A 144179-nucleotide genomic window follows, 5' to 3' on the forward strand; every position below is an offset into this window, starting at 1 on the left:
GCGGCCCAAGAACGAAGCAGGGAAAAAGACGCTGCAGAGGAAGATGCCGGACAAGAACACCGGAGCAAGAAGCAGAGGATCGGAGGAAGAACCAGAGGAAGAAGATGGAGGAAGAAACCGAAGGAAGAAGACCCAAAGAAGATGGACAGAAGAAGAAGACTTTAAATAAAGGAATTGTCAAAAACTGTTTCTTGTCATTTTTAAAATTTTTGACACTTTTTTTTTAAAGTGGTAGGGGTACTTTTGTACCCCATTACCATTTCACACGGGGTGGGGCGGGATCTGGGGGTCCCCTTGTTAAAGGGGGCTTCCAGATTCCGATAAGCCCCCCACCCGCAGACCCCCACAACCACCGGCCAAGGGTTGTGGGGATGAGGCCCTTGTCCTCATCAACATGGGGACAAGGTGCTTTGGGGGGCCACTACCCCAAAGCACCCTCCCAATGTTGAGGGCATGTGGCCTGGTATGGTTCATGAGGGGGGGCGCTCTCTCGTCCCCCCCTCTTTTCCTCCGGCCTGCCAGGTTGCGTGCTCGGATAAGGGTCTGGTATGGATTTTTGGGGGGACCCCACGCCATTTTTAAAAAAAATTTTGGCGCGGGGTTCCCCTTAAAATCCATACCAGACCTGAAGGGTATAGATTTTGAGGGGGACCCCCACGCCATTTTTTTTTAAATTTTGGTTCTGGGTTTCTCTGTGGGGAAATCCCATGCCGTTTTTATCAATGAACTTTTATGCGTATTGTTGGACCGAGTAGTTTTAAATGACTTTTTTTTCTTTGAAATGTCATTTTGCTGTCAGACTGTTCTAAACACGGGAAACATGCGCCCCTTTACAGGCATACTATAGACACCCCCAGGTACGAAATTTAAAGGAATATTACACTTTTATTGTTTCACTTTAAGCATTATTAAAATCACTGCTCCCGAAAAAACGGCCGTTTCTAAAACTTTTTTTTATCCCTTGATCCATGTCCCCTGTGGCAGGACCCAGGTCCCCAAACACTTTTTATGACAATACCATGCATATAAGCCTTTAAAATTAGTACTTTTGATTTCTCCCATAGACTTTTAAAGGGTGTTCCTGCGGCTTTCAAATTTGCCGCGAACACCCCAAATTGTTCGCTGTTTGGCGAACTGGCGAACAGCCGATGTTCGAGTCGAACATGAGTTCGACTCAAACTCGAAGCTCATCCCTACCTATCAGTAAAGCTGAAGAAGAAGTATTTTAGCCCAAATAGGTATAGCTGTCTTGATCATTTTGATCATCCTCGCTCTGATGGTTTGTTGCATTTTACCTTGTCTAAAGAAGTTAGCGCAGAAAACTGTGGAAAATAGCACCCCAACCTTCTTGAACCAAGAAAGAGGAGATTTAGATGGGGCAGATGAGAAACCTTACACTCCATTGCTGTCCCTCCTTGTAAAGTACAATGCCATTAGGGACAGCATCTGACTTCCTTATGTGCAAAGTCTGTGTCAAGGGGGGTGATGGAAAAGCCATCGCCCGTCTAACATGCAGCACAAAAGATTTCCAAGGCGCATACGGACAGATGACTTAGGATGATTAAGGACAGTTGAAAATAGTCATTTTAAGGGGGGACTGTGATGGATTGGGTAAAATGCCCATTTTCTATTTCTAGCTTTTATACTAACAAAGTCTATATTTTTGTGTACAGGCGGTCCCCTAGTTACAAACAGCCGACTTACAAACGACTCCTACTTACAAACGGAGAGCGACAACAGGAAGTGAGAGGAAATCTACCCCTAGGAAGGGAAATTCACTCTTGTAATGCCCCGTACACACGGTTGGATTTTCCGACGGAAAATGTGTGATAGGACCTTGTTGTCGGAAATTCCGACCGTGTGTAGGCTCCATCACACATTTTCCATCGGATTTTCCGTCACACAAAGTTTGAGAGCTTGCTATAAAATTTTCCGACAACAAAATCCGTTGTCGTAATTTCCGATCGTGTGTACACGAATCCGACGCACAAAGTGCCACGCATGCTCAGAATAAATAAAGAGATGAAAGCTATTGGCTACTGCCCCGTTTATAGTCCCGACGTACGTGTTTTACGTCACTGCGTTCAGAATGATCAGATTTTCCGACAACTTCGTGTGACCGTGTGTATGCAAGACAAGTTTGAGCCAACATCAGTCGGAAAAAAATCCTAGGATTTTGTTGTCGGAATGTCCGATCAATGTCCGACCGTGTGTACGGGGCAATAGAGTTATCATGGGAAAAAGGGGTCTCTACTGGAGCTTTATCACCAAACCCTGTTTCCTCAACAACCCAAAATTTTCAAAATCCAATTTTCATAGGTCCAGAAATTAGGTGAAATCTTCTGAACAGGGTTACAGTGGTGTTGACCCTTCCCTATGCTATCCAAAAAACGTAAAAATTATTGTTTGGGCTGAAGCTACACTTAAAAAAATGTACCTGTTCCAACTTACAAACAAATTCAACTTAAGAACAACCCTACAGACCCTATCTTGTTTGTAACCCGGGGACTGCCTGTATACAAAAAGTGCCTTATTAATTCCTTGCTCAAAATGGCCGCTAGCAGCATCCCCTCCCATCAAATGAAGAATGCATAACCAAGATGGCGCCCCCGTCCAGGACTACACCTGAGACATGGCATCCAGGTTCTGGAGGAAGTTCACCTGATATGGACATGACCAATCGGAAGCTACTAGAATCTAGATAACGCTGTGCTAGCGATGTACTCCCACATAGCACAAGTCGCTCACATATATAAAACCCCATGTAACCAGGAAGAATAAAGAAGTATCATGTATCTGAACACAATCTCAGTGTGTGGTTCTTCATGGTGCATGCATCAGATTACAAAGGCCTAAATTAGGACAGGGACAGATACTCACCAGACGATTAGTCTGATCCATTTCAATGCGTGTCCCTGCTTAGCAGGAACACAGGATCAATGGCTTCCCTGCTGACAGAACGGCAATCTGCCTTGTTTACATAGACAGATTGTCGTCCTACATGTGACCCAGAAATGTCAAATCGCATACTAGGTATCTGCAGGGCCATATTTAATATTGATTGGACCCTGGGCAAATATTTTCTTGGGCCCTCCCAAATTCACTTATCAACTATTTGCGGGCTCAAGAGGGAACTGCTCTGGGCCCCACAACAATGAGTGGACCCGGGGCAGCTGCCCCTTTTGCCCCGCGTTAAAGACGGTCCTGTAGGTACATAAACTGGCACTGTGTGGCCGCCTTGCTGCAGTAAATGTATGGTGGGCAGTCCACAAGTGGTTAAACATTCATCTGCATGCCCATATTTGAACCATAAGTGCGCGCAGGCGGCAGTGCACCCCAAAGTTCAAACACATATGAACGCCACCTGCTGTCACAGGGAGGGAGCTCTGCTGGTGGGAGGCAGTAGATGAGGAGCGCACTATGTACACCCTAAATACGGGTGTAACGTGTTCCTAAAGTGCAGCCTAGTCTTTAATATATTGGGGGCATTTACACTGGCCACTGGAACCCCCAACCACCCACCTGGTGCAGCCCCTGGTTAATGTTAATGCACATGGGGTGATTAGAGTGTGCCCAGGCACGCCCTGTGCGCACGTCTATGATGTGAACCTTGCTTTAGGGTGCGTTTACACTGGTATCACCCTCTGAAGAGCAACCAGCTTTTGATCGCTTTTCAGAGGGCATTGGGTGCCACTTTTTATTTTAACCCCTAAATGCCCCCAGCACACATGTTCTCGTGAACTGGTTGGCGTTGCACAGGTGATATCAGGTCACCCCATGTTTACCTTCTTCCATGTTTGGTAATCCTGGTTGTATATTATGTAATTGGCATTTGCAGAGGAACTTTCTATAATGAATTCCCATGTTGGCACCGAACATCTGCGCTCAAAAGTGCCGACAAAACTTTTCAGACGCTCCCTCTCTGACCCCCTCCACCCAACCATATATGGCGTGTGGGCGGAGATAGGCAAATCGAGTCAGACACGGGACGCTGGGTGGAATGGTGCTGTGTTCCAGTGGGCGCCTCCTGCGGGGCGGGGACTTGGGCCAGGAGGGCGTGGCTTAATTCAAAGTACCAGCAGCCGCTTTCGGGAGTTTCCGTCGTCCGGACTTATTGCGGTGGCTGTGCGGGGCTCTGATGGCAAGATCGGGGAGGATGATGCTACTGGCTCGGAGGGCGCTGAGTGCGGGGGTGCAGAGGGTGTGGTCTCGGGGCATGCACCAGGGCAGGTAAGTAGGCAACATGCTGATCTATTATATACTGTGTGCAATAACAGGCATGGGGTATTGCTGAGGACTGCACACCAACCTCCAACTTTATGTCTTCTTACACACTGGGGGGATATTTGTAGAATCAGAAATGTGTTGTGCAGAAAGTGAGAACAGCTGCTAGGAATGGCTGGTTCTCCGGCCAAAGGCAGGCTGAGGGCTGCATATTGGTCCCCCCCAAGAGGTTAGAGTGGAGCGCCCCACAGATCTTAGAGCACCCTGCGGAGGTTAGAGGGCCCCATAGATCTTAAAGCACCTTATAGATTTTAGAGCGCCCAGTGGAGGTTAGAGGGGCCCCATGGAGGTTCGAGTGCCTCACAGATCTTGGAGCGACCCATAGGGGTTAGAGTGCTATATAGATTTGAACGAACCATGGAGCTTAGAGCATCCCTTGTTGGTTAGAGGGTCCCATAGATGTTAGAGTGACCCATGGAGGTTAGAGTGACCCATGGAGGTTAGAGTGACCCATGGAGGTTAGAGTGACCCATGGAGGTTAGAGTGACCCATGGAGGTTAGAGTGACCCATGGAGGTTAGAGTGACCCATGGAGGTTAGAATGACCCATGGCGGTTAGAACGACCAATGGAGGTTAGAACGACCCATGGTTAGAACGACCCATGGCGGTTAGAACGACCCATGGCGGTTAGAACGAGCCATGGAGGTTAGAACGAGCCATGGAGGTTAGAACGAGCCATGGAGGTTAGAACGAGCCATGGAGGTTAGAACGAGCCATGGAGGTTAGAACGAGCCATGGAGGTTAGAACGAGCCATGGAGGTTAGAACGAGCCATGGCGGTTAGAACGAGCCATGGCGGTTAGAACGAGCCATGGCGGTTAGAACGACCAATGGAGGTTAGAGCACCCCATGTTGGTTAGAAGGTCCCAAAGATGTTTGAGTGACCCATGGAAGTTAGAAGGCCCCATAGATCTTAGAGTTGAGTGCCTCATAAGTCTTCATAAAGGGGGCCTTGAGGAGGTAAGGAAGTCCTCCTCTTCCTCCCGCTGTTCTGCCTCAAGTGCCCTGTCCATTATTCCACAAAGCGTGTGCTCCAACAGGAAGACTAGAGGGACGGTGTCACTGATGCATGCATTGTCGCTGCTCACCATCTTAGTGGCCTCCTTAAATGGTGACAGGACAGTGCATGAATCCTTGATCAGTAGCCAGTGGCGCGGCGAAAAAAAGCCAGGCTCCACTGACCCTGTCCTGGTGCCGTACTCGCACAGGTACTCATTGATGGCCCTCTGCTGCATGTGCAGCCGCTGCAGCATTGCCGACGTTGAGTTCCACCTGGTGGGAATGTCACAAATGAGGCGGTTGGTGGGCAGGTTGCATTCCCTTTGAATGTCAGTCAGCCGAGCACTGGCCCCAGTGTGGCTCCTGTCTTCTAAGCAGACAAACTCAAGCACCGCATGGCATATTTTTGCCTGAGTGCTTGTGTAGCCCCTTGAATGCTTACGGAGCTCCGCTGGTTCAGAGGACAAATCTGCAGAAGATAGAGGAAGAAGCGGAGGGGGTGGAGGAGAGAGCTGTGGCAGAATCACCACTAGCATTTTGGAGGAGTGGTGGCGGAACAAGCTCCAACAATACTGAACCCTGTCCTGCATCCTTCCCAGCTGCCTGCAGAGTTACCCAGTGCGCCGTGAAGGAAAGGTAACGTCCCAGCCCATGCCTGCTGGAGTCAGTGGTAATGTGCACCTTACTGCTGACCACCCTGTCCAATGAGGCCAAAACATTGGCTTCCACATGTTGGTAGAGAGCCAGAATGGCCTTCTCTGAAAAGAAATGGCATTTTGGAACCTGCCACTGAGGTACCGCACATTCCACAAATTCATGAAAAGGGGGCAGAGTATACCAGCTGAAAAGACAGTAGTTGCAGTGCTAGCAATTTGGCCAAGCTAGCATTCAGACGCTGAGCATGTGGATGTGGGACCGAATTTCTTTTTACGGTTCAGCAACTGGAGTAGGGAAATTTGACTGCTAGCAGATTGGCTGCAAGTACTTGGGACACCTATTGCTATACCTTCATTCCTCTCAGTGCAGGTTTTTGAGAGGACTGGAGGTATAGTGGGATTGGAGATCCCAGATGAGGAGCAAGGAGAAGTCCGCCTTTTTCTTTGATGAGGGTCTTTCAAGTGCTGTTGCCAACGGACTGCATGGCAGGTTGTCATATGTCTGGTCAAGCATGTGGTGGTGCCCAAGTGGCTGCTGTTCTGGCCATGCTTGATCTGCTTCAGACATAGGTTGCAAACAGCAACGATGCGATCTGCTGCACACGTGTCGAAAAAGGCCCACACCAAGGACCTTTTAAAAGCCAGCAGAGAGTCAGCAGCGCCCTGCACCTGCGGAGCGTTACAATAGGGTAGCTGCCCCCTAGAGCACATCCTGCCTCTTTGGAGTTGCGCCTCCTCCTCCTCCTCTCTTCTGTCAGGCAACCAAGTAGAGTCGGTGACCTCATCATCACCCCCCTCCTCGTCACTGGAGCAAACTTGGCAGTATGCTACAGCTGGGGGAACATGACTGCCAGTTTCTTGTCCTTCTTGGGCACCCCCTCTCTCTAGGCTCACGTTACTCCCTTCTTCAACCTGGGAACCAACATCGGAGCCTTCAAACCGCTATGCATCCTCCAGCAGCATGTACCTGACACTGTGGTCAAATAGTTCTGGGGAGTCCTCCGTGCATTATGGTGGGGCTACGGAAGGAGTGACTGTGGACAAGGAGCCGGTGGAATAGGCCACTTTGGCAACTGCATTGGAAGGCAAACTACTCTGAGCCTGGGTGACGGAGGATGAGGACGGCTTTGTTATCCACTCCACCAACTCTTCTGCATGTTCTGGCTCAATAACATGGCCAGCAGCAGAAAAAAAGGACAAGCATCCCCCATGGCCACCTGCAGAGGTTGCACCATGTCCATGACCAGCACTGTTGACTGTAGACACAGAGGCTGCTTGCCCTCCTTTAGTGGCCTGTAAGCATCTGCCTCTCCTTGGTGGCCTTCCGGACATAATGTATATTTTGTTTTGCAACACCACACTACACTGTATTAGATACTGTGTACACCACCAGAAGTGTAGTAGAAACTCTCTACGCTGTATTAGATACTGTGTACATGGCCTACACTGTATTAGCCACTGTACTATGGCTGCACTGTATTGTGTACTGTGTACACCACCAGAAATGTAGTAGACACTGTATTAGATACTGAGTACACCGCCTAAAGTGTATTAGAAACAGTACACCATGGAATGCACTGTACATATAGACTACACTGGATGCAGAGTATATATACAGTATCTCACATAAGTGAGTACAGCCCTCACATTTTTGTAAATATTTTATTCTATCTTTTCATGTGACAGCACTGAAGAAATGACACTTTGCTACAATGTAAAGTAGTGAGTGTACAGCTTGTATAACAGTGTAAATTTGCTGTCCCCTCAAAATAACTCAACACACAGCCATTAATGTCTAAACCGTTGGCAACAAAAGTGAGTACACCCCTAAGTGAAAATGTCCAAATTGGGCCCAATTAGCCATTTTCCCTCCCCGTTGTCATGTGACAAGGTCAAAGGTGTGAGAAGAAATTAGGTGTGGGTGCGGCTCTGTTCTGGTTTTATGGCAAAGTGTTATGACACTATGATAACATATTAATGTCACCTCTGATAGGTGAGTGAAAGTATGAAAATGTTGGTTGATAAAAAATTCTTGAAAAACTTTATCCCAAAAAAGGAGTAACAATCAAAAGTGATTTTGCATAAAAATAGAAAATGATGTGTATATAATTTTGCTTCAGACAGTGGCTGATCCTATGCAACTCACTGTTTACCATGTGGTGCTGTTATGTCAAAATATGCCCATGTATTCATACCATACATTGATTTGAAGTGCTAAGGTGAGTGGGAAGGAAAAAGGAAGGGGGGGCGGGGGGAAAGGGAAAGGGGGGGGGGGGAATCCAGTCAATGGTAAAGTGATTTGTGCTCCAAATAACAAGTGTTTTTTTTTTTTTTTTTTTTTTTTTTTTTATAATCAAAATTTTTTTATTTTCTGTTATACTTTTCACAATTCATAATTAAACATCCTTAATTTCATATTTTACAATAATTACGCAGGATTAACATATTAAACATTAATAAGAGACCAATTGGTAACATCGTTCTCTTACAACTAACCCTATCCCCTCCCAAAAAAAAAAAAAAAAAAAAGGGGGAATGAAAAAACCGCTGCCTGTCTTAACCCCCTCCCTCCCCCGACATATGTTCGACAACCAAATATATCCTGTGATTGATGAGATTCCCAATATTTGTGCGTATCGGTCTGTGTATCCAATTCCTCATTGACACCCCCACCACCTACAAACCAACACATTAAACAAGCCTAAAAAAAAAAAAAAAAAAAAAGGGAAAACCCCCGGCCCCGTCCATACATTCCCCGTGTTTATTATTGCCAAATAACAAGTGTTAATCAGAAAAAACAATGTTGCTTTGAATAGTCTTAATTATAGTACGATCCGGGATTGCCAGGAACTGCTGCACAGTGGCATAGACTGTGACCGCGCAATACCCCTGCAGGGGTGAAAGTATCCGGTGAGTGTTTGCACAGTAAGAGCACGAATATCAAGCACTGTCACTAATGAACACTGGAATAAGAAGATTGCATTGAATAATATTGTTTACCAAGAGGAATAAGCTATAATTAAGACAAAGCAACACTTGTTATTTTGAGCACAAGTCACTTTACCATTGACTGGATCCCCCCCCCCTTTCCCTGGAAGTTCAACATGGCACCTCATGGCTAAGAACTCTCTGAGGATCTGAAAAAAATAATTGTTGCTCTACATAAAGATGGCCTAGGCCAGTGATGGCGAACCTTGGCACCCCAGATATTTTGGAACTACATTTCCCATGATGCTCTTGCACTCTGCAGTGTAGTTGAGCATCATGGGAAATGTAGTTTAAAAACATCTGGAGTGCCAAGGTTCGCCATCACTGGCGCCCTAGGCTATAAGAAGATTGGTATGACCCTGAAACTGAGCTGCAGCATGGTGGCCAAGACCATACAGGACAGGTTTCACTCAGAACAGGCCTCGCCATGGTCGACCAAAGTGGTTGAGTGCACATGCTCAGCGTCATATCCAGAGGTTGTCTTTGGGAAATATATGTATGAGTTCTGCCAGCATTGCTAGAGAGGTTAAAGGGGTGGGGGGTCAGCCTGTCAGCGGTCAGACCATACGCCTCACACTGCATCAAATTGGCTGTCGTCCCAGAAAGAAGCCTCTTCTAAAGATGATGCACAAGAAAGCCTGCCAACAGTTTGCTGAAGACAAGCAGACTAAGGACATGGACTACTGGAACCATGTCCTGTGGTCTGATGAGACCAAGATAAACGTATTTGGTTCAGATGGTGTCAAGCGTGTGTGGTGGCAACCAGGTGAGGAGTACAAAGACAAGTGTGTCTTGCCTACAGTCAAGCATGGTGGTGGGAGTCTCATGGTCTGGGGCTGCATGAGTGCTGCCGGCATTGGGGAGCTACAGTTCATTGAGGGAACCATGAATGCCAACATGTACTGTGACATACTGAAGCAGAGCATGAACCCCTCCCTTCGGAGACTTGGCCATAGGGAAGTATTTCAACATGATAAAGACCCCAAAAACACCTCCAAGCTGACCACTGCCTTGCTAAAGAAGCTGAGGGTAAAGGTGATGGACTGGCCAAGCATGTCTCCAGACCTAAACCCTATTGAGCATCTGTGGGGCATCCTCAAATGGAAGGTGGAGGAGCGCAAGGTCTCCAACATCCACCAGCTCTGTGATGTCGTCATGGAGGGGTGGAAGAGGACTCCAGTGTCAACCTGTGAAGCTCTGGTGAACTCCATGCCCAAGAGGGTTAAGGCAGTGCTGGAAAATAATGGTGGCCACACAAAATATTGAGACTTTGGGCCCAATTTGGAGATTTTCACTTAGGGGTGTACTCACTTTTGTTGCCAGCGGTTTAGACATTAATGGCTGTGTGTTGAGTTATTTTGAGGGGACAGCAAATTTACACTGTTATACAAGCTGTACACTCACTACTTTACATTGTAGCAAAGTGTCATTTCTTCAGTGTTGTCACATAAAAAGATATAATGTACTCACTTTTGTGTGTGTGTGTATATGTATGTATATATATATATATATTATATTGGATGTGTATTAGAAACGGTACACCACACAATGAACTGTAGATATAGGCTACACTGGATGCAATATATAATATATTGCATTTAGCATAGACTATAAATTCAGTGTGTGTATATTCTGTATCCAGTGTAGCCTATAATCTACAGTTCATTGTGCAGTGTATCGTTTCTAATACACTGCAGGCGGATATATATATATATATATATATATATATATATATATATATATATATTCTGAAATACACTGCCACTGACTGAATAACCTGCCTGCTTAATCTAAATCAAGCTATCTCTCCGTCCACACCAACAACACTACACAGGGCCGCCGTGTGGGGCGTGGACTTAGTCCCCCTGAGCCATGATTGGCCAAAGGCACCCTTAATCTAATACAGCCATGAGTCTTTTTGGGAAAGTTTTTCACACCTGGATTTGGGAATCCTCTGCCATTCCTCCTTGCAGATCCTCTCCAGTTCTGTCAGGTTGGATGGTATACGTTGGTGGACGGCCATTTTTAGGTCTCTCCAGAGATGCTCAGTTGGGTTTAAGTCAGGGCTCTGGCTGGGCCATTCAAGAACAGTCACGGAGTTGTTGTGAAGCCACTCCTTCGTTATTTAGCTGTGTGCTTAGGGTCATTGTCTTGTTGGGAGGTAAACCTTCGGCCCAGTGTGAGGTCCTGAGCACTCTGGAGAAGGTTTTCGTCCAGGATATCCCTGTACTTGGCCACATTCATCTTTCCATCGATTGCAACTAGTCGTCCTGTCCCTGCAGCTGAAAAACACCCCCACAGCATGATGCTGCCACCACCATGCTTCACTGTTGGGACTGTATTGGATAGGTGATGAGCAGTGCCTGGTTTTCTCCACACATACCGCTTAGAATTAAGGCCAACAAGTTCTATCTTGGTCTCATCAGACAAGAGAATCATATTTCTCACCATCTTGGAGTACTTCAGGTTTTTTTTTAGCAAACTCCATGCGGGCTTTCGTGTGTCTTGCACTGAGAGGCTTCCGTCGGGCCACTCTGCCATAAAGCCCCGACTGGTGGAGGGATGCAGTGATGGTTGACTTTCTACAACTTTCTCCCATCTCCCGACTGCATCTCTGGAGCTCAGCCACAGTGATCTTTGGGTTCTTCTTTACCTCTCTCGCCAAGGCTCTTCTCCCCCGATAGCTCAGTTTGGCCGGATGGCCAGCTCTAGGAAGGGTTCTGGTCGTCCCAAACGTCTTCCATTTAAGGATTATGGAGGCCACTGTGCTTTTAGGAACCTTAAGTGCAGCAGAAATTTTTTTTGTAACCTTGTCCAGATCTGTGCCTTGCCACAATTCTGTCTCTGAGCTCTTCAGGCAGTTCCTTTGACTTTCCTAATCAAGTCCAATCAGTATAATTAAACACAGCTGGACTCAAATGAAGGTGTAGAACCATCTCAAGGATGATCAGAAGAAATGGACAGCACCTGAGTTAAATATATGAGTGTCACAGCAAAGGGTCTGAATACTTAGGACCATGTGATATTTCAGTTTTTTTTTTTTTAATAAATCTGCAAAAATGTCAACAATTCTGTGTTTTTCTGTCAATATGGGGTGCTGTGTGTACATTAATGAGGAAAAAAATGAACTTAAATGATTTTAGCAAACGGCTGTAATATAACAGAGTGAAAAATGTAAGAGGTCTGAATACTTTCCGCCCCCACTGTGTGTATGTGTATATTTTTTTTAAATATATAGTCTATGGAAATTAACGATTAATTCCTCGATTTATCCTTAATTTTTTTTTGATCGGTAGGCTGCCTGCCCTGGGGCTGCTTTGGGCCAAGCTGTGGCTGCAGTCCTCCTCCCTCCTCCTTCTCCCTTTGGCTGCGCTGTGAGAAAAGTCCCGCCCTCCTCCTAGAGGAGCTCGTGTGATAGACAGAACCTCGTGTGATAGACAGAACACTGCGTCTATCACACGAGCTGATCTAGGAGGAGGGCGGGACTTTTCTCACAGCGCAGCCAAAGTTTTCACTCTCAGCTCCGAGACACACAGCGGGAGTTGCCTGCAGACTGTGTAATCACAGGCACTGATTACAGTGAGGCTGCGATTATGGGCACGGTGAGGATGTGATTATGGGCACGATAAGTCTGAGATTATGGGCACGGTGAGACTGCATTATGGGCACTGTAAGGCAGAGTTTATGACGTGTTATGTCCTAGCCATGCCCCGCTATGTCCGGCTTTGGCCATTGGCATAACAACGGTGCTAAATCAGCTAAAAGTAGTTGGATCTGTATGTGCATTATAATTAATCAAAATTAGTTGATTAATCGATTAAAAAAAAAAAAATCGATTAAACGAACACGATAATTTTAATCAGCAATGGAAGACAGGCAGGCTGTGCCTCCAACACAGCCAAAAAACTGACCACGCTGGGATTGTTGTGCGTTCTTGCCTAGCGTGGTAAGCTTAAAATAGGAAAGCAGGGGGAGTGGCAGGATCACCAAGTAATTCACACAAAGGAAGCAATACCAAGCGAACAGGAGAATTTATTTATTTTTTTTTTTTTTTAACACTAGTACATGGTAACACAGATAAGTATCAGGAATATGAAATGTTGGGGTAACGTACACTTTAAAGCTGAACTCCAGACATATAGAAAAAACACATTTACAGTGTTACTAAACCCAGGACCTGCATTCACTATATCTGGTCTCCCACAGTACACAGAACATGGAAATGCAATTATGTTAGTAAATATAAACTGCTAAATACCTTTTCCCATCAGCAGTATATAGCAGTCTTGTGACTTCTATCGGTGTCTGGTTAAAGATTGTAGGAGGAGTTTTCATTTTACTCTGACTGTCCTATGAGGCTGCAGGACCCCTGACTTGTCTGGACAGTGCTGATTGGCCCTGTGCTGATCACATGCAGCCCCCCCCCCAAAAAAAAAAAATACTTCCTAGCAATACACACCAAACTGAGCATGCACAGAGCGCCCCCAAGGTTCTGTACTATCAGGAGAATGGGATTGGGGACAGTGAAAGAAGGGGAGGATCAGCGAAAACAGGATCAAACGGCCTTTTTACACAATGCAGAGGATTAACCCCTTAGGTTCCACAGTGAGTATAACAAGCATTCTTTACTGCTTATACAGACTAATTTTACTGTTGAGGGTTTAGTAACACTTTAATGCAGTTGTATTCAAAACTAAGGGCCTGTTTAACCTACTGCATTTGAATGCATGCGTTCCAAGTATTGCCTCCTGAATGCCTGGAAGCTGCTACTCTACCGCCCTCTGGATCGCATTTCAGAGAGTGGTAGAGACTGGCACTCGCCAATTAGTAGCCTTTAGTGTGGCTGGTAGCAGCTGTAGTGATCGAGTCATACCATGGACACATCCTCTTCTCCCTCTGCTGGCAAAGACAGTACTAGAAAGCATACAAACACAATGTCATATGTGCATCAGGTGATAATGATCATTAATAAAATAAAGAAGTTATACAGATAATTAAAAAAGAATTGAAGACATCAGTATGTGAACATACAGCCTCAAACAAATGCAAATCAAATGGACCAAAAACCTTGTCTACTCTACTTTGGTCAATTTGAAGAATACCCCTTATATTAGTGGTCAGTGGGAGGAATACCCCTTACATTGGTGGCCAATAGGAATAATGCTCCTTACATTGGTGGTCAGTGGGAAGAATGTTCCTTATATTGGTGGTCAGTGGAAAGAATGTTCCTTATATTGGTGGTCAATGGGAAGAATGTTCCTTCCATTGGTGGTCAGTGGGAAGAATGTTCCTTATATTGGTGGTCAGTGGGAAGAATGTTCCTTCCATTGGTGGATAGTGGGAAGTATGCTCCTTACATTGGTGGTCAGTGGGAAGAATGTTCCTTCCATTGGTGGATAGTGGGAAGAATGATCCTTACATTGGTGATCAGTGGGAAGAATGCTCCTTACATTGGTGGTCAGTGGGAAGAATGTTCCTTACATTGGTGGATAGTGGGAAGAATGCTCCTTACATTGGTGGATAGTGGGAGAATGTCTCTTATTTTGGTAGTCAGTGGAAAGAATGTCCTATACATTGGTGGTCAGTAGGAAGGATGCCCCTTACATTCGTGGTTGGTGGAAGGAATGTCCCATACATTGGTGGTCAGTGGGAAGAATGTTCCCTCAATTGGTGGTCAGTGTAAAGTGGCTTTGGACCCGGAGTTATGCAGGCACCATCAAATGGGGGGGGATCAGTCAGCCACAGCTCAAGGAATCTTTAAAGAAACCCTAGAATTCCATAGAACCCTGGTTGAGAATGATTGATCTAGAGACATGGCACCCTTTTGCTTACCAATTAGCTGCCTACACCGAGGCTGGGGCAGCCTAGAAGAGTGCAGGATTAATTTGTTTTCAATTTAGACTACAGCAACTCAACTCCAACCTTGGAAACCTAACTGAAGCCTCTAAATTGGGCTCTGTGCCAGTATAGTGGGTCTGCCACTCATCAGACTTAACACTATTGCTGAATATATGTGATCTTCCCATGGACCTCCAGCCATCAAGGTGCCAACTCAGAATGCAGCTCCTGTGGACTTGCCAGATCTTTGTACCGTGTATCTGTCTGTCCTCCAACTTCCCTCCCGTGATTTATTGACACTCTGATGAGGTATCTTCTAAATGCAACCACGTATCTTGGAGGAATATAAATATTAATAACTCATGATGACAAGTGGGGGAAATATTAACAAGGTTAAACAGAAGCTTATTTTTATTGTTTATGGCATTATGTAATATATTATGTTCTCAAATGGCTTCTGGAGAAAAGGGAAGATTGTGCATTACATCAATAAAGATAAACTCCAGATGAATGGAAAAGTACAGCAGAGGAAATTCTGTTCAGCCAGTGTTCTGATCCAGGCACTCCATAAGATTTATAGAGGAACTGCAGTCTGCTCACATAATTTGTAATAAAAACATCTTTGCCATTCTGAAGCTTCCCTCCAACCACTTTGCATATTATTTTATATATACTGTGATTTTGTACTTGTCAAATATGCTGCAGAAATTTCCCTCCACTGAGTCTGGCTGCAGCCATTTTAACTGTGGGCAGCTGAAGCTGCTGTCTGTTCACTTCCTGGATTTACACAGACACACAGAGGCACACCTCCAGCTCTGCAGCTCTCATTGGCCCTCTTATGGCTCATCCCCTGTCCCTTCCTGGCAAACTCTCATAAGAGAGACAGAGCTGTGCATGATGTCATACGCCTAGGCTTTTTACCAGACAAGAAACAAGAAGTGGGCTGTATAAGGTATTTACTGGCAGAAAAATAAATGCTTTACTATCCAAAGTTAAAACATCAACAAGGGCAGAAGATTTAATAGATGGAAAGATGAAAAAAATGACTGAAGGTCCGCTTTAAGCCAGGTTGGTTACTTTACTTTTCCCCACTGCAGATAATTAGTTGCAGTGAAGGGAACTCTTCAAGGCGTCAGCATACCAAGACATTTTGGACAATTTTATACTCCCAGTTTGGGGATGGCCCCTTCCTGTTACAATATGACTGCGCACCAGTGCACAAAGCAAGGTCCATAAAGACATGGATGAGCGAGTTTGGGGTGGAGGAACTTGACTGACTTACATAGGATCCTGACCTCAACCTGTTAGAACACTTTTTGGGATGAATTAGAGAGGAGACTGCGAGCCAGGTCTTCTCGTCCAACATCAGTGCCTGACCTCACAAATGCGCTTCTGGAAGAATGGTCAAACATTCCCATAGACACTCCTAAACCTTGTGGACGGCCTTCCCAGAAGAGTTGAAACTGTTATAGCTGCAAAGGGTGGGCCAACTCAATATTGAACCCTACGGACTGGGATGCCATTAAACATCATGTGCGTGTAAAGGCAGGCGTCCCAATACTTTTGGTAATGTAGTGTATTTAGGATGTAAAGAGCTGCGTAAATTGATGGCACTATATAAATAAATAATACATTTATTGGAGTCTGCTATAAGACAGGGAGCTAAAGTAGATCTGGGGAGTGAAGGAGAGCATTGACCCCCCCCCTTCCCCCCCCCCGGCCAATTCAGACATTTCCATCATGCATGTAAAAAATCTGCTGTTTTCTTTGCTAGAACATTACTTAGAATCCCCAAACATTATATATGACCCTAGAGAATAAAGTGGGTGGTTGCAGGAAAGAAATTTGCTCAGGGTGGATATAAGTCAATGATTCTAAAAAAAAAAAAAAAAACTGTTTTTTTTTTTTTTTTTGATTTAACCACTTCAATACCCACGTATAGTCATATTACGGCCGCAGATGGGATCCCCCATCCTGGGTGGCTGTCATATGACGTCCTGGGCTTCCCGGCCGTCTAGGGGGCGCGCGCCCGCAGCGTTGCTCGGGACCCGGTGCGTGTGCCCGGCGGCTGCGATGTCCACTGGGCACCCGCGATTGCCCGTTAACTGAGCAGGACCGTGGATCTGTGTGTGGAATCCACCGCAGAGACCACTTTTATCTGAAAGCCGACCGCCACACGAAAACGGGGATACCGGGGTTTTGGCAGCTAGCTGCTGCCATAACAACGATATCCGCCGCCAAAGTTTGGACGTACACCGGCGTGCGGCGGTCGGCAAGTGGTTAAATTAAAGCCTTTTTACTTGTGATTTAAATCAGTTCCAACCTGGTGCTCCGGATTGAGACAAGTACACACTATAGAGGGATATGCTTTGTTCATATTTCATGTCTGAGGTTTACAACCACTTTATGGCCGTTCACACAGCTCTGTTTAGCTCTGTAGGGACCGTGTGAGAGAATGCTGAAGAATTTGCAGATTTCAGGGTAAAGGTCTGTGACTTGTTTGTATCTTCTTTTTTTTTTTTTTTGTTTTCTTTTGTCCACACATTACTTGTAGAATATTACACTGAGCTCATAGGTCTGCCTACAGTATATTCCTTTTAAATGTGCGAGATATAAGCGCGTTGTGATAATGACGCTATTAAAGTAGCAGATTTAAGGCAGGATATCGGTGAATGACATTGTTGGACAAAGAACTCTGGTATGGGAGATTTATTCCATCTTTCTGGCCAAAAAGAATGGACACTCCTGACCCGACTAATGTCTACATGTCAAGAGTGCCCAATACATCTCATACAGTGTACATAGATATAATTTTCAGCATATTGCGTCACAAGCGAACAGGCGGTACACTTCCGTTATACAAAACATTCTAACCTTTTAAAAATCAACCTATGCATCCTAAAATCAGACAAGTTCCGCAAACTATATATATATTTTTAACTTTATACAAAACTTTTGTTTCTCTGCAGTATGCTCTTGCGGTTCCTTCATCTGTCTTAAATGATGTCAGCTAGAAAGAGGAATGTAGCAGATTCCTGTGATGGGGAAGTCACAAGTAGCTTCAACATGAAATACAAGAAATATGATTCTTAGCTGAAATTCTAAATCAGTCTTGCTACACACATAACTATGGCCATATAAACTGACCCTTGTCGCCACTTCACTACGTGTGCCACTAATCCGCGTGGCGTTCTTCAGTGACCTTACCATAGAAGTTGCTAGATACCAAAAAGAGCAAACGGTTGTCTTTTATCTCAGATTAATGATGTATAATTTGGACAGTTTCCCGGCCTTCTGTGTTGTTTCTTTATGTCTTTAGAAGCCGGTTTGGAGAGGTGGTGGAGATAATCAGGTTATTGTTGTGCGCTGAGTGCTTGTATTATGATTATATAATATAGTGTATTATGTATTCTCTGTATATTAGATTTTGTTCTGTGTATTTAGTATTATATACAACACATGCTGTGTATACAGTATATACCAATGTGCATTATATAGGATATACAGTAGATAGTACATAGTATAATTTAGATAATACTATCTACATGCTATATATACTGTATATACCTATGTGCATGATGTGCTATGTATATAGTATCATCTATATAATAATATACTATGTATTTAGTATTATCTACACGCGGGATGTGTGTGTGTGTGTGCATATTGTGACATTGGGGGATGTCTAGCTCAGCGATAGATGCGTTTTGAAGTGAGTTCACAGCCAACAGGAACTAAGGTTTAAGGGCGTGGTAGCCCACTTTTATTGAAAGTAAGAAAAAGATGAAAGTTCACACATGCGTTTGGTTTCCCACACAGGGGTTCTTCTCCCAAAAACAACTGAAAAATGCCAATCCACCTGGCTCTTAAGGCTCGCTCAGCCTTAGGCGCAGTTCCCTGCTGCACAGGCCCACTCCTGGCCTTTAGGAAGGGGCTCTCCTGACACTCCAAGCTTCCACACTCCTCCAAGACTCACAGTCCCCTCTGGTCCCCAAGACTCTCTCTCTTCTAGTTGTCTCAGCTATGGTCTCCCCTGACTCCCTCAGCTGGCCCAACTCTCTCAGTCCACTGACCTAGGAACCTCTCCCACATGGAGTACCTTCTCAAGGATGTTGCCTGGATTCTTAAACGGTAGCACACCTCCTTCTGATCTTTTGCTGGAACTTCTCAAATTGCTTCTTTGAGAGTCCTGTGTCCATTTTACACACATTTTCAAGAAGACTGGGGCTCTCGCTATATATATATATATATATATATATATATATCTGGGAGATTTTCCCAAAAAAAAAAATCAGCGATTTTCTTAAAAAAAAAAAAAACTCGATTCACCATTCAAATCGTGTGTGTGTGTGGTTTTTTTTTTGGCACTTGCGCTGGTCCTGAGGAGCTGCGGGCAGGAGTTTTTAGGTGAGGCCGCGGCTTCGGCCTAGTCCACGGTGTCCGGCCTCGCGGACTAGGCCGAAGCTGCGGCCTCGCCTAAAAACTCCTGCCCGCAGCTCCTCAGGACCGGCGCAGTGAAAAAAATGAAAGAATCAAAAAAAAAAAAAACTGTTTTCTTTTTTTCCCCCAGCCCTAAAATATATATATATATATATATATAGATATATATATATATCTATATATATATATATATATAGAGATATATATATATATATATATATATATATATCTCTATCTATCTATCTCTCTCACACACACACACACACACACACACACACACACACACACACACATAATATTATACAGGAGTTGTATAGCGCCATTAGTTTGCACAGTGCTTTACAATATAAAGGGAGACAGTACAGTTACAATACAATAAACAAAATGCAAGAGAGTTACTGCTCATAAGAGCTTACAATCTAATAATAAGTGTTATCTTTATTATGCTATGTATTTAGAAACCTCTACATACTATGGGGCAATATTGCAAAGCTATCCATCCTGCAAAATTGCAATTACATTCATTCTATGCAAACGGGCAAAATCTAATGTTAGCCTGTGTGTGGTGTTTTTTTTTTTTTTTTTCTCTAGGTCCAATTAGAGCTGTGCGATTCTGACCAAAATGAGAATCACAATTTTTTTGCTTAGAATAAAAAGATCACGATTCTCGCGACGTAATTCATTGAAGGAATTTTTTCCAAAAAAATTTGCAATTGATAGACCGCTGTGCAAATACATTGTGACATAAAATATTGCAACAACCACCATTTTATTCTCTAGGGTCTCTACTAAATATATATATAAAATGTTTGGGGGTTCTAAGTAATTTTCTAGCAAAAAAAAAAAAAAGATTTTAACTGAAACCAAAAAATGTCAGAAAAAGGTTTAGTGGTTAAACTTTCCTCATTTACTAGAGGTCGACAGATATGGGTTTTTCTCTGGCCGATGCTGATATTCAGAAATCGCGCCAATATATGATGCCGATTTTTTTTTTTTTCCCTCTTCATCTCATAAAATCTAACAGTTAGACCCCTTTTTAACACTGGAGCATTTTTCAGGCGCTTCTGGGCTAAAAATAGCGCCTGTAAAGTGCCTGCAAAACGGCTCCCCTGCAGTCTGTGTAAAAAGCCCTGAGGCGATGCGCTGGTAGGATGTTAAAAAAAAAGAAAAAAGTCCTGCAAGCAGCATCTTTGGAGCGGTGTATACTGCTCCTCCACCACTCCTACCCATTGAAATGAATGGGCACCGCTGCCAAAGCACCTGCAGAGCGATTTGGCAGCGGCGTTTCACGGGCGCATTTCATCGTCCGCTAGCTGGGTTATAAGCGCCCCGCTAGCAGCTGAATAGCACCACTGAAATGACGGTAAAGCACCGCTAAAACTAGCAGCGTTTTACCGCCAACGCCTGCCCGCTCCAGTGTGAAAGCACCCTTAAGTAATAAGTGATACAGAATTTTTTTTTACATTTAAACATTTATTAAACAAAACAAACCTCCGAGTTCACTTGTATGTATAATTTAGATAAAAAATAAGAAAAAAACTATCTTAAATATTAAATGCACAAAAACAGGTAATCAAAACTTTTGGACGAAAAAAAAATGGGCAAACTTTTTTGTTTTTTTTTTTTTTTTAATTCATTCGTGTATTTTTTCAAAAAAAAATAGCATTTGAAAGACCGCTGCGCAAATGCCGTGTGACATTAAAATATTGCAACAACCACTATTTTATTCGCTAGGGTCTCTGCTAAAAAAAATATCTATAGAATTTTTGGGGGTTCTAAGTGATTTTCTAGCAGAAAATACAGGATTTTTACTTGTAAGCAACAAGTGTCAGAAAAGATTTAGGCTGCTTTCACACTGGGGCGGTAGGGGGCATCGGCGGTAAAACAGCGATATTTTTAGCGCTGTTTTACCGCGGTATTCGGCCGCTAGCGGTGCGGTTTTAACCCCCCGCTGGCGGCCGAAAAAGGGTTAAAACCCCTCGTATAGCGCGGCTATAGCCGCGCTGTCCCGTTGATTTCAATGGGCAGGAGCGGTTTAGGAGCGGTGAATACACCGCTCCTTCACCGCTCCAAAGATGCGGCTAGCAGGAGATTTTTTCTTCTCCTGCCAGCGCACCGCTTCAGTGTGAAAGCCCTCGGGCTTTCACACTGAACAAACAGCGGAGGCTGTTTCGGGGCGGTTTGCAGGCGCTATTTTTAGCGAAATAACGCCTGCAAACCTCCCCAGTGTGAAAGGGGCCTTAGTCTTTAAATGGTTAAACTGAGAGCTTCTACACACCTAGTTCAGTCCATTGATAAGTATAAACAATGTATCTTTTTAGTTTCTTTTATCAGACTTGGCAGGCTGCCCAGAGAGGAGAGAAGTGGCTCCACAGAAGACTTCAGGCAACTTGCATTGACTTCTATCACAGAAGTCATTTGCAAAGTCGCGCTGAAGTTATAATCGGCCTTTTTTATCAGCACAATCGGCCGATGCCGATTAATTAAAAAATGCCAAATATCGGCCGTTATATCGGTCGACCTCTATCATTTACACACAGAAGTCTATTCCATTGATAAATTGTTACAATGTTTACACTTAAGTTCCACTGCTAAAGAATGTTGTGATTCTTTTTTTTTCCCCCCTTTCTTTGCATAGACAGAATTGTGAAACACTTTTGTGAAGATCGCAACGGGCAAAAAAATTGCGATAACGATTCTTGCCGATTAATCGTCTCTAGGTCCAATGTTTTTCATGCATACGTAATAGAATGAATCAGTAAATTTATGGTCACTAGATGGTGCTGAAGTAGTAAGTGTTTCCTGATGATCTTTAGCTCCATCTAGTGAAGCTAGTGGAGTATTGTCCTCATTTACACCATTCTGTATGAATGAATAACATTTGACCTAGAGATTAAATAGCGCTTTAACAGTTTTGCCCCGCATTCTCACAGAACAAACTTACATGCAGGTATACAGGATGAAAGCGCTGCAATTTTTTTTTTTTTTTTATAGATAGAGCACTATGTGTATTGTGTACAGTGGGGGAAATAATTATTTGATCCCCTGCAGATTTTGTAAGTTTGCCCACTTACAAAGAAATGAAGACGTGTTGAGTGCTGCCAGCGTTGCTGCAGAGGTTGAAGGGGTCAGCTTGTCAGTGCTCAGACCATACGCCGCACACTGCATCACGTGTATTTTAAATGATAGAGACAGAAAATCAACCAAAAATCCAGAAAAAACACCTGATATCAATAACTGGAGTTGCAGTTCAGTTAGTAAAATAAGTATTTGATCCCCAAGCAAAACATGACTTGGTACTTGGTGGAGAAACCCTTGTTGGCGAGCACAGAGGTAAGACGTTTCTTGTAGTTGATGACCAGGTCTTCACACATCTCTTCTTTACAGATCTTCTCTAAATCCTTAAGGTTTCTCGGCTGTCTCTTGGCAACTCGAAGTTTCAGCTCCCTTCATAAACTTTCTATAGGATTAAGGTCTGGAGACTGACTTGGCCACTCCATGACCTTAACCGCTTGCCGACCGCCTCACGCAGATATACTGCGGCAGAAGGGCTTGTACAGGCAAAATCACGTAGCTGTACGTTCCCTTTTAAAAAGCGGCCAGCGGGCGCGCGTGGGGCAAGCTCCGTGAGTCGAGTCGCGGGTCCCGTAAACTCGATCGCCGCGGGGATACCCGCGATCGCCTCACGGGGAGGAAGAGCGGGGGAGATGCTGATGTAAACAAGCATCTCCCCGTTCTGCCTAGTGACAGTGTCACTGATCTCTGCTCCCTGTCATCGGAGCAGAGATCAGCGACGTGTCACATACAGCCCATCCCCCCCACAGTTAGAATCACTCCCCAGGACACACTTAACCCCTACACACGCCACCTAGTGGTTAACCCCTTCACAGCCAGTGTCATTTACACAGGAATCAGTGCATTTGTATAGCACAGTATAAATGACACTGGTCCCAAAAATGTGTCAAAAATGTCCGATGTGTCTGCCATAAAGTCACAATAAAAATCGCTGATCGCCGCCATTTAAAAAAAATTAATAAAAATGCCATAAAACTAACCGATCAATAATCGCTTATTGCGATTATTTTTTTTTTTTTTCCAAAAATATGTAAAAGAATACGTATCGGCCTAAACTGAGGAAAAAAATGTTTTTTTATATATTTTTATGGGATATTTATTATAGCAAAAAGTAAAAAATAATGCGTTTTTTTTTCAAAATTGACGCTCTTTTTTTTGTTTATAGCGCAAAAAATAAAAAGCGTAGGGGTGATCAAATGCCACCAAAAAAAGCTCTATTTGTGGGAAAAAAAAGGACGTCAATTTCGTTTGAGAGCCACGTCGCACGACCGCGTAATTGTCAGTTAAAGTGAGGCAGTGCCGAATCGCAAAAAGTGCTCTGGTCAGGAAGGGGGTAAAATCTTCGGGGGCTGAAGCGGTTAAAGGGGTTGTAGATCCTCATGTTTTTTCATCTTAATGGCTTCTGTGCATTAAGGTGAAAAACCTTATGTAGTGCAGGAGACTTTCTATTTAGTGTTTTTTTTAAAGTGATCCTGTCGATGGGTTTAAAAAAACTGCGACCTGCAAAAGAAAAGAGTTTATACTTGTTTGGTTCTGGGTGAGCCGGGCTGTTCATGGAAGGGCCTTTCCCCGGTTGGGGTGGATCCGCCCTGCATTGGGCAAGTAGTGTATTGTCTGGTCTGTTTAGGAGGTGATGTGATACACAGACTAAGCGCTAAAGAAGGGGGCGTCCTCTCGAAACGCGTCGGGTGGGTTGTCTGAGTGATATGTGGGCCTCGATGACATATCTTTACATCCTGATTTTGTCTTACTTTGGTTTTGTATGTAACAGTTGGCCTGTGGGCATTTTTGTAAGTATGTTTTATATCCCCCTCCCACCCGGGGTAAATTTGTACTGAACCAATGCAGCTTGTTAATTTGCACCCTCCATTCAGTGACATATAAAGGTACACTCTCTAACGCCATCTCATTTCTTCATCCCACAGTGTTCTCCTCTCTGTAGCTCCACCCCAAAAACCCATCACCACCATAAGTTACATCCATGGGAACACCGATATACCGCTGACCATCAAGACTATGCAACAGTGTCTGTGGGACACAACCCAGCGAGTCCCGGATCAAGAGGCCGTCGTCGATGTCCACGGTGCCAAAAGGAAGACCTACAGCCAGCTATGCAAAGATGTAGGTAACCAATTAAAGGGCACCTGTCATGTAGCAGGAAACAAGGCGATGTAGGGAAGATGATCAAGGATCCTTATAATGGGGAAGGTTTCAGTGTATTTGGTTACCCCTTCCTAAGCCTCAGTCTGTAGATCAGAGGTCTCAAACTGGCGGCCCTCCAGCTGTTGCAAAACTACAAGTCCCATGATGCATTGCACGGCTGACAGTTACAAGCATGACTCCCACAGGCAGAGGCATTATGGGACATTTGGTTTTGCAACAGCTGGAGGGCCGCCAATTTGAGACCCCTGCTGTAGAGTAACCCTGCTGCCAGAACCAGGCAAAGGAAAGAAACAGGGGAGCGCCTCTAAGTGCAATAGTTTATAGGTTTAATAAAACAACTAAAAAGCCACTCACAGGCGGTAGGTGAAACAAAAGCTCTATTTGTCAGTGAGCATCTCAGGGTCTCGTCCGGACATACGTTCTGTGTCAGCCGCTCCGCCGGGAAGGATCTCTCTCCTGGATCACAGGTAGCCAGAGCATCCATGGATAGCACGGTGGAACGCAACGCCAATGGCGTGATGACGTCACTAGACGGGAAGGTGCAACGCGTTTCAGAGCATGCAGGATGCCGCCTCCAAGCATGCGCGCTCCTTTTGGAGCATGCGCGATGCTGTCTCCAGGCATGCACACTTCATTTGGAGCGTGCATGCCCAGAGGTGGCTTTTTCGCATGCTCTAAAATGCGTTGCACCCGCCCTGTCTGGTGACCGTCACACCATCGGCGTTGCGTTCCACTGTGGTTTTCGCGGATACTCTGGCTGCCTGCGATCCGGAAGAGAGGAGCTGGCGGAGTGGCTGACACACAATGTTTGCCTGGATGAGACCCTGAGATGCTTAAATAGAGCCTTTGTTTCATCTACCGCCTGTGAGTGGCTTTTTAATAGGTTTTTTAAACCTATGAACTGTTGTACTTAGAGGCGCCCTCCTTTTTTCTTTCTTTTGCATGTCAATTCAACTAGTTGCCTTCCTCCCGGATGAGCTAAGCCCTCAGGGAATGGACTTTGTTCTTCTACGTCCCAATCATGTTAGGATCCCTAATGGACTTGTCTTTGATAATAGACGATTACTGATTACTATTTTAGAGACACTTGGCTGCAGCCTAAGGTTTTGTCTTTATTGCGCCTACAATATCCCCCTGCTTGCTTTTTGCTGCCAGAGTCCGCCTGAAGATTAGTTAGAACCCCCAAACGTTATATATTTTCTGAAAGCAGAGACCCTGGAGAATAAAATAATTGTAGTGCCCATTTTTTATGTCACTTAATATTTGCACAATGGTTTATCAAGCACAGAATTTCAGTAAAAAAGAAATTAACGTTAATTTTTTTTTTTTTTAATCAATAATGTTTATTCCATTTTGTCAACATACAAAAAGGTGAACAGTATATGTCATACATCAACAGGTGTCATAGACTGTGGTATAGATAATAACGGCTAACAAAATCGTACATTTACCTTACAGTTATATCACATTTGTATGGTTTGTAAGAAGTATAAATAGGACAGGAGGTGCTGTCTCCCCCACCAGTCACCCCCTTGGGAGCTCACTGTGACTTGGTGGTGGTACAGCCCCTGCAAGCCCATACTTCTGTTTCTTCCAATATTTTATTCAAGTTTTCAATTAAACCTACAAACAAAACCAAGGAAAAGGAAATGCAATTGTCTTTGCAAGTAAGAAGAATTTTTGTACATAAATAAGGCTCTACAGGTCAATTATAGAACTGTTATATCTTATGTACTATACAGCTTACATATTGCATTGTACATCTATTCGGGTCGAAACTGAAATAAGCTTTCAACCCATTAACAGGGCTCTCGCGCTGACCCCAAACCCCTATATGGCGCTGGAGTCCACGCGATGCCAGCCACGTCTTAATAAAAGAAAAAAGAGAGAGAGAAGAAGAAACAAAATAAGGGAGAAACAGTGATCGAGAAATACATGAGAAGAGAAAGGAAAAGAGGCGAGAAGAAGGGAGGGGTAAGAGGTAGGGAAGTGGGCTGGATGCACTCCTATCACGTAGCAAATACTTCAATTACCAGGAGTCCTAATTAACATTAATTTTAACCACTTGCGTACATTTACTGCGGGTGGGTGGCCAGACATCTCAGTGTATTCCCTGTGCTGTGATTGGACAAAGCATGAGTTTGTCAGCAGGTTACAGCCTATGTTTAAGGCTGTATACCTGCTGATAGGCTGTGGCCAATCACAACACAGACCTCTAATACAGACTCTGGCTGGATTTCTCCCCGCCCTTCAGAAATGAAAGCAAGGAGTGAAACCCGGCCAGATCAGTGAGTACATACAGCACACATACACTTGTTGGGTACACAGTTAACCCCTTGATTGCCCTCCCGATCACCCGTCACCCAGCCAGTGCCATTAGTACAGTGTCAGTGTACAGTATCATCACTGATCACTGCATTAGTGTTACTAGTAACATCAGTGTCCCTCCCAGCCAGCGTCAGTTAGTGCCAGATTGACTGACACACAATCACATTCCCACTATAAGACGCTGATCACCACCATTACTAGTATAATGTCTGTACAGATCAGTATCTTGATTATGATCAGAACTATATTAGTGTCCCAAGTAGTGGTGCACCGAAATGAAAATTCTGGACAGAAAATTCGGGATGCACTTAGCTGGAAACCGAAACAAAATGGACAGTTTTAAAAAAAAAGTATGTATGTGTATATATATAATAAATAATACATATACATTTTATATGTATGTGTGTGTGTATATATATATATATATATATATATATATATATATATATATATATATATATATATATATATATATATATATATACACACACATACATATACACACACACACACATACATACGCACATATAAAATGTATATATAAAAAAAAAAAAAAAAATATATATATATATATATATATATATATATATCTTTATAATTTAAATGAATATCAATTTATTTTCAGCCATTGGCGGCACAGTTTCAGCCAATATACTGCTTTCACACTGAGCAGTTTTTGAAGTGCTTTTGCGTTAAAAAAGCGCAAGAAATATGCATTCCTTTAAACTGCATGTATTTCTTCACACTGATCCGTTGCGCTTCCATTGCGGTGTCAAAAATCCTGCTTACCGCACTGCACCAAAAACCGCACTTCCCCATTGAAATGCATTGAAAATGTGTAAAAAAAACGTACCCATGTTACGTTTTTGATGCGGTTTTTAAGTCACATGACCTGTGACAAAATGCACTGTAAATGCAGTGAAATCACGGCAAAGTCGCCTGATTTTTTTTTTTTTTTCCGCCGGCCAATTTCGGCAACTTTTTCTCTTATCGGCATAATGCTGATAACCCTATATTCAGCCAGTAATTTTCAGGGCCTGATATATCGGTTCGTCCCTGGTCCCCAAAAATGTAGTGTTAGCAGGATCAGCCCTAATCACTGCCAGCATTTGCCACATGTAGCAGAATACATGTTGGTCTAATGAAGACGTGATTTTATTGAATGTTTAATAATTGTATTGGGTTTTTTTTCAAAAATTTTTGTTTATATAATTAAAAAAATTTAAAAAATGCACCAAACCACCAAAAGAAATCTCCTATTTGTGTGAAAAAAAATGATATAAATTTATTTTGGGTACAGTGTTGCATGACCGCGCAATCGCCAGTTAAAGTAGCACAGCGCTGAATTACAAAAAATGGTCTGGTCATGAAGTGGGGTAAAATCTTCCGCAGGGCAAGTTATTAGGCACAAAAAATAATAGCTACGTACATATATCTGTCCTTACATATTTCGTAGGCTATCATTTCTGTCTCGTTTTGAAAATGTTAGTTGCCTGGCTGTTCTGTGGATCCAAAGGCTGCAGTAGTTTCTAGTGTCAGTGAACAAGTAACAGGAACAGTGGATTTTTATAAAGGGTACTTTATTAGTTATTAAACACTTCTATAGAATATGCAGGTTTTTTGATTTGTATTTCTGCACAGGTTGAGACCCTTGCGGCGGGGCTGCTGGCTCTTGGCTTGAAGAAGGGAGATCGCCTCGGAATGTGGGGGCCGAATAGCTACGAGTGGATCGTTACACAGTTTGCTACGGCTCAAGCCGGCATCATCCTGGTGAGTTTCGCTGTGCACTGTGTAGATCAGGGGTCTCAAACTGTCGGCCCTCCAGCTGTTGCAAAACTACAAATCCCATGAGGCATTGCAAGGCTGACAGTTACAAGCCTGACTCCCACAGGCAGAGGTATGATGGGATTCGCAACAACTGGAGGGCTGCCAGTTTGAGACCCCTGGTGTAGACAACTGTCTTTTTTTTTTTTTTTTTTTTAAAGCCCAATTAAATTTTCAGTTTAAATTACCTAAATACATTCCAGGTGTATTAAAACAAGACATGTAGAGCCTTACAATTAGTTTTCAGTAAAATACCAGCCACAACCTGAGGAGAAAGGCCTGTTCCCTGCCAGCATGCAGCAGAAGGACCCTTGCTCTCTGGGGAGAAACAGTGGTCACTCTGCAGAGGTCTGACACCTCCCCCTGCTGAGCCAGAACTGTTGAATCAGTGAGAAGTGTGCGCTTTGCTGATTTCAGAGCTAGAAGTGTGAGTTAGTAGGGGGGCAAGTTGGACCACTGCTTCCCCAGAGAGAGCAAGGCTTCTTCTCTGCATCTGCTGTCAGAGAACTTTTTTTTTTACTCAGGCTGTAGCTGCTTTTAAAAAAAAAAAAAAAAGATTAGAAAGCTCTAGCTCTGGCTCAGCAGGAGGGCATGTCTGGCTTCTATGCAGAAGAAAGGTTCATTCTCAGCAGCATGCTTGCAAGAGACGGGCTTTTCTACTGTTTTCTGAACAAACCCCAGCAGACGGCGCACAGTTCTTCTCCCTGCCAGATTTTTTTTTATTTTTATTTGCTTATATTAAAAAACACTTTTTACACATTTTTTCTTTTTAATTTGGCTTAAACAAGCCCCCTAATTTGATAGTTTTGGTCAGGTGACAGGTCCTCTTTAAGGGGGACATTAGGGGTCTGTTAGACTCCACCAATGTCTCCCCTGCCCTCCACTGCAGATAATCAAGCACAGATCTTCCGTAGAGATTAGCAAACAGGGGATAAATCAAGTGTGAAAGTGAGAGATGAATCCACGGAGGCCACTTAAAGGAGTCCTGAGAGGCGGTGAAGAGGAAAGAAGCCTCCTCTGATGTTCAGAGCAGCAGTAAATGTGAGGTGTGATGAGCAGGAGGGGTGTAGTCAAGCTAAGGTTGCCATACTGAGGGAAATTTGCCATGTGTCTTTCGGAAACTTTTGAATATCACTTTAACAGATTTTCTACCATTCTTCAGGAGGAAGAGATTTATTATGATCTCGATCACAATAAAAGTTGAGCACGATCAGAAGCATTGCCCAAATTAGTATAAATAAGGGATAACACACCTTTAGTCGTTGTATTATATTTTCAATTTTGGATTTAGATATACTTTTTGACCTGTGCTTTTGCCATTAAACATTCAGCATTTAGCTCTAACACAAATCTATTTTCTGTAGGTGTCTGTGAATCCAGCATATCAAGCAAAGGAATTGGAGTATGTCCTTAAGAAGGTATGATAGATTAAGGCCCCTATTATATCTATGGGTTTGTTTGATCATTCATGGTCATAAGTCAAGGTGCATTAGAACACGTTTGTGCATTCATTCCATGGACCCTCTACACACGTCAAAAAGAATACATGTCACAAATTACCTATCAAAAGGGAAAACAAACACTCAAGTTGCTACATAGAGAAATACCTCAAATAGTTGGCGGAGTGGGAAGGTCTTTACAGCTGTAGAAGCTTTAAGAGACCCCATGCTGGAGACCGCAGGCTGATCCCCTAGATGCACAGTCGTATGTACTGCATCATAAGAGCCACAATAGTCTTGCAGTTTCGAGGTAATGACAGGGGACTGTGGTGCCCCAAGAACAGTCTCTCATCAGAGATGGACTGTGGGGACTCAAGAGTCAGAGGTGGTCACCTGCAACTGGTGGTCCAGCCTTTTTCTAAGGTCGTGGGAGGATCGGAGATTTACTCTGCAGACAAAGGCATGGGAGCATGCTTAGAGCCTCTGCAGTCAATATCTGTGAAGGTATTGAGTGAATTGTTTAACTGCAGTAGACTCCACTGAAAAATAGAGTCCACCGAGGTAGACCCCATAAACATAAGGTCATTTGATTTCAGATTGTAGAAGTCCATGCCCTCATTGGGTACAGAATAAACATCCCCGAATCTGTTAGGAAAGTTGGGGTCACTGTCCCCCCTGTGTCTATGTATAGACATGTTGCGACTGCATGGCAGCAATGCAACTAGGCTAAGGTACGAGGCTACGCCTCAGGTACTCACAAATCCAGTCCGCTGGTGGCTGATGAGGGTCAGAAATTGTCACGGTCAGGCTCGGAGACCAGTAGCTATAGCAGTAGAGAGGCTCCCACTGACCAGCTGGATAAGTGAAATAACCAGGTCACTCTGGCAGATGACACATGCTCACCTGAGGTATGGAATCTATGCTGAATGCTGAAGAGAGCACAATAATCTGGCAATCAGGAGGTTCAAAGGAATGGCTTAAATGGGAAGTTCATGGGAGGAGCAAGGAGTTCAAGGTTCAGCAGAAACAAGGCACAAGGCAGGATTATCCAATGGATCAGCCAGGGAGCTGCCTGGCATCACAGGTGGCTCAACAAGAAGAGACATCACCAGACACAGCAGAGGTTGAAGGCTGGAGGTGACCAAGGTCTATGCAGATGGGCAGTAGAAAATGACCATTTGAAGAGCAGAAGCAGCTGTGGGACGATGCTTCCTCTACACCGAATGGCGAGAAACAAAACGCACAACATACCCCTCAGCATTCAGTCTTCAGTGTTAACCCTTTCAATAGTAAAACTGGCAGTATTGGGAAATATGAAAGGTACCCAGCGGTGGAAATAATGAGGTAGCTCCTAGTCCCAGAGACAGGGCATTGTTCCAATGGAATTGGACCTGGAAAAGCACTCCGCAGCCAACTTTTGCCAGTACTTGGTGTAAGTAAAAGGTCACTTCCAGGCTAGTCTTGCACTTTAAGTCCAGTGGGTCCAAGTATGGCTCTCCAAAGTCAGGTTGAGGAAAAGCCAATTCAGATAGCTGCCATGTAGTGACATGAAGTGAAGTCCATGGAGAAAAAAAACTAAAACTAAAATCAAAGAAAATATGTCCACCCTAAGATACTGTAGGTGGTAGTATAGCCCAACACTATAAATGTGTCTCTCCATCCCCTGCAACATAAATGACATTTTTGCTGCAGGGGATGCCCAAAATCTGACTTAGTATCTTAGTGCAGACTTCTGGGAAAATCGGTGAGCCAATCACACAAGCAGGAAATTACATACAGTGCATCCGGAAAGTATTCACAGCGCTTCACTTTTTCCATATTATGTTCTGCTACAGCCTTATTCCAAAATGAATAAAATTCATTATTTTCCTCAAAACCCTACAAACAATACCCCATAATGACAACATGAAATAAGCTTGCTTGAAATCTTTGCAAATTTATTAAAAAGATAAAACATCACATGTACATAAGTATTCACAGCCTTTGCTCAATACTTTGTGAAAACCCTTTTGGCACCAATTACAGCCTCAAGTCTTTTTGAGTATGATGCTACAAGCTTGGCACACCTATTTTTGGGCAGTTTCCCCCATTCTTCTTTGCAGGACCTCTCAAGCTCCATCAGGTTGGATGGGGAGTGTCGGTGCACAGTCATTTTCAGATCTCTCCAGAGATGTTCAATCGGGTTCAAGTCTGGGCTTTGGCTGGGCCACTCAAGGACATTCACAGAGTTGTCCCGTAGCCACGCCTTTGTTATCTTGGCTGTGTACTTAGGGTTGTTGTCCTGTTGGAAGATGAATCTTCCTCCCAGTCTGAGGTCCAGAGCGCTTTGGAGCAGGTTTTCATCAAGGATGTCTCTGTATATTGCTGTATTCATCTTTTCCTCGATCCTGACTAGTCTCCCAATTCCTGCCATTGAAAAACATCCCCACAGCATGATGCTGCCACCACCATGCTTCACTGTAGGGATGGTATTGGCCAGGTGATGAGCGGTGCCTGGTTTCCTCCAGACATGGTGCTTGCCATTCAGGCCAAACAATTCAACCTTTGTTTCATCAGACCAGAGAATTTTGTTTCTCGTGGTCTGAGAGTCCTTCAGGTGCCTTTCGGCAAACTCCAGGCGGGCTGTCATGTGCCTTTTACTGAGGAGTGTCTTCTGTCTGGTCACTCTACTATACATGCCTGATTGGTGGAGTGCTGAGAGATGGTTGTTCTTGAAGGTCCTCCTCTCTCCACAGAGAAACGCTGGAGCTCTGTCAGAGTGACCATCGGATTCTTGGTAGCCTCTCTGACTAAGGCCCTTCTCCCCCCGATTGCTCAGTTTGGTCGGGTGACCCGCTCTAGGAAGAGTCCTGGTGGTTCCAAACTTCTATTTACGGATGATGGAGGCCACTGTGCTCATTGGGACCTTCAATGCTGCAGACATTTTTTTGTACCCTTCCCCAGATCTGTGCCTCAATACAATCCTGTCTCTGAGGTCTCCAGACAATTTCTTGGACTTCATGGATTGGTTTGTGCTCTGACATGCACTGGTAACTGTGAGATTTTATATAGACAGGTGTGTGTCTTTCCAAATCATGTCCAATCAACTGAATTTATCACAGGTGGACTCCATTCAAGTTGTAGAAACATCTCAAGGTTGATCAGTGGAAACAGGATGCACCTGAACTAAAATTTGGGTGTCAAAGGCTGTGAATGATTTTTTTCATTTTTGATAAATTTGCAAAGGTTTCAAACAAACTTCTTTCACTTTGTCATTATGGGGTATTGTTGTAGAATTTTGAGGAAAATAATGAATTTAACCCATTTTGGAATAAGGTTGTAACATAACAAAATGTGGAAAAAGTGAAGCGCTGTGAATACTTTCCGGATGCACTGTATCTGGGGGGCGTTGTGTATACCTCTATATCTGTGTAAGGAACACGCACAGGTTGCCATATCATTTTACATATTACGGAGCTGCAGATTGAAAAGGAAAGGTAATTTTTAATATTCAATTACATTATGACTTGTGTAACAATTGTATACGCTATATTTTTTTTTATCATTTGCAATTTTTTTCCCCATGAAAGTGGAGTTACCCTTTTAAGCCTTTACTACATAGTAAATGTATGCTTATGTGTACATTTACCATGTATATCATTTAAGTTTTGTTTAAAATCATATTTCTGTTTTTTTTTTTTTCTCTTCACAGGTCGGTTGCTCCGCCCTCGTATTTCCTGACCGTTTTAAAACGCAAAGATATTATGAAATTTTGAGAAGTATTTGTCCAGAGATTGAAACTTCACCAGCAGGGGGCATCAAAAGCAAGGCGTAAGTGTGCTCAGCTAGATGGGTTTCTTGCTGATGCCATTATTATTATTTTTTTCATTCTTTTTACTAGTAATGGCGGCGATCTGCGGTTTTTAGCGGGACTGCAACATTGCGGCGGACACATCTGACTCCCAAATTACACTTTTTTGGAGACCAGTGACATTATTACATTGATTAGTGCTATAAAAATGCACTGATCAATGTAAAAATGACACTGGCAGGAAAGGGGTTAACACTAGGGGGCGATCAAAGGGTTAAGTGTTCGCTCAGCGTGTTCTAACTGTAGGGGGGATGGGCTTACTGAAACATGACAGGGATCACTGGGAGCAGTAGATCTCTGTCATGTCACTAAGCAGAACGGGGAAATGCCTTGTTTACATAGGCAATTCCCCGTTCTGCCACTCCTCGCCGAGAACGCGGGCCAACACCGAGTCTGTTGGACCACCGGGCACGCTCCCCCCCTATCCTGCTTTTACGGACTGATGTACAGGTACATCAGTTTAGGCAGGAGAGCCATTCTGCCGACGTGTATTGGGGTGAGCCGGTCGGCAAGTGGTTAAACAGCGCTAAAGCGCCGCTAAAACGATCTGCGCTTTAGCGCTAACGATTGGGCGGCCCCAGTGTTGTGAAAGTAGCCTTATGTATGTTACATTATCATGCTGTCCAGGAAAAGTTTCATTTAGAGGGTTGGGATCAATTTATATAACACTGCCAGGGGGGTGATGTCCGCTTTTACGTATATTCATATGGCTAAAACCTATTAATGTACCTACCTCCAGTGTTAGTCAGAGTTGGGATTTAACTAGTTTGTCACCAACTGAAGATGACCCTGTCTACATAGTGACAACGCTGCCATGCGAGTTCATTGCAAAACAGAGTAGTCGTGTAATAGTTTGTTTACAGGAAGTGAAGAAATAACGGATATACTAGGAGGATCAACAGGGTAATACACCTGCAGTATGTTATGGGGGGGGGGGTTGTTTTTACTCACAGATGTTCTGTGCATCCACAGACAGGCAGCCCCATTCATGTCTATTGGGATGCAGCGGCTGCACGGACATAGCGGCTGGTCCCAATTTGACAGCAGCGTGAGCGCGGTTTCTGTTTGCGGATACGCACCCACGTGGCTGTCAAATTGGGACCAGCAGGTCTATCCATGCAGCTGCTGGGTCATGAATGAGACCGCCTTCCGGCACATAGATGCATGGAACGCCTGTGCAGGTGAAGATGGCCCATGGGTGTATGGATAGGTACACCTGAAGGAATGAGGCCTGAGCCCTGGTTCACATTGATGGAATTTGGCAAATCGCATGCCAAATCGGCGGCAATAGCCAGCAATGGCAGCGTCCGAATCGTAGCGACGCCAAGTTTCTGTACTACTTTTGGTGATTTGGGGGTGCGATTTCCATTGACATGGTTTCTGCACATATGTCTCTGAACTCGCCACCGAAGTCGGGACTGAAATTCGGGAACAAAATTGTGCAAGTTCAGCTGAACTCGCCCGATTTAATTCCCGCAGTCAGTGTGAACCTGGGCTTAAAGGATAAGTTCACCTGTCGGGAAAATGTGCATTTGTTATTTTTTACCCAGAACCCTGCACTGCAATCAGTGGATGGGGTGGGGGTTGCTGGAGCATGTTACACATTAAATCCTAAATACTTGTGTAACATGTAACATGTAACATGTAACATGTTCCAAATGTGAAGTTAGCCTTTAGCCCTGGTTCAAACTGCTGCGACATTTTCAAGTCAAAACACATTGATTTTAATAGGTGCGGTCTTCATTGCTGTGACTTAAGTCACGGCAACAGCAAAAAAAAATTTTTCTGAGTCTTCCTTGGGACACGAGTGCCATAGACTGCAATGTTAACCACTTGTTGACCGCCCTATAGCGGTTTTACTGCAACAGGGCGGCAGCTCTACACAGGATCACGCATATATATGTGAGCCTGCACTTCCGCCTGCAGGGGGCGCGTGCCCCCCGGTGGGCCGCTTTTGCTGTGATCATTCACAGCAGAAGCTGATGTGCAGGTGCCGGGCACTCTGTGTCCTCCGGATCCCGCTGATTGCCGGTAAACCACACAGAACGGAGATCTGATTATGTAAACAAGGTAGACCTCCGTTCTGACAGGGGGAAGGGACGAATTCTGTCTTCCTGCAAAAGCAGGGGCTAGAATCCTTCTCTTCCCTTAGTAAAAGCAGAACACAGTTAACACACAAACACTGGCTAGACACACATTTAACCATTTGATGTCCCTAGATGTTTAACCCCTTCCCAGCCTGTGTCATTAGTGCATATTTTTAGCATTGATCACTGTATTAGTGTCACTGGTTCCCACAAGGTGTCATTGTCCAATTGTCTGCCGCAGTGTCGCAGTCCCGCTATAAGTCACTGATCACCACCATTACTAGTATAAAAAAATAAATAAATAAAAATTCCATAGGCATATTCCACAGTTTGTAGACGCTATAACGTTTCCATAAACCAATCAATATACACTTATTGGGATTTTACCAGAAACGTATAGCAGAATACATAATGGCCTAAATTTATGAAGAAATTCAAAATTTTTTTTTTTGATATGTTTTATACCAGAGTGAACCCCCCACCACAAAATTGTCGGTCTTTTTTTGTTTATAGCACAAAACAAGAAAAACCGCAGAGGTGATCAAATACCACCAAAAGAAAGCTCTATTTGTGGGGAAAAGGGACAATTTTATTTGGGTACAGCGTCGCACGATTGCGCACAAGTCAGTTAAAGTAACGCAGTGCTGTATCGCAAAAAAAGGCCTGGTCATGGAGGGGGGGGGTAGAACTTCCAGAGGTTAACCACTTCAATACCAATTCACTTGGACACCTTCCTGCCCAGACCAATTTTCAGCTTTCAGTGCTGTCGCAGTTTGAATGACAATTGCGCGGTCATACAACACTGTACCCAAACTAAATTTTTATCATTTTGTTCCCACAAATAGAGCTTTCTTTTGGTGGTATTTGATCACCTCTGCGGTTTTTTTTATTTTTTGCTAAACAAATAAAAAAAGACCGAAAATTTTGAAAAAAATAAAAATTTTGCTTTAGTTTCTGTTAAAAAAAAATTGTAAATAAGTAAGTTTTTTCTCTTTTCACTGATGGGCACTGATAAGGCGGCACCGATACGGCGGCACCGATACGGCGGCACCGATACGGCGGCACCGATACGGCGGCACCGATGAGTGGGCACTGGCGGGCACTGACGATGGGCACTGATATGCGGCACTGATGGGCACTGGTAGGCGGCACTGATGGGTGGCACTCATATGCAGCACTGATGGGCATTGATAGGTGGCACTGATGGGTGGCACTGATGGGCAACACTGGGCAATGAAAGGCGGCACTGCTGGGCACTGATAGGGTGGCGCTGCTAGGCGGCACTGTTGGGCACTGATAGGCGGCACTGCTGGGCACTGATAGGTGGCACTGCTGGGCACTGATAGGTGGCACTGCTGGGCACTGATAGGTGGCACTGCTGGGCACTGATAGGTGGCACTGCTGGGCACTGATAGGTGGCACTGCTGGGCACTGATACGTGGCACTGATGGGCACTGATACGCTGCTCTGATATGAGGCACTGATGGGCATCCCTGGTGGCACTGGCAGTGGTAGGCATTGAAGTGGGAACTGATTGGCAGCTGCCTGGGCACACAGTGTCATTTCCCTGGGGGTCTAGGGGCATACCTGGTGGTCCAGTGTGGATGGCTTCCCTGGTGGTCCTAGGCGGCTTCCCTGGTGGTCCTGGGTAAGATCCGAGGGGGGGCTGTGCTGATAAACAATCAGCACAGACCCCCCCTGTCAGGAGAGCAGCCGATCGGCTCTCCTCTACTCGCGTCTGTCAGACGCGAGTGAGGAAAAGCCGATCACTGGCTCTTTCTATTTACATCGTGATCAGCCGTGATTGGACACGGCTGATCATGTGGTAAAGAGTCTCCGTCGGAGACTCTTTACCTAGATCGGTGATGCAGGGTGTCAGACTGACACCCCGCAACAACGATCGCTGCGATGTGCGCCCCCGGGGGGCGCACAGCAGCTCGATATTCCTGATCACGTCATAAGACGTCTGGTCAGGAATATCAAACCACTTTCCCGCCGTAATTTGGTAATAGGGAGGGCGGCAAGTGGTTAAAATCCCAAAAGTCGCAGTGCAGTCTCTTTGTCTTATCTTTGCAATTGGCTGTGACTTCAGAGGGTTTTGTAAGTTCAATAATATGTGTCACACTCTTTATTGCTCTGATTTTCCAAAGTCGCAAAACCTGCAAGTCGCAAGCATGCCACAAAGCTAAATGGACCCGTCCGTACACATGATCCGAAAATCGGACTAAAAATACAGTTTTCGAAGCGATCTTACGATAATCGGATTGTTAGTACAGAGATTTCGAGAGCCGATCACGGCACTTCATCCGATATTATCCGATCGGACAAACGCGAAAAGTTTTCTCTTATGATACCAGATCGTACGATTTTCATTTAATCAGTACAGTTGTCCGAAAATACAATATAAATACACTACAACACATGACATCACTTACGATTTTTTTTATTCTGTCGTACGAGACTTTTGTTAACTTTAATAACCGCTCTATTTTTGATATGCGACTAGCATGCAAAAAAACAGACGATATGTCATGATTTTTGGATTGTGTGTAGGGCCATAAGTCACACTGGAAATTGCATGGATTTGGGGTCACAGAAGTGTGAGCCGAGCCTTAAAGTGATTGTAAAGGATTGTTTTTTTTTTTTGGTTTTTTTTTTAATAACAAACATGTCATACTTACCTCCACTGTGCAGCTCGTTTTGCACAGAGTGGCCCCGAACATCCTCTTCTGGGGACCCCTGGCAGCTCCTCCCCACATCCGATAACCCCCTAGGAGAAGCGCTCTCCCAGGGGGTTACCTTGCAGGCGCGCTCCCGAGTGCAGCATTTGCGTCCATAGACACGAATGCCGAACTCGGCCCCGCCCCCCGCGTCATTGGATTGGATTAACAGCAGTGGCAGCCAATGGCTGCGCTGCTATCAATCTATCCAATCAAGAGCCGGGACCCCTTGGAGAGAGGGACAGCGCATCCCCGCCGAAAAGATGAAGGGGCTCAGATGGATAAAATGGGGGGGGGGGGGGGGGTGGTCAGTGACAGAAGTTTTTTCACCTTAATGCATAGGATACATTAAGGTGAAAAAACACGAGGGTTTACAACCCCTTTAAGGCTCGTACACACTGTAAGAAAATTAGGCCAAACATTTTCATCCAAAGAATTTTCGTATAGCGTGTACACAACTTCCGACAGCCGATTCCGAATTTTCGTACGAAAATTCTCGAAGGGACAAACTCCAAAAAATGTTCTCATACGGGAACAGAACGAACGATTTTCATTTTAATGTGTTTTCGTGCAAGAAAAACCAGAAAAGAAAGACTGCGCACGATCAGAAACATTAACCGGTTAGGGACCAGCCGCTGCAGTTCTACTGCGGCAGGTTGGCTCCCCTGGCCGAATCGCCATAGCTGTATGTCAACCGCTTAAAGACCACTCGGGGGCGCGCGCCACCGGAGGTGTGACGACAGCCGATGCGCGTAACCGGTGTCCGATCTGTCCTCCACAATGTCGCAGTCCCGCTAAAAATCGCAGATCACCGCAATTACTAGTACAAAAAAAAAATTAATAATAAAAATGCCATAAATCTATCCCCTAATTTTGTAGACGCTATAACTTTTGTGCAAACCAATCAATATACGCTTATTGCAATTTTTTTTTTTTCCCCAAACATGTAGAAGAATACATATTGGCTTAAACTGAGGAAGACATTTAAAAAAAAATTTTTTTTTTTTGTATATTATAGCAAAAAGTAAAACATTTTTTTGGGGGTTTTTTTTGTTTATAGCGCAAAAAATAAAAACCGCAGAGTTGATCAAATACCACCAAAAGAAAGCTCTATTTGTGGGAAAAAAAGGACATAAATTTTGTTTGGTTACAACATCGCACGACCGCGTCAGCTAAAGTGACGCAGTGCCGTATCGCAAAAAAATGGCCTGGTCATTAAGGGGGCAAATCCTTCCGGTCCTTAAGTGGTTAAACAACTTGTTGTAAGAGAATTTTTGTGAGGATTTTCGTACGAATTTTCGTTCCATCTGTTCTGATTTTCTGTGAAAAGTCGAATGAACGTTCGCCCGATTTTATTATAGTGTGTACCCTACTTTATTAAATGTTAGTGACAGACTCTAGCATATCCACTTCCCACCCGGCCTATAGCAGAATGACGGCGGAGCGGTGGTTCATTTATCCTGACTGGGCTTCATATGACGTCCAGCAGGATAACATGCCGGCGCGCGCCCACGGGGGCACGCAGCGCGGCGATCAGTGGTGCTGTGTGTCACTCTGACACACTGCATCTCCGATCGTAGTAAGAAGCCTGTGACGGAGGCTCCTTACCGCATGATCAGCTGTGACCAATCACAGCGTGAACCAGGAAGTGCCGATAAACGGCTTTCCTCGGTCCGCGCTGACAGGTAGAGCCGATCGGCAGCATATCTCCCAGAGGAAGTCACGAAGGTGTGACGAAACCGGTAGGAGGAGTCTGGCTGATGCACAAGGAACTAGGAAGAATAGGACAGGTGAAACTCTGTACGGCAGGACTGCAGACCGAAATACAGGTGACCATTTCACACTGGCACAACTTAATGCGGTTTTTAAACATATTTAATGCGAGTGTAATGTGATGTGTTTTTAGTTGCCATTAAATCTTTTTAAACGGAATTATACTATTGCACGCCTCCTATTATTCCCTGTATGCATATGAGGTGATCTTTGAAAATTCCAGACAGAAGTTGTGGCTTTATTGATCAGCGTTTTTGCCAGGAGGTGGAGTGAATAGGGGAGCTGCGTTTTACCATTAACCAGCCACTATATGGATGATGACCATCTAAGCTGTTACCATTTACTACAGGCTTGTTTTTAAAGCCCTTAGGCCCCTTTCACACTGGGGCGGTTTGCAGGCCTTATTGCGCTAAAAATAGCGTCTGCAAACCGACCTAAAACTGCCGCTACTGTTTGTTCAGTGTGAAAGCCCGAGGGCTTTCACACTGAAGCGGTGCGCTGGCAGGAGAAAAAAAAATCTCCTGCAAACCGCATCTTTGGAGCGGTGAAGGAGCGGTCCTTCACCGCTCCTGCCCATTGAAATCAATGGGGCAGCGCGACTATACCGTGGCTATAGCCGCGCTATGCGAGCGGTTTTAACCCTTTTTCAGCCGCCAGTGGGGGTTAAAACCGCACCAATAGCGGCCGAATACCGCCGCAAAAACGGCGGTAAAGCAGCTCTAAAAATAGCGCTGTTTTACCGCCGACGCCCCCACCGCCCCAGTGTGAAAGCGCTCTTAAGGTGAGGGCACACCTGAAGGGGGAGAGTACACACTGCATGAAGACACCGTTTGTTTCACCTTTTTTCTTTGATATGTTTATGGACTTTTTTGTTTGCTTATCAATATTGAGGACTGTGTATAACACACTGAGCACTTACACTTTTTTCATCTGCTAATGAGCACCTGCACTATAATTGGGGTTATTTTACTTAATTATCTTATTTGTTTATTTTCTATTACCGTTTTTAGAGTTTTAGTATATTGCATAATTTTGGGTATATATGTTCACATTGTCACATTTTGAGAAAGTATTGAGTGCTGGCAGCTATCTTGCAATTTTTTTTGTCAGACTTCCAGATTTTCGCATTGCGATCGTCTTGGACAAGAAGCACCCGGGTGCCTTCCACTTTGAGGAAGTGATGAGTGCCGGCACCACCCAACACTTGAAGCAGCTGCACGATATACAGAAGAGCGTGTCGTGTGAAGACCCCATCAATGTCCAGTTCACCTCTGTGAGTTCTCATATCACCTGACTTCACAGTAGTGCTGCTGTGTAATCATGCGATTTTGTTTTTTCTGGGAGAAAGTTGTTAAGCACAAAACCTCTCCAAAAACGCACTAGAAATTCACCAGAAATGCAGGAGATGCATTTTGGATACATGGGGCCAATGGGGTATTTTTTTATTTTTTTCACCTATTGAATGAATTTTACAAAATGTTTTCGACGATATTGATTAACCACTTAGCAACCGCCCGCTAAGTACTGCACCGTAGGCGAGTAGCCGCTGTAGGCAAAGCAATGTACCCGCATGCTGTTGCCCACTTCCGTGTTTAGGGTGCGAGCATGCACGCCCCCCCCAGCTCAGCTCCCGCTGTGATTGTACACCCTGTCAGAAAGTCCCAGCCAATAATTAATGGCCGGGACTTGCTGATTGGCTGTGTACATTTATAGCACAGAGCTCTATGTTGACATACAACACAGAGCTCTGTACAGAGGGAACGATCTGAAGGGTTGATTTACTAAAGGCAAATAGACTGTGCACTTTGCAAGCACAGTTGCTCCAGAGCTTAGTAAATGAGGTAAATCTTCACTTTGCAAAGAATACCCAATCATGTGAAAGGGAAAAAAAAATGCAGTTTTGCTTGCACATGATTGGATGATGGATGTCAGCAGATCTTCTGCTCATTACTAAGCTCTGGAGCAATTGTACTTTACAAAGTGCACATGCTATTTGCCTTTAGTAAATCAGCCCCTACACAGGGATGAGATCAGTTAGCAAAAGCAGCACACTGTACACACATAGTTAGGCACATATTTAACCCCTTGATTGCCCTAGATGTAAACCCCCTTCCCAGCCATTGTCATTAGTACAGTGTCACTATCACTGTCAATATCACTGGTGATGTTAGCGGCAGTTGGTCAGTCCCCCGTTCCCCCACCCCCAGCGTCAGTTAGTATCAGATTGTCCGCCACACTATCATAGTTCCTTTATAAAAGTCATTGATCACCACCATTAGTAGTATAAAAGAAAAAAAAAATTCCATTATATATCACATAATTTTTTGACACTATAACTTTCATACAAAGCAATCAATATACTCTTAGTGGGATTTTTTTTTAAGATAAATGTAGCAGAATACACTATGGCCAAAATTTATGAAGACATTATTGGATATGTTTTTTTTAGCACAAAGTAAAAAATATTGTTTTTTATTCAAATTGTTCTGGATTTTTTTGTTCATATTGCCAAATATAATTATCAATCCAGGCCAATTCTAACACTTCTCTCCCTACATGTAAAAATCTTTTTTTGCCAGAAAATTACTTGGAACCCCCAAACATTATATGTATTTTTTTTTTTTAGCAGAGGCCCCATAGAATAAAATGATGGGTGTTGCAATTTTTTTTGTCGTACGGTATTTGTGCAGCAGTTTTCAAATGCAATTTTTTGGGAAAAAAGACAATTTTAATGAATTTTATTGCACACAAACACAATATAAAACCTCTTTTTTTTTTTTTTTTTTTGTAAAATATAAAAGATGATGTGACATCGAGTAAATGGATATCTAACATGTTACGCTTTTAATATTGCGCCTAACCGTGGAATGGCGACAAACGACAGTACTTAAAAATTATGAGTTTGGAGTTACACAGGAGGTCTGGCGCTGGAATAATTTCTCTTACTGTGACATTCGCAACAAAACCTCTCGTGTGGTGCGATCACCGTTTATATGTGCGTACGGGAGTAACGTATGTGTTTGCATTTGCGCGTAAGCACGGGGGTGCTTTTAAAAAAAAAAATATTTATTTCATTTATACATTTTTTTTTTTTTTTTTTTTTTTTTTTTTTTTTTCATTCTGCACTTTTTTTTTTGTATTAAATTTTATTGCTATCACAAAAGATAAACAACATCCCTTGTGACAGCATGGGCCATGACAGGTCCTTCTTATGGAGAGATCTGGGGTCTATTAGACCCCAACTCTCTCCTCTGTCCTCAAATGATCAGCTGCTTTCTAACAGGGTCACAGAGCGGGAGGAACAATGTCAGTTCCTCTCTCTCTATGCTGCTGTTCAGCCGTCGCCGCCGATTGCATTGATCCCGAGCTCCACCATTGGATGGCAGAGCCCGGGAAAGGTGGCGGTGGTAAGGGGGTGGTACCCCCTTCCGCTACCCGAGAAGTGATCGAATCACTCAAATCACTTCTGCTGGAAATGGAACCGCTGGCTGAAAATATTCATACCGGGATGATGACTGCAGGTGCAGGATCAGGCATCATCCCGGTATAACCACTGCAACCCGAGGACGTCCATGGACATCCTACAAGCTGCAAGGGGTTAATGGACCAAAAGGGAGAAAATAAGGGAAGTTTTTAGCCACTTTAACCACTTCATGCAAAATTGCATACCTGTACATCATCATGTTGAAGTGGCCATACTGGGGTGATGCCTGCAGCCGCTATTATCAGCTATTATCACAAGCAATGCAACGGGAGGGGACACCCCCCCCCCACTCCCGCTGCTCCGCCCGGGTCTCCTGTCCCACCGGGAGACCCGAGCAACCAGCTGGCATCAAGCTTACATAGTGAAATATAAGTTGAGTTTACTGTTAAAAATAACTGGAAAGCAAGACTCTGGTGGGTGTATAAAGGTGTCCGCTTGCTGACTTATAACTTCAGGCTTACTGTGGACGAGTGCGGGTGTACCAAGATGGCCGCGACACGTCACTTCAGTTGCATATTCAGATGGATAGCGGCTTCCTGACAGAACACCTGCCTGCTCACTCAGTCACACGCCAGCCCGCTCACCAGCGTGACCACCCGCCGGCATGCCCACTCACTGGCCTGCTCACCAGCCTGCCCGTCCGCTCGCTCGCCCGCTCACTATTTTCTCGGAGGGTGGGGAGCAATTTCTCCGGTGCCCCCCTGGATCTGTCCCTGTTTGAGGCTCCAGCTCCTGTCACGACTGTTCCGAGTCCAACGTGACTCACGTCACTCGTTGCTAGACGCCAGGCGGCCCAGGCTCTAGCAACCAGTGCAGAGAAGAGGCCAAGCCAGCGGCACAGCTCCACCCACCTCCTACACTAGACGAGTCTCTCTCGGCACCGCTTATCGGCTGATGTGAGGGAGAGAGACTTGGGCAGAGCAAGTGACATGTCAGTGTGATATTTTCGGGGGGGGGGGGAAATGGCAATTGCCCTGTTGCCCCCCCTCCCAGTATCCGCCCCTGGTTCAAATCACACATGTGAGGTATCGTCGGGATCATTAGAGCGAGATCAATACATCTAGCAAAAAACCTCCTCTGTAACTCTAAACTGGTAACCGTTAAAAATTTCCCTCCCACCGCCCTCCGGTGCTTCCACCGGCTCGCCCGTGCGATCGGCGAGCCGGAGAAGGAATCCACTGGCACCACAAATTGACCATAGAGATTTCAGTGGAACAGATGGTCCCCGGTCATCTCTATGACTCTCGGAGGCCCAGGCACGACTGTGTGACATCACACCCAGCCTGGCAGTTGTAAATACTGCCATGTACTTGGCTGGAAAGCCGAGATAGGTTTTTTTTTTTTTTGTTTTTTTTGAGCTTAGGCTTTCCTGCCTGGAAGAGATGTTGGGTCTTATTCACGCCACATCTCTCCATGAAGAGGACCTGTCATGCACTATTCCTATTACAAGTGATGTTTACATTCCTTGTATTGGGTATAAAAGTGATCTAAAAAAAAATAAAACATTTAAAGGGATAGTGTAAAAATAAAAAAATGAAAATAAACAAAAAAAATGTAAAGCTCGCACGCAGAAGCAAATCGCATATGCACATCGCACCCACATATGTAAACAGCGTTCAATCCACACATGTGAGATATCGCCCTGAACGTTGGTGCGAGAGCAACGATTCTATCCCAAAGACCTCCTCTGTAACTCTAAAGGGGTAACCTATAAACATTTTTAAAGCGTCGCCTATGGAGATTTTTTAAGTACCGAAGTTTGGCGCCATTCCACGAGTGTGCGCAATTTTCAAGCGTGACATGTTGGGTATCTATTTACTCTGCGTAACATCATCTTTCACATTATACTAAAAAAATTGGGCTAACTTTAGTGTTTTTTGTTTTTTTTTTTAAATTCATGAGACTGTTCCCTCCCCCCCCCCCCCCCAAAAAAAACGCGTTTGAAAAATTGCTGCGCAAATACCATGTGACATAAAAAGTTGCAGCCATTTTATTCCCTAGGGTCTCTGCTAAAAAAAAAATAATGTTTGGGGTTCTGAGTAATTTTATAGCAAAAAGAGATAATTTTTACAGGAGCGAAGTGCCAGAATTGGCTCAGATGGGAAGTGGTTAAAGCGTAGCATGTTAGGTATCGATTTACTCGGCGTATCATCATCTTTCACAATATGCAAAAAAAAAAAAAAAAGGGCTAATTTTAGTTTTTTCGTTTTTTTAAATTCAGTTAAGTGAATTTTTTCCAAAGAAATTGCATTTGAAAGACCGCTGCGCAATAAATACCGTGTGACATTAAATATTACAATGACTGCCATTTTATTCTCTATTGTCTTTGCTAAAAAATTATATATAATGTTTTGGGGGTTCCAAGTAATTTTCTAGCAGAAAAAACAAAAAAGACCAAAGCTGTCCAAAGCCACCAACCACAAAAATGATCAAATAAATAATTACCGATTGCAGATCTGACATGTTTAATACTTCTGTCCTCTGGTGTATTTCTGGAGTCTCAAGCAATCCTTGAATTTGCCTTTTGAGCCTTTTACAGGAATTGCATTAACGTCCTATTGTACCTGGAGTTATCTGTATCCCAGGGTTACAGGATCCCAGGACAGACTATAAATAGCCAATTAATAGAGGATACAATTCCAAAGCTTCTTTCCTTAAAGTGGAAATATACCCATTTACAAACGTGTAATTTTTTTTTTAAATTTTCGTAATTTTTTAAAAAACGTTTATATAGCAAAAAAAAAACTCAGTGGTGATTAAATACAAGCAAAAAAAAAGAAAGCTTTATTTGTGTGAAAAAATGACATAAACTTCATTTGGGTACAGTGTTGCACGACCGAGCAATTACCAGTTAACCTCTTGCTTACCGGGCCAATTCTGTCATATATGTAAAAATCTGTGGGTTTTTTTTTGCTAGAAAATGACTTAGAACCCCCAAACATTATATATTTTTTTAGTAGAGAATAAAATAGCGGTCGTTGCGTTTTTTTTTTTTGTGTCACGGTATTTGCGCAGCGATTTTTCAAATAAAATTTTTTGGAAAAAACACACTTTAATGAATTAAAAAAAAAAAAAAAAAAACACAATATATAACACAATTTTTTTTTTGTACAGCATGAAAGATGTTACGCAGAGTAAATATATACCTAATATGTCATGCTTTAAAATTGCAGACGGTGTACAGAATCTGGTGTAGCTGTGCATGGTAGCCAATCGGCTTCTAATTTCAGCTTGTTCAATTAAAGTGTTACTAAACCCCGGACTCTGCATTCACTATATCTGGTCTCCCACAGTACACAGAATATGGAAATGCAATTATTTTAGTAAATATAAACTGCTAAATACCTTTTCTCATCAGCAGTATATAGCAGTCTTGTGACTTCTATCAGTTAAGCTAGTAAAGCTTGTAGGAGGAGTTTTCTTACTTGCACTGAGCTGTCCTATCAGGATGCAGGACCTCTGTCTGGACAGTGCTGATTGGCCCTGTGCTGATCACATGCACCCTCCCAAGAAAAAAAAAAAAAAACTCTTTAGCAATACACACCAAACTGAGCATGTGCGGCCTGACTCCACTAACTCAGTCTTAATCCGAACCTGTTTTGGGGGCAGTGCAAGAACGGGAGGATCAGATAAGACAGGATCAAACAGCCTTTTTACACAATGTAGAGAATTAACCCCTTAGGTTCCACAGTGGGTCTAACAAGCATGATTTACTGCATATACAGACTGGTTTTACTGTTGTGGGTTTAGTAACGCTTTAGGCTTTGACTGTAAAACCTGGAAGCTGATTGGTTTATATGCACAGCCGCACCGGACTTTGCACTCTCCAGTTTTGATAAATCTTCCCCACTATGTATATTGATTTCTATGATTAATAAGTGATTAGGTGTTCCGATTGGCAGGCTGGATGAACCAACTGCAAAATCCATAATCTGATCTCCTATTCACTATATTGATCCTAGAGGCCGTGTACTCAGTCTCTTACTATTAAGCCCTGATGAAGAGGGCAGAGCCGGCCCCCCCCCCGAAAAGCGTTGGTTATTGGTAAACATTTACCATTGTTATAAACCTGTATTTGGACTCGCCCTTTATGGGGTGGAGCTTCAATTTTAGACCCGTTCAAGAATTAACCACTTCAGCTCCGGAAGGTTTTACCCCCCCCCCCCTTTCATGACCAGGCCATTTTTTGTGATACGGCACTGCATTACTTTAACTGACAATTGCGCTGTCGTGCAACATTGTGCCCAAATAAAATGATTGTCCTTTTTTTTTCCCCCACAAATAGAGCTTTCTTTTGGTGGTATTTGATCACCTCTGCGGTTTTTATTTTTTGCTCTATAGACAAAGAAAAGATACAATTTTGAGGAGGAAAAACCCCAATATTTTTTCCTTTCTGCTATAAAACATATCCAATAATTAAAAAAAAAAAAAAATCTAATTTCTACATCAATTTAGGCCAATATGTATTCTGCGAAATGTTTTTGGTAAAAAAAAATTTCTATAGGTGTATATTGATTGGTTTGTGCAAAAGTTATAGCGTCTAAAAACTATGGGATATTTTTATTTCTTCTTTTTTTTTTTTTTTTACTAGTAATGGCAGCGATCAGCGACTTATAGCGGGGCTGTGATATTGCGGCGGACAAATTGGACACCTAACTGACACTTTTTGGGGACCAGTGACACTAATACAGTGATCGGTGCTAAAAATATGCACTGTCACTGTACTAATGACACTGGCTGGGAAAGGGGTTAATGGGGCGATCAAAGGGTTAAATGTGTTCCTAGGGAGTGTGTACTAACTGTGGGGGGGAGGTGCTTTAACTAGGGGAAGGTAAAGATCCGTGTTCCTGCTTAGCAGAAACACAAGATTAGTACATTTCCCCGCTCATAGAACGGCGGTCTGCCTTGTTTACATCGGCAGACCGCCGTTCCCGAGCGATCAGCAGGTCCCGGCGCACATTGTGTCTGCCGGGCCCGCTGATTGGCTCCTGTTGTGTCCAATCACAGCGGGGGGTGGGTGGCGCGCGCATGTGCCCCAGACCCGGAAAGTGTCAGATCACTTACAGAGCAGCCGCCCTGCCGCAGTATATGTGTGTGGGACGGTCCGCAAGTGGTTAAATCTCAGCCTTTTTGTGTATCCCCTTCTCCACTTCACCTAGACCGGAAACTAAATTCTGGGCTAGAGTTAGGAAATGTCTAAATATTAAAATAAACTAAAAAATTGACCACAAACCATAATAATTTAAATCTAAAAATAAAAATCTAAAAAATGTGTGCTCTGTTAGGATACGCTGTGCGCTCCCTGTAGGGTGTTGTCACCCTCGGGGCCTGTTGATGTTCTCCTTTACTGGCTCTTTCATATTCCCTGCACTGACATTCTTTCCACTCATCTGTGTGCCCGCCAGTCTGGCATATTTTGTTGGCGCAGAGAAGCACGTTTATAAATAGAACTACACACACACCAATGTGAAAATCGCTAAAATGTTTCCACCTGGACTCAACAATGAGCGTCATCGCCATCTAGTGGTGAACTTAAATAATGCGGATAAATAGAGCAAAGTCTTGTTATAACAGAAGGTGTCACTTCCATGACAATAAATGAGGCTTAGGGCTTGTTCACATGGACAGTAAAAGCAAACAGTTGAGCGATGGTTTTACCGCCCCACCTAAACTACAGCACGCAGCCGCTCGGGGCTGTACACATGACACGGAAAAAGTTAAACAGCACACGGTACCACTGCTAAACGTGCCCCTCTTAAATGAATGTGGCGATGTTGCGTGCATTGCACATGGTGGGTTGGCATTTTGAGGGTTAAAGTGTTACTAAACCCACAACAGTGAAATTAGTCTGTATATGCAGTAAAGCATGCTTGTTATACTCACTGTGAAACCTAAGGGGTTAATCCTTCGCATTGTGTAAAAAGGCTGTTTTGATCCTGTCTTCTCTGATCCTCCCCTTCTTCCACCGACTCCAAAACATGTCCAGATAAGACCGAGCCTTTGGAGTCACTCTGCACATGCTCAGTTTGGTGTGTATTGACACTTTCACTGGTCCCCAAGAAGTGTCGGTGTCCAATTTGTCCGCAGCAATATCGCTGTCCCGCTATAAGTCGCTAATTGCCGCCATTACTAGTAAAAAAGAAAAAATATTCCATAGTTTGTAGACGCTATAACTTTTGCGCAAACCAATTAAAGCGGCGGTCCACCCTAATAAAAAAAAAAATACATAAATACATTCCTTTAAATACATTATTAAAAAACATTTGAAAAAAAAAATTTTTTTTTTACTTACCAGAAATACCTGTGGCTAGGCAGATCGTCCTAATCTGCCACTTCCTATTCCGCGGTGATCTTCAGTCTTCTCCTCGCGTTGATTTCTGGGAAATTTGGGCGCGGTGTCTTCTGGGACCTGTGTGTGTGTCACAGAAGACAGCCGCCCATTCAGAAATCGTCGGGGGACTCGCGAATGCGCAGTAGGAAACGGGCAGTGACGCCGCAAGACTCCACTGCCTGTTTCCCTTAGTGAGGATGGCGGCGCTGGCACACGATCCGAGGGACGGATCGGCCTGGGGGGGGGGCCACATCGCGGGCGCCCTGGACAGGTAAGTGTCCTTATTAAAAGTCAGCAGCTACAGTGTAATTGTAACTGCCAACCTTGCAATGCCTCATGGGAAATGTAGTTCCACAACAGCTGGAGGGCCCCAGGTTGCCTACCCCTGCAGTAAAGCATGTTTGTCATACTCGCCTTGGAACCTAAGGGGTTAATTGCTTTGTGTAAAAAGGCTGTTTGATCCTGTCTTCTCTGATCCTCCCCTTTTTCCACTACCCCCCAAAAGATAAGATAGAGTTAGTGGAGTCAGGCCGCGCATGCTCAGTTTGGTGTGTATTGCTAGAGTTTTTTTTATTTATGTATTTTTGGGAGGGTGCATGTGATCAGCACAGGGCCAATCAGCACTGTCCAGAGAGGGGATCAGCTCAGTGCAAGTATAAAAAATCCTCCTACAAGTTTTACTAGGACCTGATAGTAGTCACAAGACTGCTATATACTGCTGATGGGGAAAAAGTATTTAGCAGTTTATATTTACTAAAATAATTGCATTTCCATGTTCTGTGTACTGTGGGAGACCAGATATAGTGACTGCAGGCTGCTGGGTTTAGTAAGGGCTCTGAGGAAGGGGGGATCTCAACTCGAAATGTGTCAGCAGTTTGGATGGTCTTTCTACATTTCCCACCGCGGATCACTTCCTCAGCCAAATCCTCAATGTGTTTCAATGGAGATACCGGAAGTAAGATTCTTCTCCATTGAAACACATTGAGGATTTGGCTTTCATGAGGGGGGACACATCACTTATAAATACTTGGAGAGCTGCAGCGGAGGGACCTCCCCAGACGACGTCCAAGGAGACGAAACGCGTGGGGAAGGACTCCACTGCTGCCATTTGCTTTTAGAAAAAGCGCTTTTTTAACCTGCTAAATGTAAGTTTTCCTACTTCATTAAATTTTATTGTGTATCCAAACTGAATTACGCTATGTTGCCATTTTTTGTTCTCCTCATTCTAATCCATCCTCTGCATCCATGTACATCTGGTTACCACTTCCTATGAGACATACCTACACAGCCATGTCACCATCCTGAGGAGAGCTGTGTGTTCCTGTTGGAGTTATCTCAGGTTCCGGGCGTCCAGCCTCCTTAGTTGTTTACACAACATCAGCCCGTTTGACCCACAGAGCATACGCTCTTGTAGGTTCTAACGCTCCAGTAAGCCTCCTAGAGTTTGGTGGTGGTACACTTCACTCCAGATATATACCATGTTCACCGTTGTGTTTTCCTAAGAAGTTTTCTGACTTTTCTATGCTGATTTGACCCAGTTTGAATCACTGTTCATGGGAACTTTTACTTCCTTTTTTTGTCACTACCAGTGAAAGTTGTTAAATTTTAGAATTTTTTTTTTTGAATGTCAGAGTTTTACAATGCCTAATTGGAGGGCCTCAGTTTGGAGATCCTTGCCTTATATTGTCAAAAGTATTGGGACGCCTGCCTTTCTGCCTTTACACGCACATGAACTTTAATGGCATCCCAGTCTTAGTCTGTAGGGTTCTATATTGAGTTGGCCCACCCTTTGCAGCTATAACAGCTTCAACTCTTCTGGGAAAGCTGTCCACAAGGTTTAGGAGTGTGTCTATGGAAATGTTTAACCATTTTTCCAGAAGCATATTTGTGAGGTCAGGCACTGATGTTGGACGAGAAGGCCTGGCTTGTAGTCTCTGCACTAATTCAGCCAAAAGGTGTTCTGTCGGGTTGAGGTCGGGTCTTTGTGAAGGCCAGTCAAATTCCTCCACCCCAAACTCGCTCATCCATGTCTTTATGGACCTTGCTTTGTGTACTGGTGTGCAGTCACGTTGGAACAGGAAGGAACAGGAACACCCCCAAACTGTTCCCACAAAGTTGGTAGCATAAAATTGTCCAAAATGTCTTGGTATGCTGACGCCTTAAGAGTTCCCTTCACTGGAACTAAGGGGCCAAGCTCAACCCCTGAAAAACAACCCCACATCATAATCCCCCCTCCAACAAATGATTTGGACCAGTACACAAAGCAAGGTCCATAAAGACATGGATGAGCGAGTTTGGGGTGGAGGAACTTGACTGGTCTGCACAAAGTCCTGACCTCAACATGATAGATCTTTGGGATGAATGAGAGCGGAGACTTCAGGTCTTCTCTTCCAACACCAGTGCCTGACCTCACAAATGCTCTTCTGGAAGAATGGTCAAACATTCCCATAGACACACTCCTAAACCTTGTGGACAGCCTTCCCAGAAGAGTTGAAGCTGTTATAGCTGCAAAGGGTGGGCCAACGCAATATTGAACCCTACGGACTAAGACTGGGATGCCATTAAAGTTCATGTGCATGTAAAGGCAGGCTTTATCCTTTTCTGTCCTGATTATTAATTATAAATTGCTCTTATTCTGTTTTAGGGAACCACTGGATCTCCCAAAGGAGCCACTCTGAGCCATCACAACATTGTGAACAATGCGCAGTATGTGGGGGCGAGGCTCGGGTACGGCTGGAGAGGGGTGCGTGTCACGGCATACACGACATATGCATCTTCATGTCTTAGATTTCAACTAAAACTGACTTTTCTCTTTGCTGTTCCCCCAAGGACTGCCGTATCGCCATTCCTGTGCCGCTGTACCACTGCATTGGTTCTGTACTGGGCAGCCTCACAGCAGTCATGTACGGTCCTACTATGGTCTTAACCTCTCCGAGCTTTCAATCCCGAGCTGTGTTGGAGGCCGTTTCGAAGGAGAAGTAGGTTGAGAATTTTTTTTTTTTTTATGTCAGCTGGTATGATTTTTTATATTGTTTAACCATTTCAATACTGGACACTTTCACCCCCTTCCTGCCCAGGCCAATTTTCAGCTTTCAGCGCTCTCACACTTTGATGATTGTGCGGTCATGCAACACTGTACCCATATTACATTTTTATTATTATTTTTACACAAATGGAGCTTTCTTTTGGTGGTATTAACCACTTCCTAACCGAAAGATGGCTACAGCGCGGTTCTGTTGCTTCGTCAGGGCGTCCATGGATGTCCCCCAGAAAACCACGCCCCTCGCACACCCCCTGGGGCGCGCATCTGGTACGCTCTGTGATCTCTGTGTCCTTCAGATAATCTGCCCATCAGTGCCTTCTTATCAGTGCTGCTTATCAGTGCCTCATATTAGTGCAAGCTCATCAGTGCCCATCCATGCTGCCTAGTAGTGCCACCCATCAGTGCCCATCAGTGCCTTATATTAGTGCAGCCTCATCAGTGCCCATCAGTGGAGCCTAGTAGTGCCACCTATCAGTGCCTTATATTAGTGCAGCCTCATAAGTGCACATCAGTGCCTCGTATTAGTGCCCATTAAAGTGTGACAGCAAAAATTGGCCTGGGCAGGAAGGGGGTGAAAGTGTTCGGTATTGAAGTTGTTAAACAAAAGCACTCCAGTCTAACTAAATGGAGGAATCGCTCCGCACCGCCGTAAAAAAACGATTGTATCGTTCTAGTGAGGTGTGTTATAAGTAGTCATTACTTGTTCTTTTAACTCCCCACAGATGCTCAATTATTTCCGGCACCCCAACCATGTATATTGATATGTTGGCAGAACCGGACTTTGCAACTCTTAGCTCCACTCTCACCACTGGTATGTGACGGGCTGCTTTTCATGTAACTTTGTGAAAAATGAATTTCCCTTTAATAAATGTCAATTAAAAAAAAAGAAATGTGGCCGACCTAGATGCCTATTTGATATCGAGAGCTAATATTAAATACTCTTGCTATAGAACAACATTATTTTCAATCATTTCCATAATGCATAGAAATTGTATAGTGTCCCCTCCATTGGTGGTCATTAATGTCCACTTACAAGTTACATTAGTGGTCATTGTCGTGTCCAATTACATCTGTGGTCTGTGTAGTGCTTCCTTACATGTGGTAAGTGTATTGGCCCTTTCAAATTGGTAGTCAGTATAGTGCCCCTTGACATATGTGGTTAGTGTAGTGCCCCCTTACATTATTGGTAAGTGTAGTATCCCCTTACACTGGTAGTCAGTATGGATTTTTTTCACATTGATGGTGGTCAATATAGCTTCTTTTTACACTGGTGGTCAGTGTAGTGTCCCCTTACATTGGTGTCCATTTATATTGGTCGTAAGTGTAGTGTCCCCTTACATTGGTGATCACTGTAATGTCCATTTACATTGGGGGTCAGTGTAGTGTCCCCTTACATTGGGGGTCAGTGTAGTGTCCCCTTACATTGGGGGTCAGTGTAGTGTCCCCTTACATTGGGGGTCAGTGTAGTGTCCCCTTACATTGGGGGTCAGTGTAATGTCCATTTACATTGGGGGTCAGTGTAGTGTCCCCTTACATTGGGGGTCAGTGTAGTGTCCATTTACATTGGGGGTCAGTGTAATGTCCATTTACATTGGGGGTCAGTGTAATGTCCATTTACATTGGGGGTCAGTGTAGTGTCCCCTTACATTGGGGGTCAGTGTAGTGTCCCCTTACATTGGGGGTCAGTGTAGTGTCCCCTTACATTGGGGGTCAGTGTAGTGTCCCCTTACATTGGGGGTCAGTGTAGTGTCCCCTTACAATGGGGGTCAGTGTAGTGTCCCCTTACAATGGGGGTCAGTGTAGTGTCCCCTTACATTGGGGGTCAGTGTAGTGTCCCCTTACATTGGGGGTCAGTGTAGTGTCCCCTTACATTGGGGGTCAGTGTAGTGTCCCCTTACATTGGGGGTCAGTGTAGTGTCCCCTTACATTGGGGGTCAGTGTAGTGTCCCCTTACAATGGGGGTCAGTGTAGTGTCCCCTTACAATGGGGGTCAGTGTAGTGTCCCCTTACAATGGGGGTCAGTGTAGTGTCCCCTTACATTGGGGGTCAGTGTAGTGTCCCCTTACATTGGGGGTCAGTGTAGTGTCCCCTTACATTGGGGGTCAGTGTAGTGTCCCCTTACATTGGGGGTCAGTGTAGTGTCCCCTTACATTGGGGGTCAGTGTAGTGTCCCCTTACATTGGGGGTCAGTGTAGTGTCCCCTTACATTGGGGGTCAGTGTAGTGTCCCCTTACATTGGGGGTCAGTGTAGTGTCCCCTTACAATGGGGGTCAGTGTAGTGTCCCCTTACAATGGGGGTCAGTGTAGTGTCCCCTTACAATGGGGGTCAGTGTAGTGTCCCCTTACATTGGGGGTCAGTGTAGTGTCCCCTTACATTGGGGGTCAGTGTAGTGTCCCCTTACATTGGGGGTCAGTGTAGTGTCCCCTTACATTGGGGGTCAGTGTAGTGTCCCCTTACATTGGGGGTCAGTGTAGTGTCCCCTTACATTGGGGGTCAGTGTAGTGTCCCCTTACATTGGGGGTCAGTGTAGTGTCCCCTTACATTGGGGGTCAGTGTAGTGTCCCCTTACATTGGGGGTCAGTGTAGTGTCCCCTTACATTGGGGGTCAGTGTAGTGTCCCCTTACATTGGGGGTCAGTGTAGTGTCCCCTTACATTGGGGGTCAGTGTAGTGTCCCCTTACATTGGGGGTCAGTGTAGTTTTCTTCTTACATTGGGGGTCAGTGTAGTGTCCCCTTACATTGGGGGTCAGTGTAGTTTTCTTCTTACATTGGGGGTCAGTGTAGTGTCCCCTTACATTGGGGGTCAGTGTAGTGTCCCCTTAAATTGGGGGTCAGTGTAGTGTCCCCTTACGATGGGGGTCAGTGTAGTGTCCCCTTACAATGGGGGTCAGTGTAGTGTCCCCTTACATTGGGGGTCAGTGTAGTGTCCCCTTACATTGGGGGTCAGTGTAGTGTCCCCTTACATTGGGGGTCAGTGTAGTGTCCCCTTACATTGGGGGTCAGTGTAGTGTCCCCTTACATTGGGGGTCAGTGTAGTGTCCCCTTACATTGGGGGTCAGTGTAGTGTCCCCTTACATTGGGGGTCAGTGTAGTGTCCCCTTACATTGGGGGTCAGTGTAGTGTCCCCTTACATTGGGGGTCAGTGTAGTGTCCCCTTACATTGGGGGTCAGTGTAGTGTCCCCTTACATTGGGGGTCAGTGTAGTGTCCCCTTACATTGGGGGTCAGTGTAGTTTTCTTCTTACATTGGGGGTCAGTGTAGTGTCCCCTTACATTGGGGGTCAGTGTAGTTTTCTTCTTACATTGGGGGTCAGTGTAGTGTCCCCTTAAATTGGGGGTCAGTGTAGTGTCCCCTTACATTGGGGGTCAGTGTAGTTTTCTTCTTACATTTGGTAGTCAGTGTGGTGCCCCTTTACAGTAATGGTCAGTGGAGTCCCCCCTTGTATTTGTAGTCCGTGTAGAATTCCCTTACACTGGTGGTCAGTGTAGTGTCCAATTACATTGGTGGTCATTGTAGTGTGCAGTTACATTGGTGGTCAGTGTATTGTCCCCCTACAATGTTGGCCAATGTAGTGCCCCCTTACATTTGCAGTCAGAGTAGTATTCCCTTAAATGGGTGGTCAGTGTGGTGTCCAATTACATTGGTGGTCAGTATAGCGCCCGCTTACATTTGTGATCAGTGTAGTTTCCAATTACATTGGTGGTCAGAGTACTGCCCCTTTTACTTTTTAGTGTGATGTCCCCTTACATTGGTGGTCAGTGTAGCGTCCAATTACATTGGTGGTCAGTGTAGTGTCTCCTTATATTTGTAATCAGCGGAGTACCCCATTACATTTGTGGTCAGTGTAGGGCATGCTTTACCTTGGTGGTCAGTGGAATAGCGCTTCCTTATATTGGTGGTCAATGGAAAATGGGTCCCCTGACATTGGTGGTCTACGTAGTGCGTTCTCACATTCGTGGTCAATGCAGGGCTCCACTTACCTTGATGGTCAGTGTAGTGCTTGATTACATGGTCATTATAGAAGTGATCCCTTACATTGGATGTCAGTGCCCCTTGGTGGTCAGTGTAGACAGGAGATCGATCTGCCATTACTCTACTGCTCAAGGAACAACCTTTGATGGAACAATGGATCTCCGCAGATTCCTTGTTGAGAAGGCTGGTTTAGGAACTGTCAGGCAGTGTATGGTGGAGTTTAAGCTTTTAAGCCACCCCCTCCACAAAGTTATTTCTCAACTACCAACACCCCATGTGCTTCAACTGGGAACCACCAACTTCATTTCTGTTACCTGGTTTGGTGATAACCCCCCCCCCCCCCCCTCTCCCCCCACAAACTACAAAGTACTGTATACCAGTCTGGGCCAGAAGTAGGAATATGAAGTCTACAGCTTCTGTGATGAATGTGTGTCTCCCCCAGTATCCCCCAGGACCTACTTCCAAACACTACTCGGGATCTCCTCAAGCCATTCCATCATATTTTGGTAGCTTTAAATAAAATATCTTACTAGGAATATTGATTCTTATGCAACTGTGTCATATTTGTTTCTTTTATGTTATTGCCTTTGCTGTTTTTTAAGCATCTTAAAGCGGAGTTGCACCCAAAAATGTCACATTTGGCACCTTTCAGGGGGGAGGGGGGAGCAGATACCTGTATAATCCAGGTATTTGCTCCAGCTTCCGGGCATAGATAGCAGCAGTATCCGCGGATATCTATGCCATATCCGACGCCTCCTCCGGTGGAGTCGCGTGTGCGCAGTAGGGAACCAGGCTGTGAAGCTGCAAGGCTTCACTTCCTGATTCCCTTACCGAAGATGGCGGCACCTCTGCCCGAAAGCCGAGGGACAGATCGGCTTCGGGCGCCGACATCGCGGGCGCCCTGGACAGGTAAGTTGTCCATATTTTAAAAGTCAGCAGCTGCAGTATTTGTAGCTGCTGACTTTTAAAAAATAAATAAATTTGGCGGAACTCCGCTTTAACACTTGACATAAGAAGTTCAACCAATTCCACTGTTTTTTTAACTGAGGCCTTCTTCTGCAGGAATTATTGCTGGATCCATTGTACCACCTGAGATCATGAAGAAACTTCTCAATGAGACAACACTGAGGAATATGGTGGTAGGTGCTTCCACATAGTGCTGTGCTTATAAAGAGATACACTATACCAGGGATATGCAATTAGCGGACCTCCAGCTGTTGCAAAACTACAAGTCCCATCATGCCTCTGCCTCTGGGTGTCATGCTTGTGGCTGCCGGAGTCTTGCTATCCCTCATGGGACTTGTAGTTCTGCAACAGCTGGAGGTCCGCTAATTGCATATCCCTGCTCTATACTTTTTTGGACACCTGATTATCACATCTACACCTCTCCAAATGATGGAGTTCGGGTGTGTATGAAGAGTTGGCTTACATGGCTTTTATTGTATGCTAGCAAAAATATGCCTGTTCCAGAACAAGCAAGGTTGGGGTGGTTAAGGCAGTGAAAGGGGGTTATAAGTGCGGTACAAGAAGTGGCAACCACCCCAACCTATAACTGGCCTTTGCAGTGAGGTGCACATGGAAGGGCAATGCACATAACAAACAAACAAGAGATTTCCCAGCAGATTTACCAGCTAGCCTGGGAAAAAAATTTCAGAGTCTCCAAAGTTGGAGCATATATATCAGTGGATATCCAGATAGCGAGGATAATGTGCCACAAATTTGTGGCAATGTTGAATTGTAAGTCTGTTAACCTGCTGCACATTTTCACTGGCAGGTTGTACACTTGCAGAGCACCTGAAGCACAAGTTCTAGTTGACACTTTTCCAATTTTGTAGCAAATTTGCATGGCAAATCTCATGGTTAGCGTTTGGCTGAAGCCATTTATTATCAATCAACAGTGTTTACTCTTTTTAAATGATAATCACAACAGAAACTACCCAAATGAACCTGATCAAAAGTTTACATACCCCAGTTCTTAATACCGTGTATTGCCCCCTTTAACATCAATGGCAGCTTGAAGTCTTTTGTGGTATTTGTGGATGAAGCGCTTTATCTTCTCAGGTGGTAAAGCTGCCCATTCCTCTTGGCAAAAAGCCTCTAGTTCCTGTAAATTCTCGGGCTGTCTTGCATGAACTGCACGTTTGAGATCTCCCCAGAGTGGCTCAATGATATTGAGGTCAGGAGACTGAGACGGCCACTCCAGAACCTTCACTGTATAATGCTGTAGCCAATGACAGGTCGACTTGGCCTTGTATTTTGGATCATTGTCATGTTGGAATGTCCAAGTACGTCCCATGCGCAGCTTCCTGGCTGATGAATGCAAATGTTCCTCCAGTATTTTTTGATAACATACTGCATTCATCTTGCCAACAATTTTGACCAAATTTCCTGTGCCTTTTGTATCTCACACATCCCCAAAATATCAGCGATCCACCTCCGTGTTTCACAGTAGGAATGGTGTACCTTTCATCATAGGCCTTGTTGACTCCTCTCCAAATGAAGCGTTTATGGTTGTGGCCAAAAAGCTAAATTTTGGTCTTATCACTCCAAATGACTTTGTGCCAGAAGGTTTGAGGCTTGTCTCTGTGTTGTTTGGCGTATTGTAAGCGGGATACTTTGTGACATTTGCATAGTAATGGCTTTCTTCTGGCGACTTGACCATGCAGCCCATCCTACTTCAAGTGCCTCCTTATTATGCATTTTGAAACAGCCACACCACATGTTTTCAGAGAGTCCTGTATTTCACCTGAAGTTGTTTGTGGGTTTTTATTTTGCATCCCGAACAATTTTCCTGGTAGTTGTGGCTGAAATTTTAGTTGGTCTACCTGACCGTGGTTTGGTTTCAACAGAACCCATCATTTTCCACTTGATTAGAGTTTGAACACTGCTGATTGGCATTCTCAATTCCTTGGATATCTTTTCATATCCCTTTCCTGTTTTGAAAGGGATGTAAAGGGAAAGGGATTGATTTACTCCACTTACGTGGTTGGCACGAGGTTAGGAAGCTGAGGCATATTTCAGGTCCCCTTTTAAGTTGATGAGATTTACATAGAAATGTAAAAAATAGCTCACAAAAAGCTTTGTTGCTGTTCTATTTTTACAGGTTGGCTACGGCACAACGGAGAACAGCCCGGTCACTTTCATGGGCTTCCTCTACGACGATATTTTCCGGAAAGTAGACACCGTAGGTTATGTCATGTCCCATACAGAGGTGAGGCGCCGCTGTGTCTACTTTTTTTTTTTTCGTTGTTTGTATAATCCTTTTACTTCTAAAAAAAAAAATTTCCAGCACTGACCTCTCTATTTCTGCTCAGGCGAAGGTAGTGGACACCAAGACAGAACAAATACTTCCAGTGAATGCTTCAGGTGAACTGTGGATTCGAGGCTTTGGTGTCATGTTGGGCTACTGGGACGAAGAAGAGAGGACCAAGGAGTGCATCACCCCTGAAGGGTGGTATAAGACCGGGTGAGTGACCGCCGTTTGTCCATTGGTGCGCTACTCTGATTCACTTAGTTTTAGACCTAGCGCCGCTATGATTGACATTTGTTTTTTGCCAGGGATAAAGTGGACCTGTCAGTTTCTGATGTAAAATAAACCTGCATTGTAGTGCTTAAATTAAATTAGTGATAAATACCAAATTAAAAGTAACCGCTGCAGCATCTAGTATTGTTATGTATGGATAATCTGATATTTTGTTATTTTTGTTGTCAACACAATGAAATTAAAAAAAAAAAAAAAGTTGCCCTTTAAAAAAAAAAAAAAAAAAAAAAAGTAAGTAACAGCCACAGATATCAGAGAACAGTGATACCGAAAAAAGTGTTGCGCTGTTATATTCAAAGTAGATAACAAATAGACATGTGCAATTCGTTTCGGTCTGAATGTAAATTTGGACACATTTTTGGTGATTCGGATGTATCTGAATCTCCAAATGAAATAGTAACAAATATAATTCAAAGTCATTTAATTTTAGTTTATTCGTTTTCAAACGAATTCCAAATTTTCGTAACAATTCGGATCGGTCATAAAATAATCCAACCGATTTGAGTTCCATGTGAAGAATAGCTAGTTGTTGACCCTTTCATGCCTAAGCCTATTTCTGACAATTGATGCTTACAAGTTAAATTCCGTATTCTTTGCTAGAAAATTACTTAGAACCCCAAACATTCTATATATGTTTTTAGCAGAGACCCTAGAGAATAAAATGGCGATCGTTGCAAATTTTTTTTATGTCACACGGTATTTGCGCAACTGTCTTTCAAAAGCAATTTTTTTGGGAAATAAGACCCTTTCGTGAAATAAAAAAAAAACAAACAGTCTCATGAATTAAAAAAAACATAAAGTTAGCCCAATTTTTTAGTATAATGTGAAAGATGATGTTACACTGAGTAAATAGATACCTAACATGTCACGCTTTGAAATTGCTCACACTTGTGGAATGGCGACAAGCTACGGTACTTAAAAATCTCCATAGGCGACGCTTTAAAAATTTCTACAGGTTACCAGTTTAGAGTTACAGAGGAGTTCTCACATGTGTGGCTTGAACACCGTTTACATCTGCGGGCACGACTTGCGTATGCGTTCGCTTCTGCACGCGGGGACGTGGCGCTTTGCATATATTTTATTTTTTTACTATTTGTTTATTAATTTTTTTACATTGTGATTTAAAAAAAAAAATCTGATTTTTATTGCTGTAGCAAGGAATGTAAACAACCCTTGTGACAGTAATAGGCAGTGACAGGTACTCTTTATGCACTTTTGCACTTAAAAGTATTCAAAATGCCAAAATCTGTGTTTTGGAACACTAGGGTTTTTTTTTAAATCGGCGCTAATGGCAGCCGAGTAAACCAGAAGTGATGTCATGACATCACTTCCGGTTTACTCGGCTGCCAATGGCTTCATTCGGGTCTTCGGCCAGCCGGTGGACGTGTTGGCTGGTCGCTTAGGCCTCCCGATGGGACGGGAGAGCCGTGGAAGGCGGCGGGAGAGGGGGGGAATCTTTATGAAAATTTGTAACTCCACAAAATTATACGAAACTAATTCCGAAACAAATCAACAAAACAAAATTAGTACTATAACAAATATATCCAAAACTAAACAAATGTCTAATAACAAATGTGAAATAAGTCTTTCATTAAAAGTCCCAAGATGATCTCTAAAGCCGACCATAGACGGAGCATTTTTCTTTCATGTAACTACGGGTTGCAGTAAAGAAAATAACTCGATTTCCCCCTTCAACACAGTCAGTGTTGAGGGGGGAGTCCCTCCCATGGAGCCATTGTGTTCTCCCGGCGGGGGAAGATGCCCCCATTGGGAGAACACAGTGATTATGGCTAGCGGCTACAATAGCCACTAGCAATAATCCCAGGTAAAATCCAACAGACTGGTTGTACCCAAGTTGATAGATCGATCGATTCAGCCTGCCCATACATGATTCAAATCTCGGCCGGTCCCTGCTGAACCGGTTGAGATTCGAACTGCCTATGGCTGGCTTTAAACATACATTCACGGGTGAAGTTCAGTTTAGTAACACCATCACCGGTCTCAAACCTCCAGCACACAGGTCTGCTTACCAAAGCCCAAGGCCTCAAAACAAAAGTCTAATATCACTTTAAACTCCTCTCAAGGGAATGGATGGCTCACAATCCTTTTCATACAAGCATGGATGGCTTTCCAACAGCAGGGCACCTCATATATTGCAATGGTATCTTACAAATAGGAGGCAGAGGGGACCCAATAGTGGTAGTAGTCACCTAATTTGTTTAATTTAAATAGCTGATATACTCACATAATAGAAGGAACAGCTTAGCATTTAAACATAGTAAACACCACTCGTCCGAGCCTGCGTGATGACATCACCACTTGACCCTGCTCTAACTCATTTCGTCCCAAAGAACGTCTTCTGAGGGTTGCCGGAGTAGCCATATCACCCTTGAACGACATTCTTTGGGACAAAACGTACTAGGGCAGGGTCAAGCGAAGATGTCATTACGCTGGTTCGAGCCATCCTTTCCCTTGAGAGAAAAACCATACGTGGATGTACATTTTCTAATGTACATAATGTTTTAAAGTTAAAGCCTAAGTTTATGCTATATATATTTTCCCTTCCCTGGACCCCCACCCCATATATCTCATATATGATTTGGACTGTTTTTAATCTTTTAATCCAGTCCAATTATGTTTATTCTTTCTTTTATTACAATGTAGTCCTAATGAAGAGGGTGACCCTCGAAACACGTTGTCTTTTGCACTCTGTTTAAAATTAAATTCTACTTTCTAGACTCTATAATCTCAGGGTAATGTCAATATTCTCATTGCACACGTTCCTGGATTAGGCTTAGAAGTAATGGGTGCTGCAGCAACAACCAGCTGGAGACTGGAGGCATCACAGGTCAATGTACATCTTTGCCAGCACACTGCGGATCAATCGGTACAGTCTGAAAGTTTTATTGTAGAATGATCACATCACAATAGGCAAAGTACAAAGTTTTGGAGTTGCGCAGGAGACCCCTTCATCGGGCATGTGTTGATCTGTGCTATGCTGGTCAAGTTGTACGTTGACCTTTAATCTCAGGCTGATTGGGACCAATCAGTGCCACCTCATTTGTGCCACCTCATCAGTGCCCATCAGTGAAGGAGAAATCTTACTTATTTACAAAATTTTATAACAGAAACTAAGAAAAAAATGTTTTTATTTAGCAAAAAAAAAAAGGAGGTGATCAAATACCACCTAAAGAAAGCTCTATTTGTGGGAACAAAATGATAAAAATTTTGTTTGGGTACAGTGTAGCATGACCGCAAAATTGTCATTTAAAAAGCGACAGCGTTGAAAGCTAAAAATTGGCCTGGGCAGGAAGGGGGGAAAGTGCCCGGTATTGAAGTGGTTAAGCACACAGAATATTGAGCAAATTGTTTAAACTTTAAAATTTTGATCCATGGAGATCCAATCCAGAGAGATCATTAAGTACAGAGAAAAGGATAAAACAATACACATTTGACAAAGAGGTTTGGTCCTAATTAGCAGCCACCTTAACCATGATAATGGGAGGGATTCTGGGATTGGTGCTTTAGGGCCCTAAATGGACACCTTAGTTATACTCGTTCTCCTGATCTTGGAATGAGTGAGCAACCAAACGGAACTAATGTCACCTTATGAAAGTGATAGTTACCTGGCTGACTTTCTTGCTTCAATACCCGAGTCGTTGACTTAGACCAAGTGTGTAGAGAAAGACTTTGGTTTGCTAATGAATGAATGTAATGCCTTTGCCGTCATCTTCCAGAGACATAGCGACCTTGGATGAATACGGATACTGTCGAATCGTTGGGCGCTGTAAAGACATGATCATTCGCGGAGGTGAAAACATATACCCGGCTGAAATCGAGCAGTTCCTCCACACGCACCCCAAAGTCATGGAAGCCCAGGTAACTGGAAGGAACTGGTTATAGAATAATGGTTGACTGCGTTGCCTGTCACAGACCAAATTGCACCGTGTCGTTGCAGATCATCGGAGTTAAAGATGCACGGATGGGGGAAGAGATCTGTGCTTGTATCCGAACTCATAGCGACCAGGAATGTACAGCAGAGGAGCTCAAGGCATACTGCAAGGGACAGGTAAGCTAACTGAGGTCTAAGCCAGTCCAAAAAAAGTGGTGCCTACATTTTTTGGGGGCATTTTTTGTATATTTGACACCCTTATAGCAAATCATATCCATATCTATTTCGAATCATGATGCCTTTTGTTCATAAAAAGGCACTTGGTGGTACATAACCAGCCAACATTTCCTTATAAATGTTAGTTGCTTGTTGTCTAGGGAGTCCAGTATTGAAATACCAGCCCCCATCTACCTCAAGTCTTCAAGCTGAACCTCTACTTTTCCCCACTGCTTACCTCTTTATTGATCAGAAAGGCACAGCGTGTTGCTTTGAGGGATGCAGGGGATGCACCAGAGCTCTAATATCACATGTCTTTATGGGGTCTTCAAACATTTTTTTTATTTGGTGGTCACTTGGGACAAAAGAAAAATTTCCAGTGTTGGTTGTCAGTGGAAGGAAAGCTTCAGCATCTGTGGTTAGTGGGAGAAGAAAAAGTTGCCAGCATTGGTGGTCAGTGGAAAAAAAATACCCTGTTTTCAGTGGTTAAAAGGAGGAATAAAATGACCCAGCATCAAGTGGTAGGTGCTAATAAAAATGCCCCAGTGTTGGTGGCAATTGGAAGGAAGAATACTCTGTGTACAGCACATCCTGACTGTCCAGGATAACATAGCCATAGAACTATGCGGGCATCTGCCATGTTATAACATGGGAATCTGAGGGACCACTCAGATCACCCATATTGGTCATTGGAAGGAAGAATGGTCCTTCTTTGAGATGCTCCCTGTCTTGCCCCTCTTGACTGTCCAAGATGACATGACACCAGAACCATGTAGGCAGCTGCCACTGAGCAGATTAAGGCCATTAATGCACTCTCTGGCAGCGGATTATAACATGGAATCTGGGGGGGCACCTATATCGCCAATGTTGGTCATTGGTAGTAAGAATGCTCTATCTTTGAGATGCTCTGTCATGCACCTCTTGACTGTCCAGGATGACTTGACACCAGAAATACAGGCAGCTGTCACTGAGCAGATTGAGGCCCTTGGTGCACCCTCCAGCATGGTATTTTTAACATCTGGGTGGCTATTGCACCATTTGCTTAAAGTGTGAGAAGGTAGGTGAAATGTCAAATGTGTCCCATACTCACAAGTACTGAGATTCTCCCAGGGCCTCTGGCAGCAGAAGAGAACAGGGAAACAGGGAAGGGAAGTACAGGGACCTTACTGTGACCGGGGCAAACTATTTCCATTGCCTAGTAGTGGTTCACTTTAAGCCTTGGGGATGGGCATATAGTAATGCATAGGTGGAAGAGCCACACTCTTGACCCAGGAAGCTTTTACAATATTTACAGTGCCTTGCAAAAGTATCCCCCCCCCCCCCCCCCCCCTTGGCATTTTTTGTTGCCTCACAATCTAGAATTAACATGAATTGTTTGAGGATTTGCATCATTTAATTTACAGAACATGCCCATGACTTTGAAGATGTTGTTTTTTTTTTTGTTTTTTATGTGAAGCAAAGAACAAATAGGACAAAATAACAGAAAAAGTCAATGTGCATAACTATTCACCCCCCTAAAGTCAATACTTTGTAGAGCCACCTTTTGCGGCTATCACATCTCCAAGTTGCTTTGGATAAGTCTCTATGAGCTTGCCACATCTTACCACTGGGATTTCTGCCCATTCCTCCTTGCAAAACTGCTCCAGTTCCTTCAAGTTGGATGGTTTGCGCTTGTGAACAGCAATCTTTAAGTCTGACCACAGATTTTCTATTGGATTGAGGTCTGGGCTTTGATTGGGCCATTCCAACACATTTACATGTTTCCCCTTAAACCACTCAAGTGGGTAGCAGTGTATTTGGGGTCATTGTCCTGATGGAAGGTGAACCTCCGTCCTAGCCTCAAATCACACACAAAGTGGTACAGGTTTTGTTCAAGAATATCCCTGTATTTAGCACCATCCATCTTTCCCTCAACTCTGACCAGTTTCCCAGTCCCGACTGCTGAAAAACATCCCCACAGCATGATGCTGCCACCACCATGTTTCACAGTGGAGATGGTGTTCTTTGGGTGATATGATGTGTTGGGTTTTGCGCCAGACATAGCGTTTTCTTTGATGGCCAAAAAGTTCAATTTTAGTCTTATCAGACCAGAACACCTTCCTCCATACATTTTGGGAGTCTCCCACATGCCTTTTCGCAAACTCAGAACGTGCCATTTCGTTTTTTCCTGAAAGTAATGGCTTTCTTCTGGCCACTCTGCCATAAAGCCCAACTCTATGGAGTGTACGGCTTATTATCGTCCTATGTACAGATACTCCAGTCTCTGCTGTGGAACTCTGCAGCTCCTCCAGGGTTACCTTAGGTCTCTGTGCTGCCTCTCTGATTAATTCCCTCCTTGCCCGGTCCGTGAGTTTTGGTGTGCGGCCATCTCTTGGCATGTTTGCTGTTGAGCCATGTTCTTTCCATTTATGTTATGATAGATTTGATGGTGCTCCTAGGGATTATCAAAGATTTGGATATTTTTTTATAACCTAACCCTGACTTGTTCTTCTCAACAACATTGTCCCTTACTTGTTTGGAGAGTTCCTTGGTCTTCATGGCCGTGTTTGGTTAGTGGTGCCTCTTGCTTAGGTGTTGCAGCCTCTGGGGCCTTTCAAAAAGGTGTGTATATGTAATGACAGATCATGTGACACTTAGATTGCACACAGGTGGACATCATTTCACTAATTATGTGACTTCTGAAGGTAATTGGTTGCACCAGAGCTTTTTATGGGCTTCATAACAAAGGGGGTGAATACATACACACATGACAATAATCGGTTTTTAATTTCTGAAAAATAGTTTTATGTATATATTTTTTCTAATTTTACTTCGCCAACTTAGACTATTGTGTTCTGATCCATCACATATAAATCAGATTAAAAAAATATTGATTCTAGATTGTAAGCTCTAACGAGCAGGGCCCTCTGATCCCTCCTGTATGGATTTGTATTGTAAGTGTACTGTCTGCCCTCATGTTGTAAAGCACTGCGCAAACTGTTGGCGCTATATAAATCCTGTATAATAATAATAACAATAATAAACTAAAGGCTGTAATGTAACAAAATAGGTAAAAAGCCAAGGGGGTGAATACTTTTGCAAGGCAATGTACATGGGTGCTGAAGGAGTGTAGGACTCGAAGATAAGTGTGATCTAGTGCAGTTATTAGTCTTGAAAGGCAGCTCTCTAACAAAGTAGCCTTTTGGGTCCCCAGTATGATCCAAGAAAAAATGAGATCCACAAGCCTATACATTAGTGGTCTCCGAACTGTGGCCCGAGGCCGGATGTGTCCCTTGGCCTGCTTTTACCTGGCCCTGGGGGCTTTATTCCAACAGTGGGGCCTAGTTCCTGCCACTGACAATGGGGCACTATTCCTCCTACTGACACCAATGATGGGGCACTATTCATCTCATTGACATCCATGATGGCGCACTATTTCTACCATTGACACCAATGATGATGTGCTATTCCTCCTATTGACACCAATGATGAGGCACTATTCCTACCATTGACACCAATGATGAGTCACTATTCCTACCATTGACAACAAAGATGGGGAACTATTCCTCTCATTGACACCAATGATCGGGCACTATTTCTCCCATTGATACCAGCAATTGGGCACTATTATTGCCCCTAATAGCAATCGTGGGGTATTGTTTACTCCCTTTGACGCCGGGACATTTTCTACTCCCACTGGCCACAGTGTGCCCCCCCTAAAGTTTGCCATAATGATCAAGTAAAAATGCAGAAACATGCATGGTAGAAGAGCCAAGGGTTCTTTTCTTCCCATGTTAACTGTGGGCAGCCTTCAATACTGCAGAGATTGGAGCCATAAAGGCATAAAGTTATTGTTGATTTTTTCCGTGTTGTACAGTGAGCCCAGACCAATGTGGTGACAAGGGGCTTGTCTGCAAGAGCCTGGGCTCACAGCTCGGAGGACAGGTGATGGCAGATCTGTGAGTTTGCGCTGGAGACATGCCAGTTTTTACAGCCAGTGGCTGCCTTTTTTATTTGTGAACAGCCTAGACCAGGGTTTCTCAACCAGGGTTCCTCCAGAGGTTGCTAGGGGTTGAGCAATGAGCAATTTCTGCCTCTCAGATAAGATTCTACTAACACCATTGATCTTTTTAGCTATCTGTAAGGGGGCAATTCTTTCCAATGACCATCACACATATCATGAGTTGTAAATCTAGTAATTTTTTGCAAGTGTTTCCTGAGAAGTTATTTCAAGGGTTTCTCTGCATTGAAATGGGTTGAGAAAGGCTGGTCCAGGCAAAAAAAAATGTAAAACAAAATTACTGGATTTCTGCTTTTAAGGTTTGCTTGCCTAATTTCATTTTCTAACTTTCCTTCCCACCAGATTTCTCATTTCAAGATCCCTCGTTACATAATCTTTGTGAATGAGTACCCTCTCACAATTTCTGGAAAGGTAATTTTGGGACGGGTGTGCTGACTTTTCCTAGAGGCGATATTGTAATCGTGATGTATGTGCTGGTCTCCGTACTCATGTCAACCTTATACTGTTCTTTGTTCCGTACAGGTCCAAAAGTTCAAGCTAAAAGAAATTATGGAGAAGCAGCTGAAGTTATGAGGAGCCCTTTACCCTTTTCACGTTCAAACCAAGAGCAATTGTCCTGGCCTCGAAAATGTAGCACCCCTCATTAGTGAATGCTGCTCTTCACGTTTGGTTGGTGACCTCTGATTGGCATTCTCCAGATGCCGGGACTTAGCGGATGAAGTGAAAGAGAATGAATGTAAAAAAGACAATTTATGTACACCTATCATCATCATTATATAAGCTCGTCCTCTGGGTGTAAACCAGTTTGTCAGGAAAGCCTCTGCTGTAAAAATTAGAGGAATAACATCTGTGCAGCACAGGTGAACCAATCCCAGGCCAGCTTCTAATCTAGTGCAGGTTAGATTGGCTGCTATCCGATTGGCTATGCATCTCCTATATTTTTATAATGAGCTCTACAGTTTTCATATTCCTCCGGGTCTGGTTTTTAGCCACTTCTTACCCTTTCTAACTTTCCTACTCCATTTACTGTTTTTACGACAAGCTTTATTAAATTGGATGCTGCTCCGTCCTTTATATGGGGCTTTTGAATTACAAACGTGGTCCTCAAGCTGTGAACACCGTCATGTGCCTTATACTGTGAATGTTAAGCAGCCCCTATTGCTTCTTCCAGAGCAGATTCTGCACCTTGCTTGTCCAGGTGGCAAAGTTGCTCTCTGTCCATCCTAATGTCCTTTGTGGGCAATCAAATACATCCTTAAAGTGGAGCTCTGCCCAAAAGGGGAAGCTCTGCTTCTTTGCACCCTTTGCCACATTTGGCACTTTTCTGGTGGGGGGGAGAGGGGTGTGTGTACCTGGTTCCCGCTCCCACTTCTGGGTAAGATCGCTCCGGCAAGTCCCCCCCCCTGCTGCCTTCTGGGAAACACACAGGTCCCAGAAGACAGCGGGACCATTCAGAAAGCACAGCGTGAATCAGGCATGTGCAGTAAGAATCCGTCTGTGCAACCTGAAGGCATCACTGCCAGTTTCCCTGAGTGAAGATGCCGACACCTGCACCCGAAGCTGATTGACAAATCCGCTCGGGGGGTGTCAACATCGGTGGATCCCTAGACAGGGAGGTGTCTTTATATTAACCACTTTAGCCCCGGAAGAATTTACCCCCTTCCTGACCAGAGCACTTTTTGCAATTCGGCACTGCGTCACTTTAACTGACAATTGCGCGGTCGTGCGACGTTGCTCCCAAACAAAACTGACGTCCTTTTTTTCCCACAAATAGAACTTTTTTTTGGTTGTATTTGATCACCTCTGCGGTTTTTATTTTTTTCGCTATAAACAAAAAAAGAGCGACAATTTTGAAAAAAACGCATTATTTTTTACATTTTGTTATAATAAATATCCCCCAAAAATATATAAAAAAAATATTTTTTTTACTCAGTTTAGGCCGATACGTATTCTTCTACATATTTTTGGTAAAAAAATCGCAATAAGCGTTTGATCGGTTTGCGCAAAAGTTATAGCGTTTACAAAATAGGGGATAGTTTTATGGCATTTTTATTAATAATTTTTTTTTTACTAGTAATGGCGGACACATCGGACATTTTTGACACATTTTTGGGAAGATTGTTATTTATACAGCAATCAGTGCTATACAAATGCACTGATTCCTGTGTAAATGACACTGGCAGTGAAGGGATTAACCAGTAGGGGGCAGTTAAGGGGTTAAGTGTGCCCTGGGGAGTGATTCTAACTGTGGGGGGCGTGGCTGTGTGTGACAGGTCACTGATCTCTGCTCCGATCACAGGGAGCAGAGATCAGTGACGCTGTCACTAGGCAGAACGGGGAGATGCTTGTTTACATTAGCATCTCCCCCCGTTCTTCCTCTCCATGAGACGATCGCGGGTATCCCAGCAGACATCGAGTCCACGGGACCCGCGGCCTGACTCACGGAGCTTGCCGCGGGCGCGCGTGCGCCCGCATGCCGCCTCTTTAAAAGTTAGTTTGCCTGTACGTGCCATTCTGCCGCAGTATATTTGCGTGAGGCGGTCGGCAAAGGGTTAAAAGTCAGCAGCTACAGTATTTGTAGGCTGCTGACTTTTAATTTATTTTTTTGATCAGACTGGAGCTCCTTCTTAAATTGCATCTGTATAGTTCTTTAGTCTGCAACGCTAGTGCCTTTTGAAGTGGGCCTAAGGTCAAAATTTAGATCGACTAGAAGAGATACATGGGGGTTACCATTGATAAAAGTGCTAGTTTGTTGGCTGCTAGGCTGACCCTTCAGTACAGTCTGTCAAAAAAGGTTCAAAACCTCCTGTACATGAGTGTGGTGGACTAGGGTCAATCTTCATGTGTTTTCACTTTAAGATACCACCCAGGGATATGTCTGGTCTTGCTGCCCTCTAACGACCGGGATAGTCCAAATAGTAACGGCAAAAAACAAAACAATGGAGGGCGCACCAGCCTAGTGCATTATCCCAACGGTGACTTAAGAGAAGCAGATAAAAACATACTTACAGTACAAATAATGAAGGTTCACAGCATATCAAGCCACTGCCTCATAGTAAAGTGGTAAAGAAAACCCAAAATGATCCAAAGAGATGCCATCCATGATCCAAAGGTGGCCTTAGAGGTTTCAAGGGCAAGCTCTCTTCCTTACTCGGCTCTGAGGAAGAGGGCTTGCCCTTGAAACGCCTAAGCCAGCTTTGGACAGCGTCTTTTTGGCGTTTAATCACTTTGGGTCTTCCTTACCACTGTACTACAAGGCAGTGGCTTGATATGCTGTGAACTGTCATTGTTTGTGAGTATGTTTTTTATCTGCTTCTATTAAAGCGGAGTTTCATCCAAAAGTGGAACATCCGCTTATCTGTCTCCCCCCACCCCTCTGGTGCCAGATATGGCATCTTTCGGGGGGGGCGGGCACCTGTTTTTGACAGGTACCCTGTACCCTCTTCCGTCGGACCTTGCCACGGCGAGGTACAACAGAAGTCTAGCACCCTCCTCCTTCCCCTGCTGTCATGCCAGTAGGAGAGCGCAGCGAGCTTCGTGCATACGCAGTAGGGACCAAGGATGTAAAGCCACAAGGCTCCACAGGCGGGTTCCCTCTACCGGCAATGGCGGCGGCAGCACCCGGCAGCCAATGGAAACATCGGCTGCGGTGCCGACATCGGTGGACTCCAGGACAGGTAAGTGTCCTAATATTAAAAGTTAGCGGCTACAGTATGTGTAGCTGCTGACTTAAAATTTTTTGAGGTTCAGGCGGAGCTCCACTTTAAATCACCGTTGGGATAATGCACTAGCCTGGTGCACCCTCCTTTTGTGTTTTTGTTTTTTTTGCCTTCAGTACAGTCCTCACAACTCAAAGAAGCAAAGAGTCAGCACCACAGCCAGGAAACTACCATCTTCCAAAGCGGCCAACAATTGCAGTTTTCAAGAGTTTTGCAGAGCGGCCCCGATCCTCCTCTTCTAGGGGTCCCCCGGAGGAGCTCCTGGCTCCTCCTCTGCATCGAGTGCCTCCACAGAGAGTCGCTTGGGGGCACTCGCGTGGGCATTCTCCCGAGTCCTGCTGCTGCATTCATTGACACAGACAGCAGGACTCGGCCCTGCCCCCCGGCTTGCGTGTCACTTTTTTTTTTAAGTCAGCAGCTACATATACTGCAGCTGCTGACTTTTAAAATATGGACACTTACCTGTCCAGGGCGCCCACGATTTCGGCACCCGAAGCCGATCTGTCTCTCGGGTGGGAATCAGGAAGTGAAGCCTTGTGGCTTCACAGCCTGGTTCCCTACTGCGCATGCGCGATCCCACTGGTCCCTGCTGTCTTCTGGGACCCGTGTGTCTCCCAGAAGACAGCAGGGGGGGGGGGGGGGGGATGGATGACAGAGGAGGCGTAGATATCCATGGATACTGCGGCCATCTATGCCCGGAAGTGGTAGCAAATACCTGGATTATACAATGGGGGGAGGATTCCAAAAAGCGGAAGTTGCATTTTTGGGTGGAACTCTGCTTTAAGGTTTGACCTCCTATTATATGGTTTTGTTAAATCTGAAGACAAAAATCTGCAGAAAGTCTAATAGTGTGTATGGGGCCTTACATTGTTAAAGAAAAAAAACAAAAACTTTTTGCCTATAGTTAAACTTTAACCCCTGCAGCCCTGGAAGATTACAACTGTGTGAGGATTGGGGGGTGGGTGGGCAGAGGACTTCCGATTTTAAGTAAGAGACCAGCCAGAAGCACAAGGGACGCTTTCTATTGAATGTATTGTACCATCCCTTGTACTGATTTTTAAAAATGTTGTAACAACTTAGGTTTTAGCAGTTCTTTCTCTACCGCACACCAGATGGACGCCCAATACCTGTAATGAAAATACCTTCAGATCTCGCACATGCTCAGTGCAGCACAAGCAGGGTAATAGGTTTCGGGTCAGGTTTCCATAGCAACGGCAGTGTCAGAGGAAGTTGCCGCCCCTTCCCAGAAGGCATTGCAAACAGGAAATGATGCGATGGGCCACGGCCAGGGAGGAGGAAGTGAAAAATGAATACAGCAGATATACAGTAGGTGCTGAGAAAAAAAAAAAAAAAAAATATCCAATTCGTTTACAGTGCACAGTTTAGTGAGGGATGCTGAAGAGTTGTAAAAGTGGGTGGAACTCCACTTTAAGGCTGCTATAGACTTATTACTGGCATTAAAGTGGTGTTCCGGCCGAAATTATACTTTTTAAATAAAAATACCCCCATAATACACAAGCTTAATGTATTCTAGTAAAGTTAGTCTGTAAACTAAGGTCTGTTTTGTTAGTTTATAGCAGTAGTTTGTTATTTTATAAACTTATAGCAGGCCGTGGCCATCTTAAGTGTGGGCATTTGAAGCCAGACTGTATTTCTTCCTGGATCTCATCCTTGCAGATCTCGCACATGCTCAGTGCAGCACAAGTAGTGTAATAGGTTTCAGGTCAGGTTTCCATAGCAATGGCAGTTTCAGAGGAAGTTGCCGCCCCTTCCCAGAAGGCATTGCAAACAGGAAATGATGCGATGGGCCGCGGCCAGGGAGGAGGAAGTGAAAAATGAATACAGCAGATATACAGTAGGTGCTGAGAAAAAAAATAAAAAAATATCCAATTTGTTTACAGTGCACAGTTTAGTGAGGGATGCTGAAGAGTTGTAAAAGTGGGTGGAACTCCACTTTAAATCAAATTTTCATTGGACTGCCCATGAAACACCAGCAGGGTGTCAGTCATAGACGGATCAACAATCTGGATCTGGCACAAATTAGCTGTAGCTCACTGAATTTTTAGAACATGTATAACGATTGTCTTATTTTTAATAAAAATACCTACCAATGTGACCGGTTGGTGATGTGTCTTTGTCGGTAGTTACAAAGAGAGAGAAATCTTTTTTCAAATAACTTTTTTTATTAATCATATATTCAGGTAAATAGAAAAGACAATAGTACTGTATTATACAAAATTCACTATTCCAGCGACAAAGCTGGTATGCAACCAACATCAATAAACAATTATTCAAGTGTATAAAGCTTAGATTGGGTGCCATATAAAGTTCAATACTCAGCATATAGGTATCAACATGGACCCTAGGATTGTCTAATAAACAAAAATAGAAAAAGATACAGTAGAGGAAAGAAAGAAAGGAGGGAGGGAGATGGAGGGGAAGGCTCAATCAATAGCTCAAGGAGGATCTTCCTGTCTATGCCAGTCTTCCCAGACCTTGTCATGTGTTTCCAATCTGTCTTGTAATCTAGCAGTCATTTTTTCCATTAGTTCTATATCCTTTATTCTAGTATATAGGTCTGTTTGAGTAGGCGGGTCCCGCCTTTTCCAGTAGAGGGCTATGAGGCACCTTGCGGCTGTCAGGATGTGTCAAAGCAGTTTCTTGGAGTGCTTGGGTATCTGTAAACCAGATACTCCCACAAGGAATGATTTAAGGGTTCTAGGGACCTGTACTCCTAACAAGCGGGTTAGTAAAAGTTGTGTCTCTGTCCAAAACGGCACTATCTTGGGACAGGTCCAGTAAATGTGGTACAAGGTTCCCTTATCTCCCTGACACCGCCAGCATCTGTCCGAGCTGGAAGGGTAAATAACTCAGAGAACGTCTGGCGTCATATACCAAAAAAAAAAAAATTTATAAGCGTTCTCCTTGTAGAGCGTACAAAGAGAACTTTTAGCCGCCTGTGACCAAATTGTCTGCCATGTCGCTTCTGGTATTTCCTCTCCCAATGTTCTCTCCCATCGAAGCATGTATGCATGCTTACCCTGCGTGGCGAAGCAATACGAATTTAGCACCCTGTATATATCTGAGATTAAACCTCGACGTGCCGAACCCTCTAACATCAAACTCTCAAATGTAGTTGGGGTTGAGAATTGTAAGTTCGGGGCTAGCGATTGGGCATAGTGCCTGATCTGTAGGTACCCATAAAATACCTGACGGGGCAAATAAAATTTCTGTTGGAGTTCTGTAAATGAGAGCAGTTTACGCGTACAAGGGTGTACTAGATGTCCAAAGTGGAATAAATTCCTTGTCGCCCATGGTGAAGACATTTGATGTGTGAGGCCTGCAGGCAGTCTGGGGTTATATAGAAAGGACGTAAGAAGTGATCTTTCCGAACCCAACTTATGTATTCTGGATAATTTACGCCAGAGAGACCTAAGATGTAGCATAGGGCCCAGAAGTCGGGCCGAGTCCACCTCCACATTTGCATTCCAGAGCAAACTATTTGGGTGTATGGGTGCCAGCCAAATTTTTTCAATTTCCGTCCATCTGTTGTAAGACCGTTGAGGAAACCAGGAGGCCAGGGCACGCAGTTGGGCAGCTTGGTAGTATCTATTTAAGTCAGGGAACGCCAATCCCCCTTCCGAGCGTGCCGCCATTAAGACTGATTGAGATACACTATGCCTCCCATAGTTCCAAACAAACTTCACCAAATCCGCCTGAAGTTTCCTCAGATCTGTCCGAGGGATCGGGATAGGAAGTGTCTGGAAAAGGTATAGAAGTTTGGGAAGGATGGTCATCTTTACAGAGGCCACCCTCCCCAGAAGGGATACATGATGGGCCTTCCACTTCTGTAGCAAATCCCTTATGGATCTAAAGAGGGGAGGGAAGTTGGCTCTATATAGGGTAGTGTAGGAAGGAGTGATCTGCACTCCCAAATATTTCAGGGCTATTGTTTTCCAGTGGTAGGGGAAGCATTGCTGTAGATGCTGGACCTCTGCTGGGGAGATATTAATAGGTAAGGCCTCCGATTTAGATGCAATTATTTTGTAACCAGAAAGGGAGCGATATAAATCGAGCTCGGCATGTAAATTGGGAAGTGATATCCTAGGCTGAGTCAGGGTAAGTATAATGTCGTCAGCAAATAGTGCTAGTTTAAATTCCCTGCCCAGTACCGGGACTCCGTGTATGTTTGGGTTTTTACAAACCGCTGCCGCCAGAGGCTCAACACAACGCAAATAATAATGGCGAAAGTGGACACCCCTGGCGGGTTCCGTTCGCATTCGAGAAGGCTGGTGATAAGGCAAAGGGAGTCTTGACCTGAGAGGTGGGATTTATGTATAAGTGTTGGATGGCCTGTAAAAAGGGGCCCCGGAACCCCATATATTTCAGTGTGGCAAACAGGAACGGCCAGCCAAGGCGATCAAAGGCCTTTTCGGCATCTAGCCCTAGAACCAATGTTTCCAAGCCGTCCCTGTTTGCCACCTCTATGAGATCAATAATCCGTCTTGTATTATCCCCTGCTTGACGAAGGGGGACAAAGCCCACCTGATCCTTATGTATTAAGGAGGGAAGTATTAGGTTCAATCGCATCGAGAGGAGCTTAGTAAATATTTTTAGATCAGAGTTTAGCAGTGCGATTGGCCTATAACTTGCACATAGTGAAGGATCTTTGTCAGGTTTGGGGATTAACGTGAGGAATGATCGCTGTATATCCGAGGGAATAGGAGTCTGCTGAAGAAAGGCATTAAACAACCTACACATATGGGGCAAGAGGGTCGGGAGAAATGTCTTATAGTACTCATAGGGGAGGCCATCGGGACCAGGGGATTTATGTGATGGTAGGTTTTTAATGGTGTCTGTCAGTTCTTCTACCGATATCGGGGCATTGAGGGAGAGTAAGTCTGACGCCTGAAGTTTGGGGATTCCACTGTCCATTAAGTATTGTCGCATACGTTCAGCTAAATCAGGGGGGAGTGGATCTTGTGGGATTTCAGGGTCATTATATAGGGCTGTATAGAATTCCCCAAAGGCTCGAGCTATTTCTTGGGGGTGTGAGAGGAGTGTATCCTTTCTATTCTTTATTTGGTGAGGGGTGGCCGTGTGAGATCGCTCTGACAGTTTACGCGCTAATAGTGAATGGGCTTTATTGCCTTTGTCGTAATAGGTTTGCTTCAGTCTACGGAGTGCTTTCTCTACATGGCCTAATGCTAGATCTCGGAGTGTGGTTCGTAAACAGACAATTTTTTTAAGAAGAGGTAGGGATGGTGAAATTTGTAGTTGGAGTTCTAAAGCTTTGAGATTTCTCTCCACCTGAAGTTTGGATGCTTTTGCATCCTTCCTCATGGCCGAGGAAATTGCTATACACCGCCCCCTGAGGACCGCCTTGTGTTCCTCCCAAAGAGTGGAAAGGGAGACATCAGAGGTGTCATTTTCAAGGAAATAGTTTTGTAATGTTGTCTCGAGTTCTAATTTAGATGGGGCGTGTTGGAGAAGGACGTTATTTAATTGCCAGTGGCATGGCTTACGTATAGGGGTGCCCATCTCCAAGGACATAGTCACAGGAGCGTGATCGGACCAAGAGATAGGCAGGATCTGAGCGTCCCTAGTGGCACGAAGTGTGGCATTGTTAACAAAAAAGTAGTTGTGAGTCCCGCGCAACTCGGATTTGTGGTTCTGTAGGATTCATTGATTCATTACATGACGATCTAGGCCTACCGAGTGAGATAGATTAAAGTCTCCAATGATCAGATATTCATTGGGGGATTTAAATAACCGCGCTAGTACTCTGGTTAAAAAGTGTATTTGTCGGGTATTAGGGGCATACAGGGCACAAATAGTGACCACCTGCACTTGCCATTGACCTCGTAGGATAATATAGTGCCCTCGTGGGTCTATAAAAGACTCCGTGCATTTGAAAGGGGAACCTCTTTTGAATAGAATTGCCACTCCAGCTTGTTTGCGGGGGCTAAATGCCTGGTATGCCTGAGGGTAGTATCTGGATGCAAAGGTGAAGGAGTCTCCTTTATTAAAATGTGTTTCCTGTAGCAGGACAACGTCCGCCCCAGACTGCCTGAGCTACCTCAGTGCAAGATGCCTTTTTTTATTTGAGTTCAGGCCGTGGACATTAAGTGATATAATCTTAACCATAATCGTGGGTGTATGTGAGCTCAGCGTTACTTAGCTTATCCAGCCGCAAGATTGTCCCGATATCCGGAAAAAGAGGGGACCCATATACAGAATACATCCAGTTGACCCTCCAGAGCCAGTGATGAGCCAGGGAAAGGGAGGGGGTGGGGAAGAGAAAGATAAAGGGAAGAGAGAGAAAAAAGAAGATATTAGTTATAAACATAACAAGTAGAAGCAGACATTGCAATAAGATCCTAAGCAGTGCGAACCGCCCAGGATCTATTAAGTTCCAGTAAGTCCCACCGAGCAGGACCCGCAAAAAGGACCCTGGCCGAGGGGACATAGAGAACCATGAAAACAAACACAACAGTGTTCAAAAACCTTCCTATTAGATAGGAAATAAATGGGGAACTTTGGTAAGTTAAACCTATAGGGGGACTATTGACCAGAAAAACTACCACTGTCAAGTCTCCAGTAAGGGGTGCCTGATATACAGCACAAAGTAACAGGCTTTAGGCCTAAGGGGGGGTGCATATATATCTGATGGGTGGGACCTAATATGGCAGTCAGCCATTCCTAGGCTTAGTAGACCCTCGAGGAGAGTCCCTGTCTCTGGGGCGTTTCGTTGGGGGAATCTTCTGCCAGATTACTGGGGGTGGTGTTGGTGTTTCCCCTAAGTCCCAATCTTGAAGGCGAGGGACAGGGATCTCCAGAGTGTTGCAGAAGTTGTCTAGGTCCTCCGGGAAACGTAACACTGCAGATTTTCCTTGATGGCGGGCTGTTAGGCTGAAAGGAAAGCCCCATCGATAAGTTATATTGTTTTCCTGCAAAGAAGCTAGTAGAGGCTGGAGAAGTCTGCGTTTTTGGAGAGTGATCCAGGAAAGATCTGGGTATAGCTGAATTTGTGTGTTTCCATGAACAACCTTCCTGGTGACTCGAGCTTTTCGCATAATGTCTTCTTTTAGGGGGAAGGAGTGGACTCTGCATATAACATCGCATGGTCTGGAAGCAGCCCTTTGGGACGCAGGGCACGGTGGGCTCGGTCCATCTCTATGGGTTTATTCGGGGGGTCCCCCAAAAGGTTGTTGAATAAAGATTGCAGGGTTTCGTGGAGGTCCTCCGGGCCCTCCGGTTCTGGTAGACCCCTGATCCGAATGTTTCTGTGCCCCTATTATCTAAATCTTCAATATGGCACTGCATGTTCCGAAGCATTAGATGGTGATCAGCTCCTTTCACCTGGGTACGGTGCACAGCAAGTTTGGTCTCCTGAATCTCCTCTTCCGCCATCTCTACTCTCTCAGATAAATGTTTAAGGTTGGCATGAATTGTTTGGATTTTCGCCCGACAAGTGGACTTGACTTCCTCGATAAGGAGTTTAAAGTCCTCTTTGGTGGGTATGGCTTGGAGACATGCCTGCCATGGGGGGATCTGCTGCAGAAGTGGGTCATCCCCCATATGTTGTTGAGGATACTGCAAAAAAGAGGATTTCCTCCAGGGAGCAGGGGGGGGCTCAGATCTCAATGTCTCACAGGGCTGCATGTGGGGGTCCTGCAAATCTCCCCACCTCAGTGAAGGAGAGGGAAGAGCTTTTACTAGTCCATCTCTGTGAGTCATATTCGGAGAGCTAGTCACTTGTGCTTAGGACAGTGCCTGGCTTGTGCCCCTTTCTGTAGTTTTGGGGATACTATGTCGAGCCTGTCTCTGTGGCTGGGGCAGGTCTGGAGCATAGTGGAGTTCCTGCAGGAGGGTACCTTCCCCAGTTTGCCTTGCTGACGGGGATCCCGAGGCCTGGGCGTATTCCGGGTCTGGTAGTGGGGGAAAGTCACCTGAATGTAGTGAGGGTGTAGGTGACACCGTTCCTCCTGCTGAGAGGATCAGGTCTGAGGCCGTGCGTAGCAGCTGCGGAAAGGCCTCAGAGCACTGGGTATAGCTGGCTGCTGTGAGGCCTAGTACAGCGTCACGGGAATCATGCTGCAGCCCGTCCTGGGGTGTATGGGGCTGGGATGGACTCACCCCTCCTGGGTCCTGATAGTGCGCACCGCTCCTCTCCTGATCCAGCACCGATGTGCTCTGTGGGTACAGCAGCGGTGGAGAGTTCGGCATTTGCAGCGGCCTCGTGGAGGAAGCGCGTGACGGTGGCGCCATCTTGTCCATCCCGTCGTTGGAGATGGAGGGAGATTTAAAATACTCCCGGAGGGTCGCAGAGGATCCGGAGGGTGGCACGGATGGTCCCCTGGGTTTGGAAGAGCGGGTTCTCCGATTTCCACCCATATACAGGTGCTTAAAGTCCCCTTAATAGGTCGTTAGGCTGCAGGCAGGTGGAGAGCTACAGGTTCAGGCTTCCATACAGGGCAGCTTCCGGTCACGCCCCCGAGAGAGAAATCTTGTTGGTTAAAACAAAAGAATACGGCATCTGAGCACCACAAACCAGAAAAAAACGCTATTAAAATAATTTTTAAAAGCAAACTCCCCCATCCATCCATGTCCTCCCTCCTTTATTTTACCAAGAGATCTCTTTCGAAAAGAACACTCCAGCATTTCTGGCTGCGGCAATCTTGAGTAAGGGCAGATGATTCATGTAGCATTTACTTCCTGCATTCCATCTCTCCTTGGCTCAGGCATGCATACAGGACGGTGTGCTTAGCTGAGAAAACCCATCCCCCCTCCCCCTCCTGAAGACTCCTGGGATGTATGACATCATTTGCCTAGGCAAGAAACCAGGAAGTAACTGAAAATAGGATTAAAAATGGTCAATGTTCATTAGGACCGTGAAGTTCCACTTTAAAGAATAACTCTGTTTTAGTTAGCAGCTTTACTGGCAATCCAGGATGTCCTCACAAAATATGTTTTTGAACCCAAACACTGCAATGTCAAATGGACCGGGACCCAAAAAGGGGAACTCCAACTGAATGACGGGAAGTGAGCTTTTTTTCTGATTCAGATCTGCTGGGTTATGACATGCTGAGAATAAGGAGTGGCCACAAACTATTTTTTTTTTTTCTTTACACATTCCGCCACTTAGGGCCTTAGACTGCCAAGAATGAGAATATTTATATAGCAGGTAGCACAGGTAGATACGATCGTCTGCAGCCAGCAAGGCCTGTACAATTCAATGACTGGCAGCCACAGGAGTTCGCATGTTGCTCATGGAGTGGTTCAAACTCCTTCCCCAATCTATCCAAAAAAGTTTTGGATTTAGAAACACTTAAGGCCCCTTTTCACACGACCGTTCCGATCGCGTCCGCCTATTCGTTTATTTACGAGGACCCAATCGGAAAGCTCCATTCTCCTCTATGAAGCGGCTGGTATAAATGGACATGTGTCTAAATCCAATCAGATCCGTTAAAAACAGATGGATGGATATTCGTTCCCCTTCCATCCGGCGGATCGGATGGCAGTCGGGTGTAAAGGCGGTCCCTTTATATCTGACCACCCATAGAGGCTGTGTCTGTGTCCGCTCTACATAAGCGGGGTGTACACCTCCCTGGCATCCGGCTACTCAGCGGGGATATTATATCTGTTCTACGCACTTGGGGGGTGCCGATGCTCGTCGCTGGCGGTCTTATGTAATACGGCGGGCGTGTAAACGCACAAATGCCTGTTCTGTTCTGAGAGGAGATGCAGATGGTAAGTTCCTAATAGCTGGCAACCACAATCTGTCATCTCCTATAGTCAGTCCCCTCCCCCTACAGTTAGAACACACAGTCAGGGAACACAGTTAACCCCTTGATCGCCCCCTAGTGTTAACCCCTTCCCTGCCAGTGACATTTATACAGTAATCAGTGCATTTTTATAGCACTGATCGCTGTATAATTGTCAAAAGTGTCCAATGTGTCCACCATAATGTCGCAGTCATGATAAAAGTCGCAGATCGCCTCCAATACTAGTACAAAAAATAATAGTAATAAAAATGCCATAAATATATCCCCTATTTTGTAGACGCTATAACTTTTGCGCAAACCAATCAATATACTCTTATTGCGATTTTTATTACCAAAACTATGTAGAAGAATACATATCGGCCTAAACTGAGGAAAAAATTAGCTTTTTAAAAAAAAAAAAAATGGGGATATTTATTATAGCAAAAAGTACAAAATATTGTTTTTTTTTGTTTATAGAGCAAAAATAAAAACCGCAGAGATGATCAAATACCACCAAAAAAAGCTCTATTTGTGGGAAAAAAGGACGTCAATTTTGTTTGGTTACAGTGTTGTGCGACCGTGACGCAGTGCCGTATCGCAAAAAGTGCTCTGGTCATTGAGCAGCCAAATCTTCGGGGGCTGAAGTGGTTAATGAAGAAGAGAATTGTGCGCTGCATTTCGAGATTTCATCATTTGCCGCCAGAGGCGTAACTAGAATCTTCAGGGCCCCGATGCAAGAAACGATGGAGGGCCCCCCTGACCCCTCTTTTCTCCGAGCCCGATGCCGGAACACCAGGGTCCGGTCGCAAGTGGGTGGCTGCATGTAAAGGAATCGATTTCCCCCCCCCGCTTCTCCTCCTCTCCCTCCCACAGGCATTCAGCGGCTGCAGGAGGAAAATGGAGAGATGGGTTCCTCTATGTCGGTGTTTCTCAATCAGTTGCAGCATAGTGATGATGCATTTAAGGGGTTAAAACAGGCGGTCAGGAGGCAACATATTGCCTCTTTACCGGCTGTCAAATGCCTCTGAAAAGCGATCTGAGCATGGATCACTTTTCAGAGGAACAGCATTTTTTTGCTGGTACTATGGACAAGCAAAAAAAAAAAATCGGTTCTAATGGGACACATATAGGGGGTCAGGATTAAAAGCGCATACATAAAATGTGCATATATACATGTAAACACACACAAATACATACACAATATATAAATATATATATATATATATATATATATATATATATATATATATATATATATATATATATACACACATATGCACACACATATAAACCAGTGGCAGATGGTGCTCAACATTTTTGGGGGGTGCAAGCAAACTGAAAAATTCTTTTAAAAAAAACGCATCAATTGCAGCCTCACTGTGCTCATCAAACGCAGCCACTGTGCCTATCAAACGCAGCCCTTGTGCACATCAATTGCCACCACTGTGCCCTCAAACACAGTCACTGTGCCTATCAAACGCTGCCACTGTGCCCATCAATTGCCACCACTGTGCCCTCAAACGCAGTCACTGTGCCTATCAAACGCAGCCACTGTGCCCATCAAACGCAGCCACTGTGCCCATCAATTGCCACCACTGTGCCCATCAAACGCAGCCACTGTGCCCATCAAACTCAGTCACTGTGCCCATCAAACGCAGTCACTGTGCCCATCAATTGCCACCACTGTGCCCATCAATTGTCACCACTGTGCCTATGAAACGCAGCCACTGTGCCCATCAAACGCAGTCACTGTGCCCAAACGCAGTCACTGTGCCCATCAATTGTCACCACTGTGCCCATCAAACGCAGCAACTGTGCCCATCAAACGCAGCCACTGTGCCCCGTTAAACGCAGGCACTGTGCCTATCAAACGCAGTCACTGTGCCTATCAATTGCCACCACTGTGCCCATCAAACGCTGTCACTGTGCCATCAAATGCTGCCACTATGACCCCCCTGCCCGCTCGCAGTCTGCCCGGCACTTACCCTGTCTCGGTGGGGCAGCGGGTGATGGCGACGAGTGGGGTCCTCCATGCATCTCCTCCCATCCTCTCCTCCTGATAGGCATCCAATAGCGGCGCCTGTTGTTTCAGCCAATCACGTGACGGGTAACAGACCCAAGCACCTGATTGGTGGAGAGGCGGTTCAGTGTTAGGAAATCGAATGTTTATTCGCTTTTCTAACACACCTGGGTGGACTGTGAGCGCCAAGCATGGCACTCGCAGTTTACCTATTTTGATGCCTATTAGTGCTTTCAAAACACCCCCGCCAGTGTCATTCAGGCGCCGGCGTCCAAAAAGGGGCCAGGCGTCTGAATAGGGGGGGCAGTGGCGGCCATCGATAGATTCACGCTATGCATGAATCTATCTATTTGTGATAGAGGGGTGCCTGGAGAGAGGGGGCGGCGCCCATATGGATGCACCGCCACTGTCACTGATATAAACACATACACATACATATACATAGATGCACACACATAGATGCACACACATAGATGCACACACACATGCACATACACACACACATACATACACACACATGCACACACACATACATACACACACATGCACACACACATACATATAAACACACATACAGTAGATAAAAAATGGCAGACCTTTACCTTAGCTCTTCCTGCCGGGTACTGCACTGTAGGGGGAGACAAAGAGCACAGCACTGTGCTTTCACTTTCTTTGTAATGTCACCAGCTCCCTGCACAGTGCCGAATACAGTTCGGCTTGGAATCGGGGAGCTTGTCTGCGCTCCTCCTAACAAAGTACTGCATACAGGGGGCCCTCAAGGGCCCCCTGCAGCAAGGGGCCCGGTCACCATGGCAACCTCAGCGACCCCTATAATTCCGCCACTGTTTGCCGCGTCACAAATGTTAATTCTCCATTACCAGCGCTAGTTTACAAGACCGACCGCTTCCGGCTCATCCTTGCTTCCAATCATGCGTGTTTTGTACTTTGGACTTTTGTCTGACGGACTTGTGTACACACGATCGGAAAATCCGACAACAGACATTTGTCTGCGGAAAATTTTAAAGCCTGCCATCCAACATTTGTCCGCGGAAAATCCGACAACAATTGTCTGATGGAGCGTAATTTTCCGCCAATAGCCTGTCATCACACAGTTCCTGTGGGAAAATCCGATCGTGTGTACGAGGCTTTAGGTAATAGGAAAGTCCTAGGCCTGAACACCACCTGGGTTGGAGGTATAGAAGTACAATGTAGGTGTGACAGCTGTTGCCTCTCTCCAGCGTTGGGGTATAGTGTGGTATTATGGGGTGTAGTAGGGTGCTGGGTAGTGTGTATCAGGGTGTCACGTCCTATGTAATTAGGGTGTTCTCAGGTGTAGTAGAGGACTATGCAGGGTGTGCAGCTGTCCTCTCCAGTTCTCAAGTAAAGTGGGGTGTTCTCAGGTGTAGTAGGGGTTTGTATAGGGTGCCTCAGCTGTCAAAGCACTCCAGTTTTTTGGATACAGTAGGGTGTATCATGGTTTGGGGTGTCAGCTGTCACCTCTTTATAGTGTTGGGGTGCAGAATGTAGTAGGGGGGCTGTGTAAGGTGTATTAGGGTGGCAGCTGTCACGTCTCCCTAGTTTTGGGGTACAGTAGGATGTAGTGGGGGGGTGGAAGTATCCGCTGTCAGCTCTCCAGTGTTTTATCTTCCTAAGCAGAAACTATTAGGCAAGAAGCTCATGGCTTCTGCACATTTTGCATTCCACGCAGGTGCAGCAGGGTCATGTTGTGGGCAGACCCATCTAAGAACGGCAAGTGGGCAAATGTATTACAGGTGGGGGGGTTGGCATCCCTACCTTGCTGACCTTCTGAAGTGCTGCTGATCCCTGTTGGCTCTACTCCCTCATCCATCCCATGGGATATCACATACAGACACCCGGGATGGACAGGAGAGGAGGCCTGGTCTAGAAGATAGTTCTGTGTCCTCTGTGCATGCACCTGTCCCACACCTCGGTGATGTGCCTGGAGAGGAGCCAAACACACCGGGACAAGCCACTCCCCCTGCCGGACATTCTACTGTGAAACAAGCGGGCGATAGTGTTCAATATGTGACCGGTAGGGGGAGTGAGAAAGTGTCATCTTCAAACCTGTACAGTCTGCACTCTGGAGATTATTTTATACACCCAAATGTATGATAATCACACCCAACTCATGGTCCGGGGTCAGTGATGGTAGGGGTGTTAATGTGAGTGGTCAGTCTTTGGTGATAAGTGTCATTTTAGAGTGATAGGGGGGTGTTTGTCTGCGTTTATGGGTGTCAGTGTGGGGCATCATCCTAGAGTGATTGGGGGATGAAGGGATGTTTCCCCCTCCTCCCTCTTTGTCATCCGGTACCCCTCAGTGCTGAATATATCTCAATAAACCATTGTACAATCTCGGTGCGTCATCTCTTTTGATGCACAGAAGATGGACCTCTTTGGAAGGGCCCCATTTGCACTATACACTGCGATCAGAGCCCCATCTGTTCACTCAAACCAACAGTTTATACAACAAAAATAAATAGAAAACTTCTGATATGTACAGTATGTAAAGGTCACATTTTAATAGAAAAAAAGCACATAAAAGGTATTAATTTAACGCAATGGAATAAAATAAAAAAGCTCCCCAGAGGAAGGAGGAATCGGTAAATAAATCAGATGTGTCTGGGGACACGCAGAATTGGGGCACCATGAATCGCCATCTTTGAGGAACCCCCCCCCCCCTCCAGCAGGAAGAGGACCCTGTGCAGAGTGTAAATGGCATTAACACATCTGGAAAAGGGGGGGGGGGATAACATAAAATACATCTGGGGGTGGACGGGGCTGTTTTGGGCTGATGCCCAGAGTTGGGCTTTAAGGCCCAAGTGTTGGCTGTCTATATCCACATTCAGTATAATAAAAACACAGTGATCTGTTTTAAGAAAGTTTATTGCTATTTTTATCTCCAGAAGCTTACCATCTATAGCAGTGGTGGTTAAATTAGATTGGGGACCTCAAGCGTGGCCCCTGATATCGCCAAAGGGCCATAGATAATATTCAGTGAATGTAATGTTATAGAAAGCTGTCAGTGAATGCGGACATGATATAGAGGCAGAAGGTATGTGCGTTCAGAAAATGTTTGAAGGATATCACGTAATCTTCAATCCTAAAACATTTTTTTGTAAATACCATTTTAAAAAAAATGCTCTGGCAGCAAAAATTTTATTCATTTATCTCTTCCCAATGTTGCCCACATCCTCCATTCGTATATTGTACGAGGGGGCGGTGGTACTTCTTTCACCTCTCACTGATCTTGCCCTCAGCAAAGATGGTTGCCGCATCTTCCATTTATACAATATCCTAGAAGCAGTACTATGTCTGCCCTCTTCTTTTTTTTTTTTTTGGAGATCACAGCAATACCTTTTTAGCGAGGCCACCCCGACATTGTTCCATTCCAAGGCTTACTCAGCTAGTGTATGGCTCTCCTGTCATCTAGATCATCTAAACCCGCCTTTCTCAACCTTTTAACAGAGGAACCCTTCAAAATAATGTTCCAGTCTCAGGGAACCCCAACCAAAAATGAGTATATCTACAACTCATGATATTTTAGTGCAATGGTCACTGGGAAGAATTGCCCCCTTACAGATAGCTAAAAAGGGCAATGGTGTCAGTGGGATCTTATCATCTGAGAGGCAGAAATTGCTCATTGCTCAAGGAACCCCTAGCATCCTCTGGAGGAACCCTAGGGATCCATGGAACCCTGGTTGAGGAACCCTGATCTAAACATTCTAGACTGAATGCTGCATGTACATTTGTTATACCTTATTTATCTATTATTGTTATTTGAGCCCATGTTCAGCAGCACAAAAGAGGGAAGGAAGCTATTCTTTATTTACTTGCTCTGGGGCCTTACCCCCATCCAATATGGCCGCCAGCGAACTTCCTCCCAAAGCAAACGCTTCCCGGAAGCTTCATTCTCAATATCACAACCTGAGCTTCAGCTCCATACTCTATATGCCCACCATACAACTTCCTTCCTGTCAAACCCAAAGAGCAAATAAATCATCAAAGCAGCCCCTGCGCCATACAATAAACTCAGTGCCATCTAGTGGAGGATTAAAAGTATTACATCATCCTAACACTTTTCCTATCACCATATATAGCAATATTATAAGAAATCCCAGAAAATATAAACAAATGCATACATTACATATCATCAGAAATGCCCAGACAAATTGATATATATTTCAATATTATTTTATTACGTTATATATAAATATTACAAGAATTTACCCTATACAAAACAGGTGATTATATAGAAACATACATCTATATATATTTTCAGGGTATACTGTATACCTTCCTTTAATCCCATATCTTCTCTATCTAAAGTATATAAAAAAAGGTGCTCTATAAGCTTAAAAAACAGATCAGATGTTTATAGTGATTATAGTATAAATAATCCAACACTCAAAAGTAAAAAAAAAGGGGGGGGGGGACCAAGTTATGAAAACAGAAAAAATTATACTCACTCCAACATAGCTAAACAGTGGTATAATTTCTTTTTAATACAATTTAGAAACTCAGATGATTGTCGAAACTTATGCCAAACGGACCAAGTATCAGAAAACTGTTCTTCTCTTCCCACTTTAAATATTAAAAAAAAAAAAACACCTACACACACACACACACACACACACACACAAAATGTTCTTCAAAAGGTTTCAACACTTTTTTAAAACTAAGTTTTATTTACCGGTATATTTATAAATAAATAGAATAGTGTGGATCTTTGGAATCTTTTTGAAGACCATATATATATATATATATATATATATATATATATATATATATATATATATATAATTTGATTATTTAAAGAAACATGTTACACAAAAAAATTATACACAGTGCGTATATGTATGTGTATAAATATATATATATATATATATATATATATATATATATATATTCATTCGTCATCCCGAATAAAGCTTTTTGTTAAGAAAACAACAAAAGACAGGATTCGACATTTACTACTGCCAGTCAGGTGTGTGTATGTATGTGTGTGTGTGTATATATATTTTTTTTTTTTTTTTTTGCTGCATGACTAGTTTGTACTTTATACATATATATATATATATAAATTAAAGTGTAGATTTTTTTAAAGGCTTTTTATCAGCACTTTGACCTGAAAATCAAAAAGCATAATTTAACCACTTGCGTACCGGGCACTTTTACAATTTTCAGCGCTGTCATACTTTGACAATTGTACGGTCATGCAACATTGTATCCATATAAAATTTTTATTTTTTTTCACACAAATAGAGTTTTGTATTGGTTGTATTTATTCACCATTGGTTTTTCTTTATTTTTTCTTTCTTATTTGATTATTTAATCCCTTTGGGATCAATATATATATTATCTGTTTGTCATCCTGCATATTCGTAAAGCTTTATGGAAAAAAAAAGACAGAATTCAAAATTGACAGTAGCTGCAGAAGCTTGAGTGAGCATGTTGCTAGGATACGTGATGTCATAGAAGAGAGGCAAGGCTATAAATAGAACTGAGAGAGCATCAGTCTTCAACTGACCTTTGTGCAGAACACGTCTGCTGTAGATTTCTCTGTCAGAGCACAGACCCACTTTGATTTAAGTTCAGTATTTGCTAATAATCTATATACTCGTATAATCTACCGTATATCCTAATATAATACTAATCTATATTATACTTATACTTACAAGTATAATACTGATATATATATACTTGGTATATTCTACCATTTGATAATAGGGATGGGACGAAACGCCAAACGTAAGGCAGCTCGCTGCAAGAGAAATACCTATTTATTCCGGAGTTTGGACGTCCTTCACGAGGAAGGGTACTTCAGTTGGGTAAAGTCCTTATCCAAAAGGAGACCTGGAAAAGTGAATTCCCAAAGGAATCGAAACCGAGAAGATGGAAAACTTCATGAGCGATATCATGAGAACGCCATCATAAAATTACAATCACACATCAGAGGCTATGTAGCCCGAAAACACTATAAATCCTTAATGACAGAAGAAAATCCACCTCTGAGTACCATCAGATATTTTTCGCGATTCCTGGACCCCTTTGACCCCCAGAGCATTGATCAGCAGCAGCGGCTGAATGCGTTGAAGCATGACTTCACTTCTAAATGTAGAGCCTTCCATCAACAGGGGGAGGAGCTGCAAACCTTAGAAAGAGACATTGCAGCTTTAGTAAAGGGCAAAATGGCTCTAAAGGACCTTGGGTCCCAACTCAAAAAGCTGAAGCTATGCAGTCAGAAACAAATTAAAAAGGTAACAACCGAGCAGAGACAGAAGGCTCAGGAGGTCATCAAGAACAGAGAGAGGCTGGAATCGTATGGACAGCTATTTTACCATCTCCAGACCAATCCAGTTTACCTGGCTAGACTCATTGACCAGATGTCAAACGATCAGGATATTAGAACAATTACAAACAAACTGTTCTTCAAGCTCTATAATCACAGTGACACTCCACGAGAGGAGTACTATTTCGTGAAGTTAATGGAATTTGCTCTTCGTCAGGAAGTGGAGAGAAAAATTGATGCCGTTGAGGACATATTGAGGGGTAAATCAAAGGTTCTAAAGATAATCCTTCAGTTTTACTTACAGAAATCAAAGTGCAGTGACCTAGTGAAGGCGCTGACACCAGCATTTCTGAAGATATTAAAAATCACATATGCGCTGACCCCCAATCCAGACAAGCTGGCAGCCAAGCATTTCAATCTAGTCGAAGGAATGGAAGGAGTACACGGAGTATCCGCTGGTGATGAAAACATTGATTTATATGACATGACAAATGAAATCATAGAGTGCATATTCTCATCTGTGGACAGAATTCCTTATGGGCTGAGGTACCTAACAAAAGTCCTACAACAATCTTTGCTGAAAAAGTTTCCAGAGGTGGGTAAAGAATTAGTGTTGAGGACAGTTGGCTTTTTCTTCTCAATGTATCTCTGGCCAGCCATAGAGAAACCAAATATATTTGGCCTCATTGAACCAAAAATTTATGAGGGTTCAATCCAGAAGGAGAACCTCAAGCTTTTGTCTGTCATCGTCAGCCTGGCCATACAATCCTTCGCTGTCAAAAAAGCGTATGCACCCGGAATGTACGACTATGTCAGCAGAACCTCCCCAGGGTTCAGGAAATTCTTTAGGGATCTTTTGAACGTTTCAGAGCCAGAGGACAAATTCCAATTGAGCAAGTTCTCTGATGCTATAGAGATTCCTCAGATAAACATGCTCATGGGGGACATCTTCTATACACATTCTCTACTTTCTAAATATAAGAATGTTGTATTTGGCGACCATGGACATTTGCAAACCATGGACATTGCGTACCAAGTGTTTAAGGGTCTTGGACCAGTCAGTCACCTAATGGATCTTCTGGACACTGATGGAGCTTTCTATGATGAAGCAAATAAGGTAACTAGAATCTGGCTATGTTTACACAGCAAAGTTTCCCCACTGGGAGATTTTGATAGTGAAATGGAGAACCTGAAGATTTCCACCCAAAAACTAGTCCTGAATGTAATTCCTTGGGTGCCCGGAGAAACTCTCCAAAAGGTTCTGAGGCCTGCTTCACCAGCACAGGAAAAGGATCACATAATGGGAGACACAACTTCCACCGGTACTAACTTTCCAGATAAAATGAAAAATTCCTCTTCAACGGAAGCCCTGGAATATGAAAAACAAAAGATCATTGCAAACCTGCAGACTTTACAAAAAGCCGGTTTATTCACAGAGGAAAGGAGCCACCAAGAAATTCTCAACCTAATTTCTCAAGAAATGAAAGGGAGACATGACCTGCGTCAGAAAAGAAATGTTGAGCTTACAAACATCGAGCAAGCATTAGCTGAACTCCGGTATCACTCTAAATTTCTGCAGGACAGCATAGACCTGTACAAGAGCTATAGGAAAAGCTGTATCGACAACGTGCTCTGCCGAAAGTCAGACACTGATGGAGTGATCCAGAAGATCCATTATGTAGAAGACACGATTAAATACACTGCAAAGAAGCTGCTGAATAAAGGTGTCGTAGTGGACACACACGGGGAATTCAGGCAACTGAAAAGAGAAGTCCTTCGTATAAAAACTGGTGGTGATGGCTACCATATCAGGTTAGACAAGAAACATGTATTCCTTCCAATTGTGGACATATTGCGTCTTTATCATAGCAGTGAACCAACGATGAAGATTTTCCATTATGATGTGGATGTCGGAATGTTTTTATTGCTGGTGTTCAGCAAGCTTCACAAAATGTGAACAATCAGCTTTGTTGCTTGGCTTGCTTTGCCACTTTGTCCCACCTTCCTAACCAGGATGCCAACAGCTATGGCAGTCTGGTGACCTTCGTCGTCGGTCTCATTCCTTCTCGCAGACTTTCTGCACTTGGCTGCTACAGTCCAGTCAGCTACAATCCAGATTGTTGCCAGTCCAGTCACTACTGGGGGGGGCACTAATGCGAGGGGGGAGTTGAGGACAGTAATGTGAGGAGGGGGGAGTTGAGGACAGTAGTGTGAGGAGGGGGGAGTTGAGGACAGTAATGTGAAGGGGGGGGGGAGTTGAGGACAGTAGTGTGAAGGGGGGGGAGTTGAGGACAGTAGTGTGAAGGGGGGGGGGGAGTTGAGGACAGTAGTGTGAAGGGGGGGGAGTTGAAGACAGTAATGCGAGGGGGGGAGTTGAAGACAGTAATGAGAGGGAGGGAGTTGAAGACAGTAATGCGGGGGGGGGGCGGAGTTGAGGACAGTAATGGGGGGGGGGGGGGGAGTTGAGGACAGTAATATGGGGGGGGGGAGTTGAGGACAGTAATGTGGGGGGGGGGGTTGAGGACAGTAATGTGGCGGGGGGGGAGTTGAGGACAGTAATGTGGCGGGGGGGGAGTTGAGGACAGTAATGTGGGGGGGGGGGGGGAGTTTAGGACAGTAATGTGAGGAGGGGGGAGTTGAGGACAGTAATGTAAGGGGGGCACTTGAGGACAGTAATGTGGCGGGGGGGAGTTGAGGACAGTAATGTGAGGGAGGGGAGTTGAGGACAGTAATGTAAGGGGGGCACTTGAGGACAGTAATGTGAAGGGGGGGGGAGTTGAGGACAGTAGTGTGAAGGGGGGGAGGAGTTGAGGACAGTAGTGTGAAGGGGGGGGGGAGTTGAGGACAGTAGTGTGAAGGGGGGGGGGAGTTGAGGACAGTAGTGTGAAGGGGGGGGGGGGAGTTGAAGACAGTAATGCGAGGGGGGGGAGCTGAAGACAGTAATGCGGGGGGGGGGGGGGAGTTGAGGACAGTAATGGGGGGGGGAGTTGAGGACAGTAATGGGGGGGGGGGAGTTGAGGACAGTAATATGGGGGGGGGGGGAGTTGAGGACAGTAATGTGGGGGGGGGGGGGAGTTGAGGACAGTAATGTGGGGGGGGGGGGGGGAGTTGAGGACAGTAATGTGGGGGGGGGGGGGGAGTTGAGGACAGTAATGTGGGGGGGGGGGGGAGTTGAGGACAGTAATGTGGCGGGGGGGAGTTGAGGACAGTAATGTGGCGGGGGGGAGTTGAGGACAGTAATGTGGGGGGGGGGGGGAGTTTAGGACAGTAATGTGAGGAGGGGGGAGTTGAGGACAGTAATGTAAGGGGGGCACTTGAGGACAGTAATGTGGCGGGGGGGAGTTGAGGACAATAATGTGAGGGGGGGGAGTTGAGGACAGTAATGTAAGGGGGGCACTTGAGGACAGTAATGTGGGGTCGGGGGGGGGGAGTTGAGGACAGTAATGTAAGGGGGGCACTTGAGGACAGTAATGTGGGGTCGGGGCGGGGGGAGTTGAGGACAGTAATGTGAGGAGATATCTTTTATAGCATTTTTTTAAAAACATTTTTTTTTTAAGCAGAGGCCCTAGAGAATAAAATGGTGGCCCCGGCTGGGGCCTTTCTCATTGATCCTGGGGCCTTTTACCCCCATTGCAGTACCCTTTTTTACAGTCCCGCAGCGGGCACCCTTTCTGCCCAGACTAATTTTCAGCTTTCAGCGCTGTCATACTTTGAATGACAATTGCGCGGCTATGCAACCCTATACCCAAACAAAATCTTTATAATTTTTTTCACACAAATAGAGCTTTCTTTTGGTGTTAATTAATCACCACTGGGGTTTTTTATTTTTTGCTAAATAAATGAAAAAAGAGAACATTTTGGGAAAAAAAAATGTGTTTCGTTGTTTCTGTTATAAAATTTTGCAAATAAAAAAAAAATCTTTCTTCATAAATTTAGGGCAAAATGCATACTGCTAAATTTCTTTGGTGAAAATAACCCAAATCAGTGTATATTATTTAGCCTGTAGGAAAGTTATAGAGACCACAAACTCAATAACTTAAATATCGCTAGACGTATATATCTATAAGCCTTTTATACTACATATTTACCGTCTTTTTACATACAGTATCTCACAAAAGTGAGTACACCCCTCACATTTTTGTAAATATTTTATTCTATCTTTTCATGTGACAACACTGAAGAAATGACACTTTGCTACAATGTAAAGTAGTGAGTGTACAGCTTGTATAACAGTGTAAATTTGTTGTCCCCTCAAAATAACTCAACACACAGCCATTAATGTCTAAACTGCTGGCAACAAAAGTGAGTACACCCCTAAGTGAAAATGTCCAAATTGGGCCCAATTAACCATTTTCCCTTCCTGGTGTCATGCGACTCGTTAGTGTTACAAGGTCTCAGGTGTGAATGGGGAGCAGGTGTGTTAAATTTGGTGTTATCGCTCTCACTCTCTCATACTGGTCACTGGAAGTTCAACATGGCACCTCATGGCAAAGAACTCTCTGAGGATCTGAAAAAAAGAATTGTTGCTCTACATAAAGATGGCCTAGGCTATGAGAAGATTACCAAGACCCTGAAACCGAGCTGCAGCATGGTGGCCAAGACCATACAGCGGTTTAACAGGACAGGTTCCACTCAGAACAGGCCTCGCCATGGCCGACCAAAGAAGTTGAGGTCACGTGCTCAGCGTCATATCCAGAGGTTGTCTTTGGGAAATAGACGTATGAGTGCTGCCAGCACTGCTACAGAGGTTGAAGGGGTGGGGGGTCAGCCTGTCAGTGCTCAGACCATACACCGCACAAAATTGGTCTGCATGGCTGTCGTCCCAGAAGGAAGTCTCTTCTAAAGATGATGCACAAGAAAGCCCGCAAACAGTTTGCTGAAGACAAGCAGACTAAGGACATGGATTACTGGAACCATGTCCTGTGGTCTGATGAGACCAAGATAAACTTATTTGGTTCAGATGGTGTCCAGCGTGTGTGGCAGCAACCAGGTGAGGAGTACAAAGACAAGTGCGTCTTGCCTACGGTCAAGCATGGTGGTGGGAGTGTCATGGTCTGGGGCTGCATGAGTGCTGCTGGCGTTCTATCGATTTGTGCCCGCGCATGCGCAGAACGGACAATGTTACCATAGCGCATGTGCACATCATAGGAGGGTTTTTTCGACGGGCAATACCATTTCATAGGCACAATTGAAAGCTATACAAAGAGCGGAGGGACACCGTAGATGTAAGATTGTGCCTCGCTGTAAACCCGCGGCACAACAGCGAGGCACAATATGACAAAATACAGTGTCCCTCCGCTGTTTGCATAGCATTAAATTGTGCCCGAGAAATGGTATCGCCCGTCGAAAAAAGGCTCCTACGATGTGCGCACACGTTATGGGACGTCACAGCTGATCAGCAACCCAGCTGGAGTGCCCTTCCATTCTGCACATACGCTGGCACTTTTCAACAGCGGGCACTTACCGACAGAACACCGGCACTGGGGAGCTACATTTCATTGAGGGGACCATGAATGCCAACATGTACTGTGACATACTGAAGCAGAGAATGATCCCCTCCCCTTGGAGACTGGGCCGCAGGGCAGTATTCCAACATGATAACGACCCCAAACACACCTCCAAGACGACCACTGCCTTGCTAAAGCAGCTGAGGGTAAAGGTGATGGACTGGCCAAGCATGTCTCCAGACCTAAACCCTATTGAGCATCTGTGGGGCATCCTCAAACAGAAGGTGGAGGAGTACAAGGTCTCTAACATCCACCAGCTTCATGATGTCGTCATGGAGGAGTGGAAGAGGACTCCAGTGACAACCTGTGAAGCTCTGGTGAACTCCATGTCCAAGTGGGTTAAGGCAGTGCTGGAAAATAATGGTGGCCACACTTTGGGCCCAATTTGGACATTTTTACTTAGGGGTGTACTCACTTTTGTTGCGGTTTAGACATTAATGGCTGTGTGTTGAGTTATTTTGAGGGGACAGCAAATTTACATTGTTATGCAAGCTGTACACTCACTACTTTACATTGTAGCAAAGTGTCATTTCTTCAGTGCTGTCACTATATATATAATTAGTATAGTATATAGTAAATATAAAAATCAAGATCAGTCCTGATGTACGGATAGCCTTTTTGGAAAGTAAACAGTCCAAGGTATTTAGTAAGAGGCATGGGGAGTTTTTGAAGTTGTTATTTTTTTGTCACAATTTTATGAAAAATGAAGAAATAAAAAAAAATAAAATAAATTTATATATATATATATATATATATATATATATATATATATATATATATATATATATTACATACAGTCACCAGTGCAGTACAGCGTCATCATATAACTGGTATGGCAATGATCAGGGACAGTGAATGGTGACAGTATGTAAAATAAAAAACATTTTCTTCAATTTTTACATTTTTTTTACTTTAATTACATTTTTTTTTGTTTTTACATACAGTAACCAGAAGAATTTAGTGTTACCATATAACAGGGGTATGTAATTAATGGACCTCCAGCTGTTGCAAAACTACAAGCCCCATCATGCTCTGCCTCTGGGTGTTATGTTTGTGGCTGTCGTCTTGCTATGCCTCATGGGACTTGTAGTTCTGCAACACCTGGAGGTCCGCTAATTGCATATCCCTGCCATATAACATTGTACTACTCTGAGGAGGTGATTAGGATTTTATCTTTTATTTTTACACACTACGATTGCTTAGAACTGAATTGTACAGTTAAAAGCAACCATTTTTTTCTGAATGAAAACTAATAATTCAGTGTTTACTTGTGATTAGCTATGATTGGCCACAGCTAATAACATGGTACAAATGGGCTGTGATTGGCCCTGTCTGTACCATGTGATCACTGTGACCAATCACAGCGCTCATCACAATAGTACACAATGAATGGCATGAACTAAAGCCATTCAATTGTGCACAATCAGTGGTGGTTCATGGTCAATTTTTTTGGGGGGTGGAAAATAAACCCCCCCGCCAGGTCTACACTCACCCCCATCCATAATCGCAGCTTCCCTGGCTTCTTTCCCCGGCTAATCCGGCCTGAAGAGTCGCCTCCTAAGGCAATAGCGAATGTTGATTTGCTAATGTCACAAGTGGGTAGGTCCAACCTTTTTGAAGCCAATTAGAGCCTCAGGCTCTAATCATGTGCTTGCAAAAAAAAAAAAAAAAACATAGAAACCTAGGAGTCTGTCACCTGCATGGAAATTAGGGGGGCGGTGCACCAGCGTTCCTTATGGACCGGCCGCCGCTGTGTACAATTGTCATGTGATCTGCTGCCGATTGGCCACAGTGTTTACATGGTAGCGGCAGTGGGCCAATACAGTGATCTGCCATCGGCTGTGTCTGGTGGACACAGCAGGTGCCAGAGCGCCGTCCATGGGGCGATCCTGGGAGGACATCATATGATGTTCTCCCAGGATAACAGGGCTCTCGCTTGGCCGTCATATTATAATAGACCGGTCGGGAAGGGGTTAATGAGAATTACTTTCCCTCGTCTCAGACTGCAAAAACCTTCATGAATAAGAGAATGACCACAATCTTTATTAGAAAGCAGTTTAATTAAATAAAGGTTATTTACATTAGGACTACCACTCACATCATCTCCACCAATTTAAAGCTATGTTCTTTAGGCTTGGGAATGACATTGATGAAAGTTTTGTATAGAACTGCACCCATAGGCATCTTAACGATAACATTGGTGGTGTCACTGCTACGAGGCCTTGGTATGTAGACTTCTTTGGTGTAACGTACAATGCCATCCTCTAGTGCGTACAGAGTATTGTTTCGGCCAATTCCCACCTATTGAAATAAAAAAAAGGAAATTGCTACAATCTCAGTAGAGTTACTGAAATATTTATCCAAAAGTAAAATTGCATTTTAAAAGAAGTTTGGGAATTAAAAAACACACATGTATACTCAATAAGGCGGATGCAGCATCGATACATGTCGCATCCGTCTCCCGCTACCTCTAGAACTGAGAACTGAGTGATCAAACACCGCTGATCGCTCAATTCTCCTCTTCAGTGACCGACTCCCTGCTTTGCCCCTCTGCGCCCACTGGAGTGCTGGGCTGTGGAGGGGGTGGGAGCAGCTCATTCAGCCTCTCAGCGACATGCTGAGAGAGCTGCCGATCAGGCATCTGCACAGATCCCAACAATATGGTTGGTTGGTTAAAATAATAATAGTAAACATGTCATACTTACCTGCTCGGTGCAGTGGTTTTGCACAGAGCAGGCCCGATCCTCCTCTTCTCGGGTCCCCCACCGACACTACTGGCTCCTACCCCTTGACCCCAATAGCAACGCCGCTTGCTATGGGGGCACTGGTGTGTGCTTGCCCCCCTCCCCCAAGCCCAGCTCTATGCAAGATTAATAGAGACAGAGCTTGAGGCTCTCCGCCCCCGCTCTCTCCTCATTGGCTCACTGGCTGTGATTGAATGCAGTGGAAGCCAGTGGCTCCCGCTGCTCTCAGCCAATGAGGAGAGGGAGCCCCAGGACAGCCAAAGCTCCCATACATCACTGGATCGAGAGGGAGCTCAGGTGAGTATTGGGGGGCTGTAAGGGGAGCAGCACACACAAGGTTTTTTACCTTCATACATTCTATGCATGAAGATAAAAAACCTGTGTGCAGCAGCCCTCTCAAATACTTACCTGAGCCCCATCTTGATCCAGCGCTGTGCGCAAGAGCCATTGGCTCCCACTGCTGTCAATTACAGCCAGTGAGCTGTTGGAGGGGGGTGGGGGTGGGGGGTTTAGATCTAAACAGACCCCGGACATCTCACCTTTGACACAAAGAAGGAAATTGAGAACACAGATTCTTCAATTCTTTTCTCTGTAGCCTCAACTACACTGAAGATGAATGACAGAGGCTCCTGTTCATTCATAACTGTAGTATAATAACACAATTTACTATGCTTCAGTTATAAATGGACACAGGAGTCATCGGTACCGATTGCTCACTGGGTACATTCAGAAAAGAAAGGGGCTGGTAAATGACATATTTACCAAGATCTTCCACCGCTCTCCATCCTGACACATCCCCCTGTGTACCTGCAGCAGTCGGTGGGAGAGGAAAGCCAGCAGAGCTGCGGGAGGGGGGGGGGTTCGGGCACACAGGGGGAGCACACACTGGAATCAGAAAGAGGATCAGTGTGGTGGGGCAGGGGAAGGGCATTGCAAATACAGAACGATGCCCTGTGTCCATATCTCTACCTGCAACAATTGAAAGCCAATGGGAGGGAGAGGGGGAGAAGACACCTTTCAGCTGCTGCAGGGAGAGAGACAAAGGGTATCATTCTGTAACTTCCCTGCCGTCTAGGACCCCCCATGTGCCCCTGCACCCTACAGAAAGAACTGGTGGTACCCCGCTATCGGCGGCCCTGCTTGTGATAGCATGATAGGTACTCTTTACTGAGACTTTTATACCCCAGATCTTTTCTCTGAACTTAAAAGCATCTGATCAAACCGAAATCAGTTTAATCAGATGCTGTACAAGCCGGTAACAAACCAAAACCGGAAGTGACAAAATCCTTGTTGCTTCCAAGTTCATAGACCATAGACACGACTGGGGAACTTCCCTTCCTCCTCCATCTCTATGGTCAGCCAGCAAAACCACCGGCTTCAGTTCCAGGCTCCATGGCAGGAGAGAGGGTGGGACCACCTTCCGCCACATGAGTCCAGTGGCTATATAGACACTCGGATTACTTTTACTTTATTCAGCGCCACCAGCTGAAAAGAAAGGATACTAGGGTCATGAATGCAGCTGCAGCCATGGCCTTGGTATAACCGCTTCAACCCGAGCACGTACCCGTACGTCCTAAGGGCGGGAAGTGGTTAAAGTGCAAGAAATCATAAAACTGTCAGTCACTTTAACTGTGACCTACCTGAGACCCTGGGTGCCATCGCATGAGCCTCTGAGTAGCAAGAATATTTCCAGCATGGACAAAGTTTCCTGAAATGTAAGCAGACGAGGGTCAAAAGGATGCAGCACGAGGAAGGAAGGAAGGAAGGAAGGAAGGAAGGGAGGGAGGGAGGGAGGGAGGGAGGGAGGGAGGGAGGGAGGGAAAAGGAAGGAAGGAAGGAAGGAAGGAAGGAAGGAAGGAAGGAAGGAAGGAAGGAAGGAAGGAAGGATAGCAGGCAGAGGAATGAAATACTCCTAATATAAATTAAATGACAATGTAACCTCCCAAATAAACATGCAGAGCAAAGGTAGGAAACAAGTTTCTGGAGAGCTCTTTACAGCAGGGACCTGATGGCGATGACAGTGTCACTTTAGAGAGGAACTCTCTGGAAGCTGTGACCAGGTACCAGCATTTCTTGGTTCCCTGCGGGAGACCTCTCCCAATAAGGACTTACCATGCTTTGTTCTGCACTGTCTCTGTGGAGGCGGCCATCTTGGTAGAGAGAGGTCTTCTCCTTCTCAACGTCAGAACCTCCAGCAAAGAGAACAGCAAGCAGCACAGCAGTGACATCCCCAAATATCGCTTCAAATCTCCCGAGACTAGCAGTCAGAGGCAGCAGTGACTGAGATCTCAGACTGAAGATATACCGTTATGAAGCTAGACACAGAAGAACCTATGCACCCCATTACCTATGGGGGTCCCGGAACTTCTCCTCCTGCCCTGTGAGCACCTCCAGCGGCCCTGATTTGCTGCCATCGGCGGACCGGCACACCTATGTAGATTATGTTGCATGCGGTCAGATATGTACTGTGAGTTCTATCATTTTTTTTAAACTGCGCACTAGATGGCACTTTCAACCCTTTCTACACACATGCGAGCAGTGGGGGAAATCGCATGTGATTCGGACAGGAATCGCACAGCATTCCTGATCAAATCGCATTCAATTCTTTGCAGTGCGACTTGTGCCAATGCTTTTTTTGTATTAATGCAAATCGCACCGCAAAGTACCGGTACTCGGTATTGACGAGTACTTGACCGAAAGTATTGGTAATCATACTCGCCGATAAAAAAAAAAAAAAAAAAAAAAAACGGTATTGGTGCAACCCTACTCTGCAGCAGGCTGTGGCTGGAAGACTTTGCACACTTGTTTTGTTGCACCTGAAAGGTTTTGAGCAAATTCAAACTGAAAGACCATTTAAAAAAGAAGAAGTCTAGAATGAGCTCATTCAACTGGGCTTCTCCTATGGGTCACAGAAGTGCAACTTGTTTTGCATTCCTGTGACCCGTTTTCAGCAGAGAGGGGGCTGAAGTCCGCTCTCCACTGACGTCACCAGGATCAGTCCAGGCACCGCGTCATCCCCACTTCGGAAGTCTGGGTCCGCCAGGTGCCTGGACTGATGGCTGAGAGGGCTGCTCCCCACCCCAGCGCTCCAGTGAGCGAGGAGAAGCAGAGCAGGAGAGCTGCTGATTGATAGTCAGCAGCGCTCGGTGAGGTGAGAGAACCGAGCCATCGGCGGTGTTTAGTGGCTCGGTTCTCAGTGAAGAGGTGGCGGGGCATCCACCTAGGTAAGTATGAATATGAGATAAAAAAAAATCCCATACTTCTTTTTTAAACTTTAATTTTTAAAAAAGTGTAAATTCCATGTTATTTTATTCGGCTAAATACACTGAGGCTGGGTTTACACTAGAGATCGCAGCGGCTCACAGCAGGAGTCCGGTGCGCCTCCATTCACCGTTTCAGGTCCGATTTCAGCCCAAATCTTGCTCTTCAGCCCAAAACCAAAAGAAGCACAGGGCTCCTGTACAAATCGCATCAGAGCCGCTGCTGAGATTTGTGAACCTGTCACAATCTCCTGCTATGCAAATTGGGTGCGAGGAAACCCTCATCCAATTCGCAATAGCGCCTGATCTATTGTACACTGCAGTGGTTCTGTTCCTTTTTTCTGATTGAATAAAGCACCACATGACAGGCTCACCATCCAGGGTCTTCACTCCATATCTCCTCCCAGGACTCTTTCCTCCCAGGTTCTTTGTACTGGATCCGGCTTTCTTTGACGCCTCTCTGATCAGGATCAATGTCGCCGGTGATGGAGAAACTAAAAAAAAAAACAAAACAAAAAATAACACACATACATTTGAGGTAGAAGTGTATTAACTGCTTGCCGCCCGCCTAAAGTAGTTATATGGCAGGTAAGTGGCCCAGCCCTGCCAGATCACACACATATGCGTCAGCGGGGGGACTTCCAGGTTTGCCAGCGCACCCGCTGCTTGATTTTGTCAGCAGGTCCCAGCCAATGATTCATGGCTGAGACCTGCTGATCGGCTGGTGTCCAATCACATTAACAACTCGCTAGTAATTGCTAAACGCCGGCACAAAAAAGGCTAAATATGAGCGTATTTGTTCTGCAATTTTTTCAGCTTCTAGTGTGCATGGAGACTAAGCTTGTAAAACGCTCAGCTCTGTAGCTCCAAAAAGCCCAACAAGGAAAATTCCATTCATTTCAATGGCCCCTGTTCACATCTGAGTGTTCTGTCGCCTGAAGCTAAACACCTGAAGCTCAAAAAAGTACATGAGCTTCTTTTTGGTAGATTGCAAGCATTTTTGGCCCCATAGACTTCAATAGAAATGCCTGACTCGAGCAGAAAAACGCTTGTAATAGGCTCAAATAGCAGCTCTCCACCGCGAATCTTCTCCCCTTAGTGCTTTCTATTGGCTAAACAAAAAGGTCTGAAGCTAAAAGCTGCAAAAAAAGCTTAAAAAAAACACCCGAAAAAACGCCAGTAAATCGATACTCTCAGGTGTGAATGGAGCCTTAGCTCAGCTGGACAGTTTTATAGAGCAACTGATTGATTAAAATTGATAACACCAAGAAGATAATAAATAGGTAAATGCAGAGGCTTTAATTGTAATAAATGAACCTTTTCTGTATCTTTAAAGGTAAGGAAGAGATTTGGGTCTTTTTGACCCCAGATCTCTCCATAAAGAGGACCTGTCATCCCTTATTTCTATTACAAGGAATGTTTACATCCCTTGTATTAGGAATAAAAGTGATCAAAAAAAATTAAAGGGACAGTGTAAAAATAAAATATAAAGAAAAAGAAAAAAAAAAAGTTTAAAAGCTCCCCATCCCCTCCATGCTCACGCTCAGAAGCGAACGCATACGTAAAATGTATTCGCACCGCACATGTGAGGTATCACCACGAAAGTCAGAGCGAGAGCAATAAACTGGTCACCTGTATAAAATGTTTTAGAGTGTCGCCTATGGAGACTTTAAAGAGGAACTGCAGTCTGCTCACATAATTTGTAATAAAAACATCTTTGCCATTCTGAAGCTTCCCTCCAATCACTTTGCATATTATTTTATATATCCTGTGATTCTGTACTTGCCAAATATGCTGCAGAAATCTCCCTCCACTGAGTGTGGCTGCAGCCATTTTAACTGTGGGCAGCTGAAGCTGCTGCCTGTTCACTTCCTGGATTTACACAGAGGCACGCCTCCAGCTCTCATTGGCCCTCTTATGACTCTTTCCCCCTTCCCTTCCTGGCACAAGAGTGAGAGCTGTGCATGAGGTCATAAGCCTAGGCTTTTTTCCAGACAAAAAACAAGAAGTGGGCTGTATAAGGTATTTACTGCAGAAAAAAAATTCTACTTTACTATCAAAAGTTAAAACAACAAGGGTAGAAGATTTAATAGATGGAAAGATGAAAAAATGACTGAAGGTCCACTTTAAGTACCGTAGTTTGTCGCTATTCCATGAGTGTGCGCAATTTTAAAGAGTAAAAAGTCCCAATCAATGGATAGCGTAGGACCCACTAATCATGGGGTACTTTGTCACAGTAAGTGGGCTTAAGCACCATATAGAAATATGGTGTGACCAAATCCCCATATTTTTTGATAATGTTTTTTGAAAATGTCTAGGATGTTTTAAATTAGCCTTGCAGCAGGAGGTAAAGGTCTTTTTTGCATGTGTGCGCTGTAATATTTTGTTCCGCAATTTTAAAGAGTGACATGTTAGGTATCTACTTACTCGGTGTAACATCATCTTTGACATTCTCCAAAAAAATTGGGGTAACTATTGTGTTCTTGGGGCGTGGTCAAGATGGCGACCTAGAGGGACGTGAGGGACAAGAGCTCCGCACCTGATCGGCCACTTATCCGGCTTCTAGGGCTACACGGATACCCTGCTGGACCTCCTGAGCTGCCGCTGTTCACGGGCTCTCCTGTGAGGGAACCTGGGAGGTAGTGACATCGGCATCGGGCGAGCAGACGCCGCAGCCGGCGGGACCGCGTGGAGCGCCCTGGTGTGCAGGAGAGACAGGAGCTCCACGCTGCACAGACCTTACACTCCGGTTCTCTGTCCTGTGAGCATAGCCCGCCCTGGCTGCTCTGGATGGCGCCCCCCACACCTGATCCTTACGATATAGAGCCACCCTCCTTGCCTCACTGAACAGGGGGTCTGTCACAGGCTCGAGCGGGACACTCTCTGGGGCACACAGACGGCGGCATCCTGCCTTGTAAACCCCGCAGGCAGACACAAGTGCAGTGTCCTGGGGGGAAGTGAGAATCAGGAGCTACGTGATGTGCATCCAATACAATCAAACTCCCTGTGATACCAATACACCATGCTTTGCCTGTTACAAAAAAGCTGATATGTGCCACTGACTTATAGCCATCCTTCTTGTCCCACTGCACAGTGATTTCTCTGGGGAGCTAATCTGGGGCATAAAGAAAGCCACATCCGCCACTGCAGAAAGTTTATACGTGGAGCACCCTGATGTGAAGCGAGGGACAGAGGCTTCACATTGCACAGCTGCTTTAATTGGGCCCCTTGAGATACATATCCGCACTGTCCTGCCTGGGCATGCGTAAGAGGACCTCCGGTGCACAGAAGAAAAAGCAGTCGGCCCAAAAAACCCCACCGCCGGCCAGGGACACACGTGCAGCGGTGCGACTAAACATGGCGTCCCAAACGGAACACACAGAACCCTGTGCAGAAACGTCTCAACTAGCTACAGATCAATTCCAAGCACTAATGCAGGCGATAACAGGTTGCCAAACCACCCTTACCACGAAAATAGAACAGATGCAATCAGAAATGGGCCTCATAAGACGTGATATGGACAAATACCGTGATAGGCTGACGGAGGCTGAACGAAGGGTAGGAGACAATGAGGATGTCATCCGGGACCATAGTGCCTCAATCCGTACATTGCAAGTTAAGATGAAAACGCTGGAATCCCGGGCTGAAGACCAGGAAAACAGAAATCGCAGAAATAACCTGCGACTGGTGGGACTTCCGGAAGGAGTAGAGGGAAGAGATCCGGAGGCTTATACAGAGCATCTGCTCCGTACTCTTCTTCCACAAGCTCCATTCTCTACACATTTTGCGGTGGAGCGCGCCCATAGGATGCCGTCGGTCCGGGGCCCACCGGGAGCACCGCCACGAACCTTCATATTCCGCATGCTAAATTTTAGAGACCGTGATTTAATCCTTAGAGAAGCCAGAAGAGCTGGGGAACTGAGATCCGAAAACGCGAAGATTATGCTGTTCCCCGATTATTCGGTCGAGACGCAAAGACAACGTAGGACATTCGATCAAGTCAAAGCCCAAATGCGCACCAGGGGGCTCAAGTACAGCATGCTATTCCCAGCACGGCTTAGAGTGGTGGACGGAGAGACTACAAAATTCTTCACTTCCCCGGAGGAGGCGTCCAGATGGCTCGAGTCCTTACCACGCAGTCATTGATCTGTAACTCAGAGACCACCAAGAATACCTCTTTCCTATGCCCGAGATGTCTGGCGGTAAGAAAAGCAGTTTTTTGTTTTTGTAACCTCCTCTTTCACTGACTCCGGCAGACCACAGAGAGTGATGCATTTGTCCCCCCCCCCCCTCCCTTTTTTTTTTTTTTTTTTTTTTTTTGGAGACCAGATCTAGATTGTGAACTGGATGCAATGTCGAGTGTTGTCATAATAGGCGACCGATACTCTGCTGAATGGTCTGGTGTTCGGGGTTGGGGGGGACCTGCCACCTTTGATTCACCTCCGACGTTTGACTTTTTTTTATTTTTGCCGTTGCTTCCCCCCCTTCCGTGGTCCCACCCCTGGATGCAGGATGTACTGAAATCCATACTCTCTATAATTATCACCCCCCCCCCCCTTTTTTTTTTTTTTTTTTTTTTTTTTTTTTTTTTTTTTCCAGTGCTAAGGAGTGAGAAATGGATCTTGCATTTGAGCGGTTGGGGTGGGTGGGGGGCTGAGGTGGCTTCCCCGGGCCTTTTACAGTCAGAGTCATCTGATTAAACATGACATTGGTATCTCCACCAGAACTGTGATTCGCCTATGGAACTGCCGATCAGAAGGAGAGGTTAGGGGTGGAAAGCTTTCCCCCTTGGATTGGTCTTAATTGAGAAGCATAAGTGTTTAATATGTACTGTTTAACCCTGTTTATTTCTTACAGGTTGAGCGAATAGCTCGTGTAACTAAGATTGTACCCTTAGAGTGATCTAAGAGTGAGTTACTGTGTAGATGCTGAAGGGTTTCCTTGTTCCCTTATCATGTTTTTTCTTTTTTATCAGCCATGGCCTACAGGTAATGCGGGTAGTGGAGTCCCTACGCTCCATCGGGTCCTAGGTGTGTCGATTGCTACACACTCCCCCCATAGGAATTTTCTCCTACATTTAAGTTGTTTTTTTTTTTTTTGGTTGTTATGGGTACTCGAACACCCCTGGGTTCACTTAAAGGGGTGTGGGGTGGGATGGGAGGGAAGTTTGGTTTTATTTGTTTGTTTTGTTTCTTTTTTGTTCTTGGTTTTCTTACACTTACACGCTTGAATGCATTTAAATTCAAATGGTTCTATGACATCAGAGGTTTAGGTTATGCTAGTAAATCTCCTGTCCTACTACCTTCCTGCAAATTCCCTGCTTGCCCACTGATGGGGGTGGGGGGGGGTGAGGGGGGGTCTTTTGTAAGCCCCGGAGATATGTGGTCCCCCTTCCAAGTTATCTGTCCTACCGGGATATGGCTCCACTAAAGATCTTGTCCTGGAATGTCAGAGGTCTTAATCATAAAATCAAGCGCTCCCTAGTCTTTGATTACCTTAAAAAATATACTCCACATATCTGCATTCTCCAGGAGACACACTTGGTGGGAGGTAGAGTAATGGGACTGAAGAGGCCGTGGGTGGGACACCACTACCATGCTACGCACACTAGTTATGCCAGGGGAGTTAGTATCTTGGTCCACAGATCTCTCAATTTTGAACCCCTGGATGTACTTATAGATCCAGAAGGCAGATATGTGTTGTTACATGCTGTTATTGACACAGTAGCCGTGGTGGTGGTGGGTGTTTATCTGCCGCCTCCGGCGAATATCTCCCTCTTACAGAAAATAATTACCCTGATTGCCCAGTTTCCCACGGATAACGTGATCCTAACGGGGGATTTTAATATCCCTCCGAACCCCTCTCTAGATAAACTGTCCCCTGACCCCGCCACTGATTCAACGCTGTTCCGCTGGTCCCAGACAATGGGATTGGAGGACGTGTGGCGATGGAAACACCCATCGGATCGTATGTACACATGTCACTCCTCCTCCTATAATACATTATCCCGTATTGACCTTTTCTATGCCAGTTTACCCATGCTTCCCAAAATTATAGATATTGAGATACTCCCAAGGGGGATATCTGACCATTCCCCGCTGCTATGTACGCTGCAAACTGCTACCCCACAGGCAGATAGAATCTGGCGCCTGTCTCGGTTCTGGATTGAACATCCTACTATAGAAGTGGAGATGGTCAAAGAAATCAAACAATTCTGGTTATCTAATGCCAATTCCGCCACACCAGGGACTGTATGGGACACCTTTAAAGCCTACATTAGAGGTTGCTATATGTCATCCATAGCCAGGGAACGTAGAAACGACGCGATGTTATTGGAGGAAGCGGAGGCTAAGGCCCGAGAGTTAGAGACTAGGTTTGCCCTTACCTCTAACCCAATTATAGCACAGGATATGAAGGTGGCCTATCGGGAGGTTATGCTACTCAGAGTGGCCAAGGCAAATAAACGCCAATTGGCCCAGACACAGAGGATATTCGAACAAGGGGACAAAACAGGCAGGCTCCTAGCCTGGCTGGCCAGGGAACAATCCTCGATCTCCACCATAGCCCGTATTCGGAAGAGTGACGGGACTCTAGTATCAGACCCGGTAAATATTAATGCTTGCTTTGCTGACTACTACTCGACTCTGTACTCCTCTAAGACACAATATTCTCCTGACGAGCTCTCAGACTTTTTAGACAGGGTAACACTTCCGGTCCTTACAGACGCAGCGAGGGAAAGCTTAGATGCCCCAATAGCTTTGGAGGAGGTTCAGCAGGCCTTGGGTTCTTTGCAGATGGGGAAGACCCCGGGAATAGATGGTCTCCCCTCCGAATTCTATAAACTCTACATTGGTGAGGTAGCCCATAGGATGCATGCAATGCTCACGGAGACCCTACGAACTGGGGAGCTCCCACTGTCTATGGCACAAGCCATTATAGTGGTTATACCCAAACCAGGGAAGGACCCCCAACTTTGCCCTTCATACCGACCCATATCCCTGCTTAATGCTGACGCAAAAATACTTACTAAAATACTAGCCAGACGCCTGAACGAAGTAATACTTACTCTTATTCACGAAGACCAGTCAGGCTTTATGCCGGGGAAGGGCACAGATATAAACATTCGTAGGTTGTATGCGGTCCTGGCCTCTGGGGAGGAGGATGCGGAGGACGGGATTGTGGCCTCTTTAGACGCAGAGAAGGCCTTCGATTCTGTTGAGTGGGGCTATCTCTGGGAGGTACTTCGCAGATTCGGTTTCGGCCCGGTCTTCCTCTCCTGGGTCAGGATGGTGTACAGGGCCCCGACGGCTAAGGTACGCACGGGTACGGTGCTTTCTCCGGCATTCCCCCTTAGTAGGGGGACCAGGCAGGGGTGCCCTCTTTCGCCGGGACTTTTTGCCCTAGCGATTGAGCCCATGGCTGCCCTCCTCCGTGCTGCACCAGAGATTCGGGGAATCACAAGGGGTTCAATACAGGAAAGGGTGTCGTTATATGCCGACGACACCTTGCTGTATCTTAGGGATGATGGTACTTCCCTACGGGCAGCGCTGTCGGTAATTAATAATTTTGGCAAATTCTCGGGCATATGCATAAATTGGGGGAAGTCAGTCCTGTTCCCTCTCCATGCTGGCTCTGCCTCCTCGCAGGCAGATGGGCAGCTTAGTAGAGTCCCTCAGTTTAAGTATTTAGGTGTAGAAATACATCGGGATTTAAAAAAATATATGGCCCTCAACCTAAACCCAGTAGTTAATCACCTTTCTCAAAGATGCGCCACATGGAAATCCTTACCTCTAACACCAGTGGGCCGCGTTAACTTAATCAAGATGTCGGTATTACCCAAGTTTACCTATTTATTCCGTCAAACTCCAATCTCTATACCGATAACCTTCTTTAAACATCTCGACAGTATTGTTACCTCATTTATCTGGAATGGAAAGGCCCCTAGAATAGCTAGATCAACTCTACAACTGCCAGGTGTGCTAGGGGGACTGGCCCTGCCCTGTTTTCTGAAGTACTACTGGGCGGCGGTCCTGGTGACTGTTAAGTGGTGGTTCTCGGAGGACCCGACTAATCCTGCTTCCACCACGGAGGCGGCATTGGTTGGTTCGTTTGCGGAGTTGGGCAATTTGGTTTATAGGGGCCCCAGATCCAATCTTCGGGTGACTCTTCCCATGAAGACGACCCTTAAGGTTTGGGACACGGTCCAAAAACAGCTCATGGGACCCAATGACTGGTCCCCTGCGACTCCCTTATGGGGAAACCCTCGCTTGCCTCATTTTCGCTCTATTCCTGATCCGGTCGTGTGGGCTAGATATGAGGTCAAAACTTTGAGGGACATATTAGTACAGGGTCAACTGGTTTCTTTTGATGCCTTAAAAAGAGATAAGGACCTCCCGAACCATATGTTCTTTAGATTTCTTCAGCTGCGCCATGCATTCCGGTCCCAATTCCCTGGCCCGCTGAATTTGGAGGGGTCGCCTGTGGAAAATACACTTAAATCCCCAGATACTGGGAAAACACTGTCCACACTGTACAACATATTTGTGTCCCATGACACATCTAGAGTGTCCCAGCTGTGTGAGCTATGGCGAGGGGATATTCCGGAGCTGACAGATGAGGACTGGGAGGAGGGGATTCAGCAATATTTACCCCTTACAATTTCGGCTAGAGATAAATTCATGCAACTGAAGTTTCTTCACCGTGCATATTACTCTCCAGTACGTTTAGCGAGAATTTACCCTGATAGGTCGGCGAGGTGCGCTAGGTGTGGTTCGGATGATGCTGACTTCTTCCATATAGTCTGGTCCTGCCCTGGTGTGAAGGAATTCTGGGAAAATGTACTTGCTGATATTAACTCCATTGGGAGATTGATGATTCCATACAGCCCGATCCCTCTCTTGTTGGGCATTTGCGATTTCCTAGAGGTCTCATGGGGGAAGAAACTATTCATCTTCTATGCCACATTATACGCTAGAAAGGCAATCCTATTACAGTGGAATCAGTCCCAGCCACCCACCAGACAGCTCTGGCAGTCCTTGATAAATAGGGCACTACCATTATATAAAATGACATATATGGGAAGAAATTGCCCCAAAAAATTTGGGAAAATTTGGGCAGCATGGGTGAAGGCAAAACATCTTACTATTGACTGAGGCCTCCGGGTTGTGGCTCACGAATACTGATATAAATTGGCCCTCATAAATGGATTTCTGTGTCTACCTGTGAGAGTGTGGGATTAAGGTGTACGAACGAAAGGTAATCAATGTGACCTCTTATACCTCCACCCGAGATGGGTGTAATGTTCTTGTTAATATACTGTTGGATTCACTGCTACTCCGGCATTTGTTAAGAAATGTAAGAAACCTCTGAAAGATGTCTCTATCTATGTCTAATCCGCTTTAAACTGTTTGTTTTGGAAAACCTAAATAAACTTTTTTGTTAAAAAAAAAAAAAACTATTGTGTTCTTTTTAATTCATAAAAGTGTAGTTTTTCCGGAAAAAAAACACGTGTTTGCAAAACCGCTGTGCAAATATAACATAAAAAATAATGTGAAATAAAAAATTGCAGCGATCGCCATTTTTTTCTCTGGGGTCTCTGCTATAAAAAATATATATATTTATTGTTTTGGGGTTCCAAGTAATTTTCTAGCAAAAATACTGAATTAAAGTGGCATTCCGCCCTCCCCCCAGGCAAAAAATTAAAAGTCAGCAGCTACACATACTGTATCTTGCCTGTCCTGGAATCCAGCGATGTCCACACCCCAGCTGATGTTTTCCATTGGCTCTCGGGTGCTGCCGCCACTATAGCCTGCAAGGCTTCACAGCCGATTCCCTACTTCATGCTGTGCTTTCTGAATGGCCCGGTGAACTTCCGGGGGACCTTGACGCGGCAAGATCTCTCCCCCCTCCCCCCGAAAAGTGCCAAAAGTGGCACCGGAGGGGGGGGGGGCAGACACTGATGGGTGGCATTGCTGGGCATCACTGATATATAAGTCAGTGCCCATTTGTGGTCAATGATTGGCACAGATTGGGCATAATTTGCACACGTGGATGGCCATGGGGTACATACCTGGCCATCCACATGTTGCCCCCTTCCCCGGTGGTCTAGTGTGGGCATCCGAGGGGGGGTTGTGCTGATAAACAATCAGCACAGACACCCCCCCCCCATTAGGATAAGCAGGGCTTCCACTTGTGGGTGGAACTCCGCTTTAAATTTGTAAGGCCAGAACGCACAGGTGAGAATGGGATAGGACACCAGGGGTGTATTGAAGAGAGGGGGTTAAACGATATAGTTTTTTTCAGGGCAGATACTGATTTTTCAGCTGCTTTTTCAGGCCGATATGCTTTAGATTTAGGTCTTTATTTTTACACAATCCTTTTAAATGTATTTATTTTTTTTATCACTTTTATTGCCGTCACAAGGAATGCAAAGACCTTTGTGACAGTAACAGTCAGTGACAGGTACTCCTAAAAAGGTTGATCTGGGGTCTGTAAGACCCCCAAACTCCTATTCTATATCTGAAAGTATTCAAAACGCCAAGATTGGCGTTTTTGAATACTTTCTTTTTGTTTTAAAACTGCCAACTTTAGGACGTCAGTAATCTGGAAGTGATGTCATGACGTTGTTACTGCCGGGTTAAGCTGATCCGGCTTTGTTTGGGTCTTCGGTAGAGCTGCACAATTAATCGCTAAGAATTGAAATCGCAATCTTTTTCTTTTCCCGATCTTCAAAACAGCATTTCATCATCTTTCTAACAAGTGCAGTGAGTTCCCACAGCTGGGGAAAAAAAAAAAAAAAACAAATCTGGGCAGCCTACCAAGTTTTATTACAACACAGCGAATAAGTAGAAACAAAGTATCTTTTCTTCTTTTATCAAAGGAAAGAACTCTAGATGAGGGAAGTTTAACCATTTAACCACCTCAATACCGGGCACTTAGACACCTTCCTGCCCAGGCCAATTTTCAGCTTTCAGCACTGTCGCAATTTGAATAACAATTGCACGGTCATACAACGCTGTACCCAAATGAAATTTTTTATCATTTTGTTCCCACAAATAGATCTTTCTTTTGGTGGTATTTGATCACCTCTGGGATTTTTATTTTCTGCTAAACAAATAAAAAAAGACCGAAAATTTTGAAAAAAAGAAAGAGGTTTTTCTTTGTTTCTTCAGGGCAAATCTTCCTTGGGTTCAGCAGAGCATCGAATAACAGTATTCAGAAACCATTACCAGCCACACAGCCTACTCACCAGATGGAAGTGACTCCCATGACAGGAGTCAAACACGCATTGAGGACACCCAACAGAGCTTCTCACAGTCACGGCTAACTGCAAATGCTGGAACTCAGGTGTCTTGATAAACGCTGAGGCTACTTGGATGCATGCTACCGGACTTCCCAAGATGGGTCACAAAGACCATGGATGTCAAGAATGTGGAGAAAATGGATAAAAAAAACTCCCATGGTGAAGTAATCCAAAATATTTAATAGGCTAAAAACGGGCTTAAAACCACATTACCCACATATGGGTTCATGCAGGCAAACAAACAAACAAAAAAGCAGGAAAAAACAAGTTACGAGCGGAAGTGGCATGTCATGTTCGTTTACGTCCGACCGGTTTCGTCAATGCGTTCTGACGTCATCAGGGATCCCTGATGACATCAGAACGCATTGACGAAACCGGTCAGACGTAAACGAACGTGACACGCCACTTTCGCTCGTAACTGGTTTCGTCAATGCGTTCTGACGTCATCAGGCATCCCTGATGACGTCAGAACGCATTGACGAAACTGGTCGGACGTAAACGAACGTGACACGCCACTTCCGCTCGTAACCTGGTTTTTCCTGCTTTTTTGTTTGCCTGTATGAACCCATATGCGGGTAATGTGGTTTTAAGCCGTTTTTAGCCTATTAAATATTTTGGCTTACTTCACCATGGGAGTTTTTTATCCATTTTCTCCACATTCTTGGCATCCATGGTCTTTGTGACCCATCTTGGGAAGTCCGGTTGCATGCATCCAAGTAGCCTCAGCGTTAATCAAGACACCTGAGTTCCAGCATTTGCACTTAGCCGTGACTGTGAGAAGCTCCGTTGGCTGTCCTCAAAGCGTGTTTGACTCCTGTCATGGGAGTCACTTCCATCTGGTGAGTAGGCTGTGTGGCTGGTAATGGTTTCTGAATACTGTTATTCGATGCTTTTTTTTTGCTTTGTCATTATTGTTATAACGTGCTGCTCCCCAATTGGTTTATTCAATTTTCCATATGCGCGAGTAGGTAGTTGTTACCATTTTTCACTTATCTTTGTTTCTGTTAAATTTTTTTGTAAATAAGTACGTTTTCTTCTTCAATGACGGGCACTGATATGGCTGCACTGACGGGGACTGATAAGCACCAATGAGGTGGCACTGACGATGGGCACTGATAGGCGGCACTGGTATGCAGCACTGATGGGCACTCGTGGGTGGCATTGATGGGTACTTATGGGTGGCACGCATGGGTACTTTTGGGCACTGATAGGTGGACACTGACAGGTGGCAACGATGGACACTGATGGGTGGCATTGCTGGGCATCACTGATATATAATAGTGCCAGTCAGTGCCCATTACATACCTGGCCACCTACATGTTGCCCACTTCCCTGGTGGTCCTGGTGGCTTCCCTGGTGGTCCAGTGTTGGCATCCGAGGAGGTGCTGTGCTGATAAACAATCAGCGCAGACCCCCCCTGTGAGGAGAGCCGATGATCGGCTCTCCTCTACTCGTGTCTGTCAGACGCGTGTAAGGAAAAGCCGATTAATGGCTTTTCCTATTGACATTGTGATCAGCCGTGATTGGACACGGCTAATCACATGGTAAAGAGCCTCGGGCGTGTCAGACCGACACACTGCTCCACTGATCTCCGCAATGCGCCCCCGCGGCTGTTATCCTGCTGGACGTCATAAGACGCCCAGTCGCAATAACTGAACCACCGCCCAGCCGTCAATCTGCTAGAGGGCTGGGCAGGAAGTGGTTAAAGACCAAACCTTTTCTGACATTTGTTGCTTACAAGTAAAAATCATTATTTTATGCTAGAAAATTACTTGGATCACCCAAAGAAGATTGAGATATTTTTTTAGCAGAGACCCTAGAGAATAAAATGGTGGTTGTTGCAATATTTTATGTCACACCGTATTTGTGCGGAGGTTTAAAATACACTTTAATTTAAAAAAAAAAAACAGTAAAAGTAGCCCAGTTTTTTTTTTGTATAATATGAAAGAAGACGTTACACTGCGAGAATCGTGATCTTTATTCTAAGCAAAAAAACCCCGCGATTCTCATTTTAGCCAGAATCGCGTAGCTCTAGTCTTCGGCCAGCCGGCGGATGTGCCGCGCGGCTGGTCGCTCGGGTCCTTCCGGTGGGACGGGAGAGGCGGAGAGTGGGGGGCGTCCCCTCCCGCTGCTTACAATAGCAGCAGCTGAGCCGCATCGGTTATTACAATAAAGCCGACCGTTCGCCCTAAAGAACGGCCCGGGGGGGGGGGGGGGGGGGGGGTTGTGTGCAGTTGCAGGCCTCACCGCGGTATGACCCCTTAATAAAATCGGTAAGTTTGTGACCGATACTTAAAAAAAAAAAAAAAAAAAAAGTGAATATCGGCCTCCCCCTAATTGAAGCACCCAGTGTTAGCGCCCCCCTCTGGTTATATGGAAGCCCCCGACTAGGGTTGGCACCTCATCCCTTTAAGCCCGAACACATATGAATTACACAGGTTCTGTGGCTGATTAAGGTGGTAATTAAACTCACTTAGTGCCTTATCTGCATGAAATTAGCCTCAGAACCCGTGTCATTCATATGTGTTCGGGTTTAAAGGGATGAGGTGGCAACTCTACCCCCGACTCCACCATGTTTCTGGTTGTTCAGGTGACAGGGACTCTTCAATAAAGGGGGAGGGGGGCACCCCTCTTCCTCACCCCCCGTGTGTGGCTCTCAGGTGGGTGTCGGTCGGGTCACTTCCTCCACATTCCAGGCAGAGAGCTCTCCCCACCTTCTATGACATGGATACTCAACCTGTGTGACCCTCCAGTTGAATCAGAACTACAAGTCCCATCATGCCTGTCTCTGGGAGACATGCTTTTTAACTGTCAGCGGCTCGCAATGCCTCATGGGATTTGTAGTTTCTGTAAACAGCTGGAGGGCCCCCAAGTTGAGAACCCCTGTTCTATGACAGGCCAGGAAGACGCTTCTGGACGTCACACGTCCACATAACATTGATACAAGGCGAGCGGTTCTCTTTAATAAGCTGTCACCTCCTCTGGTTGACAGCCAGTCAGGTTTGCACGGAGGTCACTCACCGAGCCGCCCGGACACAGCGCACAGCAGCGACATCTTTCCCCCCCCCACCACTTCCTGACGTCACTTCCGCTTCCGCCCGCCTCGTTTCCGGCGCCAAGTTTGAAGCGAAACAAGCATGAGTTCCTCGCCCGAATCCAGCGACAGCGACGACCTGCCCCGCCTGCCCTTCCTGGCCGCCTCCTCCTCCTCCACCGCAGCAGCCCGGCGCCCTATCGCAGCGCAGACGCTCATCAGCAGCAGCGACAGCGAGCAGGAGGTGGAGGAGCTCCCTCTGTTCCGGCGATTGGCTGCCCCGCCGTCACGTGCCGCCCCAGCTCCGCGAGGGCCCTCGGCCCGCCCACCCGAGTCACGTGGGGCCAAGGGCGGCGCCTCCTCCTCCTCCTCCAGAGCTCCTCCGACCAAGAGCGCGGCGTCACGTGACCCCGCCAGAGCGCCTCAGCCCAAGAAAGCCAAGAAATGCCCGGAGAGCCTGGAAGTGCACATAGACGCGGGTACTGCGGCCTCAGGGGGCGGGGCATGGCATTCTCCACCAATAGGACCACGCCTATTCTGATACTTTGTGTTCACATGTTACAATAATTTTTTTAGCCCCCCCTCCCCCCAAACATTATATACATATTTTTTTTTTAGTAGCGGCCCTAGAGAATGAAATGGCAGTCGTTGCGGTCAATTTTTCATGTCACACTATATTGGGCATTTTTTTTTTGAGGGGGGAAAAAATAAATTTTAACCACTTCAGCAGATTTGTCCCCCTTTATTGCCAGGCCATTGTAATAAAAAAATTGTTTCACGACCGCGCAATTGTCAGTTGAAGTAATGCAGTGCTGAATAACAAAAAAAGGGCCTGGTCATGAAGGGGGGGGGGGTAAATCTTCCAGAAGTCAAATGGTTAACCATTTCAGCTTTGGAAGATTTAACCCCCCCCCCCTTCATGACCAGGCCATTTTTTTGCGATACGGCACTTTGTTACTTCAACTAAAAAATTGTGAGGCAATCGCGTGGCGCTGTACACAAATGAAACAAGTGACATCTTTTGGGGGTCCTACTTTGCTCACATGCAGACTTAAAGTCACAGTCTGCTTTTTACAAAATCTCATGCCCCAATATTTACTAAAGGATATTACCGCAGAGGGTCTAGGGGATGCAATCTTTCAGTAAAGAATTTCACTAAAGTTCATTTTGGGGCATACAAACGCTATAAATGACCCGATATTTGGTATAATATAAAAGACGAGTTTGCACCGAGTAAATAGATACCCAACATGTCAATGTGTATATAGTGATCAGCGCTTCCTTCCCCCTAGCTCGCTCCCATAACCCCCCCGGTCCTCTTCTTCAGTGAGCGGTCTGCTTTCAGATAAAAGTGCGGATTCGCCGCAAGATCGCTTTTATCGGCGGCGGGAGAGGGGCCCCCCCCCCCTCCCGCCACGATCCGGTGCCCTCCGCCGCTTACCGGAGCTGTCGGTATCGGCGGAGGCGATCGGATCCTTCTCCTGGCTTGGCATGGAGACGAGTGAGGGGAAGATGGCCCCCCCCCCGCCCGTCTCCATATCATTGCAGGGCGGAAGTGACGTCAAAACGTCACTTCCGCCCATAGCTCTTAAAGGGACATTTTTTTAAATTTTTTTTTCATTTTTTAGGCCGGGTTCACACCAGTCCGGTGCGAATTCCAGCTACATTATTTTCTCTGCGAAGAGAAGAAGCAACTGTTCAGCGGTGCCTCGCCGTTCTATCTGCGGATCAGATGCGTTCCCATAGAAGATAATGGGCTTGTAATTCGCACCGCAATGCCCCCAGAAAACGCACACGTTTTTTGGGCAGTGCGAATGCAACGCACATATGTGAACCTGATGCATTCAAATGAAGGTATTTTAAAATTTCCTGTGAATTGGATGTGGTGTAATTCGCATAGGTGTGAACAGGGCCTTAAAAAAAAAGAAAAAAAAAACTTTATTGCATTTCAGTGTAAATATGAGATCTCAGGTCTTTTTGACCCCAGATCTCATATTTAGGAGGACCTGTGATGCTTTTTTTTTTTTTATTACAAGGGATGTTTACATTCCTTGTAATAGGAATAAAAGTGACACAATTTTTTTTTTTTTTTTTTAAAGAACAGTGTAAAAATAAAAAGTAAAACAATATTTAAACGCGCCCCCGTCCCGCCGAGCTCGCGTGCAGAAGCAAACGTATACGTGAGTAGCGCCCGCATATGAAAACGGTGTTCAAACCACACATGTGAGGTATCGCCGCGATCGGTAGAGCGAAAGCAATAATTCTAGCCCTAGACCTCCTCTGTAACTCAAAACATGCAACCTCTAGCATTTTTTAAACGTCGCCTATGGAGATTTTTGAGGGTAAAAGTTTGTCGCCATTCCACGAGCGGGCGCAATTTTGAAGCGTGACATGTTGGGTATCAATTTACTCGGCATAACATTATCTTTCACAATAGAAAAAAAAATTGGGCTAACTTTACTGTTGTCTTATTTTTTAATTCAAAAAAGTGTATTTTTTTCCAAAAAAAGTGAGCTTGTAAGACCGCTGCGCAAATATGGTGTGACAGAAAGTATTGCAACGACCGCCATTTTATTCTCTAGGGTGTTAGAAAAAAATATATATATTGTTTGGGGGTTCTAAGTAATTTTCTAGCAAAAAAACCTTTTTTTTTTTTTTTTTAACTTGTAAACAAAAAATCTCAGAAAGAGGCTCGGTCCTTAAGTGGTTAAAGATAAATTCCAGCCATGGTATATTTTTTGGACCAATGTAATTATATACAGTATATATATATACTGTGTATATATACAGTATCTCACAAAAGTGAGTACACCCCTCACTTTATCTATCTATATCTATCTATCTATCTATCTATCTATCTATCTATCTATCTATCTATCTATCTATCTATCTATCTATCTATCTATCTATCACTCTCTCTAGATAGATATCAGTGATTTCTCAGCTCCCAGGGACATTGACCAGGTATGGTATATATATATATATATATATATATATATATATATATATATATATATATATATATATATATATATATATATATATATATATACCATACCTGGTCAATGTCCCTGGGAGCTGAGAAATCACTGAAGTAGACCGCTACTCCACTGATCTCTACTTGGTCTCGGTTCCCAAGTCTAATGCATTCTAAACATAGGAGGTCAGCTATTCTGCATGGGCACCATTCAGAGAATGCTTTGCAGTTTCCCAATGAATGCAAAGCATTCTCTGATTGGATGAGGCAAAGCAGTGACATCACGCTCCCCACCTCATGCAATCAGGGAATGCTTTGCATTCATCAAGATGATGCAAAAGGAATGCCGATGTTTACAAGTGAGGCTGCAAATTATAATGACTGATGTATCATTTTTCACCTTATTTCATTATTAATGTATACCAATCTTTCTCAACCCTTTTAACCCAGAGGAGTTCTTGAAATACTTTTGAGGTGGGGGGGTCATTAGGAAAATGCCCCTCACATTGGTGGCCAGTGGAAGAAAAGCCGTGCTTCCAGCCAGCTGAAAGGACCATTGGTATCATGCCCACTGGTTCTGCCAAGTGGCATTGGACCCAGAGGTCACTATCAGATGTGAGGTCAATCATCAACAGCTGGAGGAACTCCTAAAGTGGTGTTCCACCCCAAAACAAAAAAATACATGAAAATTCCTAAAAAAAAATGAAAAAAAAACATTTGGATTTTTTTTTTTAACTCACCTCTAAATGCCTGTTGCTAGGGGGTCCCTCGTAGTCTGCCTCTTTCAGTGCCTGGGCTGATGACATCACTTCCCCCTCGGCACAGAAAGGACTCGGCTCTGCTCCCTCCCTCTTGTCAATCACCTGGGACCCATTACAGGTCCCAGGTGACTGAGCGTCCAATCACGGCGCACGACGCCGCTCGCGCATGCGCAGTGGGTGCCTGGCTGTGAAGCCACAGCCCGGCGCCCACAGTTGCAGTGCCAGCGCCGCCGAACCGAGGGGGAGGCGAGCGGGGCTTCGATCTCCCGCATCGCTGGACCCTGGGACAGGTAAGTGTCCAATTAAAAGTCAGCAGCTGCAGTATTTGTAGCTGCTGACTTTTAATTTTTTTTTTTTTTTAATGGGCCCTCCTCTTAAGAACCTTTGGAGGAACCCTAGTTGAAAATGGCTGCTGTATACAGTAGAAAGTGGTAGATTGCTCTTTTTTTGTACCATTAGATACGGTTAGCCTCAGAGGTTGCGCACGTTCTTATTCAAATGAGTGTATTCCGGTGTAAAAACATCAGACTCAGGGGACGCTTCTTCCCAGTTCTCTTGCAGGACGGGTCTGGAGGACAAGTGCTGAACGCTCTGCAGGCTCAGGAGTATAAGTGTGTGATCCAGTCACAGCCGGTGGCACGGAGTATTACCTGGAGCCGCTCCGGGGAAGACAGCAATGTGAGTTCTTCATCCAATCTCGCTCTGTAAGAGCCAGCAAGGTACATCGGGAGATTGCAAAGGAGCCTTCAGTTTAGGGACAACCCCTCCCCCACCCCCCCCACCCCTCCAGGCACTTTCATGTTCACCTAGATCTGCTTTTCTCAACCTTTTTTACACATGATGGTAAAAAAACCTTGGACCTTTAGAACCACTTTAAGGTTTACATACACTTGAATGGTGATAACTGAAATAGAAGGCCAAGTTTGATTTGAAGATGTTTCATCAGTTTTTGTTCTCCTTCTTTCCTTCAGGGAGAAGTTTTCTGCCAGGAAGAGGCAGAGATGTTGGTCCTTGTCCCTGGAGAAGCCTTTATTGCCATGGTCCAAAACAGTAAAACGGTAAGGAACATGGGTTTTTAATTTTTGACATTGGGAGTTATAAGTTCATTGATCCATGTAATTTAGTATGAGATGGGATTGACCAGCTCTCTTCTCCTGGCCTTGGACACCGTCCTTCCTGGGTCAAGCCGATGAGAAGAGAACAAGAAGACCTGGACAGCCGCACACCGGAATGGATAAATCTGTCTTTTTATTCAAAATACAGGATCATGGGGTACACAAAACACGACTGTGGGGTGGTACAAGCCGATGAGACCTTAAACACGAACTGCAGTCTGCTCACATAATTTGTAATAAAAACATCTTTGCCATTCTGAAGCTTCTCTCCAACCACTTTGCATATTATTTTATATATACTGTGATTTTGTACTTGCCAAATATGCTGCAGAAATCTCCCTCCACTGAGTCTGGCTGCAATCATTAACTGTGGGCAGCTGAAGCTGCTGCCTGTTCACTTCCTGGATTTACACAGACACACCTCCAGCTCTGCAGCTCTCATTCACCCTCTTATGACTCACCCCCCCTCCTTTCCTGGAAAATTCTCACGAGAGAGCTGTGTATGATGTCATAACAAACAAATGACCTCTGCCCCACCTATAACTGGCCTTCACAGCAAGGGCAAACGCATGAAAGACAATACAGAAATACAGAACATTCCATAGCTCAAGTCACCAACCAGTCTGCCAACCGACCAAATTAACCCGTCCAACAGTCTGAGTTAAAAACAGGGGTTTAGTTAGCACGCATTTGCAAACAAATGCGTAAGCTGCAAGGCCTCTTCATGGCACCCTGTGTATTGCTTGCAGTCCTAACGCTACAGGCCAGTTAAAGGTGGAGGCAGGGGCCATTTGTTTGTTACTGGTGTAAATATGGTCCAGGGACACGCTGCTATTGTGCTATTGCTGGGTGTCCAGTGTGCTCCTGTTCCTTTAAGTGGGATTGGGCTTCCTCCAGGCCCACCTGCCCCTCATCTATCCATTTAATGCATGTGCTTCCATTGTGGGGACGCTTATAAATTCAGTAGCCTTAGGACTACAAGCAATACACAGGGTGCCGTGGAGAGGCCTTGCAGCTTACGCATGCGTTTGTAAATGCTTCATGTATATGACTTGTACATTAATGATGCACTTTATCTAGTGCACCATTTCCAAGCAACATGTTTTAGCCTCCTTAGTACCACCATGTTTCTTCATTTCCAAAACAATTGTGGCAAAAAACGGGATGACCTTGGGGTGTCGCCTTTTCAAAAAGGGGTCATCTTGGGAGTGTTCGTACTGTCCTGGAATTTTTGTTTTATAAGTAAGGGAAACCAGTTTCTTTTTCAGAATGGTTGTTTTTCCCTTAATATAGTACACAATAAAAAGCACAGTGGTTATTAAATACCACCAAAAGAAAGCTGTATCGGTCTTAAAAAAAAACAAAAGGTATAAAATTAATTTGGGTACAGTGTCGTATGACAAAGTAATTGTCAGTCAAACTATCATAACACTGAAACCTGAAAAATGGCCTGGTAATGAAGGGGTATTATAAATAGGTTCTTAAAGTGGAGTTCCAACTAAAAAAAAAACATTAAAAGTCAGCAGCTACAAATACTGCAGCTGCTGACTTTTAATAATCAGACACTTACCTGTTCCAGGGTCCAGCGATGCGGGGGAACGAAGCCCCGCTCGTCTCCCCCTCCTCTCTGCGGCGCTGGCATTGTCACTGTGGGCGCCCGGCCCTTGGTTTCACAGCCGGGCACGCACTGTGTGCTGTGACTGGCCGGGCAATCATCTAGGACCTGTGACGTGTCCCAGATGACTGCCGAGAGGGAGGGGAGAGAGGTGATCTTCCTTCCGGCGCCACGGGTGCGCCAGGAGCAAGTGGGAGCTCTTTAAAGAGGGCCCCCCCCCGCAAAAAAAGTCTTGCCAAATGTGGCATGTCAAGGGGCCACCTTCCCTTAAAGCGGAAGTTCCATTTTTGGGTGGAATTCAGCTTTAAGTAGTGACAGTAGTTCATATGCTTAAAAAAATTACTTGTTAGGTTTCTGTTGTTGAAAACCTTTAAAATAAAAACTAAATACAATCAGCACAACCTGTGCAAATAATATTAGTGATAAAAATAATAACCTTTTTTTTTTAGGGATGCAGAAATTAATGATTAATTCCTCGATTAATCGTTAATTTTTTTGATCGACCAAAATTTGCCCTGGGGCTGCTTTGGGCCAAGCTGTGGCTGCAGCGCAGCGCTCCGCTCCCTCCTCCTCCACTATATGTCATACACAGTCTGTGGGCATCTCCCGCTGTGTGTCTCGGAGCTGAGTGTGAAAACTGGCCGCGCTGTGAGAAAAGTCCCGCCCTCCTCCTAGATCAGCTCGTGTGATAGACGCAGTGTTCTGTCTATCACACGAGGTTCTGTCTATCACACAAGCTGATCTAGGAGGAGGGCGGGACTTTTCTCACAGCGCGGCCAAAGTTTTCACACTCCGCTCCGAGTCACACAGCGGGAGATGCCCGCAGGCTGTGTAATCCAGGCACAGGCACTGACTACAGTGAGGCTGCGATTATGGGCACGGTGAGACTGCATTATGGGCACGGTGAGGCTGCCATTATAGGCACGGCGAGGCTGCGATTATGGACACGGTGAGACAGCATTATGGGCACGGTGAAACAGCATTATGAGCACGGTGAGGCTGGGATTATGGGCACGGTGAGACAGCATTATGGGCACGGTGAAACAGCATTATGAGCACGGTGAGGCTGCGATTATAGGCACAGCGAGGCTGCGATTATGGGCATGGTGAGACAGCATTATGGGCACGGTGAGGCTGCGATTATGGGCACGGTGAGACAACATTATAGGCACAGCGAGGCTGCGATTATAGGCACAGTGAGGCTGCGATTATGGGCACGGTGAGACTGCATTATGGGCACGGTGAGGCTGCGATTATGGGCACGGTGAGGCTGCGATTATAGGCACGGTGAGGCTGCGATTATGGGCATGGTGAGGCTGCGATTATGGAAACGGTGAGGCTGCGATTATGGGAATGGTGAGGCTGCGATTATGGGCACGGTGAGGCTGCGATTATGGGCACGGTGAGGCTGAGTTTATGACGTGTGACGTCCCAGCCATGCCCCGCTATGTCCGGCTCCGGCCGTTGCCATAACAAGGGTGCTAAATTAGCTAAAAGTAGTTGGATCTGTATGTGCGTTATAATTAATCTAAATTAGTCCATTAATCGATTAAAAAAAAATTGATTAATCGAACACGAAAATTTTAATGAGTAACAGCCCTACTTTTTTTGCTTGCTTAAACACTGTGCAGGTGATTCCACAACACCTCCTAGAAAATAACATACCACAGAAATAATGTAGATCAACAATATTAATACTGTCGTCAATTCAATTTGATATTTTAAAAATACCAAAAAATATTAGGAGTCAGGATCCTGGTTATGTGACACGAACGATCTGTCTCATTGCAAAAGTTCAGAGCTGAAAAAGCTCAAGACCTTGAAAATTGTATCTCCGTTCCTGGTATTGAAGGTTGCGTTGCCTTTGTGCCCATACAGGAGGCGCACTTTACTCAGAGCACGGGTACCTTAAGAGGCTTTGTGTCCCACATCATGGCAAGCAAGTCGCGTGTCATCCCCTCACTTGTGATCATGGAGATAGAGAAGTATTTCTGGTGGGCTCCAGTGATGAATACAATAATGGACCGTCTCTAAAGAGAAAAAAAACAAGAAAGTCTCACATCTTTCTTTTACTTGCAGCGATCAGAAGACAAAAGGTAAGAAGATGTTTAAAGATGCCGTCCGAGGAGAAGGGGTGAAAGAAAGGAAACGCAAACAAAAAGATCTTCAAGAACTGCCGAAACTTAGCAGAGTAGATGTGGAGGAGGTGAGATGATTTCATTTATGCTTGCCTTGTCCTACATCAGGGAGAAAAAATGTAATCAAACCGATTTATATTTTAACTCACTGTGGATTTCTCACATCTCCTGTATTTCAGACTTTGATGGTCTTGCAACTACAATTGAATGTCCACGTCTGGTTCCTGGAGACCTGGAAGGAATTCTCAGACTTTGTCTGCATGTTTAGCAAAGCTCTAGCGGAGGCTCCAACCAAGTAATGACACGTGATGTAGTTATGTTTGGGGTGGTGGAGTGTAATTCAGTAGTGCAATGTTTCCCTAGTTCAGTAAGTAGGGCCACAAGCGTAAATCTGGAGGATTGTGAACATACTGCACAGATATTAGATGGAAGCCTCTCAATCCAGACAGATTTTTGCCAGCTTGCTCCCCATTGTTAAAGTTTTACCAAACCCACAAAAGTAAAATCAGTCTGTATATACAGTAAAGCATGCTTGTTATACTCACTGCGGAACCTGTCAAAGCGCAGGCGCGCGAAACATGTTAGCTACGGCGACCTTCCAGCTTGCGGTCCACCACCATTAACATGGTTCCGGCTTCCTGAGTAGCGCTGATGTCATCGCGCACGCCTGGTTCCATTGGTCACACTTGGCTTTCCCAGCCTCGTTCCCCAGCGGTGACAGACACATCACGCACCCCACAGCCTGACGCTGTGTCTGTGGATCATTGAGGCGAGTTCCAAACATTGCCGCGGTCGGCGGGGGCCCCCCCCCTGCTCCCCTTCAGATCTGCAGTGTCTGATTGTGTGTTGGCAGGAAGAGACTTTGTCATCCCACTCCCTCCGATCGGCGCCAGAACGCCTTCCATCCATCTCAGGATGACCCTTTTCCACAAGTGACCGGCAAAACCTCCCGAGAGCAGTTAACCCCTTCTTATCAAGACTTCATGGTGGTACTGTTTTTAAATAATTTTAATCAATATACAGCTATATGCTCTTTATCTTTTTCTGCTGCAGTCTGCACCAGTACTAATAGTCCTGTGTATATTGCATGGTAATCATTCAAGTGCAATAAAATTCATTTGAATCCTATCCAAGGTGCACATGTTCCCATGCACACATACTTTTGTGTGTGTGTGTGTATATATATATATATATATATATATATATATATATATATATATATATATATATATATATATATATAGACTTTTACCCATAGAGCGCTGCATTTTTGTTTTTTACATTTTGCTTCCCATCTGTCCAGTGGTTGGCAGCTGCACTGGGGGTCAGCCCTATTCTTAATACACCCTCATTTGACTGCCTGTTCCGAGCGCTTCAGGAATGTGTTGTCTGTTCTCTGATCCTCCCCTTCTTCCACAGTTCTCAATCCATCTGTTGATAGTACACAGCCTTGGGGGCCCTCTGCACATGCTCAGTCTGGTGTGTATTGCTAGAGTTTTTTTTTGGAGGGGGGGTGCATGTGATCAGCACAGGGCCAATCGGCACTGTCCAGACAAAGGGTCAGGGGTTATGCAGAGCCTCAGGGACAGTCAGAGGAGAATGAAAACTCCTACAAACTTTAACCAGTGCTCGGCCGGATACTAATAGAAGTCACAAGACTATATACTGCTGATAAGAAAAGATATTTAGCAGTTTATATTTATTAAAATGATTGTATTTCCATGATTGTGTTCTGTGTACTGTGGGAGACCAGATTTGGTGAATGCAGGGTCCTGGGTTTAGTAACACTTTAATTAAGGAGCAACATCTGCTCCATATTTATACTTTTAGAAGAGTCCTGCAAGCTTGTGCTTTCTCCACTCTTTGTTAATTCTCCCCTTAAGCTGGCCATAGATGGTGCCTTTTTGTTTGGAAAGAAAGAATATCGCTCAATTCCCCCATCAACCCTAATGCAGTGTTCCTTCCACCAAAGAAACCTCAGAAACTAGCATAATCCGGTTCAAACTCTCCAGTCCAGAAGCTGTCCAACTCTTTGCATTTGCATGAATGTCTTGGGCAATATGGTGGCCTACTTCAGGGCACTTCCATTTGCCAAATGTCACGCCAGCCCTTGGTAATGCAATACTCTGTCATTGTGGGGCACATCTATCTGGTCTTTGGACAAACTGATTTAGTTTGCTGTGGTTATTCCTGGCTTGGTGGCTTAGGACTCCGGTTCTGGAGTCAGGGAAGTACTTACTTTGTTTTTTTGTAGGATCCTCAGGACAGATGCCAGCCCGTTGGACTGGGGCGGAGTGCTGGGGACCCTTTCGGTGCTGTTGGATTATTATTTTTTGATCAACATACTTCAACTTTGGGCGATTTGGTTGTCTCTGCAACATTGGATCATCCTGTTGGAGGGTCTTCCGATCTGGATTTAGTAGGAAAACACAAGGGTGGTGGCCTACATAAATCATCAGGGAAAACCAAGGATCTCCTCATGGCAAGAGGAGTAAAATAGATCCTGTCCTGGGCAAAACTTCATGTTAGAGCCCTTGTCAGCTGTGTATATTCCAGGTGTAGACAATTGGAAGGCAGATTTCCTCAACTGGCAGCACCTGGACCCGGGGGGTGGTCCCCTACCAGGAAGCCGGATGTGGACCTCCTGGTTTCCAGGTTCAACTACAGACTGTGGACAGGTTTGTCTTTAGGCATAAGCATCCTTTAGCAAAAGCAGTGGATGCTCTAGTGGCTCCATGGGATCAGTACACCCTAACCTATGCATTTTCTTTCTTAAAACATCTTCCTTGACTGATTTTCCATCCTGCTTTACAGTCATTGGCTTTAACAGCTTGGCTGTTGAAACCCAGGTTCTGTGGGAGAGGGGCATCTTTGAGTCAGGATTCTTAAGATGCCCAAAGTGAAAGACTACTTCCCAGCAAGGTCTATCACCACAAGTGGAAGTCATACTTCACTTGGTGTGAGTCTCCTGAGCTTTCATCCCAGGAGTTTCTATGTGGGATAAATCCTCCCTGTAGCTGGGTCTGGACCAGTGTTTTCCTCTCAGTACTATCAGGGGTCAGGTTTATGCCCTTCATTTATATTCTGTTTTAGAGACTGTTGGCCACTTTCTCCTTAATTATAATTATATCACATAGGTTGGACTTGATGGACTTGTGTCTTTTTTCAACCTCACCTACTATGTAACTATATTGTTTGTACAGGGGTTTTCCCATGTAGCGCCCCCTGTCTTGTTTCCCTGACACTATGTGGGACCTTAATCTGATTCTCTCTGCGCTTCAGAAACGGCAATTTGAACCCATCAGAGACACTCCACTCTCTACTCTCACCTACAAGGTAGTTTTTCTTGCAGTATTCACCTGTGCGGGGCAAGTGTCTGAACTGGCAGCCTTAATCTGCAAAAATCTGTTTCTGTATAGGTAGTTTCTGCCTTTCACCTCAACCATGACATTGTTTTTTCATCGCTCTGTCAAGCTCTTTTTCACCAAAAGGAGATTTTCTTGCACTGTCTATATGTGGTTTATGGTGAGTGTCTATAGCCGACCATAGATGGATTGAATCTTGTCCGGTCCCTGCAGAACCAGCCCGAGATTCGATCCATCTATGGGCGATCTATTGATCGACTTGAGTACAACCAGCCGGTCGGATTTTTTACATGCGATTACTGCTAGCAGCTAGAGCCACTAGCAGTAATCACTGTGTTCTGCCAGCTGAGATGCTCACATGCCCGAAGAAGGGGTCCTGCGTGACTCCGAAACGTTGCACCTCTTTGCGTTGTGATCATGCAATAAACTAAACCGTTTGGACGCCACCTTGTGCTGATCCTTGGTGTGCTGGCAAGTATCTACATTGTGACTTGAACCAGTATCCAGCTGGTTGTTACTGCAGCACCCAACCTTTAGAGCTTATACCAGGAACGTGTGCGATGGGAATATGAAACACTGCCAGCTGAGATGGCTCCCTGCTGGCAGAACAAAATAGCGCTGCAGGAGGGATTCTCCCATCAACACTAAATGTGTTGATGAGGGATTCAAGCGATAAGAAAATCGCATAATCTATGGGCTGCTTATCTCTCAGCCATTGCTTCTTTCAGAAAGATTTGTTTCCTTCTTGTCATCCCTGAAAGTCCTCAAAAGGGTGGACCAGCTCCTTGTTCCACTATCTCTAGATGGCTCAAACAGACCATCACCAAAACATATGGTCGCACGGATCGTGCTTCAGCCTTTACTGTCTAGACACACTCTACTGTACTAGATCTGTGAGTGCTTTGTGGGCTTTCCAGCATCAAACCTCTGTTTCTTCATTTTGCAAGGTTGCCATCTGGTCTTCTGTTTGCACATTCTTTAAATTCTACCATGTGGATGTTTTGGCCTGATTCCAGCTTCAAGCGAAAAGTCCTTCGGGTGGCTTTTCAAATTGAAAAGAATACCCAGTTCTGTATTCTTTTGGAACAATACAAAGAAAGAGAGCGCACGACCGCCCTGGTGTAATACAGTTTATTGATAAAAAGTAAAATATGCAAAGCACCATAGATGCACTCACATGTTAACAAGGCATGTCTCCGCTCATCACACCTCTCCTAGATGGCTGCTGTATGATCTACGGCTGAGAGCCCCCAATGGAGCCTGCTGACCGTTGCAAGCCAAATCGGCGGTCCTCCTCGTAACAAAGCTAGTCCGCATGCGCACGGTTCAGCCAGCGCCATGCTAAGTCTCCCGGAAACTGAAGCAGAGGAGGGGTGGAAAGACGTGGGGACATGTCGCATTTACCACCACAGCAGGTTTCGGAGGCGTGGCCTCCTTTTTTCAATTCCCCTAATTACCCAGTGGGATTGTTGGAGAGCAGCAGCGCCTAGTGTCATGCACAGCTGAAAACTTTCTTGTCAATGTTCCAGTTGCCTTATTGCAGCCCAGCAGGAGAGACTTTCCCCCCCTTCTTTGTGTGTTTTTTGTTCGGGTTGAACATTGAGTATGAAGGTGGAGGCAGACCTGCACAAGTGCTAGGGGTTTTGTTTTGTTATTTATGTGACCTGTATTCTTTTGGTCCTATTAGCGATTGTCTGCTGTGCTGCCCATCCCTCAGTCGAACTGCTTTTGGATGTCCTGAAGGTTTAACACTTCCTGTGTCCTTCCAATGGATGAGAAGGAAATGGGATTTTATGGTGAGAACAATCAAACCAAAATTTTTGTTTTTCCACGCACCAGAACACAGAATACTGTCTGCATGGACCCAGAGGGATGCAAATCGGTAACAATGGTCCACAGCTTAACCACTTAAGCCCCGGACCATTTGGCTGGCCAAAGACCAGAGCACTTTTTGCGATTCGGCACTGTGTCGCTTTAACTGACAATTGTGCGGTCGTGCAACGTGGATCCCAAACAAAATTTATGTCCTTTTTTCCCCACAAATAGAGATTTCTTTTGGTGGTATTTGATCACCTCTGCGGTTTTTATTTTTTGTGCTATAAACAAAAAAAGAGCGACAATTTAAAAAAAAAAGGAATATTTTTTACTTTTTGCTATAATAAATATCCCCAGAAAATATATTAAAAAAAACTTTTTTTTTCCTCAGTTTAGGCCGATATGTATTCTTCTACATATTTTTGGTAAAAAAATCGCAATAAGCGCAATCGCTAACAAGCAATTAGTGATTGGTTTGCGCAAAAGTTATAGTGTCTACAAAATAGGGGATAGTTTTATGGCATTTTTATTAATAATTTTTTTTTTCACTAGTAATGGTGGCGATCAGCGATTTTTATTGTGACTGCAACATTAAGGCGGACAGATCGGACACTTTTGGTGCTATTTTGGGACCATTCACATTTATACAGCGATCAGTGCAATTAAAAATGCATTGATTACTGTGTAAATGTGACTGGCAGTGAAGGGGTTAACCAGGAGGGGGCGCTGCAGGGGTTGAGTGTGTCCTAGGGATGTGTTCTAACTGTGGGGGGGAGGGGCTGTGTGTGACACGACACTGATCACCGCTCCCGATCACAGGGAGCAGTGATCAGTGTACTTGTCACTAGGCAGAACGGGGAAATGCTTGTTTTTACATCAGCATTTCCCCATTCTTCCTCTCTGTGAGACGATCGCGGGTATCCCCGCAGACATCGAGTCCGTGGGACCCGCGATCACACTCACGGAGCTCGCGGCAGGGTCCACACGGCAGCAAATTTAAAGGGACGTACCTGTACGCCCATTTGCCTGTCCGTGCCATCCTGTCGATGTAAATGTACATGTGGCGGTCGGTAAGTGGTTAAGCACCAGAGATTTAAATGCTGGAAGGCAGGGCCGGCACAACCATAAGGCGGCTTAGGCAGCCACCTTAGGGCGCCAGGATAGGGAGGGCGGTAAAATTTCAATCCCCAATTTGAATGTTTTTAACACACTCCTGGGCACTATACCTGCCGGGAGTGTGTGCACTTTTGTAAAGCTGACTTGTCTGCTTTTAATGTGGAAGTCATACATGTGGCTGTGAAGCTGCCGATAACTTCCACAACGCTTCTAATGGCTTTTAATGCCTTAATGTTGTAATGTTTTAACATTTTTTATATGTCTCTTGTCTGTAATTACAATATATAATGTATAATCTCAACACTTTGTATACATGTGCCTTCCACTAGAACCTTAATTACTGTATTTATCGGCGTATAACACGCACCCCAAGTTTAGGAGGGAAGTTTAAGGAAAAAACTTACATTTTAAATGACCATCAATGAAGCCTTATCAGTGTCCATCTGCAGCCTTGCCCAGGGTCCATCTGCAGCCTTGCCCAGTGTCCATCTGCAGCCTTGCCCAGTGTCCATCTGCAGCCTTGCCCAAAATTGCAGCATGATCTTTTAAATTATTGTGCTGCCGAGATAGACAGAGCCAGATGTCCTATGTATTCAGCTCCTCTCGGCTCGTCTCGCAGTCCCGCCCCTTGGCCCAGCTCCTATGATGGACAAAACGCCAGGCCAATGGCGGGACGTAAAGACTAGGAGGCGGGTCTGGGTGTTTCTGCGAGCCGAGCCTAGCCGAGTACACAGTACACTCGGATCTGTCTATTTCGGCGGCGCTCGTTCCCTCCTTACCCTCCGAGGCAGCGGTTCGGCGTATAACACGCACCCACGATTTTCCCCTGATTTTAAGGTGAAAAAAGTGCATGTTATACGCCGATAAATACGGTATACATACATACCGTACATTTGGTATTTATCTCATTTAGAGCGCTGTGATGTGGCTACCTCTAGAGTAAAGGAGAATACATCACTCACTATGTGATACATCTCCAAATCAGCCACTCCTCTTCATGTGTATCTACCACATCCTACAGACTTTCTTTTTCTCTCCAAGGCTCTGATGAAGAGGGAACACCTCGAAACGCGTTAGCCTACCTTGGGCATTTGCCCTTGTATGGGCTTAATTAATTCTTAATGAATATCTTGTAACCCAGTTTTTATGAATTCATAGTAATTTCTTTGTGCTCATCTACTTTGTTTATGAATAAATTATATCACTTTGATTCATGCGTTAGATCACGCGCCTTCCACACTCTTTTCTTCCACTCAGCTTCCTTCAGACCACCCCTGGTTAGTCCAGGCAGCTGGACACGAATGATCGTCCTATACTACTTACCATTCGGAATTATTACTACTTTATACTAATACCGCCTGCATGAGCACAGGAGAAATACTTTTTATGTTTATACTTCAACTTCCCTGACCGCCATGATGTGACCCCACCCCCTCCCCCACCATGTGTGGTCATGGCGGGTGTCGCTGGGACATCCATCCTCTGAGCCCTCCTCCTGTGCACAGACCAAGAAGTGAAATGTATGACATCACTTCCTAGTCCTGAGCTGTCCATTACCGGGACCAGTGCCCAGCGAAGTTGGTGATGGAACACGTACATGCGTTGGGGCGCTTGGGTAGCAAAATCACCACTGCTGCACACATGTTACATAGCATTGTGCACTTTGGAGAGAGAGCAATCATATTCGCATCAGAGCTCTTACATAATCCTAAACTGATGACCTGTAGGAGCTTTTAAAGCATTGCCTATGAAAAAATATAGGGTACTGAAGTTTTTCACAGTCTCACGGGCGCACGCAATTTTAAGGTTTAACATGTTGGGTATCTACTTACTAGGGTTGCCACCTGTCCGGGTTTCAGTCCACCTGAAACCCAGACACATCAGTGGCAGCCCTGTAGCACCAGTCCTCCTATCCCCCTCTCCCCTCCCTTCGGCTTCTAGTGTTTTTACTTATATTGGTGGGGGGGTGCTTTAACTGGGGTACAGACTGGCCTGGGGGGATTATACTTGGGGACAGATGGACCTGGGGGAGATGTACTGGGGGATAGACTGACCACTGAAAGACAGACTTACCTGGGGGGGATGTACTGGGGGACAGACTGACTGGGGGGGGACTGTACTGGGGGACAGACTGACCGGGGGGGACTGTACTGGGGGACAGACTGACCGGGGAGGAACTGTACTGGGGGACAGACTGACCGGGGGGGGACTGTACTGGGGGACAGACTGACCGGGGGGAACTGTACTGGGGGACAGACTGACCGGGGGGGAAACTGTACTGGGGGACAGACTGACCGGGGGGGGACTGTACTGGGGGACAGACTGACCGGGGGGGACTGTACTGGGGGACAGACTGACCGGGGGGGGACTGTACTGGGGGACAGACTGACCGGGGGGGAACTTTACTGGGGGACAGACTGACCGGGGGGGGGGGGAACTGTACTGGGGGACAGACTGACCGGGGGGGGAACTGTACTGGGGGACAGACTGACCAGGGGGGGAACTGTACTGGGGGACAGACTGACCGGGGGGGAACTGTACTGGGGGACAGACTGACCAGGGGGGGAACTGTACTGGGGGACAGACTGACCAGGGGGGAACTGTACTGGGGGACAGACTGACCGGGGGGGAACTGTACTGGGGGACAGACTGACCGGGGGGGGGACTGTACTGGGGGACAGACTGACCGGGGGGAACTGTACTGGGGGACAGACTGACCAGGGGGGGAACTGTACTGGGGGACAGACTGACCGGGGGGGGACTGTACTGGGGGACAGACTGACCGGGGGGGGACTGTACTGGGGGACAGACTGACCGGGGGGGGACTGTACTGGGGGACAGACTGACCGGGGGGGGGACTGTACTGGGGGACAGACTGACCAGGGGGGGGAACTGTACTGGGGGACAAACCGACCTTGTTTGATTTAACTACGTTCATTAAACTTCCCCCATTGTTAACGCAATTTGGCCACACCCACTGTTCCTCATGGGACTTCTTGGGGCACCCAAAGGTGCTCCAGGTCTTTTACAATCCTATAGTGTTAAAAGCAAAAAACAAAAAATTGCTGCTAAAGTGTTCGGGTTTGGCTTGATGAAAAGGTGGCAACCCTACTACTTACTCAGCACAACCTCATGTGCCCAAAATGAAGTGTTTTTTTGCTTTTCATAAACCGTTGTGCTGATATTGTATAAAATAAAAATAGGAACTACCATCATTTTATTCTCTAGGCTGGTTGCTTTCAGAAAATATGTAATGTCTTGGGGGTTTTAAGTAATCTTCAGGCCTAAAATTATTATTAAAACATTTAAACAAAATAGAAAAAAATAATGGCTCGGTTAGGTTACAAAATGGTATATTTTTTTTTTTACCCCCAGCATAAATTGCACCAATAATAATATTGATTCGCTCAGATTTCTCTTTTTCTTTTAGGAGGCAACGGGACAACACCTCTTTCTCCTTCTACATGGATGGTGATTGGGCAGGAGGGGTGCGTGTAGAGAAATGTGGGAAAGGTCTGCTGGAAGTGTGGAAAAGGCAGATTCAGCAGTTCAACAGAGTCAGTGTGGAAGTTGCCAGTGCAGTGGTGGCCGCCTATCCCTCGCCACAATTACTGATAAAGGTGAGTTCAGACTTCCTGCTCTGGGAATCTGCCATTTTCTTCCTGTTTTTCTTTAGCCCTCTTGCCGTCGCTGTCCCTGGCCCTTTAAGAGGATCTAAATGGCAGGCAGCGGGCTTTCTGATCGTGTGACTGTTGTGATTGGCTGTCACAGCGATCACATGAATAGAGGCTCCCAATCACAAGTATGCATCGAGAGCTGCCCATGACTGCTTAGTTAACTGTGCGCACCAAAAAGTTGTTCCCCGTTGATAAATACACTTTTTTTGTCAAAAGTATTGGGACACCTGTCTTTACACGCACATGAACTTTAATGGCATCCCAGTCTTAGTCTGTAGGGTTCAATATTGAGTTGGCCCACCCTTTGCAGCTATAACAGCTTCAACTCTTCTGGGAAGGCTGTCCACAAGGTTTAGGAGTGTGTCTATGGGAATGTTTGACCATTCTTCCAGAAGAGCATTTGTGAGGTCAGGCACTGATGTTGGACGAGAAGGCCTGGCTCGCAGTCTCCGCTCTCATTCATCCTAAAGATGTTTTATCGGGTTGAGGTCAGGACTGCTGGCTTCCCACTGCACATGCACAAGCTGATCTTGAGGTCAGGCCATTCAAGTTCCTCCACCCCAAACTCGCTCATCTATGTCTTTATGGACCTTGCTTTGTGCACTGGATCAAATCATTTGGTGGAGGGTGGATTATGGTGTGGGGATTGTTTTTCGGGGGTTGGGCGTGGCCCCTTAGTTCCAGTGAAGTCAACTCTTAAGGCATCAACATACAAAGACATTTTGGACAATTTCATGCTCCCAACTTTGTGAGAACAGTTTGGGGATGTCCCCTTCCTATACTAACATGACTGCGGACCAATGCACAAAGCAAGGTCAATAAAAACGTGTAGGAACTTGACCGGCCTGCACAGAGTCCTGACCTCAAGATCGGCATGCACAGTGGGAAGCCAGCTGTAAAGCTGCAAGGAGTCACATCTGGCTTCCCCTTAGTAAACATGCCGGCACCGAGGACCCAAAAAACTGGCGAAGAGCCAGCCCAGGTGAGGACAGCCATGGATCCCTGGACAGGTACATAAGTGTCCTTTTATTAAAACTTAGAAGCTAAAAATGAATAGTCAAAAAAAAAATAAAATGGCAAATAAAAAAAAATGAATAGTCAAAAAAAATAGAAAATAAAACAAACAAAATGGCAAATAAAAAAAATGAATAGTCAAAAAAAAAAAAAAAAGGCAAATAAAACTTGAGTGTCTCCAAGTGTCACCAGCGCCCCCCGCACCTCTGGCCACATAAAGTACTGCATACAACAACAGTGGTTGTGGAACAAATCATCTGAGTTTCCATTGTATGGGGAAACTCTCTTTGATATACGAGTGCTTTGGATTACAGGCATGTTTCTGGAACTAATTATGCTTGTAATCCAAGGTATTACTGTATTCTTAGCTGCTGCCTTTTCATTTTGGGGGGGTGGACTGGAGAACCTCTTTAACCACTTACGGACCGCACACGGATATACGTCCTAAGTTTGAAGAGGAATATCAGCTGCCATAACCCCGGTATCCTCTTCTTCGGCCGATGGTCCGCTTTCCGATAAGAGTGGTCTCTGTGGCGGAATCGCCGCAAGATCACTTTTATCGGCGGCGGGAGAGGGGGCCTCCACCCGCCGCGCTCCGGTGCCCTCCGCCGCTTACCGGAGCCGTCGGCAGCGGCGGAGGTGATCGGATCCTCACCCTTGCTGCGTATGGAGATTAGTGAGGGGAAGATGGCCCCCACCCATCTCCATAACATTGCAGGGCGGAAGCAACGTCAAAACTTCACTTCCGCCCATAGCTCTTAAAGGGCCATATGTTTTTGGATTATTTTTTTAAATGACAAATTTTTTATTTATTTATTTATTTTTATTGCATTTTAGTGTACATATGAGATCTCAGGTCATATTCACCCCAGATCTCATATTTAAGAGGACCTGTCATGCTTTTTTTCTATTACAAGGGATGTCGCATATGAAAACAGTATTCAAACCACACATGTGAGGTATCGCCGCGATCGGTAGAGCGAGAGCAATAATTCTAGCCCTAGACCTCCTCTGTAGCTCAAAACATGCAACCTGTAGAATTTTTTTAAACATCGCCTATGGAGATTTTTAAGGGGAAAAGTTTGTCGCCATTCCACGAGCGGGCGCAATTTTGAAGCGTGACATGTTGGGTATCAATTTACTCGGCGTAACATTATCTTTCACAATATAAAAAAAAAGTGGGCTATTTTTACTGTTCTCTTATTTTTTTAGTTTTTTAAAAAGTGCGCTTGTAAGACCGCTGCACAAATATGGTGTGACAGAAAGTATTGCAACGACCGCCATTTTATTCTCTAGGGTGTTAGAAAAAAAAATGTATAATGTTTAGGAGTTCTAAGTAATTTTCTAGCAAAAAAACCTGTTTTAACTTGTAAACAACAAATCTCAGAAAGAAGCTCGGTCCTTAAAGAGGAGTTCCACCCAGGGGGTCCAGTAAAAAAAAAAAAAAAAAAAATTAAAAGTCAGCAGCTACAAATACTGCAGCTGCTGACTTTTAATTGGACACTTACCTGTCCCTGGGTCCAGCGATGCGGGGGATCGAAGCCCCGCTCGTCTCCCCCTCCGTTCAGCGGTGCCGGGCTGTGGCTTCACAGCCTGGCACCCACTGCGCATGCGCGAGCGGCGCCGCGCGCCGTGATTGGCCGCTTAGTCACCTGGGACCTGTAATGAGTCCCAGATGATTGACAGGAGGGAGGGAGCAGAGCGGAGCCCTTCCTGTGCCAAGGGGGAAGTGATGTCACCAGCCCAGGCACTGGAAGAGGCAGACTACGAGGGACCCCCTAGCAACAGGCATTTAGAGGTAAGTAAAAAAAAAAAAAAAAAATATCCAAATTTTTTTTGTATTTTTTTATTTTTTATTTTTCATGTAGTTTTTTTTTTTTTGGGTGGAACCCCACTTTAAGTGGTTAAATTGTGTCTGCAAACTAAATGCCATTCTGTTAGGGGTTACATGATGTACTTGAATGAACAGGCACACAATGTAGAATGGAAGAATTTGGCGATAAGTCCTCCTTGTTTGACTTTTTTGCACCTCTCTTCCAGGCCTATCGTAACTGTCAGACCAACGCAGAGCGGCACAGCCTCTTGAGTGATCTCCTTGTGCGGCGGGGAGAAGGCGTCACGTCTACGTCCCGGCGCGTTGGCCCAGAATTATCCAAGCGGATCTACCTGCAGTTTACAAGCTTACAGCCAGAGCTGTCACTTGACTTATGATTTAAAAAAAAAAAAAAAATCACAATTCCATATTGATGTGGCCAGCTTGAAGATCAGAGCCTTCTTTTCATTCGTTATGGGTTGCTGCACTTTGCACATATTTTACTGTGCTCTTTGATATTTATATTTCTTGAATGAGCTTCATTTAATAAGGCAAAGAGCACAATGCAGTAATCTGTGGCAGCTGATTGTTTCATTGGTTAGCTACACCACACTGTTAAAATCTAATTGGTTTACAAAGTAGAACTGCAGAACATTGCTTTCAAGCTCCTTTGCCATACAAAGTGCAGGTACAGCGCTCTCTTACCTCTGAAGGTAACAGCTACCTGCGACCAATCTCCTCTCAAGGCCGGTGAGGCGGACGACAGATCAGATTTATATTGTAACTCTCAATACTACTCTGGTCATCTTGTGTCTTTCTTCCCTGAACATTCAGTGCTTTGTATCCGGGAAATGAACCTTGTTATGGTGCACTGTGCAGCGCACGTGGCTGCAAGATTCCTGATTTGGTATCAAATGTAAATACTGTTTAATAAAAGTGACACTTCTTATTTTGTAGCAATCACAAAACACCAAGACTTGTGGCCACTCATTAAAATTAGAAGAAAAGAGGTTTAACCTACTACCTGGAGCAGGGATATGCAATTAGCGGACCTCCAGCTGTTGGAAAACTACAAGTCCCATCATGCCTCTGCCTCTGGGTGTCATGCTTGTGGCTGTCAGAGTCTTGCTATGCCTCATGGAACTTGTAGTTCTGCAACAGATGGAGGTCCGCTAATTGCATATCCCTGACATAGAGGGTTCTTTACTGTAAGAGCGGCAAGGATGTGGAATTCCCTTCCACAGGCGGTGGTCTCAGCGGGGGGGCATTGATAGTTTCAAGAAACTATTAGATAACCCCCTGACGACCACAACATACAGGGATATACAATGTAATACTGACATATATTATTACACACATAGGTTGGACTTGTGTCTTTTTTCAACCTCACCTACTATGTAACATTTAATTAAGGCTTGGTTCACAATTTTTGCGACTTGTGAGACCCCAAGTTGCATGACATGGGGCATGTTAGTCAATGAGAGCTGTCTTAACCCCTTGGCGCTGGCTCCCGCCGAACCTTTAAGGGTTTTAGAATTCCTGGGAGGCAGGGTAGGGCTTATGGCCATGTGACTGCCATGATTGGCTGCCACGGCGGTCACATGTTCGGAAAACTGCGATCAGGAGGTATCCGTTAGCCGCTGGTCACTGTGCCGGAAGCCAGGGCCTGGCCTCCAAGAGGTCGCATATTTGCGTGCGCCCGGCGCCAACAGGTTAGTTAGCACCACTGAAGTCGCTCTGACTTTAAAAAAAACGTTCCTGTACTACTTCAAGGTGACTTCTATCCAACTTGTGCTCATAGACGTTAATGAAAGTTGTCTCAAAGGTGGAATCTCATCTTTATTGATGTGATTTGGATCCGACATTACAGGAAGAGTGCCCAGCCATTCCCAAAAGTTTCTTCAAAAGTCTCATCAAAGTAGTACTTAAAGTGGTGTTCCGGCCGAAATGATACTTTTTAAATAAAAAATACCCCTATAATACACAAGCTTAATGTATTCTAGTAAAGTTAGTCTGTAAACTAAGGTCTGTTTTGTTAGTTTATAGCAGTAGTTTGTTATTTTATAAACTTACAGCAGGCCGTGGCCATCTTAAGTGTGGGCATCTGAAGCCAGACTGTATTTCTTCCTGGATCTCATCCTTGCAGATCTTGCACATGCTCAGTGCAGCACAAGCAGTGTAATAGGTTTCAGGTCAGGTTTCCATAGCAACAGCAGTGTCAGAGGAAGTTGCCGCCCCTTCCCAGAAGGCATTGCAAACAGGAAATGATGCAATGGGCCACGGCCAGGGAGGAGGAAGTGAAAAATGAATACAGCAGATATACAGTAGGTGCTGAGAAAATTTTTTTTAAAAATATCCAATTCGTTTACAGTGCACAGTTTAGTGAGGGATGCTGAAGTGTTGTAAAAGTGGAAGGAACTCCACTTTAAAGCCGGGTTCCACTCAAATTTTTAACTTAACCTTACCCCCTTCAGTTAATTGCATAGATGTTCAAATGCTGCTCGAAAAAAACATTTTTCGCTGCAATTACCTTTATATTGTACTTTATTGTGGCACTTCCTGTCTCTCCTCCCATGGGAGTAGGCGTGTTTATTGCCTTTCCCTGGCGCCGCAATGTCTCCTGGGAGCTTAGTGTCAGGCTTCCCAAGATTCAGTGCGGAAACAATATTTATGCGTGTGAACAAGCTGTGAATGAACAGAATCCCGGAAATCAATGCTTGTGGGCTTCACATGCCCACAAGCAAGATGGAAACAGCCAGCATCACATTTTTTTAAGTTATTCTTCAGTACAAAAACAGAGGCGGAAATATTACACCCAAACTGTGAGTATTATTTTGGGGTTAGCAAAGTGTCTCAATGACCTAAAAAAAAAAAAAAAAAGATTGGTCGCCGGACTCCCGCTTTAAGTCGCCTGGCAAAGTTGCACTGTAAGTCGCATGACTTTTAGGTTGTGGCAGTGTGAACCAAGCCGAGGACAATGGAGTGGATTTTACTAAAACTGGAGAGTACAAAATCTGGTGCTGCTGTGCATGGTAGCCAATCAGCTTCTAACTTCAGTTTGTTCAGTTAGGCCCCTTTCACACGGGCGCCTCCATTGGACAGACTCCACTTGCTCAGCGGGGGGGGGGGGGGGGGATCGCTCTGCTGATCCCCGCTGAGCAGGCGTCGACAGGTCTGTCTCCACTCACTGTGCAGAGCGGAGACGGACAAAGTCCCGCTCTCCTCTATAGGGAGGTTGGGTGAAATGGACCCACCTGTCTGTTTTCATCAGATCTTGCAGTCAGATGGAAAATAGGACCACCATTCGTCTTGATTTGGCAGATTCTGTCAACTGTAATGACAGGGCTGGAAGTGCATAATTGTCTATGTACAGGTGGCAAACACAAGGCCCGGGGGGCTAAATCCGACCCGCCAGGCCTTGTCATGGGGCCAGTGCAGCGGCTGCCGGCCGCCACCTCCTGTTCTCACCAGCTGCTTTTCACTGTCACAGAACAGGTCTTCTTGGCAACAGAAGTAAATGCTTCCTGCTCTCTCCTCCTCAGTGGTTCCGGCTCTGTGTGTAGCTGAGTGCATGAGCAGTCAGTCCGGCATAGCCTGTCAGTAGCAGAGGTACCAGACGGCTCCAGCTGCTGCGTGTTTTTCAGTGGCTGCATCCCGAGGGTGGGCTTTTGAGGACTTGTAGCACCCAATAGTGGCCATAAAGGGAGGCATTCTTGTAAATGTCATCTTACAACAGGTAGGAGAGAGTACAGATGTGAGGCTTGTTTTGGAAGGTGGGGATGGGTGCAGAGGTCAGAACCAAGGATGAGGTGTGGAAATGAGATGTTGTACGTAGCTCACCCTTGAACCCAACACTCTGTACGTAGCGCACTCCTGAACCCCGCACTCCTTAGGTAGCGCACTCCTGAGCCCTGCACTCTGTAGGTAGCGCACTCCTGAACCCCGCACTCCGTACCTAGCGCACTCCTGAACCCCGCACTCTGTACGTAGCGGACTCCTGAACCCTGCACTCTGTAGCGCACTCCTGAACCCTACACTCTGTAGCGCACTCCTGAACTCTGCACTCTGTACGTAGCGGACTCCTCAACCCTGCTCTCTGTAGCGCACTCCTGAACCCTGCACTCTGTAGGTAGCGCACTCCTGAACCCTGCACTATGTACGTAGCACACTCCTGAACCCTGCACTCTTTACGTAGCAGACTCCTCAACTCTGCATTCTGTAGCGCAATCCTGAACCCTGCACTCTGTACATATCGCACGCCTGAACCCTGCACCCCATACGTAGCGTGACCCAGATACAAGCGGCCCTTTGAGGGCCACCATACTGCTGATGCGGCCTGCCCTACAATGTCTTTGTAAGCTAAGGTGTTAACAGTACCTTTCACTAGAAAGACTTGAACCTGATAATTTGGAGGGGTGTCCCTATACTTGTGGCTTGTGCCACATTAACCGGGCCTGTTTCAGGTCTCTCTGCGCCACCTACTCCATTTTCTATTTCAGAATGATACAGAAGCTGGTGTGGGTTCTTCAACCAATAACAGAGGGATTACTGCAGTTTTCAATATAGAAAACTGTTGGAGATCCCCACCAGGTCATACAAGGCATACAGGATTCAGCAGGCAACTCACATCCCTCTCCCTGCTTGTGCAGAATCTGCAAGCTTATTAGCCCACTTCCTCCCTCCTGCACTCAGCTGAGGGGAGGTGGACTGAGGAATCACAGACTAGAACAGGGAACAGATTGTTTATAATTAACAAAGGGGCTTGTGTCCCCTTTGTTAATTAGGAGCAGCATCTACTCTTATTTCCTTTGTTAATTCTCCTGAAAGTGTATACTAAACCAACAACAGTAAAATCAGTCTTTATATGCAGTAAAGCATGCTTGTTGTACTCACTGTGGAACTTAGGGGGTTAATCCTCCCCATTGTGTAAAAAAAGGCTGTTTGATCCTCTCTTCTCTGATCCTCACCTTCTTCCACTGTTCTCAATCCATCTCCTGATAAGACAGAGCCATTGGAGTCACTTTGCACATGCTCAGTTTGGTGTGTATTGCTAGAGTTTTTTTTTTTTTTTCTTGGGAAGGTGCATGTGATCGGTGCAGGGCCAATCAGCACTGGCATGCAGCCTCATAGGAGAAAGCAGGGAAAAATTAAAACTCCTCCTACAAGCTTTGATTGGTGGAGTGCTGCAGAGATGGTTTTTCTGGAAGGTTTTCCTCTCTCCACAGAGAATAGCTGGAGCTCTGTCAGAATGACCATCGGGTTCTTGGTCACCTCCCTGACTAAAGCCCTTCTCCCCCGATCACTTAGTTAGGCCGGTCGGCCGGCTCTAGGAAGAGTCCTGGTGGTTCCAAACTTCTTCCATTTACAGATGATGGAGGCCATACAATCCTGTCTTGGAGATACACAGACAATTCCTTGGACTTCATGGCTTGGTTTGTGCTCTGACATTCACTGTTAACTGTGGGACCTTATATAGACAGGTGTGTGCTTTTCCAAATCATGTCCAATCAACTGAATTTATCACAGGTGGACACCAATCAAGTTGTAGAAACATCTGAAGGATGATCAGTGAAAACTGGATGCACCTGAGCTCAATTTTGAGTGTCATGGCAAAGGCTGTGAATACTTCTGTACATGGGATTTTTCAATTTTTTTTTTTTTTTAAATTGGAGTTCCACCCACTTTTACAACTCTTCAGCATCCCTCACTAAACTGTGCACTGTAAACAAATTGGATAGTTTTAATTTTTTTTTTCTCAGCACCTACTGTATATCTGCTGTATTCATTTTTCACTTCCTCCTCCCTGGCCGTGGCCCATCGCATCATTTCCTGTTTGCAATGCCTTCTGGGAAGGGGCGGCAACTTCCTCTGACACTGCGGTTGCTATGGAAACCTGACCTGAAACCTATTACACAGCTTGTGCTGCACTGAGCATGTGTGAGATCTGCAAGGATGAGATCCAGGAAGAAATACAGTTTGGCTTCAGATGCCCACAGCCTACTATTGCTATAAACTAACAAAACAGACCTTAGTTTACAGACTAACTTTACTAGAATACATTAAGCTTGTGTATTATAGGGGTATTTTTATTTAAAAAGTATCATTTAAGCTGGACCACTTTAAATAAATTTGCAAAGATTTCAAACAAACTTCTTTCACGTTGGCAT

At 45.1% G+C, this 144179-nt stretch overlaps 4 protein-coding genes across 4 annotated transcripts; 3 read left to right on the forward strand and 1 right to left on the reverse strand.

The window, feature by feature from the left end:
- Positions 1 to 4029: 4029 nt before the first annotated feature.
- On the forward strand, positions 4030 to 70039 carry LOC141113515 (medium-chain acyl-CoA ligase ACSF2, mitochondrial-like). The gene is made up of 16 exons (XM_073606677.1): positions 4030 to 4230; positions 24205 to 24400; positions 28412 to 28540; positions 29959 to 30012; positions 33725 to 33843; positions 41574 to 41736; positions 52923 to 53021; positions 53108 to 53256; positions 54044 to 54132; positions 58357 to 58433; positions 60398 to 60505; positions 60609 to 60760; positions 64573 to 64714; positions 64794 to 64904; positions 69286 to 69354; positions 69466 to 70039. Exons 1-16 carry the CDS (start codon positions 4139 to 4141, stop codon positions 69514 to 69516), a joined length of 1800 nt encoding a protein of 599 aa, XP_073462778.1. The 5' UTR covers positions 4030 to 4138; the 3' UTR covers positions 69517 to 70039.
- Positions 70040 to 90199: 20160 nt separating this feature from the next.
- On the forward strand, positions 90200 to 92716 carry LOC141113400 (ras GTPase-activating-like protein IQGAP2). The gene has a single exon (XM_073606458.1). The coding sequence runs from the start codon at positions 90200 to 90202 to the stop codon at positions 92714 to 92716; it is 2517 nt and encodes an 838-aa protein (XP_073462559.1).
- Positions 92717 to 98307: 5591 nt separating this feature from the next.
- On the reverse strand, positions 98308 to 116892 carry MRPL27 (mitochondrial ribosomal protein L27). The gene is made up of 4 exons (XM_073606679.1): positions 116594 to 116892; positions 102645 to 102764; positions 100651 to 100718; positions 98308 to 98567 (listed from the first exon to the last, which is right to left on the reverse strand). Exons 1-4 carry the CDS (start codon positions 116625 to 116627, stop codon positions 98361 to 98363), a joined length of 429 nt encoding a protein of 142 aa, XP_073462780.1. The 5' UTR covers positions 116628 to 116892; the 3' UTR covers positions 98308 to 98360.
- EME1 (essential meiotic structure-specific endonuclease 1) lies at positions 116663 to 138980 on the forward strand. Its single transcript, XM_073606678.1, has 8 exons — positions 116663 to 117085; positions 120895 to 121022; positions 121316 to 121402; positions 124953 to 125068; positions 125154 to 125280; positions 125392 to 125507; positions 134939 to 135128; positions 138240 to 138980. Exons 1-8 carry the CDS (start codon positions 116710 to 116712, stop codon positions 138408 to 138410), a joined length of 1311 nt encoding a protein of 436 aa, XP_073462779.1. The 5' UTR covers positions 116663 to 116709; the 3' UTR covers positions 138411 to 138980.
- Positions 138981 to 144179: the final 5199 nt, after the last annotated feature.

This window comes from Aquarana catesbeiana, linkage group LG12 (assembly GCF_042186555.1).
Source record: "Aquarana catesbeiana isolate 2022-GZ linkage group LG12, ASM4218655v1, whole genome shotgun sequence".
NCBI classification, from domain to species: domain Eukaryota; kingdom Metazoa; phylum Chordata; class Amphibia; order Anura; family Ranidae; genus Aquarana; species Aquarana catesbeiana.

What these genes read in the sequence shown, in the direction of transcription:
- LOC141113515 (XM_073606677.1), top strand. Translation starts at nt 4,139, where the DNA reads ATGGCAAGATCGGGGAGGATGATGCTACTGGCTCGGAGGGCGCTGAGT. An exon ending in CAACACTGAGGAATATGGTG is followed by an intron (nt 58,434 to 60,397) that starts GTAGGTGCTTCC and finishes CTATTTTTACAG; the next exon opens with GTTGGCTACGGCACAACGGA. An exon ending in CCAAAGTCATGGAAGCCCAG is followed by an intron (nt 64,715 to 64,793) that starts GTAACTGGAAGG and finishes GTGTCGTTGCAG; the next exon opens with ATCATCGGAGTTAAAGATGC.
- LOC141113400 (XM_073606458.1), top strand. Translation starts at nt 90,200, where the DNA reads ATGGGACGAAACGCCAAACGTAAGGCAGCTCGCTGCAAGAGAAATACC.
- MRPL27 (XM_073606679.1), bottom strand. Translation starts at nt 116,627, where the DNA reads ATGTCGCTGCTGTGCGCTGTGTCCGGGCGGCTCG. An exon ending in CGCTGTGTCCGGGCGGCTCG is followed by an intron (nt 102,765 to 116,593) that starts GTGAGTGACCTC and finishes TTTTTTTTTTAG; the next exon opens with TTTCTCCATCACCGGCGACA. An exon ending in GATGGCACCCAGGGTCTCAG is followed by an intron (nt 98,568 to 100,650) that starts GTAGGTCACAGT and finishes TTATTTCAATAG; the next exon opens with GTGGGAATTGGCCGAAACAA.
- EME1 (XM_073606678.1), top strand. Translation starts at nt 116,710, where the DNA reads ATGAGTTCCTCGCCCGAATCCAGCGACAGCGACGACCTGCCCCGCCTG. An exon ending in GGAAGTGCACATAGACGCGG is followed by an intron (nt 117,086 to 120,894) that starts GTACTGCGGCCT and finishes GCTTCTTCCCAG; the next exon opens with TTCTCTTGCAGGACGGGTCT. An exon ending in CGCCACAATTACTGATAAAG is followed by an intron (nt 135,129 to 138,239) that starts GTGAGTTCAGAC and finishes CCTCTCTTCCAG; the next exon opens with GCCTATCGTAACTGTCAGAC.